The sequence below is a fragment of the Nipponia nippon genome, unplaced genomic scaffold (genome assembly GCF_047370975.1).
Source record: "Nipponia nippon isolate SJK-2023a ecotype South Korea unplaced genomic scaffold, ASM4737097v1 scaffold_12, whole genome shotgun sequence".
In the NCBI taxonomy this organism is placed as follows: Eukaryota; Metazoa; Chordata; class Aves; order Pelecaniformes; family Threskiornithidae; genus Nipponia; species Nipponia nippon.
In genome coordinates this window covers 16,095,474-16,236,950 of record NW_028262313.1, presented here as the reverse complement: position 1 = coordinate 16,236,950, position 141,477 = coordinate 16,095,474, and the positions used below count along the sequence as shown (strand labels likewise).

Genomic DNA, 141,477 nt, shown 5'->3' with positions numbered 1-141,477 from the left:
AGAAGCGGCTGCTCCCGTGGCAGAGGAGATCAAAGCTACCATGTGCCAGCTCCTCACTGCCTCGGCTATTAACTCAAACTGCCATCAATTCTTATTTGCACTAACACAAACTATGGCAGCTGGAAAATTACCCAGCCATAAATCACCACCGCTTCATTGTCAACCATCAGTCCTCCAGTTGGATGCACAGATTTCTCCTCTTCTCCCCACCAGCTTTCCACCTTTTCTAAATTAAAAATGAGCAAAGTAGATGGCAGATATGTTCTGTATTTAGTTACAAGAAATCTTTTTGTAATGTCGTTAAGCAGCCTGGCAGGTTAATTAGTTCTTTGATAGTTCTTAGAGTGCAATGTTTGACTGGTAAAGCAGACACCAGCGATTTTAAACCAACTAAAAACATTCAGGATGACCAAGAAACCACAAGACTTTGCCAAAAAAAAGGTGTAACACAGACAGGGGGCTCAGCCTTCCCTATGGCCCCAGAAGACCAGCGCTACAAGCAGTAAGTAACCATCAGCCTTCAGGTCCCTGTAGCTGTAAACAGGAGTTATGTAGCGCTGGGAAGCCTGTTACATTGCAATTGAACCCTTCCACTTCTGAGCAGTGACAAGCCATAATTAATTAGTAGCAAACACTCTAATGGCTATTTCATCCTTGCTCCAGCAGTTAGACCCTTTCAGCCAAGAGGTCTGTCCCAGCGCGGCAGGAGGAAACTTGGGAGTCGTTCAGAGCTGGGAGAAGGCGGAAATAAAGGGGAAATGAAGAGGCCTGGTCCCACGTGCCCCATGGCAAGATCCCGAGGAGCCAGCTAATTAGATAGCCGCCAGCACGTGATTTCTACACAGTGAGCACATTTCTAAAGCCTGGACACCTCTAGTCAGTATGAAAAGAGAATTACATATAGTACACAGGAGTGGTGCTTTAAAATTATTAGTGATGCGGTGCGTGGGAAGGGATCCTGCGCTTCCCGAGGGATACCCTCATCGGGCTGGGAAAGCCTGGCTGCCCCTGCAAAGCACACGCTGCAGCATCTGCCATGCAAAGAGGGAGCTGGAGATAACAGCCACCAGCTGGGTTTGATCTGCAGGCCACGGACCTGTCCAGGGGCCTCAAAGGGATCTTCTTTCAGACTGGTTTGGGGTTGAGTCAGAAGTTTGGGAGGTAAAAGGCCTCCTCCTCCCTACACCACCCAACACAACATTGTCCTACAAGGTCTGCAGGCGTTCTCCATGCCCACAGCCGCCCCAGTCAGACATTTCACAAAGTGCAAGCCCTAAACACAGTACAGATGTATCTCCACCAGCCACAATCCAGACCACAGCATGACAGGACAGGAGCTAAGCATGACAGATGCCCTGAGGGCCTCTCCTGTGCAACCAAAGGCGGGTACCATGTGCAACATCTAGCCATCCATGGCAGTGACGTGCCTGTCCTGCCATCTCTGAGGGCCAAGCACCTTCTCCCATTGCCACCATGGGACAAGTGCCATCCTCCTGGTTTTATACCCAAGGCACAGAAACACCCTGGCTGACAGGGGAAGCCTGCAGGCCCTCATTCCCTGCTTTAAATTTCCCAATTTGGACACTTCACCATGAAGCCATTTGGTCTCAGATAAGCCCAGGACAACCCTTTCCCCCACCTCGAGGTCCTGCTGTTTTCCAGAAAGCATGTGCCTGCCAGCTCGTGGGGAGGTACCTCATCTGGGGGTCCCCAAGCTCGCTGTGACAGTGGCATTGCAGCCTGGGGACACCCTGCCAGGACACACCATAGCACAGCCACCCTCCTGCCCAGAGACACTCCCTGCTCCAAAGGAGCCTCAGGAACCAGGTCCCACCTCCCAGCTGACCACACAGCCCACTTCTGCCCAGGAAACCCCCATCCCAAGGCAATGTCACCGCAGTTACTGCCACAAACACCCCTTCCCCCTGCCTTCAGAGAGGGGAAGTTCAACACCTGTGGCTGGTTTAACTCACATCTCGTCCTGCCGCTTGGAGCACAGGACCCACAGAAGCTCCAGCCAGCAGCCTAGCACTCACATCCCTCTCCAGCTCTGCTCCTCACCACACCTGAAAGCCCTAACAACTTCAGAAAGTCACGGGGTCTTATGGGCTTTGCTGCTTAACCACCCTCAGCTGCACAATTAGTACCAGTTCACCACTTTTCCCTCTTTGATGCTGGAGCTCCTGTACTCTGCCCTGCACAAAGCTGTCCATGCAGCTCCTGTAGACACAGGCTAGACCATTTTACCTGCTTTTCCTCTACCTCCGCTTCAGCTTCCCTAATTCCCATGGGACTTCTTCTTCTATGAGCTTGCCCTTCCTGCAATGCATGCAGGATGATGGGCAGTTTTTTCAGCTGAAGGATCTGCCTTTTTTTTTTCTCTCTCCCTCTTAACCAAAGCTTCCCTGCTGATGCAACCGCCAAAGGAGGTGTTTGGAGAGATGGAGAAAGCTGGAAGCCAGCTGAGCATGTGCAGAGCCCGAGGACCCACAGCCGCCTGTGTGACCCTGCTTCCCCCAGCCCGGCTGGGAGCTCCCCGCTGCCTCCCCATCCGCACCCCTCCCAGAGGGATGCCTGCCCACATGCAGCCATTTCGCCCTGCTTGAACGACACAGGACCCACCTAATGCTAACAACACTTCTCTTTCTGCTCACAGACCAACACCAGTGAGGAACCTGGACAGTCTCTCCTGCTGCTGCTCGGGAGCATCAGCGAAGATCTACTTGATGCACCCCACATGTCCAAGGCAAATGGAAGACCAAGATCTGAGTAGCTATAGCAGGCAGGATGGGGATCATCCTGAGATGCCCAGTGCCGGCATCAGCAGGAAATTTGTTGGAAAAAGTACCCCATGCTAACCTGCAGGGGAAATTACAAATTGGCCCCTGCCAGTTTGATGGATTGTCTCTTAATCTGGATTAGGTTTAACCCTGAGCGTGTGACCGGGCCGTACAAAGCAAGGACCCGCGAATGTAAAGGCACGAGCAGCATCTGCCGGATGAGCTGAGCCAAATGCAGCCACAGCTTCTGCACAGTTTGGGGAAACGTCTTTCTCCATGCGGTGTCACCTCTAAGGTGACATTTCCCTGCCAACCCCCACAAAACGCCCAGATGTTACTCACATCGGTATTGCAGAAACCCCCGTCAGGAAGAGGCAGGGCTGTTGCAGCCGTGGTGGTCTCAGGGTAGGGGTGGGAAAAGCTCTCCAGGCGGAGGGAGCGTCTCCCTAAGCCACCTAAGACAGCCAGGACACTGGGCTGCAGGCTGCCCTCCCCAGCCCCGCTCTGCTGGCCGGGCAGCTGAGGATGCGGTGTCGGCTGCAGCCCTGCCTGTCGGCTCCGGGCAGCGCAGGGTCCGGCCACGGTGCCTGAAATGTATCTTTACTCTTTTTGCCTGCAGCCGTCATCCTTTGGGATGAGCGTTTTTGAGGTGCTGATGTCGCACCGCTGGCTCCGGTGCAGTCTGGGAGCATTGGCTCTTGATCCATCCACCAACCACGCTACTGGGATCTCCTATATTGCCCTTCTCCGGGAGAAGTTACAGCCTCACTGCGAGCTCAGTTGCATATGTCTCTTCTCTATTAATGGAAGCTCAAGAGGGAGATAAACATCCTCTGGATGTACAAATATAATCCTCCTCCTGTAGAGTCCAAAGGACTTTTGCCAGGGCTCCCGTGCCTTTTCATCTACTGCAGAGCCCATCAAGGAGCAGCACAGGAGGGAAACGAAACCAGAAAATATGGAAGGCACATGTGCACATCTGATTAACCCAACTTTTTATGATAAACAAAGCAGCTCAAGGGCCCTGTTCTCTCTGCCCCTGTAATAAATCTCCCGGTTTTACTGTTTTATTATGTCAAACATCTAAGAGTTTTCCTTGAGTTGCAAACAGAACATAAATTACCTTGGGTAAACTCCGTAGACGCTAATGTTATCTATAAAAATCCTGCACTAATAACTTCACAGAAAGTCTAAGGGCTTCCCGGTTGGTATGAGCAAAGCTAATTAGTGTGTGTAGCCTGTAACTAAGAGGCATCTAGATTAGGAGATAAAGTACCATCCTGTGAACTCCCTAACTGTAGCTACTTTGGGTACCAAAACAGACGGTGACCCTGACCTGAAGTTTTGGGTACAGGCTTGCAGCATCTCAAGCGAACATGAAAGACATCCATCCTGCTTTTATCCCAGTAAAGTCAAAGACATCCCACCCGGGTGTAAAGAAACCGTACTAAGAAGGATCCACCGTGTCTCCAGGAGAGTTGCATCGCTGCTTATTATCCTAGGAGAAAGCCTAGGCTGCTGTGAAGCCCTTGCCCAACTGCTCTTTGCCGTATAAAGTCTGTTTTCCACAAGCGCATCACCCTGCAGTCAAGTCGCGACTTTGGCCTTAATGAAGAGGCTAAAACAGTTTGATCTCTTCTCACGTACGTGGGCCCTCGGGCGCTTGCTGCTGGGGCTGCGCCCTCCGGGACGCCCTCCTGGGCTCAGCCGCTGCAGGAGTGCACGGGGAAGCTCTGGGAAATGGGGGCAAATCCTCTTTTTTAACACTCCTCTGGCAAGAGGAGCTCTGCTCAGGGCAAAATGGTGTCCCCAGACATGAAAGAGAAAGGGGAAATGAAGGCCACGTAACCCAAAGCCACCTGCACTGCCCTGAGTGCCTTTTCTAAAAGTAATGAAAGGTGAGCACAGTTTGTATGTAATAAAAATAGGGATATTGAAATAACTCTGCTCCATGATATGAGTTTAGCAGACACTGTTTTTAAGACTCAGAGCTAAGTTTAGTTGAATTAAACAAGTCACAGTTGCAGGTGAAGAGCACAGCAACTTCATCTTTCTATTCTTAAGCCTGGAAACACCAGCAGCTGATTTCATTCCTGCTTGCAAGTGAAAATGCAAAGTGTAGGAGTGGTCAGAGAAACAGTGACACCTGGGCTGGACTTTACTGTTTATTTCCGTTCGCTTCGGTGATAGAGCTCATGGGAATGGAACCGGACATCTTAACATCTGGTGTAAGACTATGGAGGACAGATCTCCATCAGGGAATCCCAGGGCTAAGAACCATCCTTCCCTTACAGTTTCCAGCATGACCTAACCTTTCTCCATCCATTTCAGCAGCCATTTGCCTTGTCCCCAATTCTTACAATGCAAAATATAATATAATATTATAATATTCCTTCTTTTATGTGTGATTTTCACAGCTGGATCATCATGCGGTGATTGTTGTTCAAGATCTCACCCACGGGTTGCAGAAGAGATCCCACATCTACACCAGCATTTAACTGCAGGCAAAGTTTGGTTTCCTTTCCTCCAGTCCTGTGCAATAGATCTCTAAATTTTCAAGCTATTAATTCTGAGACAAATCTTAAATGTGAACTTGGAATGTGTTATCAAATACAAAAGCACAACAACTGGTATAAGGAACATTAAGCAAGCCACTGAAGACAAGTTTATTGCTGTTCATCAAACACCCTTCCATCACAACTAATCACAGCTCCCCCGCAGCAGCACCGGCTGTAGGCGGTGTACATAGGCATGGGCATGAATCCTATATACATAGTGCACTCGACTCCCACCCTCGCCGCACGTCAGCATGGCCTTGTTCTGGCATTTACCTTCAGGAAGGAAAATGAGGCGGTATCTGTTCAACACTCTTCAGGCAAGTGGAATGAAATGTAAAACATCGGCACGGAAATCCCTCCTTCCTTTGAGGTTCTGTTATAACTTGTCAAGTTTTACTTAAAATATGACAAACGTGACATTCTACAAAGTCTGCTGGATGTGGGTGGTTATTACAAGACGAGTCTTACACGGGAGATGCTTCGCTTAATCTGCTCCAAGTCCTTTACTGGGAGCATCGCAAAAATGCAATGTAGATTCACACACTTCAGAAAAGCTAAACAACCTATTTTTTTCTTTTTTAAGGAAGGCAGGAAGGCTTGAGTGTCTGCAACAGAATATGGAATGTTTTACTAAGCCCAATGTTCTAATGAATAACGGTTATTTCCACATGACAGCTCTTATTCATAAATTAACATAAACTGGGTTAGAGATCAGACACCAGTTACTGGTAATTTAAGTACTTAAAACATCCGTGCCCCCATACTGACCATTTCACCTTCAAAACCCATGGCTGATTCACAGAGTAGACAAGATCTTCACCCCTAGTTTAAAAACTCCCAAAGAGCGCCGAGAGTCACTGGAAAACCACATGGCTACAGCCCATTCTGTGCCCAAAAAAATTAAAACCAAGAAGTTTGGCTACTACTTTCCGGCTAGGGATTACACCACCTTTAAACTGACACCTGCTCCTAACGATTTGTGTTAACTTACAGCCCGGTGGCTTCCTCTAGGAGCGTAAAGCCAAAAGACAGCTTGCAGCTTTGCCTTGGTCAAAAAAAGATGGCAGAAAATTCTGAGGGCTTATGTCCAGATTCTCTGCAAACAGCACAAACCTCAGATCTGGGACCAGCAAAAATATTTAGTTGTAGAGGACTTCAAGAGGCAAGAGGGGTAGTTGTCTCTTAGGCAGGGGGAGTGCAGCAGCAGCAGCAAATATCACAGGTGTCCACGGATGGGAAAACAACAACGGACAAACTATTTTAAAACAGGCCACCACTCAGATATTAGTCAGTCAGGATACTGCCTGCCCCAGCTCATCCCCGTGGCATGGAAATAAAGAGCATCCTTAAAATTCACTTTAATTATACTCAAACGTACAGCCTGTGACAGACCATTACAGCAGAATAATTGCCTTTGCCATGACAGCATCCATGTATTTTGAAGAAATGAGACCAAAACTCAAGCCTTTTTCTGATTGTTTTAGATACACTCTATTGCTCCGCAACGTTTTGTCTCCACCGCAAAGACTGTTGCATTATGAATTATGCCAGATTTGCATTAATGGGGCCTATTACAAAAAAGAAACTAAGTTCTCTGATGATAACTGCATGAGAATGACTGATTTTACTTTTATGGCTTTGGCTCTAGACTATAGGCAAGCTTCAGAAATTCGCTTAACTCAGTTTCTACTTTTTAGCTCACCAGCAGTCACAGTAAAAGCAGAGAAAGCACTGCAAATACAATTTTACAACTCATTTTACTTTGCCTCTTGTGAAATGCATATTTATTAATCTGGCAAATTTTCCTGCTGGGATTTTACGCCAATTGTAGCTCCAAATTCTCTCATGAATTAATTTCCCTTTCAACACGTAAAATTCAAAAGCAGCTTCAGCCAACAATTCTTTTTTTTGTTTGTTTGTTTTTTTAAATTATCAAATAAGCCCCCCCCCCCCCCCAAAACTTTAAATAGAAGATTTAATAGGAAGGACCTTTTTCAACAGAGCAGCACCAATTTCAATGTAAGCATGAAATCTTTAGTAGAGTGAACAGTGCTCTCGAACCAGCAGATAACCGCAAGCCGGTTTCTCTAACGGCAACTCTGTGGTTTTCCACCTCTGGGAGGGAACAGGACAGAAATGGAGATTTTGGTGGTAGGAGTGGAAAACATTTGGGATGCCGAGTTGCCACCAGGAGCATACCTGAACCTCACTTGAAACAATCTTTATTGTAGCCAGCTCCTCCTGGTACACTAATGCTTGGCTCTTTCTATGAAGTTGTCTGAAGGCTCATTTTTATGCCACAAGCACTGTTCAAAAGATGCAGCCTGGTACTCGCCCCAGCTTAGCCAGGTGATCTGTCCCACACTGCAGTAACCTGGAAGGAACACCTACACGTGAAGGTGAGACTTGAAATCCTCATACCAAAGATTACATTTTGGAAAGGGTATTAAACATTAACTACAATTACGTGGTATTTGTATGACTACGAAAAGATATGAAGTAATTTTGGGTCTCGTTAAATTGCAGGCTTAAACAGTGAAAAGCAGCTTCCAGTGATGAATGTTTCCATACGCCAGTTAATAAGCTTTGAGTATTTCACCCATTAATCTGAGTGAACATCCCCTTATTCATCCCCAGCTTTGATAGAAAGTAATGGCTTGCCCAGCAAAAAATATTTTGGGTGAAGTTAAGAGTAAGCGCACAGCTGAGGCACAGGTAACGGCAGGAGCAGCTTCAGAAGCCTCTGTCCATCCTACAGCCATGGATTCAGGTGACCTACCGGTCCTTCTGCTTGCATAGACAATTTGCAGCCAAAGTCACAGCCAAACTGCTTATAAACAATATAAAACTCAAGAGCTATCGACTGGTCAAACTAACGTGATCTGTGTCCAAGTAGCAAAGGCCTAATTAACAAGAAAGGAAACAAGTCAGCTGGAGTTGTGCAGTTTTATTTGAACAAAAACCAGTGTCGATATTTTTTAATAAAGTCTACATTACACTAAATGCATGTACATTTGTAAGAAGATATCTAGTTGTAAAGAAGGTGCAGGACAATATGTACAATCATAGTTAAGTTAAAAAAATTCACATTTTACACAGATTTACTTGACAGTCCTATGCTTTCATGGTATATAAATGGTAACCAAAAGAGGTAACAAAAAAAAATAAAAATCACAAGGAATTTCAGCTGGAGGACTGTATAATGCACTCATTTTTCAAATAAACTAGTTCACTGAATTTTTATTTGTCCTAAATCAAATATGGGATATAATTTTTAGAATTATTAGAGTTAACATATTCAATGAGTATGCTGATGTAAACATTTTTCCAATGGTGCCATTTCCTTCCATAAAAATCTGTATGTTATGCTGTAGTCTGCTCTTCAGCTTTTACAAATTAGAATAATTACACAGGATGTTTTTCAATACATGGTAAAAATTATCAAACAGCACGGGAGATATGTTCAAAAGACACTTCAAAGCTTTTCAGTCCACTTTCACAACACTGTAAATCTTACTTACAAACCAGAAGCAGGCAAAAAATCCAATAGTCCCTAAAATGAGAAAAAGTGAAAAGGGTTAGTTTATCTTCCAGTTTGCTCTGCGAGAAAAATCTAACAAGTACTTCCCAGCAGGACAGTATATAACATTGTAATCCAGCTAACTATCCAGAATAACAGCACTTGTTAAATTTAACAACACACATTCATCTCTAGGCTAAGATACTGATTTAGATCAAAGATGACTTTTAGGCCTAGGCTGCTTGATGTACATTTAAACCACCAAAGGTGATGCTACTATCACCGCTAGCAGGGGCACAGCGCCATTTAAGAAACTGATTTTTCTACGCACACAAAGTCAACGCCTACCTGGGTTTTTTTGGTCTGCAATAGTCCATAGCCACCTATGAATTATGACACAGAACAAGGCCTTGGGAAAAATCACCTGGCCCGGTTTTCTGTTCATTGTGCCCTATTTATAGTCAAGAACTGGGAACTTCTTACTCTGTATATCCCGTTACTTCCTTCTGCTAAAGCAATGCTCTGAGTGCCATAGCAGTTGGGAGCAAGCATCAAATGAAACTAGCAGTGACACGAACCACAACACATAATTTTGTGTAATGTGTATTCAAGCTGCAGATTTTCTTCTCCCAGGTCACTGTAGATAAATAAAACATACACTAGTTGGGGCAACTGAACAAATTAATGAACAAAGAAATCCAAAGGCTATTAATTACAAAGACACTGTTTCAAGTGCTAAAAAAGCCCCTGAGCCACAGCTGATGGGAGGCTGGGAGAAAGTACCAGTACATGCTTGCCCTGGTGTCATACCCCTTCCTGGAGTGCTGCTGTTAAGGTGCTTGGGTTGGTTTGGTGTAGCCTTCCTTGATTTCTTACCAATCCAGCCCAACAGTGTGAGAAAAAAAAACCCACAACTACCTCCTGGAGGGACATTGGGCCACATGTCAAGTCCTGTGGCTCGAGTTAGCACAGTGCAGAGTAAGATGATGGAGAGAGGACATGACACTGAATGAATTCATCTATACCAGTTTTCTATTTTTAAGCTGAAGAACAAGTCTGTCATTTGCACCCCACAGTCACTATTTCGGGGCAACTGCAAAGACATTGTCCATCACATTTATTTTTAAATCACTTTAAGAACTTGGTATGCAAGGAGACATGGAGTACCATACAATTAAGTCTTAAGCCTCTAAGGGAAGTGATGCATCGTTCCTCACGCTTTTACCTAGGGGTAAACTGCCACACAGATGTTAAGCCTTACCAGCTAAAAAAAGGGAAGGTCTCAGTTTCAGCTGAATTCATTCTCAAAGACACAGCTACACGCCAGCCCTGTGACAGCCCTTACCAGCTACACTATAGGCACTTGCAAGATCATGCACTCAGCCCTCCGGTTTTACATTCATCCTTTTCTGTTTGCACAGCCCTTGTTTAACATCAGCTCCAACTTTTTTCACTATTTCATTGTAACTGGTTTACTAACTAGGAGGTTCCTTATTAAGCACTTGTCTTTTTTACATTCATTACATTTCTGTCTTTCAGACAAAGTCTACACATTTGATAAGTGCGGAACCTGTCTTTAGATGCTTATTATCTATATGCCAATTCTTGTATTCTTTGTGCTACCATGTATATTTGCAGTTAAAGGCTTTTTGACAGCCTACTATTATATGCCACAGATTACTCTTTCCCTCCAAGTTTGCAGTTATCATCCTCTGAAACAGTAGGAGACGGCAGATTTACTGCTGTCGATAGGAGATCAGACACCAACCACAGAAGGAATTTAATTCCTTTGTAGGCTTGACATCGCTAAGTCTTTCCAGTTTATGGTCAATTCTCACTCCTTCCTACTGTGTCCAATACTCCAATATCAGCATTGTTACTCTAAGCCTTACTCTCATGGCTTTTTCCTAATAATGGTTCTCAGCATCTGCTTTCTAGTTGTTTTTATAATATAGCCCACTTTGAGCCTTTTATGGCTTTGAAAGCAATGTTTCTTCCAAATGTTTAACAGATGAGGTATCTTAAAAATCTATCTGCTGTTCTAGAACAAAACTGTAATATCATAACAAAAATGTATGATTTTAACACAACAATGAGATTTTCCACACAGTTTTCTGAGCATGCCATAACTTAATAGGGGAACGCACTCTAAATCCACAGTATTTTCCTCCAATCCTTGTCACTCTGAATCTTTCTGATACACCAGCTTTCTATAAAACATGGCCTCATTCATAGCAGAATCTGAAAACTTCACACTGTGAACAAGCATTTCATCTATAAACAGATTTTCACAGGTTTTAGTAACATTGATTTTCAACTTCCCTCCTAAAAAAAGTCTGTTTAGCAAATCAGAGACCAAGTACCCCCTGCTCCTTTTTTAGACTTTATCAGAAGTTTTGCCAATGTAGTGGAACTAGAGTAAAACTATGTTTCCTAACACAAGCAGTAAATGGTAACGTTTGTCAGACACCAGATTTGAACCACGAACTTACAAGCTCAGGAGAGAGAGGCTAGACAGCGCCAAGATACAGCCTTATGTAGTCAGTACCTTCCCTGGTCAGCAGAGTTTCCTTCTGTTGTTGCCTCCACATCGATAATTAGGGCTTACAAGTATTGCAATGAGTTCTTCCCTCCCATGAACAAATGTACCCTACAAATTCCACATGTGGATAGCTCTATGGACCAGAAACTTCAAAAAAACCATCAAACTGAGGACCCCAAAAGTACCTCTCCTAAACAGTACACTTGACGCTTAAAGATCAGAATGGTTTAAAGGTGCTGACAGAATCACAACTAGGTTGAAAATCCACCTCAAGAATCCAGCTGCAGATTTAGAAGTGAGAATTGATCACAGCAAATCAACCAGGCATTTTTAGTGCGCTCCCTCTCTTTTTTTAAAAAAAGTAACACGGGCCCAACACTCAGACTAGGAACTTCCGAAAGCTCAGGTCAGCACAGAGTTGTGGTGATATTACAAAATCAGTACTAACAGACAGACATTAATGCAAGTTAAGGAAATATTATTCATAAGCTGCTTTACGTTGTACAGCTGCTTTACCTACAGGATTGCTTATAGTACTGCAGCAAAAGGCTTAAGTTTGTTTTTTTTTTGAAGAACGTAAGCAGTACAGTGCCTGGTTCCACTGAAATTCAGTGTTTTTTCCACCTCAGACCTGGGGGTGCTTGCGATTCCATGAAACACTAAGAGGTTCACAAAAGGTAATTCAGTCAAAAAGCTTCCAACTTTCTGTACAGGAGTAAACATCCCAATCAGAAAGGGAACTGCAAATGAGTAACGACTGGAGAAGAAGACCAACTCTGAACTAGTTTGGCTTGTTTGAAAATTCTAGCCGGAGTACGTTTTCTACATTTTAGCCCATTTCACAAGTTTGCCACTTGTTCCAAATTTTAGCACTTCACACAGAAAAGCATCAACATACTGGATCTTTAGGCCAGTGCTGACTAGCATAACAGGTTCTCAGATTCCCCTTTGAACTACTTTGACTAAAGCCAATCTTAAAATACAGGTAAGCGCAGGCTCGGTTTCCTACAACTGTAGCTCTCCCAGTAAAATTGCCATTATTAGCTGCACTAGTTAAAATACAACCTTGCCACCTCAAGTAGCGTGGCTTGAAATGTACTTTCTTGAAAAGCATACTCAGCTCTTCAATCTTGAACATTTTTCTAAGCACATCTTGCACCAAAATTAGAATCATCCCTTACTCAAAATGTGCCTCTCATTAGAATAGTGGGACTATTTAGGTAAGCTTTAGATAAGACCACCCAAGGATCTGGCTTATATTTGTTTCTTTCAAAACATATTCAAACTGAAAGCAAAGTTTTGAAGCACTATCAACAAGCAGCATACCTCTTCAGCTTACTGCTTTGCTGACAGACATCAATGAGCACAACATGACAGAAAACAGATACCCAAAGGTGTTTTTTTTAAAGCCGTTAAAAAAAAAACTCTAAGTACTTAAAAAAAACCCCAAACAAAAACCAAACAAAAAACCCCAAACAAATAAATGAAAAAACCCCACTAGTTGAAAGAGTTGAGATCTCTCAAATTATTTTCTGATTGGTCTAAATGCCTTTCCATCGTAAGGTTTTTACAGCTTTCATATGCTATCTCTACCAAACGACAGAGCACAAAGATACCAAGCCTGACACCAGTTCCTCCAATGAGCCTGTAAAATCTGTTTATTTGTTTTAATCTAATATTACAAACTCGTTTCCTTGCTCATGTTTACTTTAGACAATCCTAAACACTCACCAGCTTAAATTAAATGAAAAAGCATATGAACAACATATGTTTAAGAACTAACTTTTGCAGGGTAGACCTTTATTTTTCCTCAAGTGGGCGACCTTCGTATTTTAAGATTCTGCCTTTCTAAATAACCCCTACTAGTCTAGGGAACTGATGCCATCCTAGTGCACTGCAGCCCACTGTACATCACTGATCATCCTAGGGAGGTACAGCTAAAACATCATTTTTGCGGGAGCTATTTAAAATTCAAGCACCCAGTTGTGAAGATGTCTCAAGTCATTTCTCTAGCCAAGAAGCAAAATATGTCCAATGCATCTATTTATACTTACGAGGGAGACACCGACACCTCAGTTGTTTTTTTATCTTTTTGTCCTCCAGTTTCTATACTGTTCAATACACACTACCACTCAGCAACAGTTTTCTTATACACAGGAAGAAGATCACAAGTTAGCATCTAACTGGCTAAGGGAAAGTTATTAGTAAACTAGTTTAAATTCAAAATTAAAAACAAGGATTATTACACAGAATAATGCCAAAATACATTAAGCCGACTGCTCTGCTCTATTCATTTCTTCTAGCTTTATTGTTTAATGAAGAAAAAAGAATTCAAAGCACGAACAGATTGTAAGAAAGCAAATAGAAAAGCACTCTGCACTTGGCTGATACTTCTTATGTACCTTAAAAGCTCTCTGTATCATACTGGTTTCAATCACCGCACAGTGGTGGGTGCTTCAGAATCTCGGATTCTAAACACAATCTACCCAGAAGATCAAAACTCGATTTTGAAAATGGCATTAACTCACAAGTGAAAATTATGTTCAAAAATAGAGGTCACTGTAAAGCAACATGCTTTGACTATGTTCAGCATTTTTTTGTCTCCTAGCATAAAACGCATGTAATCATCTAGCTATCCCCTTTCAACCACACTTATTATTTCTTGAAAGATTAGCCACACTTTGTACTTTAAAATAAAATTGTCCTGTTTGGGTGTGCACATTAATTGTTAGATTTCACCGGTCAGATTATATTATTGTCGTCGTCGCCATACAAGCATTCAGTTCCTATTTACTTATTCATTACGATCCCTTTTGTAATGTCCACAGTGACACAACACACCACAATGGAGGAGGTATTAACGCTGCCCTTTACATTTCTGTCAGAGTTGCTGAGACCTAATATGCAAGAAGAGAGAAAACCAAAATACCTAGTACTAACTTAAGTGGAACAGCTCAAGGCCCCATTTTGGGAACATACATACAGGAAGAACACTTATTATTGTGCACATGTAAAGCTGCATTAGTAAACTCCCTCACCTCCATAAACTTCTGAAGGACTGAACCCTTATTTTCCAAAGCAAGTGCTATTAAGGAATATTTTACACCTAACTTTGCTTGAGTCATCTATCTATAACAGCTTACGTTTCAGCCCCCAAAAAATCAATCATCAAACTAAATATGGTAAAGAAACCTATCACAGCATTTTACATTAGCAAGCATTTATTACACACTCCATATGCCTTCTACCTTTCTAGTGACTAGCTATTCTATTCAACTTTAAAAAAAGAAGTGACCATGTAGCTAGCAGCTTTCTTCATGAACTACAAATACAGCATAGCCACCACTACCGTGTTTCTGTTAAAGAAAAAGACACTGCAAAAGTAAGAGCAGCCCAGTTTATTATTGTACTTTTGGGGCCTCGCTGGCCTCCACATCAAGAACTCCAGGATCAGCACATCTGAAGCTTTTAATACCATTTCAGCAGCTGCCATGACAATTTCAATTATCATTTTATATATGAAAGGGCTATTTTTAATTCTACCAATTTGCATCTTGTAAGTGAAATTGAAATTGGCAGAATAGCAACTAACCTATGCTAAAACCCAGACACACATTAACATATTGCTTTAGTTTAAAAGTAATTAAAACATTTTACACTATAGTTTGTTTGGTTTGGGTTTTTTTAATATATATATTATAAAGGACATCTGGAGTTTGTCTGTTTTGCCAGGATTTAAGCAGGGGTTTAACAGGCAATATGCCAACTCCTATGTTTGCCTTCTAATAATTAAAAATTAAAAGAATTAAATTCTCCCTTATTTCCCCCTCCTCTTCTTAAAACTTTTTTTTTTCCTTTCTTTTGAAGAGACACAGGTCTAAATAACAAGCAACAATAAAAATCTAGCAATAAGTGCCAGATAATCTACAGAGTACTTGCTTTGTTCAAACCCATACAGTAATTTTCTTCTGTGTTTTATTATGAACAGTGCTTTTTTGGCCTCATACTCAACCAGTAGTAGAGGCAATAAAGATGAAAGGGGTCCTTCTCACTGCTGAACTGACAAACTTGAAGTCTGATGCTAAGACTTACTTTCGTTACTTGTTTTAGCTACTCTTTTTTAACTGCATCAAGGGAGTTAAACAATGCATTTCATAAAGCCAACAGAAAGTAATTATGGCAGGTTTCAATAATCAGGTAGATGATGTTAAGAAGCAGCAATCTGAAACATCCCCAAAGAGATCCTGTATTACAAATCTTAGGAATGAATGTAAAGGTTGGATTACGGAACAACCCATTATAGATGAACTAGCATTTTCTCTCGTTTCACCACTGCAGTACTTCATGATGCTAAGCACAGTGATACATAAAAGATCTGACTTCACGTGTTAAAACCACATATACCACAGCAGTAGTATGATGAACACCAACACAAAATGCTCCTGGCTATTTTTAAGGGCCAGTACCCTTCAAAGAGCTTCTAACTTTATCTAACACATGGTCAATCTGGCACAGATTTCACATCAAATCAATCTCGAAATTATAGTTCGAGCTAAGTGAGTGTGAACATTAGAGTAATTCCGTAGTGCATAAGTAACATCAGAAAAGTTGGACTACTAAAAAATGGAGGAGATGTTTCTAATAGGGTCCTCCAGTTAAGGTACATGCCTGCTATTAAGAAGTGGTGCTTAATGAGCAGGTAAGACCGTCTCTAACAGTACTAGAACTCTCTATTGTCAACACACAGTTTTTTTCCCAGCACCAACCCACTTCACTTGCTAAAAGCGAAAGCTGAAAGCATCTTTTATTTTACTATTCTCCATATGCAGAGCACAATATCTCTAACTATAGAGCTTCTAGAACCAATTATGAAATCCAGAATCAAGTTAAACCACCCTGATATCAAAGCAAACAAGAACAGCATTTTGAAAATATAATGGTTTGAACTCACTGTTAATATAACATGCAATATTAAAGAATATCTTACTGTGATATGTGGTGTCACAAACCATAAAAGTAACACTGCCTAAAGAGTCATAAATTGTATTTAATGTTTCGGATAATCTGAATTTCACCTAATGTTTCTCATTTCAAAAAAACAGAAACCCCTGCATTTGTTTTAGTTTGAACACCGTACTCACCTGTGAAAAGGAAAAAAATCAAGACCATGATCATTGTGTAACCAAAGTATAAAATGGTGCTAGCAGTTCCTGTTATCTGGAGTTTAGAGAAGAAGTAATGAACTGCATAGATAAAGAGGTAAACTGCTGTAAAGCTGCTTGTCAAAAATGATCGCCACCACCAATGATAATCCTGAAAGAAACAATAAACCATTCCGTAAGAGACATCGCATAGAAATCAGAATATAAATAAGCCGGTTAAAAAATAACATTGTCTTATGAAATACATTTAATTCTTCAAAACATATCTCAAAAAAAGAAAAATTCCAACACAGAGCATAGCTACTTTTTTCTTTCTCAAAGTCAGCTGTATTGCTTCCACTATGAACATGAAATTATTCTAAGATCAAGGCTGTTTATTTTTGCTTATCTGCTGCAAACAGTGGATTTTGAAGCAAAAGGCACATTTCAGGAGAAGAGTGGCTAAGACAGACATGTCAAGGCCTGAAATACAATCCATTCACAGTGTAAGTGAATACCTCAACTCTATTTCTAACATCTTCCAGCTACAAGTGGTGTCTACATCAAAACTGTACTTTTTACCTCTGCACACAGATGGAAGTAGCACAGCAAAACTGTAGCCTCAGAACATGTAATTAGAAGAATTATAAAAACTAGGAACAGGAATCCAAACATGTAGTACATCTGATGAGACCTAAAATAAAAAAAAATAAAACCAAGAGTCATTTTTGGTTAAAGTTCTGAGTTAATTTTCAGTGTTATACTGCCAGATGCTAAGCTAATCAAAAAAACAAAACAAAACAAAAAACCTCAAACCCAAAAAACCGACACCACTGGGGTAACTTTCTCTATACCACTCTTGGCTGATTCATAAAGTTTTCTTTACCTGAAAATACTTTGTAAATATACATTCATTTAAGCTAGCAGTAATAAAACCACTGCTTTACAGAGCAACACTCCAAGTCTTCAATTATACTTCCCCAGAAATCAGCATCTATAAACCTTCACAGAGAACAGTTATGGACAATTTTCACCAGACACGTTTATCGCTCCAGGTCTCTTTGTTAAGAGGACCTTTAGCTTCCTGGACTCCTGCATCACTGGTACTCTTCCCTAGCTACAATACCCACTTCCTTCCTCCTACTGCAGCTAAGTTTTCCAGGTGTCTCTGCATCTCCTCACTACATCAGTCAGATGGTCCTCAACGCCCACTTTATCCCCATACCAAGTCTGACTCCAAACCAAGGGCTAACCAAACACAAAAGCACTCACAAAAATAAATGCAAGGGAAATATACTTGTTTACTTTTAATCTGGTGGCTTTCAGATAAGGGAAGTAACCAAATCAACTTTATTGAGTGATGATGACAATTACTGCAGTATAAGATTTGACAGAGGGAGTATTAGTTGCACATTCCCTCCATGCTTCCCTTCTGTAGGATAAATAATGAGAAACAATTCAGGAATTTGGCAATTTCAACTACAAAAGTCCAGAATGCACCTGTTTGTCAGCTGATTTTATTTTCCAGCATAGCTATATTACACAGTTTCTACTTCTGTTGAGGACTACTGTGAAAGGGTAACGTATCTAATATATTTGCATTTAAGAACTGATTTAGGAAAAACTGTTCTGAAAGAAATCTCAACACAAACTGAGGACATATTAAAAACCTGGCAGTTACAGGTTAATATTTTCCACTGAACAACAATGTATTAAACATTTTATATTTACATTGTGAAAGTTATGAAAGATTGCACCGATTAAATTTTCCATGCACCCACTTGACTAGGTTTTAACAAGATTCAGGAGCGGCGTGCATGTTTCACAAGGGGTGGAGTCTTTGTTTTGCAGAACACGGAATCCCAAGATCTTGACCTGATTCTGATTTAACAGCTGAAACTGCTAGATCATACTAGTTTCATAAACCATAATATGGTTCCACAATGGATTAGGCTCCACCTAACCACAGCAGCATGTAACCATGCTTGTGCTGTTCAAAGCCAGAAAGTTAAAAGAAGGCAACAGGACTATATATATAATAATGTCACACTTTGCAGTTGTCAATAACTAGTTTTATAAGTTCTAAGCACAAGAATAAATATGCAGATTCTCGAAATTCCACAAAAGTCTGCAAGAAGATAAAAAATTTTAAAAATTGGTTTATTCCTTATATTAATTGGTTTAGGATGTTCAAACTCACTGTGTGTTTATTATCAAACCAACATAATCAGAACAACAACAAAGAAAAAAAAGTGATACTCACCAAATGCTATTCAGAATGAAAAAAAGTTGAATAAAAATACAGCCAAAGGGCAAGATACCACCCATTATGATACCAGGCAATGGCTTTGTGAAAAAGGACTGTTCCGGAATTTGGCGAGGAATCTGGTTTGTACGAACTGGATGTTCAATAGGCTTTGAAAGAAATTAGTATAATTAAAAGGTAAGTTGTTACATCATAAGTAAGATTACTTTTCCCTAATATTAGCATCTGAAGATTTGATAAACATAACCTTATTTTCATCCATAAGCTATCATAAGTTACCAAACCAAAAAACTACATTGACATCCATCATTAGGAAAACACACATATGCTTTAGACAGTCCAACTATGGGCCAGTAAGCAAGTCGGAACACGAAGGAAAGAAATCTGTTCAGTCCTCAATAAAAAAGCCCCAAACTTTTTCTTAGTTGTCTGGCATTATCTCAAACTAGTGAAGTACAAATTGAAGTACTTCTGAAGTACTACTTCAAAAATGAAACTGCTGAGATATTACTAAAGTACAAAAGGCAAGCAAGACCTCCAAGAGCACTATTAAATTCTGATTCTAGTGAACAGACAGAAAAAAAAAGTTTAGTGTGACATTACAAGCATATACTCGGTTTCAAAATCATGACAAAGTGAAACATCATTTTACAAGCATAGGACCATAGATGTTTCAATCCAACCAGTTCTTGTATGCTTAGGGATTCAATGGCTCAACTACAGAGGACAGGTGTATTTCAAAACTGTATTCAAAGAGCCCTACCTTCTCTTTGAAGCCAAAATATGCACCGACAAAGGTTAGGGGGACCGAAATTCCAAACCACATAGCTAGGATAGCAACCAAAGTGCCAAAAGGGATGGCAGCTGAGGATCCTTTCACCCACAGAATGAGATTCATAATAAAGAAATCAGCAAAGACAATCCTGAAAAAAGATCAGAAAAGATATTAAAATATTCAGGAAAGAATAAGTATCAATTAGTATTTAAAAAAAAAAAATGGACCAGTTAAAAATCTGCATCAGAAAAATGCAGCTTCTTGCAATCTTTTATTCCGTAACAGTCCTAGTTACTTTCAGCAATAGCGCAGTTAATTTAAAAATGCTTGCAACATCCAATGCTTCTAATGCAAGTATCTATGGTAAAGCCACTATGTAAATAAAGACTCTGCACGTAAAACCAAAGAGTAATAGAAACATTCCATTGTAAAAATCTATACAAAGAACGCCAAGAGATAAAATAAATAAAAAACCCTCTTATCTGAATCACCTTTCCTGTTATTGCCAGCTATTTAATTCATTTATTTAGGTCCTTCATAATCAGTAAATTCCCTCTGAAAAAACACAGCAATAGCAAAACCTCATCTATAGGAAGCCACACGTCACTCACAACAAACGTATACAGCATATGTCACAGCAACATGGTAGTAGAAGGGTGGATTAAAGAGGGCTCTTCCCTACAACAAGAATCTTTTTATTAAGACCTCATGGTTTTACACAGTTAAGTAGCCCACACCTTTGGAGAATCTAAATAAAGACTGCATCAGTCACAACATGTCTCCAGACCTGTTCTCCCCTCCCCAGTTAACTGCATCTGCCTCATTTTCTAAACACCCCGGGAAAACACTAGAAAACAACTCCAAGACGAACGATGAAGACTTCAAACCCATCCCATTCGGAAAGCAAAGCAAAATGTACTGCAAGGGAACTCCATATAAAAGACTGATTGAATTGCCATTATTCATGGATTCAGAAACGCATCACAGAAAATTCAGCCGCAGGACAGGCCCCTGCAAAGTGCACCATTGTCTGGGTTTTGGTTAAAAAGTGTTCTTGAGGCAGAATTTACACCGACCCAAAGTGGACATGCATCCTCCACTGCATTTAATTAAAAAAGGAAGTGGGGGGTGGATTAGAGCAATAGACAGCCTCCCTTTTCCTAGGAGAGGCCTTACACTTGCCAAAACTGTTCGGAGGAATAGACTTGTTAAATAAGCACACCCAAGTGACCTCTGGTGTAAGCATCTTGTTGAACAAAAAATAAAAATCAAATCCATCTTAGAATTCTTGCTAATCTTTATCATCTGCCCAAGCTCGTAACACAGACCCCACTTACCCCCTGCAAAGTTAGAAAAAAATACTGCAAATATGAACTCCCGTCAGTCTACTGAGACTATAACGGCCTTAGGCTGTTTATGATATTATGCAAATTCACTGAACTACCATGGCATAATCAAGACATCTGTTCCTGTTTTACCATCCCCAATCATTTTACTTCCCCTGCGAAACTTAATTTATTTGGGAGTTTAAATGATCAGCACGATATTTCTTCCACTGATAAATATTTTCTTCCCCCTCAAGATAATATCTAAATGACAGCAGGGAGACTGAAGCACACTTTATTTAGAAATAAGATTTCCTTATAGAAATACTACACTCAGTTGTTACTGAATGCATTACATTTCATTTGATGAAATTCTACTATACTCAAGACCAAGTCATGTTTTATTCATTCTGGGCTTTTTTGGAGGAGAGATACCTTAAGAAATTATTTATAACCTTTTCTCAACTTTTGCAAGGACATTTGTCAAAGGGTAGCTTCACGTACCCGAAGTTGCAACCAAGAAATATGGAAGACTTGAAGAAATTAGTTTCTGTTCCCTTTCTTCACTGGCCTAATTCTCACAAAAGGCCTTGAGAGCTATGAGAAAACGAAAGGTAGCAGAGCTATCACCCTTCCCAAGCACAACAGTACTGGCCATAGTATGGTACACACTACAGCCATATCCAAAACTGGACACTATCTACATTTATATAAAAAGGTTATAACCAGTTTAAAAGAATCTCTGCATTATTCTCACCTAGAAGCATACTAAACTTCTTCTACTGTTTAGTATAGCAGTTTATAGCTATTTACTTAGAAAAAAAATAATCATAATTTAATTTCTTATGTCCTTTTCAATAACATGGTTAAAAGAAAACACTGGTACTATAACTAAGGTGTTCTGCCTAACGGGCTCTCTCTCCCTATTTACACAAGAGCTGTCTCTCCCTATTTACACAAGAGCACTACACACACTCCAAACTTACCACAAAACCACGTACTTCCTAACAAAATGATCATGCCTATTAAGACAGGATTACCTGGAACATACCAAATTGAGTGGTACTAAATTGGAATTACCCCATCACTATGCCTAATATTCTGGTGCAGCGATTCTCAAAGGCTGTGATGCTACCTCGCAAGAGAGTCGCATCATTCCCCCTGCCCCCACAGCTGATTACAAAACAAGATGCTAAGAAGCTGTGTTCCAGTGTACCAGGCTCCAGCTCCTCAGAATTCACTTTTCTTCATATTCACAGATAAGTAATATACAAAACAAACAGTAACTTGGAGAACAATAAAGAAAATAATCCCACACACAAGTACCATAACAACAATTCACTCCCCCCCCCACCCCTTCCCAGCTTAGATTCATTTATATTTAATAATAAAGGAAAGAATGAAGGGAAACAATACTAACCCGGGGCAAAGCAGAGCTGTAAGCAAAACATTTGTCTTCCACTTCTCGCCTCTAAATGCTGAGGGGAAAAGTAAAAACAATTTCAAGTTCAGAACTTTTTCGAACTGTTTTGCAGTACAAGAAGAAGTAGATTTGCTGTCCGAGACACCAGCTCCAATCTGAGGTTTATATTAAGCCCAGCAATTCTGGATTTAACCTGCTGTGTTGCATTAAGCAAATGGGTGTACTTACTCTTGTACATTCTAGCAGACACGTAACCAGCTGGCGTTCCCAGTAAGACCCACAATACAACTGCACAGGTCATCAAAGCACCACGGTTGGCAGGAGAAAGAAAACCAAGGCAAGCTAGGACTAAAGAGACAAAAAGATTTAGTAATCTGTGGACACATGTCAAAATTCCCCTGTAACGCTTATCACTGTACAGGTTTATCCCTTTCACTACCAGATACTTAGATGAAGACTATGTGCATAAGCTCTCATATATCCCCATCACATGACCATACCCCTAATGCCACTGTTTCATTCATAATAAAGCATTATCTCCACCTCATCTTTTAAACAGAAAGTTTCTTGTAGCCAAAAGACTGAAAAATAAAATGACACACAGAGATGAACAATGAACCTGAACCAAATTTCAGCTTGAAGAAATCTGCTTCCAAAATCCTACTGTCCTCCTGTAAACATACATGGTCAATACTTAATGCATGCTAAGTAACAAGAGAAGTTTAATATGCAGCATGAAGGACATCTGAGAACAGTAAGTCTGGAGAAGCCAAAACCTTTGACAGAGCTAAGAGATTTTTTTGTTGGGGGGGGAAGTTGTTGGGGTTTTCTTCGGGTTTGTTTTTGGTGGGCTTTTGGGGGGGGGTGGTGCTTGTTTGTTTTTGGTTTTTTTTTTGTTTTTTGGGGTTTTTTTGTTGGTTTTTTAAGGTAGAAATAAGCGTGAAGATAGGAGATCTTGGAGGTATCAGTCACTTGCTTGAAATTCCACAAAAGGCTCTCAGCCACCATGATGGATAACACTTTACTTAAGAATGCACTACCTTGAAAATAAGCCTCTCTAATAGAAGGCGGCTGCCTGTGTCTGAACTAATTGTAGAGGCCAGCCCAGAGATATTCTCAGAAAAGGAGTTTGTCAGTGATCTCTAGTGGGAAGTTTTGTTTTTAAATAGAGAAAGGATTTCTCCCCCCCGCAATTTCTTTCTACACTACACTGGTTACACAAGAAACTATTGCACTTAAGTTAAAGAGTTGTGATCAACACAAGCCCATCAAGAAAATTCTAGTAGTCTTATAGCACCACGTAATGAATGGGGAAAAAAAAGCAGCTCCTCTATGAGAGACCAAAACATCTGAACAAAACCTGGAAAGCAGAATTTGAGAAATTCTTCTTTTGTAATAAATATCAGTACACTTCCCAATTCTATTGTACAGTAAGAAAAGGAATAGTCATATACTTTATAGATAACATATAATAAAACACCAACTTGTGACAGGTTACATCACCACATGTATATAGCTATTTACTCTAGGCTCTCATATTATCTCAATGTTGTGTCAGGATTATTTCATTGCCATGTATCCTTGCTCTTATTTCTGCATGGCTGCAGGCTGTTGTGTCAAACATATTAGACAGAAAGTGTTCCAAGAACATTAAAGCTTTGATTACATGTCTTTGAACTTGGATTACTGGGTCCTTGGATAATGTACACTATGACAAACTGTTTTTGTTTTTTTAAAAAGAAACTTGTAACAAGGAAGCTTCATTTCTGCAATTTTGAAGCATCTGAATTAGCCCAGATACCACACCGTTTTGAATGACAGCATTACTGAAGCTATTTAGATTATTGTTATGAAACAGTATTAATACTTTATGAAAGGAAGGACTTCATTTCCAAAAGCAGGCTTCTATCATTTGTTTAATAATATTGCACCTTAATAAAGTTACTTACATAAAGTAATAAATGTCATAATGAAAATTTGCGTTCCTTGGCCCAAAAAGACAGACAGTAACATTCCCTTCCTTGGAGGTCTAAACACATCTCCATGAACCAGCTTCCAGCCAAATTCCTCTTGGGCATCTTCCTGTATAAAAATCAACAATGTCTTTAGGAAAGATACATAATGCAGTAATGAATTAACACAAACAAGATGCAAAAATACATATTTAAAGTTTGATTGACTTCCAGTTTAGATCCAAAGACAGACTAATTGCACGTGATTCATTACTCATTGATTTTATAACCCCCTAATGGTTCAGTGAAAGAAAAAGGCAGGATTTATCAAGAAAACCCTCATCTCTTAAAGCAAGAAAAAACAAAATGTAATTAGCCAAACCATATAACATCATTCTAAATTTAAAACTAAAACAAAGCATTTCATTTAGCATTTTAATATAGTTCAAGCATTTATCTTTTTTTTGCTTCCATTACAAAGCACATTGGTCTCAATGACAATATTGGAAAAGAATTAAATGGTCCCTGTACTCCAGAAGAAAGTCTGCTCCCTAGAATCACTAGGAGCAAGCATCAACACTCTTTGTCCCACTGCCAGAGGTGAACGGACGGATGGCACGGGGCGGAGGATCCTCAGTCCAGCAGCTCTAAGGAGCCACTGCTGAAGAATAAAACTTTTCAATAAAATCACTCAAAACAAACACCTCCCCTCACAAAACAATCCAAACATAAATGGCCACAAACAAACAACCCCTCAAGAAGACCACTCTCTTCCTCACAAAGTTAAAAGCTACAGGTTTCATTCAGCCTAAGAATATTGAGTTCAATGGACTGCTTACCACTTGAGTTACAGCACAGAAAAAAATAGGGTAAGAAAGAATATAGACCAAACTGGTGAATGACATAGAGCATCTTAACTTGCAACAGATTATGTAATTATATTTTTTTTGATGGAAGATTATCTTTGCCTTCCCCATACTGATACCTCTGCTTGCATTTGTTGGCTAGAAATTACTCTCAGAAGTCTGATATACTAATACAAAAATCAAAAACTATTAACACAAGATTAACACTTCAATTAGTAAAAAAAAAAAAAAAACAAACCACAAAAACAAAAACAACCAAAAAAAACCAAAAACAAACAAACAAAAAAAACCACCACGAAAACTATGCCTGCAAAGAAAATGATACCAGGTATCTCGGTATAATTCCAACACATCAGTGCTTGTCCAGTAAAGAAAGGTTTGTTTGGTTAAAGAAGAATAAAGACCACACTTTCCTAGAATTCTGAACTTGAACTAGTTGTGATGATGATAAAGTTGCTGAGGTAAGACAGAAGACAGACTTTTCCCAGGTAGTTGTAAGTAAGAAATGCAAGAATTTAAAAGGTTACCATCTGAAGCAAATCTTTATCTGTTTTCAAAATGGTGAATGCTAAGCAGAAATAAATGCTTAGTACTTTAGTTCCTGACAGAACAAGGAAAATGTTGTACAAATTTGGAATGGCTGGTATTAGATTTCTTATCAACACCTACTCTGGCAAATGCACTCAGAAGACACCCTCTGATTTTAATACAAACTTTAAAATATATAGCTACATGGTAAATATCTTGGTTTAAGAAAAATAAAGAGAAACCAAGCTTGCCAGGTTGAGACCCCTGATTCACCCTGTATGGGCTTATGGGCCAGAGTGTTCATCTCAAAGCTCGATTTTTAATAAAACGCTTCCATTACAGGCCAATTAGCTATGAACCAGTGTCTTCCAGACTTTTGTTTAGAGAATTCAGCAGTATCTTATATTGCTAACCTTTGCTGTCCAAAGATGAGGATAAGAATTGTACAACTAATCCAAGTAGGAAGCTACACTTTATAGTTACAAAGAAATATTTGAGGAAAATCTAAAAAGATACTTTCAAGTCTTGGCCAATATGCTAAAAGTTATTGTAAATTTTTTAAGAAGTGCAGTAACCCTCACCTTATCCATTAACTTAGCCTAGTTCTCAAAATATTCTAATAAAGATTTAAGTACCCTACACTCAAGCAGTCACGATCAAAGAGATTTAAAAAAGAGGACAAGAGTTTTACCTCTCACTGTTCAAAAGATATTGACACGAATTCTGTTAAGTTCAGTTCAGGAATCTTTTCTTAGTCATAAGACCCTAAAAGTAATCTAATGATTTCTAAGCACTTCATTAATGTATGTCTCACTAAATCTACATCACACTAAAAGCCAGTTGGTATTTGTGCATTTAACGTTCAGCTAATACCACAATCACTGGCTTGTGCATCTCTCTCTTTGCAAGTAAAATCACCAGCATTCCCCAAGCGTGAGATACTAATTTGCTTCATTGCAGCTTCCTCAGCCCAGGTCCTCTTTTGCACAATTATTTCACACCTTCTAAAATCAGCTCCTTGAACTGCAACAGATCTTAAGTCTCTTACAACTGGCAAGAAAATAAAAAAGTGTGCCTTTTTGAAAGTCACACCTATCCCTGCTGTTATCCATAAAAACTAAATCAAGCTTCTACAAGTCTTGCTCTTTATCACATTAAGAATGACCAACTAATAAAGACAACACAGTATAAGATATTGAACATAATTTAATTGAGAGATCAAACAGGAGCTTCACAAAAACGATCAGTTAAAAGATGTGGAAAAATTCTTCCACTTTAATTACTGTCTGGATTTGCATTAACAAAAGATATTAAATATCAAAACCAAAGAATAATAAAAGTACTTTCAGATGTTTTAGTTTCAATATGAAACATTTTTGTGCATTTTAAAGTATTTCTTTATCCAGATAGACAGCAACAACAGTGAAAATTCAAGCCTTTGTAGTATCTGACATTATTTCTCATCTTTGGCTTGCAGATACTACTTTTACCAGTGAGAAAGAGTAATTTTTACTCAGCCTTTCACTCACAGTCAACTGGTCAAGTCTCTAACTCACAATCAGTTATATTCTCTTCCACCAATGCAGCAAGCCACTACAGGGACCTGCCCCTTTCCCATTTTAAGGAGTACGTATTTCAAAAGAACTCGCAACAGGTTCAGTCGGATGGCAACAAGCTTCAGTCACTACATTAAGTCAGACAAACGAGGCTCAGTTTGACACACCGATCACCAGAATGGTATGTAAAAAAAAAAAAAAAAAAAAGAAAATCATTTACACACACACCAAGTAGTTCTAACAGTTAGAAACCAGAAGCTGCGTTGCATAGCTAGAAACCAGAAGCTGTGTTGCAATATTACTGTCTCCTAACTGAAGACAAAGTACATGATTCCACCACACTTCAACCACAGAGAAAAGGCAACATCAGTTTGTATTAGTCTGTGTTAATCAGAATCTCTCCCATAACATTTAGCAAGACGACTACTGATCCTCACACTAATTTCACTCTATTATTAGCCGTTGGTTTCATTTTTGATCCTTTTTGCAATAAACACCTGATATAGCTTTTTTTAAGAAGATGTTGCTTTATGAAGTTGCATAGCATCATACTTCTCATGAAATTTAGACCACAAACTTTCCAAACTTCACAAGTCATGTGCTAGTGCACTTGCTTTCTGGACAAGCTATACTACAAACTACTATAAAGAAATACCACCTTGGAACTGGAAAAATTACAGCTACTGAGCTTCCTAATGCAGCTTCCTTACAATGGAGACAATACCTGGCTGCAGTAGTTTTAAGCCTGATCTCCTGAAGAAGGGAAAAAACCAGTTATCAATACAAATAACTGTTCTCTTCACCAGTTTGGTTGTTCAGACTCTAAAATGCATTTTTAGACAGAAAATATGCCAAAGTGGGTAGCAACTCTTTGCTTCTGTGCTACAAACTACAAATGTCTCTGCAACAGATACAGTGCAGGTCCTTTACTAAGGCTGCATAACATGACTTAGAACAGGGCTGCATCGACAAGGAATCTTACATATAACCCCAGGTTGCCAGAGTCACAGAATCACTCAATGGTTGATGCTGCAAGGGACCTCTGGAGGTCATCTTGTCCAATTCCCCTGCTCAAGCAGGGCCACCTAAAGCAGGTTACCCAGAACCACGTCCAGATGGCTTCTGAATATCTCCAAGGACGGAGATTCCATAAATAACACACTGGCTGCTTAGGTCAGTGTCATGCCACCAGCTACACGTCCAGACTGACTCCATAATGCAACCATAGGACTCAGGAGAAATTGCCACATCTTGATGGTGAACCAATGCCAGAATGCTTTTCAATGTCTGCAGTGTCTTGTGGCTGTTGGTATACTGTGAAAGTATTTACTAAAAAAAGAGGCTTGGTTGAGACCTTGGAACAAAAGGACTTCTCAAATACGAGTTTGTTCTATACCAAAAAGTTTCTGTGAATCGCTGTACGTACTTCTAAAACCTGAAGTCTGTCCTTGCATATTACAAGTTCATGAAATGACACTAGGCAAGTAAGACTGTCACACCTGCCCATGTATTCCTGCTGTTAGAAAAGATGAAATAGCAATAAAGCTATTTTTAACCCCCAAACATATTAGCATGTATCAAATTCTTGGTAGTTTTACATCTCTTTAGATTGTCTATCAATTAGTTTTTAATACATCACTATTGCCAGGAAAACACGCTCATGTAAAAGCTGTAAATCTTACTTACAGAAGAGTCAATCTGGTTGTATCTTGCAATATCTTTATGAAGAGTCCTCAGAATGATCATAGCCACCATGCCAGATAAGAAGAGAACAATTACGAGGGAATTCATTATACTGTAGATAAAGAAAAAGTCAAACTTTCAATCCATTTATTCAGGTTTCAGGACATGCACTCCAATTCAGACTGCACGTACAGCTCAAGTCTGAGGAATGCCCTTAGATATTCAGACTTCACTTAAGTCATTCAGATCTTTTAGTATTTTCCCACCCAGCGAAGATAAACTGTTTTAAGTTGTGTACCTTTATGATTTCTTAGGAGACAAAAGTAAGAATAGTATTTTATGTTATATTGTTAATTCTCAAGACAGTTACATATTGCTTTTCTTTATTTCCCTAGTGAAACAGCTACAGCTCTTAAAGCAGACAGTCAAGTAGATTTTATATCTATCAACCAATGAAATCTACATCATGCCATTTAATATTTTGTAGAGACATATTTAATAAGATTAGCCTTTTCAAACACTTTATATTGCAAAAAATTAACATTTCAGCATAAATTACGTTTACTTGATATCATTTGTGTGGTACAGAGGGAAGTAAGAAAGACCTTTTCATGTACATCTTTTACTCGTTTAAAAAAATAAGCCCTTCTTTTTACTGTAAGCAGCTGCTGAGTACAAAACATGCAGTACCCATATGTACCTCCCACTTGGCAGCTGGAGAAAGCCAGACAGGAACAATAAGAACACTGCAGAGCAGCAACATCTCAAAAGTTCTACAGAATGGAGATGATAAAGTAAAACTATGGAGGCTGCTTTCTTTTTGGACACTAATGGTGCATTCCTTTGGTGAAATGCAATACTACAGTTGCTCCCAAGAGATGGAAGACTGATAAAAGTTACTTCACATATGAAACCAAGAACATTTTCTTGCCTGAAGAACAACAGACTTTGTTCTACCACAGCAGAAGTTATATATCCGTAGAAGCACAAATAAGAAACCTTTGTACTCCCCTGCAAGGTTACTCGCTGAATAAATGCAAATCTTACCTAAACCACTGGATGTTTGTATGTGGCATGGACTCCAAAATGTAGTCCCATCTGGAAGCCCACTTAATATTATTCTTTTCCTATAAAGAAATTAAATAGCAATTAATAGAAACAAGTGCAAGTTTGTTGCAATCTCAGAAGCAATAAGCACATCAAATCTCTTCCATAAACCTTCCATTCAGCATTAATATCTAAGCTTGGTATCAACCCTGGATGTCAGACCTCCCTCTTCCATTAATTCTTTTTATCTCTTGAGCCTCTCAAAGAATATCTTGTTTACTGAAATCTCCTATCCATGTCTTCTACCTTCAGCTGAGGCTTCACTAAGCCTCATCTTTCCATGATTCAGTATGTAGCTGCCTGCAGCTCCCAAATGCATGCTGAAAAAGAATCATGCCATCGCTACAAGATACTCCCAGCATAGCACACTGATCTTGAAACTTCAACTTTGTTAAACATACTCTATGAGTATGTTTCTAGTTTTCCCTGGAATTTTTCTCTCTCATCATCTTTAACGTATTTAGCACAGGCTTCCTCGCTCCCTGCCATAATGGTGTCTGATTTTCCAGTCTGATTCGTGGTAGACAACTTTCATTTCCAGATATCCCTGTGAACGATTTAAAAAGAAATCATTCAGCAACTTTCACCTTCGAAAGATGCTTCCATTCTCTTCTACCTCCTCCTCTAAACGCTTCATGTGACAGCTGTACAAGTGATGATTCTTTTTGACCCCCAAGCCTTGTCCGCCACAGCTTGTCTCAATGGGATGTACGTCTGCTGTCCTGCTACCAAATTCTATCTCCTGACCGGCATGAAGTTCAGCAGAACTTCTTCATTTATTCACCAGGTGGTAAGTTTGTACAGTTGATTATCAGAATTCAGACTATGTCTCCAGCCTAGAATTTTTAAGTTCTGATTCATGTTCTGGATCAAGAAGATGTAACAATGAAGAACTGCACCAACACAACCAGGTGGCTGAAATTGCCATAAGTTGCTCCTTATCAGCTCAATCAGTAGTTCACAGCTAGCTGGGACAGAGTTTCAGAAACATGGTTCTAAATTTGTTACTTGAGTACCAAACTGCTCACATGCTTACATTTTTGTACACTTCTGTATTAAACATTACAGGCACGGTTGTGTGTGCTTTTCACATACACAGAGCTAGATACCTTGACCATTTCAATGAATTAAAGCAGACACCATAGCTTTCTCCTCAGAAGTCAGCTGCCATATTAGAAAGGACCATAAAACAGTTACGCATTTTACTGGTTTACGTGTTCAGGCTTACCGAAACTAATGTCCTCCTACTTTTCACTGACAAATACTCCCCTTTTAAGTTATTTTGAAAGGACTAATAAAAAGTAAAACGTATCAGGCATTATTTCAAATCAAGACTAAAGGGTAACATGGAGAAGAAGTAGTTTCAAAGTGCCTGGTGACTGAGACATGCCGAGTGCCGTCTGCAGGAAGCACCTGAACCCACGGCAGCTAAGCCTCACCTGCTCTATGCCGAGAAAAAGGGAGCAGGTAGCCCAAACGTGTAACACATTGTGTGAATAACCAGACAAAGTTCACATTGCAATTCTAAATTGCAATTTATTGTCAAGATTTAAACACAAATGTTAATAGACAGGAGGCTCATTCGTGTAGTAAAATTAAAGAGTCTAAGGAGGATTGGGTGTCTCAAGGGAAAAGTAACAGGATATAGAGCCTTGCACCTCAAGGTCATTGGTTCAAATCAAATTCAATTTGGTAGAATGAAAGCTGTTACCATATGACGGCTGCTTGACTGCCTATACAAAATAAGCTGGTGGTCACAAGCCAAATCCTGTAAGACTGATGTCTTAAATCAGAAAAACAATCATGCTTTCAGGACAGACTGGAACCAAGGTACCAAGGTTTGAAGTAGCTTGAACCAAATTATTCTCACCCCCACAGGAGGCTCACTTTCCATACTGGGGTAAAGACCCAGTGGCAAGAAAGCCTAATTTCCTCCTGTCTAAGTCACAACAGGCTGAACAAAGCATTAGAGTATTAGTAAACATTTGAGTATTAACTCTAAAAGATAAATGGCCACCTACACAAAAAAAGCTAGCGAATGAAATAAAAGCAATACAAAATGAGACAAAACCCTGCAACTTCACTAGAAAAAACAGCTTTACAATATGTTAAAATCAATATCTAACACAAATGCATCTCGAAATATAATATAAACACTTCTTCAACATGAGGCTCTCAGTACCCTGACTGAACTCTGAAAACATAGAGCATACCTCAAGGAAGACAACTCCTGCAGTTATTCAGTCTACTACCTTTCTATTAGTAATAAAACAGGGCAAAACCAAGTCTTTATTTATACATTCCAAGTGTCACTTAAACTACAGTAATGGAAAAGTAATAGGTTTTGGGAAAACTGCTTCACAAGACCATCCTTATGGAATTTACACTGCTTTAATCCAGTTATGGCTATTAGCAAATTACCCAGTTGTTTTGATTTCATTCTTTTTGGGAATTACATATTCATGTAACAGATTCAATACTTACTTCAAATGTCACAGAATAAGTGTAGATCAAATTCAGTTTATTGGTGAATTCTCCAGGAATCTCCATAGGTGGACCTTCACATCTTAAGTTGTTCTCATCTGTATGTTTGTAGCTAAGGAGAAAAAAAGTTCAATAAAATTGCATATGCTCTACAGGATGAATTTTCACATATTCTTTTCTAAGGTAATTAAAACAAGTTTTCGTTAAAAAACAAAAAACAAAAAAAACCAAACACCACCACAAGGAGAGCTGCGTATATCATTTTGTACCAGTTATTCAACTTCTTTGAGAACCTGCTTTTCTGTTCTACCAACAAAAGTCAAAGGTCTTACAATATATTTTTATTAATACTTATGTTTGTTGCTAGAGATAATATGAGAAAAATAAAATCATGTATATAATTAGATTTCATTATGCAGAATTTCTGTAACAACCTTAAAGCCACACCAGAACTGAACACTAGTTCTCACAAGCACTTGTGGCGAGAGGTAAAAACTCTCCAGAAAGCATCCTAGGGATTTGGATCTTGGATGACTATCCTACATTCAGCTAGTATCTGTTCACACTTCTAGGCATTTGCAAACACTACAGGTAAAGTTGTTTGCTAAGCATGTGGGAGACAAAAACCGCACACCCCTGAAAGGTCATGACACGCGGTTTCACCCTACCCACCCTTCTGCCACGATCAGAATGAAGTCCTAGTCCTAAGCTAAAATGTTGCTTGGTTAACCAGTCTGCAAAGTCTGGAGATCTTTACCAGGTAAGATGCCAAGTTTTAATACAAAATACCCCTTCTCTGCCATCACACCTCCCTTCCACATTTCAACAAGACTTCATTATTTCTGAGGGACTTCACCTCAGTGTGTGCTCGTCAGTAAGGAAGACGGAAAATTTCTTACCAATCTCCCACAGGTTCTCACCTTCCCTCGAGTTTCATGGGGAGAAGGGTGTTTATTTTATTTTGTTTTGGTGGATTTGGAAGTGTCTTTTTTTTTTTTAATTACTATCTTTTTTTACACTGGGGCAAAAGAAATAACTGTGGGAACCTTTCAATTTTCCATTCCTATACAAGTGGTCTAGTTTCACCGCTCGTCAGTCTTGTGTACTCTTAAAAATATAGAGCTCAGAACAACAGTCTATATTCTAAAGTTCAAATATGCAAACCTTTCTCTGCAGTACCTTAGAAATACTGCAGCTATAGAAGCACAAAGTCAAAGAAACCTTAAGGTTGGCTTGAATTCATTCCTGTGAATCTCCTCTAACACTGGAGAATAGCTTCCCTCTCACATCCTCTTGGGCAAGTTGTATTTACCCAATTTAGATAAACAATTCTACCTTATATGCATTATTATATGTCAACAACTAAGTCCAGCCACAAGAGAATAAACACTTTCATGAAAGGCCTAGGGGGCTCCAACCACAAATACTCCCCATCAGGAGAGCTTCAAGGTTGAAGCAAAGCACCAAGCAAAACACTAGGTCAGAGAATGACAAAATTAAGGTTATATGCAACCTAACTGTGCCCCCTTGTGGTCTGCATTACTGGTGAAAAGACAAATCCTCATTTTTCAACCACTCAGGTTGCAACTGATAAAGCGTTAATCAGAAATGGAGAAGGTTGGTGAATCTTCTTGCCACCATCTCAGAGCAGATGTAAATGGAAGGAATAAACTGGCACAGCAAGTATAATTCACTAAAAACACAGTACACCATTGCAAGAGAAAAACCAAGTATACCTGAGTCATGTTGTACCATACATGTCTGTATAACTTGAGAAACTGTGGTAGTGTAATTTAAGAATGTACTTAAACTCCGTAGAAAAGAAGGAAGAGTTTAGCTAAAAAAAGCCATCTACTTTGAAATTTTATAAACGGACTGCAATTTTCAAATATAGGTAAGTACGAACTGTGCATGAACAGAGTGACAAGAGGCCGAAGTAATCACTTCAGTCTGTTTCTGACCTCTGAATTGTTGCATTTCCTCTCCGGTCAACACAGAAACACAGAAATCAAGAAGCTACTGTTTAAGAAAATAAGTTAGTCGTCTTAGAAAATTAGTCGTCGTTTTCTGCCGTTCTGAATACCAGTATTAACTTGATATTTCACTTATACCTCAGTATCCAAACTAACACAGGAAAAGGTACACCTGTACAAGTACTGTACATTCACACAAAGTACATTTGGGAGGCAATGCTGCAACAGGAAGAGCGATGGCATGGGAAACTGTCACTCAGTTAACGGATGTTTCTCAGTGTATCTGAAAACAGGTCTTTTAAAAGAAAGTAATGCACACCCAGATGCAAATTAATAAAAACATGAGAAAGCTTCTATTGTTTCTGTCAGGTTATAAGAGTCTGCATAAGCAGTTTTTCCATCAGGTGGGACTTTGGGGAACATTTTAAAAGCAAAGTTAAATAACATTTACAGTCGTGGAACTACTATTTGTAAATACAGTTCCAGCCATGAACGAGTATACTGAAAGCTTTATCAGAACTCAGAATAACCAGCTCCTCAGAACTTAATGACACCAAGTATAATTTCTAAGTTTGCAACTACTGGTAGGACTCCCTAGTACTACAACTTGCTCCTTTAATGCACAATTACCTTTGGGGTCTCAGTCTCGCCATCACCAGTCTTGCACCAGGCCAGTTTTCATCCTTCCCGCTATGGTACATGATTGTTATGTCAACGTGGTTGAAGAGGTAGAAAGTATTCTTCTTGTTAAACTCCGACTACAAAATATCACCAAGAGATTGAGAAACTTCTCCAACAGGAGAGGGCGCAAGCAGTCAAGAACTTTAAAACAAGACTACTGTCCAATGAAGGAGCAAGACAGACAGGGAAATACTTCAACATTCACTTTTTTTTAATATGCCTGTATAAAATATTTATATTTTTTTCTATATATTATATTGTATTATATATGTACACATAATGAAGTATCATGTCTGTGTTACCAGTAAAATTTAAATGTATTTGACACTGTTTTTGTATTTACCACAAAAAGCTGCCAAAACAAGATCAAAGATGTATTTATTCAAAGTACAAGTAATTCAGATTCACCATTTCTCCCCTCCACCGCCATCTTCCTGGTAGACACTCCAGCTACCGAAGCTTACAAACCAGGTTCTGCTTCAAAAAAGTACCTTTCACCTTCAGTAGCTATTCTGCTTTGTCATCCCTATCCTTTCACAACTTGGAATTATGAAGAACTATATAAAGCTAAGGTGATAGCAGAGTCCATTAAGTTCACTTGGATTTTCTTTTCTCCTCAACACTGTCATTGTTTAAAAAACGTTAACTTTAATTTGAATTAGGGGACCAGGATGACAGACTGCTAGTTGAGTTTCCAAGTAAAAAAGTTCCTTTATTTATTGTGTATATTAGCCATTTTCCAATTGCCATACAACTTCCATCCCCTGCCCCCTCCCAGCAAAATATGAAGGTGTCTTGCATTACATTTATCTGGATTTCTCTTCTTTCACCATGATCAAGGTTCCCATTGGGAGAAGACTAGAATCATACCGGTGTCATACTATAACCCCATCTTTAGGTACCCGTTTCCTCCATTTCCAGCTGCATAAGTGCAAGGACCAACTCTAGCTGTGCCATTGCATGATAACAACCCCTTTCCTGCCCCCATTTTTAGAGGTAATTATGCCTGCTAAAATAGGTATTTGGGTATACTTCTAAAAGAGGATGACATTCCCCAACTCAGCCCAGAGATTACAGTCATATCCACGGTGCTACATTCTTACTTGCCCATGTAACAGTCATCCCTCTAGCACTACGCTATGCAACGTTCTCATCGGAATTCCAATCTGGAGATTAAAATTGACACCGGGTACGATAGCTCCACTGGCAGAGCATCCACACCACAGCTCGCACACACAATTTGCACAGCACTTCGTGGATACACAGTACAAGCTCCTTAAGCATGCGGTAGAAAATTCAGCCATTGCTGCCTATGTATGAAGGTCCCCCTCAAAAAAAAACCCAAAAAACAAACCAACAACAACAAACAAAAACAAACCCCAAACTTTTCATCCAAGTTGCTGACTTTGTGTCATTAATGCCAGCCAGCAACTAAGCACCACACAGCCGCTCGCTCCCCCTCCTGGTGGGATGGGGGAGAGAATCGGAAGGGTAAAAGTGAGAAAACTCGCGGGTTGAGATAACAACAGTTTAATAATTGAAATAAAATAATAATAGTGAAAAGGAAAACAACAAAAAGAGAACAAAAACCCACAGAAAAGAAGCAATGCAACTGCTCACCACCTGCCGACCAATGCCCAGCCCGTCCCCAAGCAGTGATAGCTGCCCCCCAGCCAACTCCCCCCCAGTTTCTATACTGGGCACGATGTCATATGGTATCGAATAGCCCTTTGGCCAGTCTGGGTCAGCCGTCCTGGCTGTGCCCCCTCCCAGCTTCTCACTGGCACAGGGTGAGAAGCTGAAAAGTCCTTGATGAGTGTTAAGCACTACTTACCAACAACTAGAACATCAGTGTGTTATCAACATTATTCTCATGCTAAATCCAAAACACAGCACTATGCCAGCTACTAGGAAAAAAATTAACTCTATCCCAGCCGAAACCAGGACACTTTGCTACAACCTTTTTCAGTGTACCAGATAGCTTCCAATACAACATACACCAGTATCGATATAACATAAAAACTACCTCCCATACAAAGTAATAAACACCTAACTAGAACAGGTTACTCAATTCACAGACCATTTTCAATAGCCTAGGGAGCCTGAGGAGTAACGGCAGGTTCACTGGACTGCAGACAGAGTAAACTGAACGTGCACAATAAATGCTTCATTTCCAAGAAGCATCAGACTTTCCAATACAAATAAACTGACTGCACTGCATACATGCAGTAAGTCATGCGGCAGAGCAGACCCACAGCAGAGAACTCTCTCCTTACTGAGAGGAGTGTGGTCCCTCGCCCCAGGAGAGATAAAACTGTATCACTATTATCTGTAACTGTACTAGTTCACCATGGAACTCCCAGGATGACTGACACATTTCAAATTGTTGTCAATATAATTCTTTCCCTGTCACAGCTGTGTTTGTTATCTTCCAGCCATCTGGGAAAATCCTGACACATTTAACTTGTAAACTGTGCTAGACATAACTTTTGCAACTAGAACACAGTGCTCATTTCTAGGTCTTCGCTAGAAAGCTTCTATCTGAAATCGGTAAAAGAAGGTCTTGCACACAAATACACCTCTTAGTTGCATGGACAAAGAATGAATAGCTACAAGGATGGATATACGTGAAATTTCAGAACAAAAACTCAATTTTCTAAGGCTTTGAGACACTAATACGGTTGTTTTATAGCTTTATCTATATTGGTCAAAAGATCGACATGAACATTTTTTTTTTTGGACAATTGTATCAGTGAGACACTGCATACAGATGCAGCATTCAGCTGTGACAATGCCCACGTTCTGAATATTAGCCATGTTTACAAGGGTATCTGTTCTTTCTCAGGAAAAGAAAGCTTAAAAATAAAACGGTAAATGAAATTACATCTGCTATACTAACGAAAAAAGTTCCACCACTTACATTTATAACACAAGCATCTTTAACTCTACCATCTGGAGTAACAAAACATCCTATTGGAAATCCTGGATTACAGTATTTTTGTCCATCTTCCACATCATAGCACCACGTTACAGGCATGTTATCGATAATCCTAGACAGAAATCATCAAAGAACACGTCCTCAGAAAGGGATGCACCTTATTTCACATTGACATTTAACATTCATGTGACACACACTGTTTTCAGTAGTGCCCACAAGACGCACAGTAGAGGACAACTATCACATAGAAGGAAGAAAGCAACCACTTAGAACATAGATTACAATGTCAAAAAGTAGCAAAAACACCCCCGAACCTCAAGCACACAGCTTACCAGTGATGCTGATAATTCAACTGCATTCCTTTCTTCAAAAAAGCCAGTTTGCTTTTATCAGCATTGTTTGCTGGGTCATACGTTCTCGTACAAACCTTCTTGCATGTTTCTTGCTTTTTAAAAGTGAACTGTTAAAAAAGCATACAAAAAAAATCATTTCAGTTTTGCTTCAAAAATCTTTTAGTCTTTTTTTCATGTAAAGCTGACTTTTTTGAGATACTTCACTTCCTTGCTATAAAAGTTTCTAAAGCCAGAATTTCCCATGCAACAGCTTTAACTTAAATATCAAGATTTACATATATCCAGCACCAGCAACCCCCTTTCACATTGCTAAAAATCTCTTCAACAGCCCAGATAAACCACCTCCAGATAAACCCTGAGGACTGGAATTTGAAAATTAGTAGAAAACGGTATTGCTTTTTTCTTTTACCAGTTTTATTTTGGTAATTTCATCATCTACTAAACTAGACTTTTAACTACACCCTTTCTGAATGTTTCATGTGAATTTTACCTGCGTTTCCCCATGATGACCAAGTTATTAGACCAGGCTGCCAAAAATGCAGCAAGTTGCACAGCGTCTATGCTTCAAGAGCAGACACCACCTAACACAAATGTGCTCACATTTGTATATATCAAACTTCTATTCTAACCCAGTTAGGATTTACCTGTTAGTGAGCTAACATACTTAAAACATGACTGAAAATTCTAACATTATCAAGGCCTAAGTGCTAACCAATAACAGCATTTCCTAATTACTGCAGTGTGCAGCCATTTCAAACAAGTAATTGTTATACTACTTAATCTGTTCAATGGATATCCAGCCCAAATGACCCATTGTGCTACATATTTAAAAGCTTCTTGTGGCCAGCAGCCATAACACTTAAAATTACATTAGCTCAGAAAGTCAAAGAAAAAGAGACTTCTAGGAGCAGTTTACACAAGGGAGGAGGCATCACCTCCTTAACAGTCCTCTGAAAAGATGTGACTACATCCCTAATGACTGAGCAGCAGTAGACTTAGAAACTCTGCTGCCTCTTTTTCTCACAGGGATTTGGATTATCTAGCAACCCTCACACACAAACATAGCCCAGTTTTCAGTTTCACCAGCAAATCCCAGTCTGGAAGCTGCACTTGAACAGTATGCAGCTTTCAAGCATTAAGAGCCGGTGTTTGACCATCTCTCCTTTACTGCCAATAATTTTCTCAAGTTGATTGGACAGCATTTTAGGGAGGCCGCATTTGGTCACTGCTAATGCAGAGCATGAGACAAAAAAATACTACATACCTAATCTACAAAATACTTCCATACATTTATTTTACAGAAGATTTCAAGTGACATGCATCAGCAATGAAAAATCTGGGTTTAGACAACATACGTTAAGTGTGTACAAGGCGGGAAAACCTGGAAGCGAGCCCCAACTTGGCGGCCCCTTCCCACTGTGGAAGTTGCCTGATAGCACAACGAAGTATAAAAAACAGTTCCTGAACCACCAGTTTACAGCCTCCAATATTACATTTAAAAAACTAATGATTTCAGATCACCTAACACACTATACACCCAGCTGTTAAAGAGCTGCTTAAGATATAGTTTCTGGATTTCTCTACCACAGGGGAACAGGAAAGAAGAGCGATTACTGGCTCAGCTGCCTAACTTTTATTAGCCACCCTAAGATGCCTTTGGGGTGGGAGGGGTTTTGTTTTCATTACATAAACAGTATAAAGCTTGTATTAAAAAAATAATCATGCAATGGTCAAGTCTTCAGCTATATCTATGGATTACACCCACCAGAATGACAGCTATCAAATTTAAACAGGATCAACTTCAAGGGATAAAATAACCTTATATGGAGATGATGCTATTCTCTCCCCAAACAGCACTTGTCCAAGATTTTCTGATGGTCTTTTCTCTTCCGTATCTTGACAGAAGTCAAAACTGAAAAAAAAAAGTGGAAAAGATTACTTTTAATTCACATGGAACTGTAAATACCAGCCTAAAACAATTTCTTAAGTTATGGCCTTAACACAGCAGTTTTCATGCTTCTTTTGGCAGGGCAGCCACGATTAGTAAAAATTTGAGTGCCTCTGCAAAGAAATTTGACATATATTATATAGAAATATTTCTATTTTGATATCAATTTCAACTGAGATATATCACAGATGAAGTATCTTTAACAAAATGTGTGATGCTTACTCCAAGCATCCTTTTCAAAAGGCAATTTAAACAAACAATAGAATGTTTCATATTAAGAAAAAAAGACTATGCTACAGACTGTCCATTTCTCTTGCAAAAAAGGTTCAGAAAAATAACTACACCCCTTTCTTAAAGGAGTCTTTAGAAATAGTATTTAATGTGAAACATGTTCCAAAGAAGGTAAGTGCTTTTAATATTAATGTGCCACACCGCCAAATGCCATTCACCAATTCTTTTCAACTACATGCAGGTTGAAAGAGCTGAAGATGGAAGAAAGAATGTAACCGTTCTGGACCTTTGTTATTTAAACACGGGTAGCAGCAGGTTATGGGAAAAAAAAAAAAAAAAAAAACAACAACAACCCACTTATCTTTGGTGAATAAGTACTTTTCCTCAATAAGTGGTCCTAAATTCATTGGCTTCCATAAAGTTTAATGCAAATAGAGATATTGTGGGCTTTTGGAGCTAGTCTCTGGTCTTGCTGCTACTGTTGCACTGCCCAGGATAACACCTACAACACCTGCAAGTTTCTCTTTTCTGCATGCCTAACAGCAAGACTGCAAATTATATTGTGTATCATTGCTTAGTAGGCCTATAAATATCTGCAAGAGCAGGTAATATTTTTCACAGACAAGAATCAAAATAAAAAATAAAAACCAATAATTAGATACAGAGCTTTGGTGGAAAAAGGAAAAATAACAATGACTCTTCTTCCCCTTTCTTTTAGTTGCCAGAAACAAGGAGCACAAAGCTCCTGTCTCCCTAGATTTGACTAACAGGAAGAACTTTCAAACATATCAAACAGTCAACACTAAATGTAGTACGCAGCTCACAAAAATGCACCCATTAGAAACCCAGCAGCCTCGTCTTTAACAATAACAGAGGATGGTCAGGAGGCACAGGTGTGGCCGCCATCCTTTCTGCCCTCTTGTTATTTCATTCCAGCCGCTGAACACTGCGTTTACTCTTCCATCCCCACACCCAAAACACCCCTTACAAGAAACACGCATAACATATCAGGAGTCGCATCGCTGTCCTGAGAACAGAAAACAGGCTTTCCCAACGCTCCTGTTGCAATGTACTTACGCATCATACTCGTATGGCAGAACCGATTCCACCGAGTCCAGTCTGTTCACGAAGAGCTCGATTAGTGACTGAAACAGGGAAGGACAGGGGGAGAAAAAGTATGAAAATATAGACTTGCAAAGAACAAACGTGCGGCCGACACGAAACGCGTGGCTAGCTGGCAAGGGCTGCTACAACTTTCGGAGCTCGCCGTCCCACGGCTGAGTTACCACAGACTTCTGACAGGCCGCGGCGCTGGGCCGCGCCAGAGCCGCCCACCCCCGGCAGCGCCGCCGCCACAGGAGGCTGCAAGAAGGACGGAAGGACCGGCGGAGGGCCCTGCCGGCACTGACTGAGAAGTTCAGCGCGAAAAGGGGAGGTTTTCACGGTAAAAAAAAAAACAAACAAAACACAACAACACCGGGTGCACCAAGGGAAAGGGAGCTGGGGGGGGGGGGGGGGGGGGGGGGCGGGAGGGGGGCTGGCTTCCCGGAGCAAAGGCTGCCGCCTGAGGGAGACCGCCCGGGGCCCGCAGGCAGGGGGTCGGGGGATACGCGGCGGTCCCCGCCTCGCCGCGGGGGTTTCCCGCTCGGGGTTTCCGCGGCGAGGGGGGGACCGCCCGTGTCGGGCCCTCCCGTGAGGGCTCTCACCTTGCAGCCCTCGCTCTCTTCGCCCTCCTCACAGAAGCTGACGGGCGCCAAGCCGGGCAGGTAGAAGGCGGCACAGAGAGGTGCCACCAGCAAGAGACCGGCCGCCAGCAGCCTCATCTTCCAGCCTGAAGGCGCGAAGGCAGCATGAGCCGAGGCGGCAGCCCCGACTCTCCCGGCCAGCGCCTTGCGGAGGCGGCCTCAGCCGGGGCGGTAGCGGCGGCGTCACAAGCGCGTTGGGGCCGCGGCGCCTGCGCGGGGAGGAGGTGAGGCCCTGGGCTCCATCTTGAGGCAGGGCACCCTGAGGCACGGCGGCGGTCGTGGGCTGCGGGACGTTTGGGCGGGCTGTCGCCTCCCTCCCGGTGGGGAGGTGTTTTCCCTTTTTCTTGTCTTCCACGCTCAGCTCAGTCCTTTTTCCCAAAGTCCCCTGTGGTGACTCGTACCAGAACCTGTTCTCAGGTTTTAGCTCCCAGCATAGCAGAGAAAGGCTTAAATTGGATTTTACCAGCTCAGAAATTAGGGGTGGAAATCCAAGATTTTGTATTGCAACCTTTATCTGCAACCCTGTGACTTTTAAGAATTATACTCGATGATTTTTTGATGTCTGGTTCAGCAGCCTGTGATGTTTGCAGCCAACAGTGGGATGCGCACCAGCTCATGGCGTCCCCTGGCTCCTTGCTCCCACAACACAGCCACAGCAGTGCCATGGACGCGATGCCAAGCTCCAGGCTTGCTCGTTTGGGTGGCAATGGCAGGAGCAGCGCTCGGGGACAGATGCAAAACCTGTCTGAGAAGCAGGCTAAGTACAAGTGATGGCTGCAAGCCGAGCTCCGCGCTACCACGGCAAGACAGATAGTCACGTCTAAGACATCATGCTAAAGGCATTGCTGTCAATACCGGCTAGACAACACCTCCATCTTCCTCTCTGTGTTTCCCGTTTAGGCAAGCCGTTGCCACTCTAGTTTCCAGCCTGTGACATTACATTTGCATTACCCCTGCAACACCTCCGTGTCCAACAATTTTACCCAACTCATCAATCAGTAGTGAGTTTCCCTTACCGTAGGACAGCACCAGGCAAAAGGAGAAAGAATAAAGGGTGCATGATAATTGCTTATCTTGTGTCTTTTCAGCTGAGCCTGGAAAATTTGAGTTGTCATTTCAGGCAGCTCCAGCTATTTCTTAGGGACCTGCGATCCACCTTGTATCGCTAAACTGAAAGGGGCCTCAATTAGATCCCAAATAGGTGATGTGGGAGAAGCACATTATGGAGTCCCAGTTTAAAAATAGTTGACAAAGTCAGTGCCAGAAACAATTGTTTTGTGCTGCTCTCATCCACTCTAGTCTGAGTTTTATGGAGGAAAAATGCTGAATTTCTATAAATACCTATCAGCCGACAGCTGCCTGGAAAATTGCTCCTTGTCATGAAAGTATTAAACTGATCTTTTCAGTTGCTAGTTTTTTTTACTATATATCTAGAGGGAATTAAATCCTTTTTTTATTCATTCTGAATGAGTCTTATGTGATGAGATTCTTTATGTATTCATTAGTCCTCATCCCCCAGCTCTCCTGAACCCTTTATCCAGTTTAAACCCAAAGTACGATGAACTTGGCAAAAGGCCAATATGTTTGATGAAAAGACGCAGTGTGGTACAAGGGAGATCCAAAGTACTGCCCTCTGTATGAACAGGTTTGTAGTGTAAATTCAACTACATTGTTAAACATCATAGGATTCACTCAAGAGAGTGCCATTTTAGGTGAAAGCTACCAAAAAAATTCATAAAATATTACCCTCATGGAATGTTGTCCACCTCTCCCATCTAGTGGGCTCATTTTTATGGTTACCAGTGAAAAGGCACAAAGGGATCAGTTTCTTTTTATGCATGTGGGTCTGTAAGTAACATGCTTAATTACATTTCTTCTACTTTTAAAAACATAAGGAATATTTTCCAAGCTGTAATAATGCAAGGGCAAGTATATCTGTGCTAGTTAGATAGCAACTGTCTTCTGTGTAAAGGTTGGTGGAGTTTTCCTGGTTTCTGTTTCTCCAGTTATCCCATCTAAGCCTGTTTCCTATTCTGTAGGGGCCAATACTAGGACCTCTTTTTACTGTCTTGATTTCCTATCAGAAAATTCAAAGTTGAGGGATCATTTGCAAAAGAAACTGTCAGTCATGGCTCTTCAGCCTTCAACTTCTTACTGAATGAAGCATAAGAGGGGTTGGTTACCATTCAGACTGCAGTTTGTTCCCTGAAGGTTTCTGTAATTTTTCTACAAAAATTCAAACTTACAAAAAAGAAAAAAAAAAAAAGGAGAGGAGGGGGAAGGCTTAGAAGAATTATATATCCTCCAGTCCTCTAGGAATAAGGTCTGTCTCACTGAATGTGGAGCAAGACCATACATAAACTATGTCGTGGAATATAGTGAAATGCTGCTCCAGTTTGCAATGCAGATGGAACTGAGGTTTTGATAAGAAGCCTGATGAAGATATCTTTTAGGACAAAAGACAGAAGAATTTGGTCCTAATACAATTACAGCAGTTATGCTGTTTCAAATGTAATTATGTTCATGCTAATCCCATCTAGCTACGTGTACAGTACATGTTAACAGAATGTTTATAAAATTAAGCCAGGAGTTACCAATGAAATATTTTACTCTCTTAATCTGAGGAGGAAAAAGAGAGTTCAGTTTGCATTTGCTTATCTTTTCAATTACCTGGGAGGCAGTCAGCAAATACGCTACTGTAGGTCATAGAAGCACAGAGAGACTTCACACATAGACAGAGACTATTTTTAGCATGTTTCTTACAGGACTAACAATTCGCTTTAGTTTTCACTATCCATTCCAAGGAGACTCTGAGGTTTAAATCCTTCTCTATTGAAACTAGAATTTGAACCTTTTCTTCATATGATAATTGGATGAGTATCTAGCTATGCCATTCTTCGGCAACTGCATTGTTACCATGTGCAGTGCCCTCCCACTTCGTTACTGAAGGTCATCGTTCCCTTTTCCCATGCACAGTAACAGCATCCAGAAACTCTTAGCATCTATGCTGGAAAGGTGATCGTCTTTAAGTACATACTACAGTCTAGAGAAGTGTTTCAGAGCTATCTTCTTTTGTATTCTCAACAGATCTGTGAGGTAGTCTGAAGCGATGTTGCCTTCTGCTTTCCCTAACACAAAGAGCAGTTGAATATCAGTATCTGAACAGAGGAGACTGAAAAACTGAAGAGCCTGATGTTCTCTTATAAGGATGCAACAATTATGCAGCTGTGCGACTGTAGCAGTGGAGTCTATAGACTCTGCAGCACCTCTCAGAAATGTAGGTCTGTAGAATACCACAAGGGAGAACAGAAGTCACAGAGGAGTTGAGCGATGTCCATCCCATGCGTTAAGAAAGCGGATAAGGTAATATGCTCGTGGACTATATTGTCTCCTGTGACTCTGACAAGCCAACGCGGTCTAGGAAACTACACCACCGTTTCGGATTGCTTCAACCCCACCCATCGCCTCCTCGCCCTCCATGCAGCTGGCACAAATACCAGTGCGGGAGGGAGTTGGGAGGGCAGCAGATACAGATGGGAAAGGCGGCATTTTTTTTTTTCCTTTTAGCTCGCAGCAGGTTTATCGTGGAGCCCTGTCAGCCCTCGGGACTTCTCAATGAAGACACGCTACGGTATCTGTAAGGAAAGGGATCTTGGTGTGTACAAGCAAGAGCCTGAATAGGTACCAGGCACCACCGCCTGCCGTACAGCATGGGCACCCTTTGAAAAGCCCTAGGAAAAACCACCTGGTGACCTGCCACAGCTGGTGCAGGTGCGGCACAGGAACACGGAGTGGCTCTGGAGACCAGCTCCTCAGACCCGACAGGCATCCCTCAGCACCGCAGATCCCCAGGAATTGCACAGGGACTGCCCGTTGGCATCCCGTTACTCAAACCTGGGATCAGGGGATTCACTTGAGGTTCTGTTGTAAGTCCTGGTTAATCCTAGTGAGATTTCGGCACGGGAAACAGGTGTATTAAGTGATTTACCTGTGACACATCTTGGCACTGTTCCCTCACTGCATAAGGATGAGTCAGGAGCTATATGAAATACTGACGTTCAAGGAATCTGCAATTCCTTAGCTTTTGCATCTTGTAGAAATCAGCTTTAAGGGTCCTCCTTCAAGGACTAGGAATGGGTGTTAGTTACAAGTCCTGGCTACTGCTTTTCAGTGACTGCGTTCACTGTGCATCTGGAATTTTTATAAAAGGTAACAAATGGAGACAGATGGGCTTGCAAAATAGCTACCCTGTTTAAAAACCACACAGAATACAAAATCAGGCAACTTCCCATTTGTCTTTATCCCTTAGTTCTAAGAAGGTTAACAGAAAAATCTGTTTTTGTTTTTGAATTAAAAGGCTGAGTGATAATTAGACTAGGTGACGAATAAAATAGGCCTTGTTGACTGATTAATACCATTTTAGATAATCTACAAGTTCAAATTATGAAAACTTAGCCGATTTTGTATGCACAGACTTCCTTCTAACTTTTCAGCTATGAGGCGTAGCCAGCAAAAGCCAATACCTGCAACGGAACCTCAGGTATCATTAAAAAATTGAGTTAGCTGAACCAGCGCAAAACTTTGTTATCAACAACGTATTTCAAACGACACTTAATTTAAGTCTCCAAGGAAGGGCTACTGACATGCACATATATTAATTAAATTAACTAAACCCGCCTTGCGACTGTTTTGGCTGAACAGGGCTAGCCTCCCGCACAGACACGTCCCGAGTGACCCCACTGCGAGTGATTTTGCTTTCAAACGAGCGAAGCCGCCGCTCCTTTGGGCACCCCGCTCAGGAGCGGGACGGGGAGAAGCCGGCAGACAAAGAGGGGAGCGCTGCCCGCGCCAGCCCGCCTCTCCCAGCCGGCAGGGACAAGCCGCGCTCCTTCACCGCGCCTCACGCCCCGTCTCCAGGCGGGACGGGGGGCTCCAGGCCCCGCGATGGGCCGCGCCGAGGCTCCGCGCCCGCCCCGCCGGCACTGGACGACTCCGCGCCCGCCTCCGTGAGAGCCCGGCGCCGCGGCGGACTGCGGCCTCCCCCCGCCGGGCTCCCCGCCGCCTGCATCCGGGGCCCCGGCCGGCTGGTGACGTCAGCGCTATAAAGGCCTGCAGCGCCTTTGTTCGCTCTCATTGCGCAGTTGCGGTTCGGTGGGAGCGGAGGTGAGTGCTGCCGGGCCGCCTGGGCAGGCCCGGGGGCTCTGGGGAGGGGGGAAGCGGGGCCCTGCGGGGCGGGAGCGGGCCGCGGAAGGTGGCGGCGCGGCGAAAGGCCCGGCCCGCGGGTGAGGGAGCCGTGTTCCGCACGTCCGCCGCCGCCGCGGGCCCGAGGCGAGCCGCGGCGGAGTCAGGCTTCTCTCTGTGCGCCTGGCCCTGTGGGGGGAGAAGGAGCGGCGCGGCCGTGGCGGGGCGAGGCGGGGGTCCCAACCGCGTGAGGTGCGGTGGCCGCCATTTTAGGTGCGGGGGGTTCTGCTCGATGTCCCGCCGCGTGGGCCTCCGCATCCCCGGGGAGGACGAAGGGAGGGCGGCGGCCGCGGCCGGAGGGCCGGGCGGATAGTTCAAACGGGGCTTGAGGAGTGCGGTCGGGTTAGCGCCGAGGCGGTCGTTCGGCGCCGGGAGAGAGAAGAGTGCCTGCCGAAGGTGGCCGCCATTTTGTGGAGGTGCCTGGAGACCTCGGAGGGTCTGACGCACCCCCCACCCCCCCCGGCTCCCCCCGTTCCCCGGCCACGGAGTAGAGAGGGGGGCGACCGCCCCCGCGCTGCGGCCTCCCGGGCGGCCCGGCCCCCCGCGTCCCGCCGGGCTCCTTTGTCCCCGCTCCCCGGTGTGCGGAGGGGACTTTGCACGCTGCTGCGGGCTTTCCCGCCATTGGGTCGGAGGCATGCGGGTAACGTTTGTCCACAGGCGCCAGGCGTTTTGCCAGGCCGTTTGAGGTTTTGCTTTGTCTTCGGCTCTTTAGCCGTGGCCTTGCTGCGTAGAACTGCAGCGATGGTCTGGGATCCGTTCGGGCTGACACGTTGTGTAGGCCAGGACTTCGGTGTAGTCTCGATGTACTTCAGATAATATAAAGAATGAGCTTAATTTGGAATATCAGCCCAAGCTGACTTTAAAGTTAATATTTTGGTATTACTGTGACGTATTAAGTAAATTTCTTTACCATCGAAGGCAAAAAGACAGCAACCCCGAAAGACTTTTCATATTCACCAAAATTACTTCATTTTAAGAGAGTTCTCATCAATGCTTTGTTCCACTTTTTAAAGTTAACTTATCTATTTGTAATAGACTACATCATGTGAAGAAGTAACTGAAAGCACTACCACTTCTAGTTGCTTCAGTCTAAAAACTAATTTTTTTATGTTCTTTATACCTCATATGTCTTAATTGACATCTTGCTCAAGAATACTTGCTTGTACTATTGAGGAAAGAAGTTGTTTATATTCCACGAGGTGGTATGGAAGTTTCTGTTGCAGTCTGATGTTTTCTTAATAACAACTTTATGGTTTTTAATAGGTCATTTGCGGAATCAAAATGGTTGAAGCAGATCGTCCTGGGAAACTGTTCATTGGGGGCCTGAATACAGAGACTAATGAAAAAGCCCTTGAGGCTGTATTCGGCAAATATGGGCGCATTGTGGAAGGTAAAAAGAAAAACCTTTCTATTTCATGATACTAAAAAGTAAACAACAACATAGCTGTGATGACTTCTTTGGCGTTGATCATCTGAAATGATGGTGCTTTCATGTCCTCTAAGAAGTTCTGAGCTTAAAAGGTTAAATGAAGGTTAAGTGTTGCTGCCTAATTACAGGAAAGGGTAACATGGCTTTATTTCTGCAGTCCTTTTGATGAAAGATCGTGAAACCAACAAGTCCAGAGGATTTGCGTTTGTCACATTTGAGAGTCCAGCAGATGCAAAAGATGCTGCCAGAGATATGAATGGAAAGGTAGGAATTAAGACCAATTATATGTTGCTGTTGCTACTGTCTAGCAGTATGGATCTTTGGGGTAAATTAACAAGTAATAGAAGTTTGAAAGACAATGGGTTAGAAGATCCTGGAGACAAGTCATAACTTTAAATTTGGCAAAATGTCTCTGTCTCCATGAAGCTGGAATCATTTTCTCCTGATTACGGATTGGACAGTAGAAAGTAAAGTCTGGCTGTCAGTTAGTTATACTCTCCTTTTTAATTTTTTTTAATTGGTGATGGAGGGCTTTTTAGTAGTCAGCTCTTCATTCTTGCATGTCTCCTACAACGTTTTTGTTTTATCATATTTGAATGAAGTACCGTGTAAATTACACTTCAGGGAAGTGACTTACCTGAAAATTATTAATGGTTCCCTTAACATGGGTTTAATATGACTTCCCTACTGTGCTGGAGCATTGATGCACTATCTGGTAATCTGTAGATAACATCCTACATTTGTGAGCTGCATCATCAATCTACTTGGCATGTATGAGGAGCGTCTTGCCAGTTAATGTGAAATAGCTTTGCAGTTAGCCAGCAATTGAATTTGCTTGTTTACACTCTACGATGCAATGTTGTGACTTTATGAGGAAATAAAAATTGAATGCATATGTTATGTCTTTAAAAAGAAAATCCTAGGGATTTGGAGCAAAAGTCCTGAGATAAATACCAGGATAGTTTGTCGAAGGATTGTAGGCTGTTGTGATCTGTGTCTGTTCTGGCATGTGTTTGAAAAGCTAGATGCAAGATTGCAACTTAAGGGTCAACAGCTGCTTATCTTCATAGAGGTGCTGTCTCTTTAGGCAGTGAAAGCTGTCTTCTCAGTTAACTTGAATTTCAAGCTGTAGTCTTCCATGCATAATCTGAACGGTCGTGTTAAGGTCACGCTGCACTGGCCTTTTTCTAAGCAGTGTGTCTGAGATGCCATTCGTGTAAGGTGAAGAAGCCTCTACTGATTCTGATTAATTAACACTTGGGTTTTTGATAGCTGTTTGTCTTGTTAGCATAAGACATGGAAGTGAAAGAAAAACATCGGTCATGGCAGTCAGTAAGTAAAGCATAATGAATATTTGCACTTTGGGAATAAGAAAATGAGTTTGCTGTAGTGTTCACGGTGAACACAAATAGTAAAACCTCCTTGCTTTGTGTTACAGCAGGCTTTCTCCTGTGTATGCTTAGTTTCTGGGTGCTTGAGGATAACCTCATGACAATTAGCGTTACTTTCTTTGGAGACTTGCTTCCTTTTTAAACAAGTTAGTAGTTTTTCTCAAGGCAGAGAGTGACAAGTCAGATAATGTCCTTTCTGTACCAGCCTTAAAGGTGCTCCTTCTATTGAGTTTATTTCTTCATTGTGTAGTTTGCTACAGTTCTGAAGACTTGTTTACTGCAGTTCTTAAACACCGATTTCCTCTGAAGTAGTCATTACACTGAACCCTCATATAAGGTAGCTTCAAGTACCAACAACTAATTGTCAGACTGATAGGAGTTCAGTCACTAATCCTAAGTGTTTGTGGAGTGCAGCTTTCAACTGAAAATCCCTCTGAAAATAATCACCAACTGTTCGGAATCTTGAATATTGTGGCATGTGTTTGGTTACATTGGAAACATTCCGGAAAGTAATGCTTAGTAAAGTAGCTAAATGGGAGAATGTTTGTGGCTGAGGTAATGTCTACATGTTCTGGAATGCACCGTCTGCATCACTGTCAAGAAATGCTAGAAAGTACTGCCTTGTGGATCATCGTTCTCATGGTTTCCGTCTTCAACACTACAAATCTAAAAGTGCCTTCATCTGCTTTGAAATTTGAGCAGCAAATAGTGTATGGAAAGAACATCCTCACTCTGGATTTGGCCAAGAATGACCTTTTTAACACAAACCTTTAGGTGCTGCTGTGTATAGTTCTGGTTCTGTACTGGTCTAGCTTGGTTCGACCATGGATATGAAAGGTGTGGAAGATGTTCATGAGGTAGTCTCTCGTCCTCATCTTCAGAAAGCCTTCTGGACAATAAGCACTGCTTGTACCTCAAAAAGACTGCATTCTGGATCTGAGGAGGAGCGATGTTTCAGGGACACTGTGGGAAGAGATCATTGTAATAAATCAGAACTTGTGGAGTTTTTCTGTCCATTTGGAAATGATGGATTGGAGCGCTCGTGAGAACTTCAGGCACTTCAGAAGAAGCAGCAGAAGCACTGTGCAGGCAATAGTTCAAGCAGTCTGTAAGGAGTTAGTTGACCTGTCTGGCCAGGGGGAAGAGTTCTGTGTTGCTCATTCTGTCATTCCAAAGGAATTCAAAGTTGCAGCCAGTAGAAGAGGCTGACTTGGATAGATTCTGCAAGAGTAAATTTGGATTTGGTTTTTTGCTTTGCAAATGTTTATGAAAAACATAAGTCCAATGTTTTGCTCCTTTCTGGGTGGGGGGAATGAAAGGGGTTAATTATATTTCATTGTAAAATGGGACAAGCATAGACCAGTCTGAGCTTGCTTGTTGAAGATTAATTTCAGTCCTGCAGAAAGAGGTCAGAAGATAATGGTTTTGGAGTGGGGGTGGAGATTTTTCATTTAAATTACTTTCTCTGCAGAATTGGATCAATGTTGGCATGTCTGAGCAGCACAGAAGAAATGTTAGAAGTACTTTATCATAGCAAATTATTAACTTTCTTTAAGAAGAACCTTAATTGCGTGGTAATCAAGTCTACATATCGATGTCTTGAAATGCATGTGCTTATCTGGACGCAAGTGTGAATACTCCAGGTCTGCAGTGGACATTCTGTGCAGTAGGCTGATCTTTTGATTATAAGTCCTGAGGACAAAATGGATAATTAAAGAGAGAATATGACCTTAGAGGAAACACCTGGGACAAGCCAGAGATTTAATTCCAGTGTAGACCAAACCAGCTGGACTGTGTTAAGAGGTTGGAAGCAAATACTACAATCCAAACAACAGTCTGAACTGTACTCAGTGCTGCGGAACGTTGTCTTCTTCTAATCAACAGAAAGTGTGTCCAGTTCTTTTGGTGAAGAAGCAATATAATACATAGAAGCGTAATAAGAAATGATCTCCAGTTCTTGAATATGTTTTGTGAAAGGAAGCCCACGTGATGTGCCATCGAGGAACATGCAGAAATGGTGGAGTCATGGCAGCATCAACAGTAAAGTGATCCATTGGAGGGGAAAGCCCTATGTGGTGTTAGGTTGCAGTTTCATGCAAGTTTCTGTAATAGTTTCTTCGGAATACTTGATTTCTGCCCCACTCCCAAAACTTCAAATTGCATTCATCTTTTCGGTTGGAACATGGAACAGTTTGCAGGACAGTTCTCTAATGCTGTTTGGTTAAGATTCCCTGGCTCACCTTACAAAGCTGTATAGATTGTTCATTCCACTTACAGGAGTTTTTATGATTGCCAATCTATTACCATCCTTAAATGACTCATATCTTAAATGACTTTCCTGCTTTTTAGCACCAAGATGACTGCACTTTATGGTGCCCATATCATTCTAAAATTGCTACTGTAACACTCTGAATCAAGGTTATAAACACCAGCTAATGAGTGTTCGTGGTGACAGCTGGTGCTTTGGGCTCATTGGAAAAAAATTCCTTATTCGGAGATGGCTTGTCTGAATTTTACCTGTTCAGTGAGATGAGACTTTTCTTCTTTGACCTAAGAACCTATAAAATGAAGTTGTCCCCTCTGCTTTAAAACAGGACAAACTTTAAAAAAGAATCTTCTTGGACCAAATGAAAGGTCGTTTTGGAACTTGGTCATAGCTTTTTAAGACTGCTTGCATAAAGCAGTTTCAAAAGAAACAGATCTTTTGCCTAGGTAAGATGCATAAGTGCAAGGCAGAAGGAAATAGGAGGAGAAATGATAAGGAAAACTCTACCTCCTACATAAAAGAGGAAAGAACTTGGACTTAGCATCCAGGTTTTCAGAACCGATGCTAGCAGAAGGGGATGGTGCTTGGTTTCCAAACTTGAAATAAGCTGTCAGGAATCTGCTGTGAAATTGAGGACAGACAGTAGTGGTCATCATGGCAAAGCTTAAGGCTTCAAGCCCACTGTTTCTGTTTTGAGAAGGATGACAGACAGATAAATGATGATGGCAAAATAATATGATACAAACTGAGAAGTTCCAATGATGAGACGTACTAATGCTCGCTCCTGGAATGTTTCAGCTTGTCATGCCAAAAGGCTTTTTCAGGAACATTCCATAAGTAAAATACTTTTATTAAGTTGAAGCCAAGACCAGTATGATTTTGCTAGTATCTTTTTCCTCACAATGGACCTGTGGATATACACACAGGTTTTTCAAACAGTAGCTAAGCTGCATATGGTGGCAGGATACATGAGCTCCTAAAGTGAATGATTTCAGAGAGGGCTAGATTTCAGTGGAGAACGAAAAAGATTCAGTACCTCGGTAAACAACTATCAGCAGTTCAGAGTAAGCCATTACTAGCAGTCATGTTCTTGTTCAGTTATCGCAGCGAAGTAGTGCAAAAAAACCACTACCTCCTGCGTATATAATTCATTAGTTGCCATAGCAGAGTTAATACTTAACTGCTAAAAAAGGCAAATAAACCATGTTTGCCAGGATAGATGCACAGTAATCTAACTTCAGTAGAGCTTGTGATCTTGGCTCTGCTATAATTACCAAATGTGTGGTGTCTGAAAGATTATATGGAAATCTGATTAATTAGGTTGAGTTACTCAATATGTCTTACCACTTGCTCATGTTTGAGGTGTAATAGTTGGCTGCAGAGTTCCTGTTATTGCAGAAAAAGCTTCCACTTTTTTTCCCACAAAAAAACCCACACTCATAACAAAACCCCCAAACGAACAAAAAAATCCAAACCACAAAGCACCTCCACTCTGGAAAAGCAAGTAATAGAGTAAATTCTGACAGTCACCTTTTTTGAAAACCCTACTTGAAACAGTAGAAAAAAGGGGTGAATTATCATACTCGGTCTGCTTTGTAGATGCTGAAATTACTTCTAAATACTTCAGTGATCACCGTTTTATCAGGACATCAAGAAAATGTACTAAACGGCCTCCCCATTGCCAGAAACCCCAACTGAAGCTAAGATATCTTCAGCTTAATCCTGTAACTACTGGTGCAGTCCTAGTTTGGTACAAAAGTCCGTGGCAATTGAAAGTAAATTGGAGATCATAAATCGTGTTTCATTTACAGAATAAATGACATGGGGCTGCCGTAATCATTGGACACTTGTGTTTTCACTGAAAGTCCTTTCTGATGCTGCTCTGTATTTTTTTTTCATCAATACTACAAGAATGAAGTACTGTAGAAATTAGGCCCAACATGCCGCTGAGTACATGGGGACTAATACTGAAGACTGAAATCAGTTCTAGCATTGCTCTAACTTTATAAAATGGAAGCCCTATAATAGTGAAGCAAGAGGGGCTTAATTTAAGAAATACAAACATGACTGAGCAGTAAGTAAAGCAGCTTCTTCTTTAGTCATTAGATGGGAAAGCAATTAAAGTGGAACAAGCAACCAAGCCATCCTTTGAAAGTGGTGGTAGGCGTGGGCCGCCACCCCCTCCACGAAGCAGAGGTCCTCCCAGGGGCCTTAGAGGTGGAAGAGGCGGAAGTGGCGCGAGAGGACCACCTTCAAGAGGGAGTCACTTGGGTATGTATTTACCTCTCTCATTATATACTTGGACAACATACAAGACAATCCCATTGGAAGATGACAATAATCCTACTGGAAAAAAAAAAGTCAAACAGCCGAATAGTGCACTCCTTGTTCTTTATTAAAATGATGAAATATGATCTCAGCAGTTTAGTCAAATTTTTGATTAGGCAAGTACACCTTAAGAAAAGGCTTTCAAATATGAAGATTCCCTTCTACAACTAACACTCCACTTGACTTTTGGCTATGAAAGAAAAGCAAAACTCCTGCCCTGCACGTGAGAAAGGAAGCTTTCTGGTATTCAAGTTGAAAAAGCGATTCTCTTCCACCAGGGAAAGGGAACTGCCTTTCATTCTTACTAGCAGAGGTCTAAACTTACTAAATTCTAGGACTGATCCTTCCAGATCAGAGTGGGAGTTAGGGAAGCTAAGCCTTGTTTGTTGTTATAAAATAGTAGTGTGTTGAGTTGAATCTTTCTGAAGTGGAAGGATAGTATGTTACTTGATACTGGATATTCTTTAATTTAAGATACAGCTATTTATTCAGAGACTTTTCAGTATCAAAACAAAACTGTTGTTTAAAAGAAAAAGCAAGCAGCACCTGAGGTAAAACAGTAAAAGCCGTAATGCAGAAAAAGCCCTGGAGATAGTGAAGACTCCTGTCTTGAAGAGTCTGTGTAGTAGGTTCTACAGACTCTGTGGTGCCTCTGTTCCCTCTCTGTAGGATCTTCTCTAGTACATCTTCCCAGGTGACTCTTGTCTTCTGAGAACAGTAACTTGTTGAGCATTTAAGTTGTGACTGATTACAGCTGTCTTTCTCCCTTGTGTCACACCCTGTGGCTTTTGGATAAGTTCTAAAAGACAGTTCTTGGCAGGAATTGAGGCTATGGAAAAGTGAACTTGGTGAGCTCTCAGTTCTGCCAGTAGCATCTAGCAGTGGCCAAAACACAAGAGAGGGCTTTGAGGTCTAATTTTAGAGGTTTACTGTTGCTCACATAGTGCTTAGGCTATAGGCTATTGTAGTTCAGGCATTAGGGGCATCTAGGTGAATATCACAGAAATAACAAGTTGTTTCATGGCTTATCCTTCTAGGGTCTTCTCGAGGGCCACTTCCCATGAAGAGAGGTCCACCTCCGCGAAGTGGAGGCCCTCCACCTAAAAGGTCCGCACCTTCAGGACCAGTGCGTAGCAGTAGTATGGGAGGAAGAGGTAAGGACTTCCTGAATTACTTTGTTCCTTAGTCAGCTGTAGCGCCTTAGTAACTGTTGCAAGTCACTGATTCTAACTTAAATCTGCTGTATTGTTTTCCTAATCTATCAGTCCTCTTCATACCAATATAACTTTGTAGCTGTCTGGAACAATGTGGTGTGATTTGATGAGTATGTTCCTTCTAGTGCTGCTTTAAAACTGTATAAGCAGAAATGTAAAGTATTATAAATGTAGGCTACAGAGATATGTTTAAATAGCTATAAACAGTCTGCTAATACTTGCTTGCCTTGAGGAGTCTTCTGTGTGGCTAAATGCTAATTAAGTTAAAAAATATGGACTGTTTCTCTTAAGCTCCTGTGTCACGTGGAAGAGACAGTTATGGTGGTCCTCCACGGAGAGAACCAATGCCATCACGAAGAGATGTCTACATGTCTCCAAGAGATGACGGCTATAGCACTAAAGATGGGTAAATTCTTTTACTAATTTAGTTTGAGCTTTTTCTTTTTTTCCTGTTCAGAGAGGGGTTTTGATCCCTGATCTTTTGAGGTGTGACGTATAGCTAACATTGTAATTCTTGGTCTTTGTAGTTACTCAAGCAGAGATTATCCCAGTTCCAGGGATACACGGGACTACGCGCCACCTCCACGAGACTACGCGTATCGTGATTATGGTCATTCCAGTTCACGTGACGAATACCCCTCTAGGGGATATAGGTACCTACTGTTGGATTTTTCTCCCTGTCATTTTATTCTTGCTGTGATCCCACTGATTTGTACTAAGTCTTAGTAGTCTTTCCTCCTATAGCGATCGTGACGGATACGGTGGTGGACGTGACAGAGACTACTCGGATCATCCAAGCGGAGGCTCCTACAGAGATTCATATGAGAGTTATGGTAAGAATCCATTTTAGGATCATGTAGTAATTTGTACAGGTGTCGTAAAACCTGACTTTTACTAGGTTGCTCGTGTTTTAGGGGGAAGCGGCACACTTTTCCCCCCCCTTACAGTGAAAGTGCAGTTGTTGGTTATCATTTGATGATCTTGTTAAATAAGCTAAAGAAGCAAAGTCTACAGTTCAGAATTGCAACTACCTCTGGAAAATATGGCTGAGTTTCTTCTCTAAAATAACAAGCTGTTCTGGAATACCCGGTAAAGAGCCTGCCTGAATAAACACCGACTTCATTCCTTCAGAGTCTTTAAATCCACTCACTGCCTGATATGCAATCCCTACTTTAAATACCATTAACATGGCAGATTATATTAAGAACATCTCAATACATACAAAAGAATAGCAGTAAACATTTAATACAGCAGTTCTGTAAATTCAGATTGAAATTGTTATATATAACTTATGGTGTTGCCATATTACCTGACCATTGACCCTGCAGGTAACTCACGTAGTGCTCCACCTGCACGAGGGCCCCCGCCATCTTATGGTGGAAGCAGTCGATATGATGATTACGGCAGCACACGAGATGGATATGGAAGCCGAGAAAGTTACTCAAGCAGCAGAAGTGATGTCTACTCAAGTGGCCGTGATCGTGTTGGAAGACAAGACAGGGGTCTTCCCCCATCCATGGAAAGGGGCTATCCACCTCCTCGTGATTCTTACAGTAGTTCAAGCCGCGGAGCACCCAGAGGTGGTGGCCGTGGTGGAAGCAGATCCGATAGAGGTGGAGGCAGAAGCAGATACTAAGAACACTCTTAAACTTTTGGACCAAGACAGATTACTTCTCAAAAAAAAAAAAAAATCAAAAAGTGGAAGTTGTTCTATCTTTACTACCAGAGGACTACTAAAAGGAAAAGTTGTTTTTACCTTTTTTTATTGTTGCCTGTTAAGTTTTCCCCTCCATGACTTTTATGCTTTTGTGAGGAAAAGTTAAAACAATGTTTAATTTCATTTCAGAATTGTTAACATTTCTTTCAAAAAGCAGATGTTAAATGTATAAAACTTGAGCTGTGTACTAGTGTTGTAATTTTCAAAGTAAAGTTTCCCTGAAATGCCACACTTACCATCTGATTTTCCTCATGAATGGAACAAGCAGTTCTTAAGATCTTCCACACAACATCCAACCATCTAACATGGAGATGGATTGTTCTACATGTTCAGCATCTCATTCTTAAAGTATTGCTTGTGATTTGGAGGGTGGTGGGGATGTTCCACACAAAGTTCAGTTTTGCCTAGAATTTGAAGTCACGGTGTTCCCAGTACAAAATGCCTTCAGATCCTTGTGTAAAGAAAAATAGAGGATATCATTCACTTTACCTGAAAAAGCAAGTGGATAATACTATTTTCTGCCTTCCTACTGTTTCATGGGGAGTTTGAAAAGATCTCCCCTCCAAATAAATCATGTACATGTAAGTCAGCTACAGAATACTGTAAAAATAAAAAAAAAAAAATGACCAATTCCATCAAAGAAGCTGCAAAACGATGCTTACTCATACTGTTTCAAATTTTTGCAACTCTGTAGTGTTTCACTTTTAAAGGAACATCTTTGATTCCAAAGGAGAAAATAAGATAAGCAAAGAAGTCTTTCTCTCCAACTTCTCAAAGGCTTATGGCTTCATAAAAACAAGTGAATCTTTCAGCATTCCACAGCTGATTTAAAGCATCAAATGCCTGTGAAACAGCAAAGATGGTAAGCAAAGCAAACTAGTTTTTCAGTCTAAGTCAAAATTGAACCAAGTTATCTGCCTCTAGTACAGTAAGACAAGCTGCACGTTATGGCAATGGAAGTGCTGTCTAGATTAAAAAAAAAAAAAGGAAAAGAAATACTTCAATACATTAGAAGTTCTCCAAATTCAACTTTTCTTCTTGGATAAAGCATTTATGGCACCAGTTTTGAAACTAAAGACATAATGCAGCTCACTGTAGACAGAATATTGCCAAGTAGGGTTGGGAGGGGGTATTTTGTGCCCAGTATCTCAGTGAAGATGCTTAAAGAGGCTGCATATGCTATATTAAACAAAATTAAAGCCTTGTGAAAACAGGAATTGGTTTAGATTGACAAATATCAGCTCGGCTATTGGGAGTTTGAAGCAAGCCATTGCAAACTTGACGTTTAGTTGGATGCCTGACTCTGTTTAGTTTGACACTGCGTTACAGGGATATCTAGTACATGTGGCAGAACCTGTGGCAAGTTGTTATGACTCAGGTAAAGCCATGAAGTTCAAAAGATGCTCTTGAATATAGTAGACGTGAAGACCTCCAACTAAAAAAAAAAAAAAAGGCACAAACCCAAAAGCTTTGTACTACTGTTTAGTCCTCAGTAAATTTTGTCGTTCAACTTATGGATTTAACGTGGCAGTGCACCATTGAAAAGGAATGAGAATCCATAAGCCATGCAACCTATCACTAAGCCATTCCAGTCCATTCCAAGCCAGTGAATCCTCCACCACTTAAAAGAGAAGTAGTAAAACTTGCAACAGAATAATCTGCAAACCCAAGCTTGTGACTTTTTTGAAACGGGGGGAAGCACTAGGTTGGCTCGTGCTGTAAAATGTACTTTTCTCAATTTGCTGTATCTTCTCTTGATTGCAGGGTGATAACTTCTAGAAGATACCACTGAAGTAATGCTGGTTCATCTGTGTCGATGGCAGAGATGAGTGCTGCCTGTACCAACATGTAAGGTAAATATTATACTAGTGTAATAGCTGGAAAGAAGATTTCTGGTAGTTCTGTGTTTATAGATTTGGATGGACATTGTTGGTGGCTAAATAATATTTTCAACTTCTGTTTATATTTTGGAGGAGGAGATTTAAGTAGGTTTTTTAAGCCTACCAAGTTAGGAATGGCAGTGAGAAACTTCTCATGTGCAGAAATTGGTCCAATTTCGATATGGCTGAACATCAAATATGATTACAAATGCACTTTAAATCATGCATGCTGCAGAGAGTACTTAGTCTAGGAATCTTCGTGAGACCAGACCATAAAAATCTGAATTGGAATAATGTCAGTACAGATATTTAATCAGTCTTGTTAAATGTGCAGAACATGCAATTTAATGATTATACCGAATATAGTCTTTGATTAGGAACTAGCCTCTGCAGAGGTCCTTGGATTAAATTGTAGACTTCTAGGCATCTTCAGAACGGTTTTAAACTTTGTAGGTCAGACGCGTTTCATGACTTTGAAGCCTACCCTATTAAAACTATTTTTCAAGTAGATGTAGGCGCAACTGCCTTCAGACTTCATGTGGAAGAGTGACTGTCTCTTCTGTTTCTCTGATAACTCACTGGGGGGGGGGGGGAGTGATACTGGCTGTCATGCTAATACAGCTTTTTAGAAAACTTTCCTACTTAGTAATTGTTACTTTAAAAAAAAAAAGAAATAACTTCTAATGTGTGCAGAATCTGTTAAAAGCTAGTATAGAGTGAAGGATAAGGGCACATCCCTTTCCTAAGGGAAGTACTTACGTAAGAACTGTGTGTACTTTTTATGTAATTTTTAATTAGTTTTCAAAGTACTCTGTAAACGTGAGAACATATTTTGCGCTTAGTTTAAAATACTGCTTTTGAGAACCAGTTTTGAAATGGTGAAAGAAAAGGCTGTAGATGGTACAGTGTTCATCTGACACATGGTCACTGATTTCAGGGAAGTTCAGTTCTGTGTGAAGGATAGGTTCAGTTGCATGCCGTGTGACGTTTGTCATCTCAGTTGGCTTACAGTTCATTCTTTTCAGAGTCTCAGCAACAGCAACTAAATATCTGTGCAGTGCTTTTGTCAGAATATGACGGTAATATTTTGTAAATACTCCTGGTAAATTGCTACTGTTACCTTGATAAAGAAGAAAAAATATGCTTTTATTTCAGGGTATTGGATTGTATTTCAGATCAAATACAGAAGCATCATGCGTATTTTCTATTCTGAGTCAAAGGAAGCATCTAGTTAAATAAAATAAAAGCTGCTACCTGACAAACTTTTTATTTTTCTGTCACTTGATAAAATTGCAACCAACCAAAAAAGTGTTACGTATCTTTGTGTTCCTCTTAAGCGTGACTGTTGAAATATTTAAATCACAAATACTATTGGAAAGGACACCATTTGAACATAGGTGTCTTTTAAAGATTAAAAAATCTGACCTTCATTCATTCAAAAGTCACTGATGTCAGTAGTATGGCACCAAAGTGGCTTAGGGAAATATGTCTAAAAATAAGCTCTTCTCCCTTGCTCCCCCACCAACCTGCAAAAAATTAGCAGGAGTCAAGTTTTAAAATTTACAGTTTGAGGCTGATCCAGATTGTGAATCCTCTAAAAAAGAAATGGAACACTGTCTTTAATATGCAGCATCCTAGGTGACTTTAAAAGGTTTTGCCAAATCATATAGCTTGTGTCAGAATGTATTCAGCTTTTTTGTATATATGTGCCATGTTAGCTTCAATTGTCTGTATTAGCTGGGAAGCTGAAGCTTAATTAACCCTTGGCAAGTGTAAAAGCTTCTCTCTTGGGAAAATTAAGTGCTTTTTTCTCAATTCACTAGATGTGTTCTGTCACTTACTGGTGGTAATGGGCCATGTTGTAATTAATAAAGATATTAAAGGTAAAAGCACGCTTTCTCAGCCTACTCTGCAGCTTATAAACATTTTCAAATTCTTAACAGGCATGGTGACAATGTTAGTTTAGGGAGCAGTAAATAGAACTGACCAAATGGCAGGAAAGGTAATACTAACTTTGTAAAAAATAAGAATGTAATTGTACTAATTCAGCAAGCTGTTCACCTTCTCTTGATCACAAGTTTTATTTAATTTATAGCACATCATTACTTACAAATTAACACCAGTTTATTACAGGACTCGTGAGTATCATGCCAGGATGGTCAGGAGCTAGTGGGATTCTGTGGTAGGCAAGAGTTCAGAGGGGGATGTGCACAGGAATTACAGAGGCTTTACTTAGTACTTGCTCTGGAGACAGTGTTGTGCAAGAAGGGTGCATTAATACAAGTAGTCCTCAGATGGTTTTGATTATTGTAGTTAGCTATTGGTGTATTTCATACTGTAGGGACAAATTGAATATAATCCAAATGTGTGCGTTGTGTATACAAAAACAGCCAACTCAAAGATGATTTAGCTTTTTTGTCTGTCTCTTGGTTTCTGAGAGTGTACTAACTTGCATTTTCTTTTTTCAGTTATGGTGACTGGAAGGCGGCAGTGCAGCAGTGGATATGCATTGGAAAATGGAAGGATAACGAAATGCAGCTGATAAAGCTTGGCTTTTGAGTGCAGTGTTACCCAGTATTTGTTTTAGAGGGTTGTGTTATCATTCAGGAATTGCCTTTGAAAGTAGCACTACTAATCTCTTGGATATAAAAAAAAATCTCAGGTGGAACTCAGTTGCTGTCTGCCATAGCTGACGTCTTCCAAGAGTCAAGAGTGAGCCTTTTTGTTTTTTTAGTCTCAGTATACATGCATCAGTAGGTTCTACAGCAGAAGAACACTCGGGGGTTGCCCTTTACAGAGGGTGCTCTCCATTTATGCTGAAAAAAAGAGCAAGTTATATAAAAGTGAGTTTTAATCCTCTAAAATACAGAGGTCTAAATTGTCACAAATTCTTCTTTACCAAGAAACCATGAAAAGTTTTACTGTGTTCTTACATTAACAGTTTTATAATTGTCCAGGCCTTCTGGATGAGAGGAAGGAAGTGTTGATGTACTGAGGCAATATTAGTGATAAATCCCCAGAATAATTGGTGGTTTTGTATGTACTGGCTTCTTGCAAAACTCCAGACAGCACTGCATCTCTTGCAGCAAGATGCTTTCTTCAAAACTTTGCCTTGGTTTTGATGCATTTTTGTCTACATGTATGATGACGTGCCAGTGTGTGAGAGAGGAATCCTCAGGCACCAGTATTTCACATAGAAAACTAACTTCAGATTGACTGAAGTACTTAAACAGTCATGGCTAGTGAAGTTTATATTGACTTCTGTGGTAGACATAAACTGATCTCATTTAAACAGCTGACACTCAGTTTATAATGAGTAGCTAAAGAAGAAAAAGCATGCATACCTTGTCCAGGGATTTAAAATTACCTTTGGGTTTTGGGATAAGAATATCAGTTTAAACTTCTGTTATGGACTGCAGATTCTAGGAGTAAGTCTGCCTGTATGTAGCGGATGGGTAGAATTGCGGTATTTCCCAGGGCGAATAAATTTACTGTTAAAAAAAGCATTATGGGTTTTGGTTTTTTTTTTTTAATGAAAATAAAATACCTGTTACTCGGCAACACTTGCATGGTAGAAAAGATTACTAGTGTTACGTATCGATGGAGGTTTATTGTTACAAAGTGGTCTCAGAGAGTGCATCTTCTGCCAGAAAGAATAATGCGCTGTAATATTAAGAGACTCCTTTTTCAGCAGTAGCTTTATGGTCTGGGTGCTGCTGTTTAGGCTAAAACTGATCATCCTAATTAAAATGTAATGCCAACATATGAGCTATCATACGAAAAAAGATTGATACCTGCCTAAAATGCTAAATAACGAGAATGTACCGCCAACGTGAATTAGCTCATGCACTGACTCCAATGTCGTCATTGAAAGTCACTAGTTTAAATGTAAGGCGTGGTAGATTCTGCAGCAGGCAAATACTCCAGTGTTGTACTTTGTATTGGGCGTTTTCCCTCTATGCTGAAAAAAGAAGCAAGTTACGTGACAGTGAGTGACTTTGAGGAGAATCGCTCTAGAATGTTTTCCGACCATCTGAATGCTATGCTTAACTTGCTCCTGTTGCCATGCTGTTACTGATGTCTGTGCCATCAGAGTCCTTTGATAATTGGGCATAAACCACCGCCCCCTCCCTTTTTTTATTTTTTAAATAATACTGTGCTATATAGTCATCACTGGTGTAAATCAGGCTGCAAATAAAAGTGTATTTGTAACGTGCGGATGGAGGTTGGCTCTGCAAGAGATGATTGACAATTCACTTGATTTGTCCCTGTCAGCAAATAACCAAAGGAAGTCTTTTCCACAGACCAGAAGCTGTTCCTTGCTTGGTGGCTATGCCTTCATACCCTGGGTTTGCCACAGAATTCATTTTAGTGTAGGGGTGGGTGAACAAGCTGGAACATTTTTTAGATGGGTCCTTTCTGAAAGACGTAGGGTTGGCCTTGAGGTGGCTAATCAGAAATGCCTTAAATTTTGGGCCTTTCTGAATATGCATAGGTCTCCATGTCTTTCAAGCAGTTGGTAAGTGTTCAAGATGTGGGAAGTATTTTCATTTAATTGTAGTTGCTACCATTAACATCCACTTAGCTGCAAGAGCTGCACATGAAATAGTCGTGAAACTAAACCTGCCTATCGACACAAGAAAAGGTTTGCTTTAGAGGAGGGAGTGGGTGACGTACTCTTCTGTGTTCAGGCTTATAACACAGTTTAATGAAGCAGGTGTGTCATTTTCCCTGTGTTGAAATATTTCTCTTGCTCTTTACATCAGAAACTGGTATGTTCTGATGAGATGACTGAAGTGGATGTCTTCCATACACAAATGATTGTCCCCAGTAGATGAATGAGCATTACCAGTTGTCTTGCCTACTACAGATTTGGAAAAAGAAAAAGCAAGCTACGAAAAGCGGAGACTGCAAGTACTCACTTCTACAAAATACTGCTCATGGGAACTGGAGAAAAAAAAAAACTTAAAGTTCTTGTAATTAGTCATAAATTTGAAATGTTTTGCACACATATGGATAGTTGTAGATGTACTTCACCAGATGGCAATGAGTTGTGTGATTTAGCTTCAGCCGGCTTTATCGTTCACACTGGCTGCAGCTATGTGTTACTAGTATTTCCACACAGCAGAGAGCTGGAACTCATCCCCGTGCCCTCATAAAGGTCAAAAGTCTTGTCTAACCCTAGAAGGGCAATTCTGATTTCTTACTGGTGGCTGTTAAAAATGATCCTTATGCAGGTTGCAGTACCAGTCATAAGACCTGGAAAGTGGAGACACAAACCCATGCGTATTGTATATAATTTATCCTGTTGCTGTTCTACTTCTCCCTACCCTTTAAATTACCAGCCTAAGGAGTCTGGGAGTGCTGATGGCTTGAAAACAGTTGCTTCAAGTAACAGGGTTAGGAATTGGCTCAGAATATTGTCACCGAGAAATTCTGGTCTCTAGGATAATTTGTTCCTGTTGCATTGCTTCAGTCCATGATGCTCCAACTTCTTTGGCATCACAAACGGAGAAGTGCTTCATTTTCCATCTGTTCTGGTGAAAGGACAGTTAAAAAGGAGAAGAAAATGGCCAGATGACTGGACTTTTCTAAACTGATACGAGCAATAGTGATGGTTAATGCTGTCCCAGAGCAGGGTGAAAGACTGATACTACTCCATAAAACGGGTCCTGCAGAGCTGGTGGAAAAGGACATTTTAATAGGACAAGTAAAATAGTTGGAAACTTTCATTCTTAGCTTTGGATAACTTAAATTTATGAACTTTTCGAAGTTATCCAGATGTTTGTTTTGAGAGATTATCAACTTCCAAAAAAAGCATTCTGGATTATATGTGCACTTATTTTATAAAATAGTTGGAAAAAACCAATTTTTTTTCTACATAAAATGCATGATCAGAATTTATTTGCAAAAATCAGATCTTAAAAATGGAAAACTACTATAAAAGGCAATTCTAGTAACTAGGTTTGCCACATAAAGTTAAATGTTTATTTAAAGTTAGTGTGATGTTTCCCCCAAAAATGTTTATTTAAAGTTAGTGTGACGTTTCCCCCCAATCATCTTTAGTGTGAATTTTTAATGCTGCAAATACCTCATTATTTACAGTACTACAGACAAATTTGCATTTACTTCTTTGGGCAATAGCCACCGGTTAAGGCCAAGTTTACCAGATGCTAGCATGCCAGCTGCCACAAAGGAGGAAGTCGCTAGGTAAGATCTTTTTGGTGGAAAAAGTATCCACATAAAATACATCTATTTTCAATAATGTTGAAAACGTGTAGTTAAAGATCCGCTTTCACTGTCTTTCTTTAACAGAGTGCTAGAAACTATTTTATTTTTAAAAAAGTTTCTTACCTTAGACTAACAGTATTTCTGGTGCCTAAGATTTGGTGAATTTCTGTGCCGAGAAAAAAAAAAAAAAGTAGTTTCACACTTGAGCTCTGCAAGCAGCAGCAGAGGCAGGAAGATGTAATCACGGATGTGGGTTCCAGCAAGCTGCTGCACAGGAGAACTGCGCTGGCGGCAGAACTCTCCGCGATGAATCCAGAAGAACAAATTGTAACGTGGCTTATTTCATTAGGAGTTTTAAATTCCCCTAAGAAAATAGTAGATGATCCGGAGGAGTTCCTGAAAACTTCTCTGAAAGATGGAACTGTGCTTTGTAAACTCATTAATCGGCTTCTTCCGGGATCTGCAGAAAAGGTAACTCTCTAAGATGTATTTTGCTAGCCTGAAACAGAGCATAGCTCAGTGAAATACCGCCCTGGTCATCCTGAGGTATATTTTCCTTTGGTAAATAAGGTGAGCAAGGAGTATCGGAGAGATGAATGTTTTACATTTCAGTTACTAGTTGTATCTAATTGAGCGCAAATTGTAGCTTTAGTTCTTGGATTTTGTCTCTACATCCAGAAAAAAACCCAAAAGGTTGCAGTTGCCCGAGTTACGCATGTTCGTTCAGTGGCAGGAAATACCGGGCCTACCAGGGATCAAAATATCTTGGTTTTGAATAGAAGGATATGCAGTTTGTCTGTATTTACGTAAATATCATTAATTACAACTGTAAATATATTCACTCTTTCAGAACTCTTTACTGTAAAATATTTCGTTAGTCAGGAAATACACTAGAGAAGCAGATTAGGTTAGGAATAAATAATCAACCTTGCATCCATGCCATTTTGAACTGTCCCAAGGCCAGCGAATCCATTGGTACTGAAGCCATTTAAGCCACGTGAGTACCTCCTATTACAGTTTTACGAGGCATATATTTGGACAGTCCAAAAGTGTCATAAGTAACTGCAGGAGAAAAAAAGGGAAGGAGTCCAATGAGAGATAGGAAATGGCAACACAGAAGAGAAGCTGTTTGATTAAAAAAAAAAACAAACAAACCAGGTTTTCCACCCTGTAAAACAGGAGCCTTTATTTATTATGCAAAAATCAGTTTTGCTAGCTCCTTATCTTTTGCTTATATGTGATGGTTGGGGGCAGTGCGTTCTTAAAGGTCATCCATTTCCCACTGTCACTTAGGGCACTGTCATATGTTGACATTCAAAACAAGATGCCGACCATTGCGATGTATGCATCACTTCCTCCAGTGGCTCTTTCTTCCTGCTTCGACAGCTTGCCTGCCACCCCCATCCGCCCCCTTAAGAAGCTTCCCTAATTCAGTATAAAACGCACATGTCAATATTCATGCGGGCCTTCTGAATAGAGGCTATGTGGAAGGTAATGCAATGATCTCAGTGGATTTTCTTTCTTTAGTATTGCCTGGAGCCTAAAAATGAAGTTGATTGCCTCAGTAATATTCAAGAGTTCTTGAAAGGCTGTGCACTCCTTAAAGTGGAGGTAAGTCAACTTGGATCCTTTCTTTTATCGTCGTAACGTGCTCGTTTAATCAGCCTTCTGAAAGGAAGCCAAATACCAGAGGGACGGAATCGGTAGTCATTCCTCATCTTTTGTATTAATAACATAAATTAGAGCATGGGTAATTCAATATTCTGTCTGGAGAATTTGGAAAGGGAGTGTATTGACTGTGAGCTTAACAGATTCCTTCTCGTCTTTTGGGACAAACCTAAATGGTCAGGTAGAAATACATGCAGCAATAACAGGAGGTCTGTCTAAACAGAGTTAAGCAGCGTGGACCTGTTTACATTTTTTTTCATTATTAGAGAGAAGGGATTGCAGGTTTTAGCCTTGCTTTAATATGAAAGTGAAATATTCTTAATACTGCAGTATTTTTCATCCCCTTGCAACTGTTGCGTGAGATTCTGCCAAATACATCATATTAAATTGATCCTTACACACAAAAATAATCCTAATGAAGATAAAAGACACCGTTTCAGTGGCTATTCCTGATCCTGTTTATATGCTGTCTTATGCTTAAGCATAGCTCATATTTGCGAGATCAGAGTCTAAATGAATCACTTAGAGAGTTCAGCTAATTTTGCCATCAGATTTTTTACTAAGTGCATATGGATTTAAAAGGTAAAGACCTTTGTATCACACTTAAATTCCTACAGTAAAAAAGAAACCTGTAACTAAAAGCCATCACTGTCTCGTTTGAAATATGCTCAACATTGTGGAAAACAATCTATGTTGAAGACAAATTCTGTCAGAAGCAGGGACAGCATCCTTGGGCATTACACAGAATATTCATGCACCACAGTGAGCAAAGTCCAACCCATGGTAGCTCTGTTCCTGTGCTTTTCCTTTGACGGTCTAAACAAGCAAAGAGCCTTTTTTCTCTTCAGAGATTTTTAGCTAACCAGCATGAAAATTTGCTCATTCCAGAACTGTTTCACTAGCCTGTTGTTTCCCAGTAATGCACTTCTCAGCGCCTGCTGCAGCAGCCCAGTTTCAAGAGCAGATATATATAGAATCACTGAAGGCCTATCACATCAGAAATCAGTTGTTGCCAGTCTTCTGGTACCGGCCATGTGATTTCCTCCATTTTTCAGAGAGTTTATTTTTCTATTTGAAAACTAATCATAATGGTTGTGGTGGAAAATATATAAAAAAAAGGAGTCTTAAACAGCTAAAAGACAGGACAAGAGAACAGTCTGCAACTGTTGTGCTCTAACATCTCACAGTTTTGAAAGCCAGTTCCGCAATGTTGCAGTCACACTCCACAATTTTCAGATACTAGGAACTAGCAACATTCTGTGTCCAGCTCCGGGTGGTGTGCTGATCCTCTCTGTGCCTTTTCTTCCCTGGTTTTAATTTAAGAAAAGGTTTCTGACTTCTTTTTTCTTCTGATTTATAACTCCCTTAATCTTCAAAATATTCTGACCCTTCAGTAACTTCCCTAGTGCTCACATGGTTGCCCCTATCTTGGTTGCTGTGAAAGGAGACCTCAAAAGCCGAATAAAAGCTCAAATCTCTCATGCTCGAGTTTAAATTTTGCAGTGAAATGAAAATGATTTCTTCTAATTTTTTCCCCAAATATTAAGTCATATTAGAATGCCAAGGGAAGACAGGAATTTTGCTTCTTCCTGGCTCCTCCCTGTAGCCTCAGGCACAGGAACGCTCGAGGTAGGACAGCTGAGATGGTGGGCAAGACATGGCACAAGTCAGAGTGCTTATGCTTCCCTCTGGCTCTTCTCCCGTATTGCCAGCTTTTCTGAGTGCTCTGAAGGCAAAGCCAGAGGAGACGTGAAAACCCTCTGCCATCTGTTCCTTCTAAATGCTGCCCTGTTTGGACCCTCTTGGCAAAGAGACTCTAAGAAGCATACCGATAGGTGGTCCTCCCTCATGTCTGATGCTTAGTTTGCCTTGGGAAAGGCCGCTGCCCTTCAGAGGGGGTTTCTCTGCAGCACATTTACTCTGAAAGCACATTTGGAGCATCAGAACAGGCAGGGAACCTTCTGGTTCCAAGATCTGTCAGCAAGGAAGTTGCAGTGATCTGGTGTTATGTCTAAGGAAGATGAGCATAGGATGGAAAATCTGTTCTGCTCCAGTAACCTAGCTTGAGAAAGGAGTAACATCAGGAAAGCTGTTGGCTTAATAGGTTTGAATTCCCTGACTGCCATCCTGCTGCTTACTCAGACTTTGGATTTGATAATAAAACCCTAGCGGTTCTGTCAAATTCTGCCCTTCACCAAGTGCCACAGAGAACTCTTGTTCCTTAGATATGAAGAAGTAGCCTGGGACTGGATCTGAGCCACTTCTCCTGTTTTGAGACTGACAAGTGCATGTTAAGGTCAGAGATTCTGTTCCCGTTGCAGATGTGAGCAAAAGAGGATGTTCTGAGGAAATTCAGAGCTCAGAACTTCTACTCTGGATACTGACTCGTACGAAAGGCCTCATCCTGGGAAATCTCAAGCATGAGAAACTTTATACATGACATCAGCATCCCATCCTAGCACCCCGTGGCTTCATCGTACTTTGCCAAAGCAGTGGCTACCCTCATACTATGCCTTAAATTTGTTTTTGTTTTGCCGTAGATGTTTGTATAGCTGCCATTTGGAGCTGAATACATCACTGAGCATTGCTAGCGTGCAGGGAAGGTGACCAGTGTGGAAGGTAGGGTTTCCAACAGCATTCGGTTGAAACCCAAGTCCCACCTTCCGCTGAACAGATACTGCTTGCCAATCTCTTCCAGTGGGAGGGCATGCGAAGAGGTTACTCCTGCAGAGTACATGCGCACTTCCCTCCTACCCTTCTTCTTTGTTGTCCTGGTAACTCAATCTTAGGAAGTGGAAGAGAGACACAGCAAGGCAAACAGCACCTTCTCCCATTTTACAGCAACAGTGAAAGACTTGGACATAGTGGAAGGGAAGGAGAAGGACACTCTGTGACCTTCCTGCTTTGAGGCGGCTCCGTTAAGTTGCAGCAGCTCTACAGGCTGGTGGTGTGAGCTGAAAGAGTCCATCTCATCGCAGGGTATGAAAAACCAAACTCTTCCTTAGCTTCAGCCCAGGAGTGAGGCCTGCAGAGATTTGCTGTTTTGAATGTGTTAGTCCTAAAAAAGAAGGCAAGCAGGGGAATGAACATCTAACTAGACAACTGCTGTAATTAGGTGAAACAATGAGACTGTGTCTAAAATTTCCTGACTGCTTTTCAGTGCTAGAATTTGCTCCAAGTCAGAAGAACGTCTATCAGCCCAGCTCTGCTGAGACAGAGGGCTGGGCAGAGGACGTGGGCATCTCTTTGGACCTTAACTGTCCTTAGGGGATTCTTTGGTGGTTTGGACTGAGGAACAGCGCGGGTAACCTGGTTGTGCTTCATTTACACCGTGGCTTCAACCTCTGAGCTGTGTGTATGACCCGAGATCTGGTCCAGTGAGCACGTATTGCTAAGGCAGTGGCAGCTGGATGCAAGCGGGTTGAGGTGGGAAGTGGAAGGCAAGAGGCTCAGGCCTGGTGGGCAAGTGGAGTCTAGTTTAGAAGATGCAGGGAAAAGATCATGAGGAAAGAGAAAAATCAGGTAGAAAGGTCCTGGCCTAGCCTGTTCTTGAGGGCACAAATGGGGACTGTTGGTCTTTGCTTTTGCTGTTGACGCTGCTGTACATATAACAGCAGCTCAATAGCTGAGCATCATTTACTGCTGAAGAAGCACAAGACCTTCATTCAGCAGCAGCATTTTATTGCTAATACGACCACAAAACTTCTGGCAAGGGGCTGAATTTTGTGAAATAAGAACAGTATCTGCAAGATAAATCAATAGCTGGATTAAACCTGACTGTCCAGAACGACCATGCAGCGTGTCGTTGCCATTGCGGGCAGAACTGAAGCTATTTGTGCAGTTGGAAGGGCAACCTTCCCCCGTCTGTTTGTACTTGGATGCAGGTCTTCGGAAGGCAGATGAAAAATCATCACCCCCTCGGCTCCCCATCCATACGCTCCCAAAGCCTGCTTTGCTTTAGCTGCCCTCCTGGTTTCCTAGCTGGGTAGTGTCTAAAGCGAAAGCTCCAGCCCAGTACCAACCAGTGCAAGCCCTAGGGAATGGGTATGTCTGAATTCAGAATGACCCAGTGTCCCAGAGACCTCCGGCCCACAGGTGTGTGGGGTGTCTCCGACACCCCTGTGTCCCTGCGTGGGGTTGGGACCTACAGCCGGGCTTCCCCCGGGATGTCAGTACAGCACTTTGTTCCCTTTCCACGCCGCAGACTGCTGTTGCGCTGAAGTGCCCGGGGATTTTCATGCTCCCCGCAGGAGAGCGTTCCCCAGACAGACGGGCAGACGCAGCAGAGGCGCCGCGCTCGCCACAGCGAGGACATGCTGTCTCCGAGAGTTCACTGCCTCAACAGAGCTGTGCCTCATCTGCAGGCCCTTCTGCAGCGTTTCTCTTGTCAGTGGTGCAAAAACGTTGCAGTTACCATTTCAATAGCCTGGATTGTCCTTCCTTTCTTTTCCTATCATTCCCCTCTCATTTTTCCTGTTCTTTTTCCTTTCCTTCTTTCCTTTTCCTTGCCTCTTTGCCTCTTTTCCTTTTCTTTGCCTCTTTTCCTTTTCCTTGCCTCTTTTCCTTTTCCTTGCCTCTTTTCCTTTTCCTTGCCTCTTTTCTTTGCCTCTTTTCTTTGCCTCTTTTCCTTTTCCTTGCCTCTTTTCCTTTTCTTTGCCTCTTTTCCTTGCCTCTTTTCCTTTCCTTCTTTCCTTTTCTTTGCCTCTTTTCCTTGCCTCTTTTCCTTTCCTTCTTTCCTTTTCTTTGCCTCTTTTCCTTTTCCTTGCCTCTTTTCTTTGCCTCTTTGCCTCTTTTCCTTTTCCTTTTCCTTGCCTCTTTGCCTCTTTTCCTTTTCTTGGCCTCTTTTCCTTGCCCCTTTTCCTTGCCTTTTCCTTTCCCCTTCCCTTTCCCCTTCCCCTTCCCCCTCTTTCCTGATTTACTTTTTTCCTTTCCCTTCTTCCCTTTTCCCTTCCCCTGGCCTTTCTCTTCTTCCCTTTCCCACCTTCCTTTCCCCTTTGCTCTCCCTCCCTCCCTCCCTCCCTCCCGCCCGCGGCCGGCGGAGGGAGCTGCGGCCGCACCTCCCGCCCGCGTCCCGCAGCCGGCGGCGGGGCGGAGCGGGGCGGCGGCGCCGCCTGTCACTTCCCCTTCCCCTTCCTCCCCTTCCCTTCCCTTCCCCGGCCGCGATCCGGCTCCGGGTCAGAGCCGCAGCGGCCGCCCCGCGGCCCGCAGCACCGCCCGCCGCCGCCATGCCCCGGGGCTGCGCGCCCGCCCGCCCGCCGCCGTGAGTACCGCGGGCACCGGCACCGGGCCGGGCCCCGCCTCGCCTCGCCGGCGTCCCCATCCTCTGGCAGCCCCGCCGGTGTCACCGGGTGGTCCCCGCGGGTTTCCCAGCCGGTCCTCGGGGGTGTCGCCAGGCAGCACCCGCGGGTGTTACCGCACCGGGCAGCTTCCGCGGGTCTCCCCGCCGAGCTCGCCGGAGGCGGAGCGCGGCTCGTTGCTGCCCAGAAGGCAAACCTGCTTCGGGGGCTGGCTACGGGGGGGGGAAAGCGCGGCGGCACCGGAGCTGAGCGGACCGGTTCTCTCTCCTCCGCCGGGGCCGGCTCTGCGGCTGGGCAAGGCGCTCCCCGGCCGCCTGCCTGGCTCCGTCTGGCCGCTTCTCGCCGAGGCGGCGGTGCCTGGCTGCCGCTGGAGGCAGGGGCACGGCCGGGGGGAGCAGCCAGCGCCGGCATCGCTGGCGGTCGCAGCGGGCGTGGGACCGTCTGCCTCCTGCCCTCGTCCTCGGGTTTGGATGAAGGATCGCGGTCGCGCCGAGCTTTGGGCTTTGCAGCCAGCTTGAGGTTTGCCGGGGTTTTGTCTCACTGTGGAAATAGTTTGTGCAGATAAAACAGCTCGGGCTCGAAACACAACCCGGCTTCCCTTAACTTTTCTGCACCTTCCATCCCGGTCCTGGGATTTTGGGTGCTGGTGACTTGCTAGATGCACCTGGGTTTGATTTTTCGTCCTTCTGGAAAAGCTGGGTGCTCTTCTGGTCACTGCCCTGCCAGCAGCCGGCCCCTCCTCGCCTGCTCGCTGTCTTTCGGAGGAGCACTGGCGGTGCAGCAGTGCGGGTTTTCTCTCTCCCGGTCAGAGCAGCCGGAGCGTTTCACCAAGGGGAGCTGCAGTCTGTGACTCTGAAAGTCAGAAAAGCATTTTAATGGAGATCTTCAGATGACAGCCATAGATTTAAGCAGGGTTTTGCTTACGTCCACCTGATCTTCTATGAGCTAAGAGCGAAAAAGCCTTTCCCCTCTTTGTTTTTCTTCTAGCCTTGCAGCTTGTCTTTTAGTTAGGAATGGAATTATGGATGGATTGTGCTGGAAAAAGTAATCTGTAGCTCATAAACGAGGACTTTGCTGTATGATGAATCTATTCTGGAACAAGCCGCAGAGTATGTTTACATTACAGTAGCTGATCCAGAAGAGTTTTCCACGTAGCCATTGTTCCACAGTAGCTATTCCAAACAATTTCTCCATGAAGAAAAGTCTTAAAAGTTATTGCTTGCTTTTGTGCTAGAATTTTTTGCATATCCCTCCCGCCACCGTTTTCCTCTGGACTTTGTCAGTCTGATGGCTCTGAGCTTACGGCATTATTCTGTGCATTGAAGGATCAGGGATGTATTTTACTGCTTTGGTCCTTTTAAAAAAAAAAAAAAAGCCATTCATTCAAGGCAGGACTTGTTTTTCTGGACTTACTGAAGTGGAAGAAAAAGGGTATGACTGAGAAAATGATACACCAGAGAGATGCATGCAAACACCCCAGCCTCGCTGTTTACTTTCTTCTTCTGCTTGGCCGGAGGGTGAAGGCGCGTTACTGTAACGTTGCATCCTCCAGCGGCTGCCAACAGGGTCAGCACACGCCCGGGCTCTCTGTTACCATCTCCCTTTCCATGGAGACGCTAATGTCGCTGCTCAGGGCTGGAGGCGATGCTCAGATAGCACCGGCTGCAATTGCAAGGCAGGAAAACTAGTTCACGCACCAGTTGGCAGAGGGGATGGGGTCCGTGTGGTCCAAAGGAACAAACCCGAGCGAGCGCAGGCGATAGATCAGCTTGGAAAGAGCCTGAGGTAGGTGGGGATGTCCCCAAAATGTGCAGAATAGTAGATGCAATCTACTGATTTTAATATTTGTAATGACAGCAGGCTGTTCCCCCTCTGAGCGTGGATTAAATTTCTTTCGGGTAAACCCTTCCTCCCAGTATTGAGTGGCTGAGTCAGTTTTTAAATATATTCTCAACAAAAAGCAGCCTTTGTACTGCCTGTGTTGGATTTTGTTGCTGTATTGATGTGTCTGTTGAAAGGAAGAGATGCCGCGAGCATCCAGGGCTGCGGAAGAGGCCAGTCTCCTTCCTATTTGACATATGCCAAGCGTATTCAAGGAGCTATATGTGGAAAGCAAGAAAGGGCCATTTTAAAGGGCAGTACTACCCTAAAGGTAATTAAGGCTCGTGTACTTATTTAGCAGGATACACTCTTTAGTCCATTGGAAGTGTTTGTAAGTAGGTGGTGTCTGCCAGGAGAGCTTTAAAATCGTCTTTCCTGTTCATTGGATTTGTGGATCTGTGGTCTCCATCTGCAAGAAAACGTGTATTTGGGGATTAGCAGATGGTGCCTTGGTGGTACCAATAACGGGGTTTTTTTGTATCGCTTATCTTTGCTTCATTAATGGTAGGACTTGTACAGTCTGTATGAACTTGAGGGCATTCCCCAGGTGTTAGAGGGGATTGCAGTGTTTCAGAAACTCAAATTGAGCCTCATTCTGCTGGTGGTGATTTCTGACGGGCTGGGTGTACCAGGTGCAGGTTACCAGTCATAGGAAATAAGTCCTTGCTAACTATGTATATCTGTTTTGCTGTTGAGGTTTAGCAACACAGAATTCTTTAGAGTGGAATTTTTGCACATAAAATAACTGGTTTTGGCTTCGTGTAAAAAAAAAAGTAAATGTATTATATATGCCATATTGCAATAGCAGAAAATTCTGTGTGTTTGTTTCTTCTGCTGTGGAAAATATGTGTGTGTGTATATACATATATATGTACAGCCTCAATCTCTTCAGCTTTTGATAACAAAAATAGCAGCAAAATCTTTCCTTCCCTCAAGGCAAGCAATAACCTTCTCCGTGGTTTTCTGAGGAGTCCCTTCTCTGCAGACAGCACCGATTTCTTCCTTCCCTGTCCCCAGTGTTACGCTCCAAACGCTGGTGGGTCCCCCTGCCCTTCCCATGCCGCCTGCCACTGGCGGCCCAGGAATTCACTCTAAAGGAAATGGGATTTGTCAGCCCTGAATAAACACCCTACCCCTGCAGAGGCATATGGGCTACTTAATCCTCACTGTCACCCTCTACGTAGGCTGCTTGGATGGCCGGAGTGAGATGTTTCGGGTTCAACTGACCAAGTTCCTCTTTCGCAGGTGTTTGATCCACATGATTTGTACACGGGAGAACAGTTCTCCAAGGTCCTGAGTACATTAACAGCTGTAAATAAAGCTACCGAAGGTAAGAAAAAAGGTTTTTTTCTGTTGTCTTTTCAAATTCTGTCTCATATGTATGCTGGGATGGTTTGGTTTTTTTTTTTTTTGGTAATTGCTAGTTTATCATGATTTCTGGAGGTTTGGCAAATTGTGCTGCCAGCACCGATGCCTGGTGCTGGACGGTGGAATCGACATTTCATGCTTCTACCAACCCTGGGTTTAGATGTGGCATTTCAGAGTTGCTGTCCGCACTTTGCAGAGCTTGATTATCGCTTTACACTAAGACGCCTCTGCTCAGTTTTGGCAGTACTGAGGGACCTCAAATTAGGTCATTGTAAAGGAGCCTCGATGTAAATGAGCATGCACCTCCCAAAATGCAAATGTCAGATTTTAAAGAGTGTGTTTTAAAGCCGAAGAGAAAAACAGATCCATCTGCATAATATCTTTACTGAATGTCAAAACAAACGTTGTTGCCAGATGCTCAGTCAATTGTATTGATGTTTCTGTCTCTCCTCTCCCTGGGTCCATGGAGTAGGCTCCCGGATTTGGGAATCAAGCTGATGGTTTGTCCTGCCTCCCTGGGTGCAGGAGCAGGCTGCTCAAGCAGAGCAAATCAGCTCCTCTTGTTTCCCTCCCAAATATGCAGCCGTTCCCTGCGGGTTTCTTTAAACTGATGTTCAGTAACATAGGCTGTGAAAGGAGAAGTTCAGCGGGGAGGATGATGACAGCGTGGTGCTCCGGGGAGGAGTGAGAGGACCAGGGTCCCTTTGCTGAGGAGCAGGTCTGTGTTGAGCTGGAAAGGGTTTGCAAGGTGGAAAGCATTTGCGGTCCCCTGTCGTGCGAGCGGATTTGCATAGAGAGTCCTGCACACCCACCGAAGTCCAGCACCAGGAGGAGAGTTTAATTTCCCTGTTGCAGATTACATTTTAGGCAATTAAGAGGAGAAAAATTCAAACCCCAAACCCACGATTTTCCTTTCATGGGAGGGTTTTTCTGTTGACTTACTGCATTTTGCCTAGATCTGGTTTGCGGTGGTTTTCTCTGTTGTTTCACTTCTTTTTCAACTGAGTTTTTGCTTTTGGGTTCTCTTCTGCTAGTATAGAAGCTGCTCGGGTGTTCAATGAAACAACCTCATTGCTGGGACTGGACCCTCTCCTCCCTATTTCCTCTTCTCTGCTCTGTTCTGATGCAAGGCTTTATAAAAACATATATATAAAAATATATACTATATTTATACATTATATAAACCTGTATATTTTATTATAATGCATATATTATATAAACAGCAGCATATATATAATAATATAATAATAATATAGAATGTGTAATAATATATATGTGTACACACGCATGTGTGTATAATGCTGCTCTGAAGAAATTCAGCTTCTTGGACTGCCTCTCCGCAGGCAGCACTCGGCTCTGCCGCCAGCTCGCTCCCTAGAAGTCAGCGATGGTGATTCAGGATCAGCACATCTCCTTACAGCCTCTTACCGCTCCATTAAATGACAGCAGCCGCTGACCCCATGTAGAAAGCTCTTGCAGTTCAATATGACGGGGGATATAAAATGCAGGTTACCTAGACCGGGAGTAGCCTTTGCAAACGCTGTCATTATGATTGACATTAGCTTCATTATTCTGAAAGCAAAAAGAGTGAGAAACTTTCCTGCCTCTGCGCTTGCCCGTTGCTGGACCAGAGGGGTGTGATGGGGCGTGTGCCGATGGGGTGGTGAGGCTGCAGTGCCGTTGTCACAGCAGCCCCCTTATTTACAGCCCCAGCTCGGTCCTTGCAGCCACCCGTGTCCCAGTCCAGTCTGTGCAGTCACCAGGCGAGGCTCGGGACGGGGCTTTGCTGTGGAATAGTTTCTATCACACATTACCGACGGGGCTATAGGGAAGCTGGAATCCTCTTGGTTTCACGGCAAACATCTGTTTGAACATATGCTTTCTCTGTTTAAATATTAAAAAGTGCAATGGCTGTGATATAATTAGCTGCTCAGACAGAGAGCGCCCTTGGGAAAAGTACAGGGTAAAATAAATACATGTCTAAAACGTTTGCTTTTTGGTGGCTTGGCCAAGTTCCTGAGAAGCAAGAGCCTGTGTCCTACAAACCGCCACTGCAGATGGTCCGGTTTGTCCGTCTCGCCAGAGGCCGAGGGCTGAATGGAGCATCAGGACAAGCCTGCTACCAGCTCCTGCAATTCCTGCTATGGCTGGGGCTCTGGCATGCCTGCGCATCCTGACACCTGCAGAGCTGCTGCATCCCGACACCCTTGTCGGAGGCAGAGGGAAGTAGGTGACAGCTAAGGAGACGCCGTGGGAATGTGTTTCTGAGCATCCATTTGAAGTCCAAATCTTTGTGTCTTCGTGGATCTTGTTATGCAAATAACTAGAGGCATCGTTTGTAGCGGATAAACTCAGAGTTCAGCAGCTGTCCATCAAATAACAGCAATACAGAGCTTGCTGCTTTTATCTGCAAGAGAGGGCAGGGGAGGAAAACCAGCTGTGCTGGATCAGGCGAGGCTCATCTGCCAAAAATAGCTAAGGAATGTGAGCAGAAAACCCAGCTATTTTAACCATAGTTTAAGCAACATATGGCAGCAGTGTTCCATGCTGGACCAGGCATAAAATAGGACGCTGTCATGATGCAATATAAATGATACATTTCCCTGCCAAACTGTCAAAGTCAGTTTTACATTTGTTTCTAGGTTGCTGCAGATATTTATAAAAGCTTTGGAAGATTGGGAGGGGCAGGGAGAAGCATAAAATCTACAGTAACCGAGTCATTTCTGTGGGACTGTTGCTGATGGCTTGAATAAGCGGAGAAGTCTGGACTCGCGGTTTACGCCCTCCCTTTTAGAAGGAATCAGGGGAAGAACATCTCACGCTGGCAGCCGGCCACCCCTCCTGGCCTGTGCGTTGCCGGGAGCAGCCGAAACCGCTCCTGCTCAAATATCAGGATGCTTCAGAGAAAAAAACCCATTCTATGTTTGCAAAGTGGGTTTTCCACACAGAGGGGTTTTGCTGTTTCTGCAGCCCAGGGAGCTGGGAATTCACCGTGCGGTCGTCGGGCAGTTGTGTAACGAGCAGGGCAAGAGAGAAAACTGACTCACTGACAGCACACGAGATTTAACGTGGATGCTGTCCATCGCTGGAGCATGGACCGGGCGGACCGGCATGTGGGTATGGTATGGTTGGGGGTTTGTAAGGCGGCGGCGCCTGGAAGTTGTAGTCACGGACCTGGTCCCCATTGTGCAAGGCGTTGGAGAAAGACAAAGCAAGTCCGTTCTCCAAGAGCTGACAGTTTGTGTTGCTCCAGGTCCAATCTAAGGATGAGGTGTTTTTCTATTGAAAGAAAAATCCTCTGGGGAGAATAAAAGCCCAGCTGAGTTCCTGTAACTCCCACCAGACTTCCCCTTCGGAATGATTTTTCCATGTTGACTTTCAGACTGGAGGAGAACGGGGGAACAGCAGCCTTAGAGTTTGTGTTTTCTGATTCCTGTGCATGCTTGGTGGCTTGATCGCCCTCTCCTCTTGCAGCGTTTTCAAAGAAGAACTCCAAACGTTATCCAGGGGACTTACACACAGTGATACCTGCAGAACGCTCTTCTCTGTCCTCCTTTTGGGATCCACGGGCATGCTAGGTCCACACTTCAGGTGGAAAACAACAGCTCTGGAATATAGAAATGATCTTAAATCTAAAAAGAAGCTACAAGGCAAATCTTAAAAGTACTTCACAGTTTACTAAAATTATAATATCTGCTCTTGCTTCATTTGGGCACCATGGCACATAGAAAGGAGGTGATCTGAGTGCTGTCCCACAGTGTGGTATGAGGTGCAGTAGCAGAGAAGTACTGGGAATTACTGGGTGGCTTGAATCCTATGTTTTTACTGCTCTGCAGCATCCAAGCAGGATTCTGGGGCTGAGCGCTGCCAGGTCCTGCAGGAGCTGGGACTGCTGTTAGTGACGAGGCCACTGACTCAGTCTCAGCACAGGGCAGTTGTGACCAGGAAACTTTTTACCCTCTGGCAAGTTTTTCGGTATTAATATAGAAACAAATCACTAATCATGAAAAATAGATATGTGTCAGAGCAGCAGCATTATTTCCAGCATCAGGCAGGTGGTGGCAGGAACAAGCCCAGAGACTAGCTTGCAAAGTGAGGAGCTTCGAGCATGTGAAGGAGGCAACTCCAAGAGCTGCTGGGATGATCTGAGCCTTTCCGTGGGCTGTCCGTCTCCTGGGGGTGACACCCCTGTCCTTCCTCCGCGTGCTCTGAATCCCTCTCTCACATGGCTAATGGCAGTGGTCCACAAACAGTAATCAGAATTGTGCCTACCCTCTTTCAGCTGTATAATGAACCCAGAGGGACTTATCTAAATAGAGAAGCGGTTGTGTTGACCAGCTGTTCAGCATTCTTCCCCACTCGGCGGGAAAGCCCACGCTGCAGCTGCGGAGGTGACCTAAGAGCGCTCACTTGCAAGCTAAACTTTGAAACACCTTCAACAGTGCTTACTTGGATCCCAGAAACATTCCCAGTTGGGCAGCATTGGGCTGAGTATTATTCTACTTTTCTACAGTTTTAAGGAGGATTTTAAAAAAATAGAATCATAGAATCATTAAGGTTGGAAAGGACCTCTGAGATCATCAGGCCCAACCTGTTAACGTAACTGCCTGGTCCACCTCTAAACCATGTCCCTAAGCACCACATCCACACGTTTTTTGAACACTTCCAGGGACTGTGATTGCACCACTTCCCTGGGCAGTCTGCTCCAATGCCTAACCACTCTCTCCGTGAAGAAATTGTTCCTAATATCTAACCTAAATCTCCCCTGGCACAACTTGAATACTGCGATCAGATGTGTGGCTGCAGAGCTGGCATAACCTAGGATTGCCTCAGGATGCTGTTCAACTTCTTCCGTCATGGAGGGGTTAACCTAGCCCAGCAAAACCATCCTCACTGTTGACTAGGAGTGCCCACACTGGAGGTGCAATGGGTTTGCTATCTTGCTCTGATAGATGCTCTTTCAACTGTTGTGCCCTGTTCGTGTTTTCTGTATGAGCTTTACTCTTTGCTTTGCTGTGATGCAGAGGGGTGGTGGACAATTGGGTAAAACCCAGGTGTTGTTTTTGCTTCACCAGATCAGCCGTCAAAAGGGCCATGTTCGCATCTATCGTCTCTTAGCTCTGCGGCTGGAGGTCCCCACACTGACTCCAACGGCACAGCTTCACAGTCAGCGAGGGTGTTAAGGAGGCAGTCCAAGCCTGTGGTATCCTTTATTTAACATCTCATCAAGGGTTTGGTGGCTGCGGGGGTAGAGGGGTGCGAGTGGTACCTCTGGGTCGGGCATGCCAGAGAGGCTTATTCTCCCTGGATCTCCATCACGGCTTTGCTGCCCTGGCTGGAGAGAGTCTCGTGGCTTCTCCAAATCTTCTCTGTGAAATGAGAAGAGCAATTCTTATCTGTCCTCCATTGCACTGTGAAACTAAATTAATGCTTGGGAGGGACCTTGTGGTCCTCTGGCAGGAGTGCTTACACAAAAGCAAGACATTATTGCTGTTATAAAGAGCAGTACTGAAAAAACAGCTGTCACAACAAAGAAGAACAATAGCTTGTCCTAGCGGCTTCTGCTTTTTTGGACTATTTACTGATGTTTTTCCCTGTTTCTTTCCTTAGGAGATGACCGAGAATGGCAGTCATCAGCTGGTGGTAAAGGCCAGGTTCAATTTTAAGCAGACCAATGAGGATGAACTCTCCGTTAACAAAGGAGACATTATTTATGTCACCCGGGTTGAAGAAGGGGGCTGGTGGGAAGGGACCTTGAATGGAAAAACAGGCTGGTTCCCAAGCAACTACGTCAGAGAAATCAAATCCACCGGTAAGCAAATTGCTTTCAAGGGCTGATTGAATGATAGCGGTATAATGCAGTGTAGATCTTTGTGCCTTTGGGAAATTGCTGCTATTTATTAAGGACCGTTTGCATTCTTAAAGCAGCAGGGCTAATGGAAGGAAGAATGAGGCCAGAAGGGTAAAGCCCAGTCTTTCGCATGAGTTGTTTGAGAGCTGCTTCGCCCTCTTCCCCAGTGCATCGTGCTTTTCCGTTGCTCCCCCAGGCCGCAGCAGCGCGGGAGCGGGGACGTGGTCGGAGGGCAAGACCAGAGATGGCTGCATGTGTCCCCTTTGTCCTGGGGAGCTGCCAGGTCGTTCCAGTGTCTGAGCACAGAATGAGCTCTTCGTTAGAAACCTCGGTCAGGCAATGTATTTGCGTTTCATCCTGCCATTTCTGACAGCGGTGGAATGGATGCTCACGGTTGCAGTGAGGAAACCAACAAAAACTGTATGGCCACAGGGAATGGTCCCCTGGTTTTGTCTATAGCGATGACTGATTTCACACAGCACATTTTTCCCCATCCCAAGACGCGTCTTCTGCTGCGATATTGAGAAAGGAGGAGGGAGGGGCCGATCTGTCTGATGACATCTGCCTTTATCGAGCTTTGTCTTGAGTGTCCTTAACATTTTCTGTGATGTGATTTTAACCAGATGTGGGGTGGTGAAGACATGAAGCATGCCCCTGGCTAACTGCCCGGTAGCGTGACATATCCGTTCAAGGAGCTCACCCCGTTGTACTTCTGAGGCCATTGTGTAAACCTGTTTTTTTTACAAAATCCAACTTTAATTCCTTAATGTGCCTTGAGGGCTTACCCTAGACAGAGACCTGTTGTGTGCTCAGTGCTGGTTTTGTGGCTCAGGATCAGCCCTGGCCTCAACCACTGTGAGACATCAGCAGTGGTCTGCAAAGTGGCTGCAAAGTGTACAGCCTCTGTTAGGCATCCTTGCTCCCACGCTTGCAACCAAAAAAAGCAAAGGAGGAAAGAATGAAGTTAATGAGTGAGTGTTCAGAATTAGGCCAGTTTTTATTTAATTCTAAATGAAAAAATCATTGTTAGGATATCTCATCTCCCACTATTTCCCTCTGGGAAATGATGTCTGAGCTGGAGCAGGACGTTGCAGCAGAGATTGAAGGCTTGTCTGGCACAACCCAGGAATTGCTAATTAAGTCAGTGAGTGGAGAAGAGAAATGCTTTTTAAAAAAGGAGAGCAAACTTCAGTCCCATGGGGGAAATCAAGATGGGAGCTGCATGAAATAGTGGCACCTTGTTGAAGTGAAGGACGATTCTCCCATTGATCCTGATGTAGGAGCCCATCCAATATTTTTATCTGCAGAGCTTTTCCCTCCAGATCCTCTCTCCAGCACCCATTTCACCTGGGAGGAGGGTTCCTTCCCCTCGTCTCTGCTTGCTCAGGACACGTGGCTGTATTGCAAATGATGGATGCAGGGACCATCAGCTAACCCACCCCAGGACCGCTGCCTGGGGGCTGCACCCCAGCGGGAGCCCTTGCCGCAAGCCAGCGGGAGCTGCTTTCCTCACCTGCAACGTGTGAGACTTGTCACTCTAAATGGAGTTAGTTGTTTTTTAGCAGTGTCTGTACTTCCACCGTGTCCTAAGCGTGCCCTTTTGGGTGGAAATAACGGGCTGCATGGAGCAAAGCTCCTCTGAGCCTTTAGGTGAGGCACAGAGCTCCCAGCTGGAAGTGACAGGACACTCTACAAGGGCAATAATTAGACAATACATCAAGCTGCGGTTTCCAGGGGCTAAATTTATCAATTTCAGGCTTCTCCCCTGCTATCGGTGTGAAAGTAATTGCCTTCTGTGAGTGATTGCAGGGAGAAAGGAGAGACTGGTTGCTCCACACAGCGCAGAGGTGTTTCGGTACGAGGTGTGCAGCGTGGCCAGGGCTGGCGCTGCAGCCTTGTGCTGCTGACCTGTCCCAGTCCGGAGGGGTAACGGTGCCACTGCGGTGCCGGGAGACCTGGCAAAGCCATGCTGCTGGCAGGGAGTGGGCTTCTCTAGGGAAGCAAAAACAGAGCAGAGACCTGCACCTGTGTGTGTGTGCATGTGCACACCACGCTGGAGGCATCCACAGGGATTTAGCAAACGAACGCAGAAGATGAGAATTGACTTCCAGGTTTGTGTGAGCTTTTTATTCAAATCTACCTTTGTTCAGAGAAGGATTTTGCATCACGAATGACTGCGGGGGTCGGGGTTCAGCATATTGATTGGTGTTGGCTTGAAGTGCCTTGTGAATCACCTGGAACAAATGGCTGTATCCAGCATTTCTGATAGACACCCAGTTTTAAAACCCAAATTTTGTGGGCCGGGTGAAGCCACACTGTAGCTCCAAACAGTGCCAGACACTGGGCTGCTGCCAGGGATTTCAGAGAAAACCTGTAAGTTAGTTGGCAGAGGCCGTGCGGTGCTTCTGGTGCAACTCACTCGGCTGCCTTCAGTGTCGTGCATGCCTTTGGTTTGCGCCTGGTTTTTCTGAAGCAGGCAAACAAACTCTGCAATTGAAGTTTTGTGTTCACAGGGGTGAAGTTATGTTTGCTGGACATGATGCGGCAGTGACTTTTCCTGTTCGAATAATGAGAGCTGTGCACTGTAATTTATTGATGTATTTTTTTTGTACAGATAAACCACTCTCTCCCAAAGCATTAAAAGGACTTGAAAGCACTCAGCTGACAAAGAATTATTACCCTGTGGTAAGTTTTAAAGTGCTGATCATACATTTTAATAAGTAGCATATTATTAATCTTTTGAACTGACTCCTTCCCTTAGAAATCATTGAAGCAATTTGTAACAATTGGGGATATGACTCTGTATTTAAATGCTGCTGTTGCCATTTCCTTGATTCAGGGATGTCAAGACAATAAACCACAAATGGAAGTTGCTGCAAGATGTCAAAAGGAGAGACTCAAAGTAGGCAACTGAGATAACAAAGCAGAGGTGGCAGCTTTGAGATCAGTGTTGGGGAATAAGGCACGATGTCTCTGGTCCAGTCCTTGCCATTGACTGCCAGCTGTCTCCTGGGGATGGGGAGATAATGTCATGGTGTGAAGCAAGCCAAATTAGGGCTCTGATCCATGATCCCTTTCTTGGGTTTGGCTGGAGATGTTACACCCCAAGCTGCCTGCTCTGTGCCTCTGCCAGCAGCTGCAGCCCTCGGAGAAGGGGCAGCCTCCACAGCTCACAGCCTGGCTTGTTGTCTGGGCTTGGCTTTGGAGCAGGTCAGTATGCCAGGCTGTGAACTGTGGCTGCAGAAGGGGTGGAGAAACATCACCACCTCCACCATCTTGCTGCTGGAGCGATGAAGTCTGGCAAAGGGGGACAGGTACCTTCCCGCTGTGTCCAGGCTAGAGTGAGCCCTGCGCTGTAAGAGAGTTAAAATGTCTGCATGTCAGCGTCCCTGGCTCTCAGTGCCGGAGGTGAAACGTGCTCATCAGCATGTCTAAATATATTTCAAGCAAAGCAAAGCAGAAACAATACATCCAGAGAGTTGGGAACCACCTCCACTGTCTCCAAAGCCCATCCACACTGAGAAACTTGAGTGCTAACTGGGAGTGTGCAGGCAGTGGGTTTGCCTGCCCTGCTGCTGGAGACCAACTGGCTGCTGAGATGGATTAGCAGGACCAAACCCGCGTCAGCACGTCCTTGAAGTGGCAAGTGAACTGTGCCCTGGCTTGAGCTGCCGCAGGAGCCGTCCTTGGTCCGGCCACTGTTGCATTGAAATTGTTGCCTGCCTTCGTGCAAACGGTGCTCCCAGGATGCATGCAGAAATCATTTGTTTGCATACCTTGGCAGCCAGTTATGCATGCAGGATTAGGCATGAGCCTCTCAGGCGTCAAATACTAAACTCAGGTCTGAACTGATGTTGTCTTCATGCTTTGCCAGAGAAGAAGGAGCAGCCCTTAGCACGTGCTTTCGAGACCTCCTCCAGTCTGCAAAGTAAAATCCTGAAGTTGGAACCCCCAGGGCTTTCCTGAACGTTCTGGGTTCTGCATTAACAAATGTAATTTATGAACTTAAAATACACTTCCATGCTTTTCCACACTTGGAAGTTGATGTCATGTTCCTCTGACTAGTCGCTAGTACTAAGATCTACTCAGTGCTCTGTCTCTTACCCTAGGTGTTGCAAAATATTCTGGAAACAGAACGAGATTATGCGAAGGAACTACAGTCACTTCTGGGAACTTACTTAAGACCCCTCCAGTCTTATGATAAGTAAGATATAAGGGCATCTGAGGTGGAGAGAACCCTGTAAAATCGACCATAGTTCATTACTTTCCTACTTTTGAATGTTTAGGGACTGTTACTGCTCTTCTTGTAAAGCTTCACAGCTCCTCTATGAACCAGAAAAAAGCCTCACGTACAGGTTTCTGCTCTTTCCTATTCCTCAGTGGTCACGCAGGCATTTGGCTGTGTTAGAGATGGGCATTTCCATCTGGGCTGGCTGTTACAACCCATCTGCAAGCTCGTGTGTGGCTCTCCCGACATGCATGTTTCCTGGCGGTGTGCCTTGCATGGCTTCTCCCCTTGTAATTTGCCTTGTTGTGACTTCTCAGCCCCAAGCAGCATCTCCTAGTCATCTCTTCATTTTGCACGCGACGACAAGTATTCTCTGCGGTTAGGTTGCCTCTCGCTAAATCCAAACTGCTGCTGAGCAACAAGTGACTCCCCTGTCTCCCCGTCTGTGCAGCCATCGGCTTTAAGTACCTCCGTGCTCGGGAAGAGCATTCTGTCATCCCTCAAGGCCTGAGCAACTCTGGGGAGACTGGGGGACTTTGTCAGGGCTTACCTGAGGAAATAAGCCTGTGTGTTTTCCATCCGTGCTGGCGAGGGTGGTGCCAGAGGCAGTACGTACCGTCCTGTCCTTACCCAGGCAGCGACAGGCAGCATGCTGGTGCCTCAGCAGGTTCCTATCGATAGTTTCACTGTGCATAGAAGACCCAATGCAGTTAACTTCACCTCCTGCTTATTGCTTCAGCCTTACAGTTGTCTCTTCCGAATGGTGCTGGCTTGGCCACCCCATCCCTGCAGCTGCGTTTGGGGCCAGGGTCCCTCTGACTGAGCATGCTGCAGGAGGACTGGGCAGCCCCAGGGCATCACGGGCAGAGGGCAGATGTTTAGACATTGTCCAGTCTGGAGAGAGGGGAGAGTGGTGTGTTAAGGCCTTTGTATTTAAATGTTTCCTTCCTTCCCCCTGTCTTCACGTGGGATGTATTCAGCTGTGAAAATTTCTCATGCGCTCAGCCTTGGCATTAAGCAAATGGCTTAAATGAGGGTGGTACAAGAGTGACGCTGAGGATTGCTCTGAGGATGACAGAAGGAGGCACGTTAGTTTTGGCTAGGAAAAATCCAACCTCACTCAAGGAAAAAAGCAACCCCTACCTGAGGGGCTGCTCTGTAGGACCCTTCTCCCGTAGGGAAACCCACAGCATGAATCCCTGAAGACAAAGCTGTCGCTGTGTCCATGCACACACCTCCCTCCCCACCCTGGCTGAAATCCCCATCTGTCTGTTTCTATTAGCTAAACATCTGAGAAGATTAGTGTGATTAAGTGATTTAAAATCCAGTTAAGATAATCTTTGAGAACAGACATCTTCTCTGGGAGGCTGTGGTATGTAGCTCACAGATCATGGATTTTGTGTTTACCCATGTCTGATGGTGTATCTGGGGAAAGACAAATTCCTGGGTCTTTTTGGAAGGAGTGCTTACAGGTGCCATGGGGGTACTCCTGAGAGCAACATCTCTTTGATGCTAATCGGCGATTTGACTCTTCTAGGCTCAGCGCCGTGGACATCGCGTCATTACTGGGAAATGTGGAAGAAATCTCTGCATTTCAGCAAACACTGAACCAAGCCTTGGAAGAAGTTGCAAAGTAAGCTCATGCCGTATTGCTGAGGGCGTTAAGCTATTAAACTGCAGCTAAAAATAATAGAAAGATACATTCATTAATGTTCTTCCTGGCTGCTGTCTTAGACTTGTTAAATATAGAAGAAAATAACAGGATTGTAGAAAGGCAGCAGGTAGTGCTTTGGCAGGAGGGAAGGTAGAAGAAACTCTGACATTTCTACTGTTAAGGCATCTGCTGAATGAGAGTGTCAGTAGACCTGACATGAAAGTGTCACTAGACCAAAGATGCAGACACATGCAGGGTGGGAGATCTGGCAGACCTGAAGATGGGGATTGCCAGAGAGAAAACAGCAAATTATTACAGGTAATAATTTCCCGTGGGGAGGCTGGCATGCATGTTCAGCCTTAGCCCAGCCTTGCCTTTGGAAGAGCTGAAAAGAGATGGAGAAAAGACTGAATATTGGAAATGTATTCAGGCTGTGCCTTCCCTTTCTCTCTCCATCTCCTCTCTCGTATTCATGGGCAGCCCAGTCAGTGGGACCACCCCTCCACTGCACCCAGTGCTTTCCAACACATCCTCATCAGCCGCAGCAGGCTACAGCATCTCAGCTGCAGCTCTGCTGGTGGGACAGGACAGGCTGGGTCACACCTTGTCCTGGGCCGATAACGAGTTATGATACTCACTGTCTGCACCCCAGAAACCCAGTCCCATCTGAGGACCTCCTTCCTCCTTCCCAAGTGGCAGGCATGGGTATTTTTCTCGGTGCTGCTGTTATGCGGTGACCTCGGAGTGTCCTCATGCAGCGGGTGGTTCCTGGGCAGATACCTGAGAGTACTGTAGCTGCAGGGTGCAGATCAAGAGGCTTAACCTTGTGGCTGGTGTGTTGGCATCCGTAGGCTCCCTGAGAACCAGCAGCGTGTGGGAGGCTGTTTCATGAACCTGATGCCCCAGTTCAGGTCCCTGTACCTGACATACTGTGCTAACCACCCGTCTGCAGTCAACGTCCTCACGCAACACAGGTGAGTGATGGAGGAGATTCAGACTGAAATCCCTCCTTTAAAAAGTTACTTTTATTATTATTACTTGGCCCGGCATGGCTTTTGACCTGTATTTTGACGATAGGGCAAGGGGGATAACATGGGATCCTGCTGCTGGGAAAACTGCAGGGGCTTTGGGCTCTTCAACATAGCCTCTCAGCCCCAGCACAGATGCAACTCAACTTCAGAGCTGGTCTCAGAGGTCCTGTCTGCACATACAGGACTCTTACCTTGGGTAAAACTGAAGTAACCTCAGCCCTTGCAGTAGCATCTCCTGTGATTGCTGCTTGCTAAGGGACCCAGATGCTGTTTCAGACTCACTGCTGAAGCACTCACACGCTGCCAAATGGGAGTATGTTCCCCTGTGGCACTACGGTGTGGGGCGCATCGCTGCAATAGGAGGGTGGTCGTCAAGTCACCCAGAATTACCCAATTTAATAATTGAGCTGCTGTTCAACCAAGTGGTTGCTTTGCAGGGTCATCAGTAGATTGCAGTAATAACATCTTCCTGCAACATGTCCCACTTGAGTAGTCACTTGAATTTATATAATGTCATGCTAAAGAGCATGCCAAGACAAAAGGCTACAACTGTGTCATCCCTAATGCAGTTTACCTGCCCTCCCTGCAGCGATGGGAAAGCCAGGACCATGGCCATACTGCTTAAGTCTTCCCATTCTGTAATGGGAACTCACAATATATTTACTCACCTGCTGAAATCCAGCTTTAATTCAGCCTAACAAAAAGCCTGGCTCCTGTAAATGACTCATTCATGTGGTTCCTCACTCTGACCCCTTTTCTTAAACCAATCAAAGAACCAGCTTTGGCAAATGTGCTGACACGCACGAGCCATGTTTTCCAGAGCAATGTATGAGCTCACAACAGCGTCACGCCTCCCAGCAGGCTGCCGGCGCGTTGCTGCAGCATCCTCCGGCGCAGCATCAGCCTCTGCAGCCCCTGCTGTCCACCAGATGCCTGGCCCTGTGCCACCTCGCTGTGCCGGGGGACCAGCTGCTGGCACCGATGTACCCCAGAGGCTGTGCACACCAACACCTGCCACCACGCAGCAGCATCCTCCCCTGCGTCCCCGGGGAGCGGGGTGTTGCTTGGCTGGAAGCTCGCAGCTCCCTGCCAGCCCTGCCAGGTTTGCGGCAGGGGGTGCTTGGAGGGGAGGCTGGGCTGCTTTTAAAAAGGTGCAGCTCGGAGCAGAGCCCCGGGCGTCAGGAGAGTGTGGGAGGCAGCAAAACACAGCCCTCAGCAGTGGCGAGCCCTCCTTGTTGTCTCTATTTATAGTGATGAGCTGGAGAAGTTCATGGAGAGCCAGGGTGCGGCCAACCCAGGCATTCTCATCTTAACCACGAGCCTCAGCAAACCCTTCCTGAGGCTGGATAAATATGTGACACTGCTGCAGGAGCTGGAGCGGCACATGGAGGTAGGTCGGATGTGGGACTGCTGGGCAGGCTGTGCCCCTTGGTGCTGCAAGAGCTGCCCCCTGAGATGCAAGAGGTACCTCTGCACATTCGTATTTGAGCACCACATTGCTAAAAGCCCTTACCACCCCTCCAAGGAGGTGTTCCCCCTCCGTGGGACATTATCTACCTTTCAGATTAAAAGTGGGAAAGCGGTGGAGTCAGGCGGATGCTGTGGGAAGGCATTGCCTGCTCTTCACCCCAGCCCTTCCTCAAAGATGGGCCATTTCCAGCACAAGGAAAAGCAGAGTTCAGAGTCAGGCTACAGCTGGTATTTATTTGCACAGCGGGTAATAAATCAGTGTTTTTATTATAATTTTATGAGATTCCTATCCCCGGCTGCTCGCTCCTGCAGGTCGCAGGCGCATCCCCACCCCTCGCCCGAGGCTGGTGCTCCTGGGTGGAGGCAGAGCTGCACCAGGCAGACATCGATCTGGCAGCCGGCCGCAGACACGGGGGCGGAGGAGCGAGTGCCTGGGAGCACGGAGAGCAGCGAGGGGGGACGGAGACTTCCTCGGCGGGTGGCAGATCTGCTTTAGGACATTTTTCCCCCCGGGGACTGTAAAGATCTCTGCTGTTGGAGCTTGCTACTTGCTCGCTGGTGCACTCCAGCCGCAAGGATGCAAACCTCAGGAGTGATGCAAGGAGGTGAAGAAAACAGAAGTAACAGTCTATTTTTAACTGGATTTGCTTTTTCCCTCTTCCAGTATTAATTACCAGTTAATTACTCAGCAGGCTTAGCCATGATCATTCGAATCCACATCCCAGCCAGAGGATTAAAACCTCCGTGCTTGAGCCAGGGGGTTTTCTGCAGAGGAGAGGGCATAAGAGCCTGCACTGTAGGCACACTACAGACCTGATCTGTTCTGCTTTTACCTGGCTTAGCTGAGCTGCAGGGACTGAGCTGAGCTTGGCTGCAGCCACCGTGCCCGTACAGAGGCAGCGTGCTCTTTGCAGGATGCTGTATGGGGTCGGCAGTGGATTCGGGGACACACACGTCAGCTATTTCTCTTAGTTTCTAAGTCGAGTGTGGGGGTTTTGTTGCATGAATCAGTAGGGTTGAGGTTTAAGCTGCGATGCCGTGGGAAGAGTATGGATATATGCAATATAGATGTATGCAGTGTGGAGGTATACCACAGCATTCCCTGCACTGCTGCGCAGCTGGAGACAGGGCAGGTATGCTCAGGGCAGCCCTCATCCTGGATTCAGAGGTGAGCGATCCCAGGCAGCCTCTGACAGCCGCAGGGACAGCTCCATCACAACATAGGCACCTTAGGATTTGCTTGGCGTGAGGTCTGGATGGTGAAGAGCTTATGATGTAGGGCCCTAGATGCCCAGGAGGAGGTGCTGGGAGAGTACCAGAAGGCAGCTGCAGTCAGAGATAAGGGGCAGCATCCCGTTTTCCCCTCCCTGGCCCAAGAGCTCTCTGATCAGACGTGACCTCCCTTAAACCTGCAGGTGAAGCTCCCGTTGATGCTCATGGAAACTACACCCTTGATGGGGCAATGGCTGGAATACCTTGCATGCCAATGGAAGCTTCCTTCCCTGTACCTCTGCCTGTTTTGATTGATTTTCTTTGCAAGCCGAGTTTGTTCGAAGTAAAATCATATCTGCTCTTGCTCTGGCCACTTTACACTCATTAAATGGGTATCAATGAATTGCATAGCTGCTTTAAACCATGTCACATTGAACAGGGTGGTGAGGAAGGTACCTGGGGGATTTGGGCCCCCTCCTGCAGCCCATGCTGCCTGAGCCCCGCATCCCCCAGCACCCTGCGAGCTCTGCAAGCCCTGGGTGCGCCGGGGCAGTGGGTGCTGCTGCTGCTGGTGGCTGAGGGATTTTTCTCTCCCTTCACTAGGAGGCGCATGCAGATCACGAAGAGGTTTTGAAAGCCGTCACATCCTTCAAGTCCCTTGTGGTAGGTGGCAATTCTTAAAATAGAGCACTCCGTTTCAGAGCTGCATTTCACAAAGAATGAGTCAAGCCTGACATTTGTCTCCTCATTAGAAAAAAAGGTCTTTTGGAATGGAAAAGATGGGTTATAAAGAATCTTAATTTCAAGTTTCAAGCCTAGAGCTGCCCCTCTGGCTGCAAGTTTCAGCAGTTACACAGCTCCATGGTCCCAGCAGCAGAATCGGAGGATCTCCGACTTTCTCCTCCACTGCAGAAAGCCACGTGTGGGTAGTGGTGGCGGTGGGGTCCCTTTCATTTCCTTTTGCCTCCGTGCCCTAATCATTTGCCGCCTGAAACTAGACCACCCCTTGCTCGTTCAGATGAGCTGTGAAAGGTTAACACGGGTGTCTGACTCAAACGCTCTGAGCCCGTTGAGCAACTCTTGGTTTTGTTGAGGTTTGCTTCCCAGGCATCAGAAGGCTTTGACCGTATTGCAGGTAATTTGTGGCACTGGGTGCCGTGGCCATCGTCGGGGAACAGAGCAAGCGTCAGCGAAGGGATGAGTCAAAGATAACAAACCTATTTCTGTGAGCTGTGTTAGGTACGCCCCTCAAAGTCCTACAGCAATGAGATGAAAAAGAGGGGGGAAAGCCATCCACGTGCGCAAAGGTTTTACCCAGCAAAGCTTTTTTCGGTTATTGAAAAAGCTATAGTCTTTCTCGCTTTGTAGCCACTGAATGCCTTTCACTATAACCACTCCAGATGTGGTCCAACTTCCTTCCTTAGCACAGCAGATGCAAGTTTTCGGTGCTTAGCAGTGCAGATAAAAGATGGGGAGGAGAAAGTTCATAGAAAACAGGAAAGGGCGATCATGTTACATTTACTTAGAAACTCAGCTCCCTTTCCATTTATTCTAGTAGATAATAGGGGAATAATTCAGTTAAATTACAAGGCATCATTAATCTTTAGGAATGCTCACAAGTGATGGATGGTTTTACTTGAAATGTGTACTTGGGCACTGAGCAATGTAATATAATGACATTATGACTACAAGGGTTCAGTGCAGATTTGAGGTTCGATGGGCAGAAATGCCCCTTGCGACGTACATGTGGTCCTGTAGTGGGACCAGGGATGCTCCCGAGCGACGGCAGGGCAGGGACCATGGAGCTGCATCGCATCTGCACAGACTGTGATGGATTGCTGTGGATTTTATATGGATTTGCATCCTGGGGACTTTGGATTCAGACCCCCAGGGAGCCATCAAAGCACACATCAGTTGTAAGACCATAGGAAGCCCCCATAGTCTGGTTCAAAATTGTGTGTTTTCAGACTAGATCCAGCGCAGCCTCTCTCTTTGAAGATCTGGATAGTCAAAGAGTTTGTATGAAACTGAGCTGGAAAGGAGGAAGATCTCTGTCAGAAACAGGGGTTTGGAAAAAACCAAACAGCTGGTGAAAACTGAGCCCAGGTTTGGCTTTGCAGCAATTTTCCCTGTTGGCAGAGGGGTCAGTTAAAGCAAGTTTTGCTTGGATTTGCAGGGCTGTCGTTGCTCAGTCAGCATTGTCCTCTGCTTGCTGAAAGCTGCTGAAGGACTCGCTGCTCTGTGGAGCTCTTCCAGTCCCCAGCTGCTGAGCATTGGTGCAGTCTTTTCAATTACAGCACCTTCAAAAGCTTCTTTTTGTGCTACTCTACTGCACCGCTGAAATATTGTGCCAAGTCCTGCTTTTGGGGTTGCAAATTTTAGTTAGAAAATATCCACCCATCTGATTCGTGGGGGCTTTGCATTGCTGCAAGTATAACTCTGCTGTTTGGGCAAAATGGGCAAAATCTCTCTAAGCAGCAGCAAAATTAGAGACATTTAACTCTGCGGCTGTCTTGGTTTGGAAAATGTGACCCTGTACTCTCAGAGGTACGACTGGTTTGGAAAGAAAAGTTTGCTCAGTGCAGTTCGCAATTGCTTTGACATTTTAGCGTATTCATTACTTCATAAATTGCTAGGGTGTGATTTTTTTTTAACAACCTTTATGTAATAGAGCCAAAGCAGGCTTTCCTGATCCCTTGATGTGACCAGTCCTGAGCCCACGTGGCTGCGGGAGCATTGCTGGTGAAACCATCTTCGTTGGGATGGTTTGGGTTTGTGCCTGCCCTTCGGCTAACGAAGCTCCCCGCTGTGATTCCCAGTCGCAATGCCAAGAGCTGAGGAAGAGGAAACAACTCGAACTGCAGATCCTTTCTGAATCCATCCAGCGCTGGGAAGGAGAGGACATAAAAACGATGGGAAACATCGTCTACATGTCCCAGGTTATGGTGCAGTGTGGGGGAAGTGAGGTGAGTGCGGTGGTCCTTCTCCTGGCTAAAGATATTGTGTCCAAATACCCCCTTGCTTACAGGATCAGTGATGCAAGGCGGCAGCTACTCTCACCCCAGGCCAGCGAAGTGCTGACAAATAATGCTGATAAATAATTTTACCTGGACGAGAGCTGCGCAACGTGCATATCTTAGGAGTCAGGCACTGCATCCACACCCCAGGGGCTTAGCTCCAGGCTTTTGGTGACACACTTTTCAAGCAAAAGAAGCATCTCCGTGTCGTATAGCACATTAATTTCCCTCCTTCTCCCCCTGTGACTTACTCTGAGAAATGAGAGTGACTTGAAAGTGTGCATTAGCATAACCATTTTGCCACGTCCTGTGCACAGCGCAGCGGCTGCTGTGACGTCCCACTCCAGAGCTGACTGCGCTTTGGAAATAACTGGAAGGATTCCTGTGCTACTGGTCCTAAAGCATCGCACCAGTGCTTGCCACAGACCTTCACCAGTGCTGTTAAAGCCGCGCATGCTGCATGTTTAGCGTGGGAAAGTGCCTGTTATCACTGAATTGCTTGCTTGCTGTAGCAACTTTTTCCTGGGAAGGGAAGACCCGTGAAACAAAGCCCTGTAGAGTCTAGTCCCAGAGTCCTGTTTGGGATGTGAAATGCTGGGGGACATTGGTCTTGGTCTTCTGAGGCACTCTGAAATGATTGGAAGAGGAGTAGCAGAATGCAGACAAAAATGTACACAGGAAAAACTAGTACAGAAATGAGATGCTATAAAGAAAAAAAGCCAAAATAATTGGTGTGGGGGTGATCTCTCGCAGGCTGTGATTCCAGCTGCAACAGGTTCAGTTTGCTGGAGGAAAGTGCTTGTGATGCATTGCAAACTGGACTAACCTAAATTCTTATCCCCGCAGGAGAAAGAAGAGCGATATTTATTGTTGTTTTCAAACGTTTTGCTGATGCTGTCTGCAAGCCCACGGATGAGTGGGTTCATCTATCAGGTAGGCATGCTTAATTTGAAGTTGCAAGGCGTTAGATGTGAAAAAGGAAATCAGATAGCTCTTACCAAATTCAAATCCTCTGTTTCCTTAAACCTCTCCGTTGTGATGCAAATGCCCCAGGCTGGGAACCAGGGCTTGGTTTTACCATGCCTTCCAGGACACTTGGTGCCTTTGTCGTGCCAACCGGTTAAACAGCATTTGGTAAGTGTGAATGCTGTGAAAGTAGAAAAAAAAGAACCAAATGCTTGCAGCATGTTGTCCTACATGCTGTTCTCGAGAATTTTGTGTGTGTGTGTGTAAGGTGTCCTGACCGAGCTGTAGGGTTTTGCCCCACATGACCAAGCCAGCCGGCTCTCAGGGTTGGGCCATCTCTGGAAAATACTTCACTACTATAAAGCCCAGTGTAAAGAGCCCAAAAATTCCACTCCACGAGGCACCCCAAAACACTGCATTTCTTGTGTTTTACCATTTGAATGGCTGCAGTCAGGCTGTTGGAAGCTTAGTTTTTTTCCAGTTGCCTGAAGCCATCAATACCCTCCAGGAAAAGGATGCTCTCCTGTTGTGTTGTTTGTCCTACGCAAGGATGATGAGGAAGACAGAAAGATTTGGGAAGGGTTTGGCTGGGTTTTTAGATCTTACCCACCAGTGTGAGTAAGGTGAGGAGGCAGTTCAGCATGCAAAACAGGGACAGGGAAGGCTTTCAGAAAAAACAGGGGACATTCATCCTCCTGACTCGGTTGTAAAAAGGGTTTGCACCTAGTGAAGGGAAAGGGCGGCAGATGAGCTGGGGATGACTCAGTTGTCATGGGAGCCTCTTCTCGGGGGGCGGGGGGGGGGGTTTGACCTAGTTGTGCAGGGAAATCTAGATCCATACATTAAAGGACACTCTTCCTGCAGTCCAAAGCCTTCACAAATTAGTTTTTAATGGCGTTTCCCAAAGAGAAAGGAATCAGCAGAAACCAGCAGAACAGCACCCACTGGAAAGCAGATGCAGACACTGACTCCTCCTCAATTCTCCTAGGGAAAGCTGCCTTTGACGGGAATGACGCTGACAAAGCTGGAAGATGCTGAAGGGAACGAGCACATGTTTGAAATCGCAGGTCAGTGTGGCCCCTGCCTGGGAACACCCTCCCAGTCCGAACAGCAGCTGCTGCTGGAGGTGCTGGTCCTCCTCCTCCCCCCACCCACTGTGCCACGCTCTTCTTTTTGCTTTTTTACCATGCACTGTCTGAGTTCCTGAGCATCTCCCTCCTGGTTGAGGCAACCTCCTCCCAGTGCCCTTGAGCTCTGTCTCTGGTCTGCTTTTGGAGACCATAGCGTTTCGTATGGGACAAATCTCCTGCCAGGGCTGGTTGTGGTCCCAGTAGCACTGCTCTGTGCCATGCGTGCCCTGTCAGCACCCAGGATCCATCCCATGCAGCTGTGAGCACCTTGTTTATTGACAGATTAATGGCTCTGGTCATCAGGTAGCTTTCCTCATGTTCCTCCCAATTTGCCCCTACAATTTATCTCATTACTTGTAGCTATACATGGTTGTCATGCTCAGTGACTTGGCTGCAGTGCAGCTATTTGTGCTGGTGGTATTTGGTGTCAGGGTCCTATTAATCATGGAAATGTTGCGTTTGCTTACTTTTAACCTTAAGTAATTCCTCACACATTCATCTCGCCAGTTCCCTTAGCTTTTCTGTGCTGCTCCCACGCTGGCTGGTGCTGGGTGCCTGGAGCACGATGGGCAGTCACATCTTGGCACTGGCCTTTTGCCACTGGACTTTGCAAGCTGAGGAGCCATTTGCTGCTGTGCTGAATTGAGCTCACCCTGTGTTTCCTCCTGGGTCTCTACCGCTTGCTAAAAATGGTTATTTAACCCTCTGCTGCAGGGAACATGACAGAGCGGATCACCGTGTCCTGCAGCACCAGCCAGGAATTGCACGAATGGCTTGACCACTTGCAAAGGCTGACCAAAGGGACGTGCAACACCGTATCCAAAACGCAGTCCTGGAGCGCTCATTCGGTAAGCATCTCACCTCCCCAGCCTCTGTGCTGCCTAGGGTTCCTCAGCGCTGCCCGATCTCTCTGTTTCGGCAAGGCACCTTGATGCTGAGTTAATGCCTACAGCTGTAAGACACATTGTGCAGTTTTGCTTGTAACCATGTTGTGCTTGTACCATTTTACATGTATCCTGCCCTATTTTTGTAGCAACCTAGATGTCTCAAAGGAGTTTGCAGTGAACACTTGTCCGTCCCCTTCTGCTTCTCTGCATTTTTTGGTGGCTAGCAGTCTTCATTTGCTTCTCTCCTATTTTCTCAGACATTTAGTTCAGCTGGACAGATCCGCGGGCCTCTGGAACCCCCCAAAATCCTCAAGCCCTGGAGCTTGAGCTGCCTCCGTCCTGCTCCTCCACTCAGGCCATCAGCAGCGCTGAGTTACAAAGAGGTAATCATCCCGCATGCCTGCAGAGGTTTCATGGCAATCCCTAGTGCTTGTGTCCGGGGTTCTTGTCTCATAGCGAGGGCTCTGAGGCTTAGGTTAATGGGGATGTTGAGAGAAATGACTCTGCCCCAGTCCTGCGATGGTTGCTTGTTGCCGTGGCTGGCTTTGTGCTACAAATGAAGCACGAGCACATGTGTTTGCAGGCTCAGCCCCATTCCTGATGTTTGCTCTCGGCTGCTATAGCCAGCACCCTCGGCTGCTGAATGTCACCGGGACGCAGCAGGGTGTCCTGCAGCCTTGTGTGTCCCATTGGTGCCGTGGTGGAGCTGCCTTCCCTCTTCCTCCTCCTCCTGCCTTGGTCTAAGCCGTGGGTGGGAGCTGGGCTCCCTGCCGGGATGTGCTGCATCGAGAGGAGCCGTAGCAGCAGCTCAGCCTTGCCCAGACCGGTGCTGCAGGATCGAGCAGCAATGCTGCACCGAGAGGAAGAGCAAAAAGGCCTGTTGATATTTCTTGTGTCTTCCACACTGTGCTTTGGTGGCTGGAGCAGGGCTTCCTGCAGCAGCCGTGGGGCTCGACCCTCCTTCGCCACCCACCCAAGTGGGTGTACTCTGCTGGGAGGCAGCAGCCCGAGGGATCGCTTCCCCCACAGAAACCCCAAGCCTGGGAGGTAGGAGGCGGCGTGGGGAAACCCAAAATACAGCCTAGCTCCGATTCTCACCCCTTGCTGCAACTGCAGTGCTCTCCTTCCCTACCTCACATTAAACTTTTGGGATTACTCACCAGTAAGTCGGGTAACGTTCCTCTTACTGAATGAGCACTCCGGTTCTGAGTCAGCTGCCCTTCTTGGTACCGCAGCCCTGGGAGCGTCACTGCCCGGGCTCCCAGCGGGGATGGGGATGAGGAGGGGGCTCGCACCCCCCCAGCTCCCCAGCACTCCGGGATGGAGAGCCCGGCAGCCGGGGGGGGCTGTGGGTCCGCTACTCCAGGTAGAGATTCTGGGTAGCCTCGTGGAGTTTTGTCACATTTATTTCTTAAAATTTGTAAGACAATGCATTTCAGTTTAGGAATTAAATTGTTCAAAAGCCAACCCAGCAGACTGGAAATGAACCTTAATCTTTGCATGGTTCAAATCCCTAACATAGAATAAATTGTTTCTTGCTTGTGTGGTCAATTAAAATATAGGAAGAGGCCTGAATTAGAGGAGAAATTTTTCTGCATGACAGTGCAGGGCTGATATTTGTTTATAAGGTAGGCCGAAACCACAGATTGAGTGATATCATTAACACCACGGTCCTTTGCAATTTCTCAGTTGTCCCCTGCTGCGCATAGCAGGAGTTAAACTCTCTGCATCGAAACCAGGCCAGAGGTTTTTGCCACAGAGGCCAAGCAGGCGGGGAGCCCTGAGGGGCGGGATGCTGCTGCAGGCGGGATGGTAGCGTGCAAGGTGTCAAAGGACCAAAAATGTGGTTTGCACAGGAATGGGCTGTGCTGGCCACATTGGTAGAAACCCAAAGGCCAACGGGTCCACCAGAGCTGGAGCAGAGGTGTGCAGGCACAGTCTGGTACCCAGTTGATCCAGCCTGAGCCTGGGGGGCAGCTCCCCTCTCAGGGAAGGGACTCACGGACACCAGCCTACAATGACAAACGAGAAATAAGTTCAATTGTTGGCCCAAGCACATCTGCATCTGCCTTGTCCCTCTCTCTGGGGTGCTCAGTCGCTAAGCAGAACTCCTATTTCACTGTATTTTTTTTTTTTTTTTGTAATAAAGTAGGGCACAAAAGAAACTACGCTAACAGCTCAGCGCAAGTCGCCTTCCTATAATGAAGATATAATGAAGGAATACAAATTTCAAAGATTATTATCAGGGAAGGGAGTGGGGGAGTTTGATTAAAAGATTAGAGAATTTCAGACATCCAGTGTTACTTAATTGACTTATGGTAGTGTAGGACGGGATGGCAGAGTCTTGTGCATTTCCTTGTACCTAGCTGCGCTCAGGAAACCCCAGAACCTGCTTGCGTAGCGCACAGCACTCTTGTTATTTCCATTGAAATTGGGTCATTTTTCCTGTTCTGTTTCCAGTAATCATTTGAAATGACAGAGCAGGTGCTGTGGGTAAAGCGGTGTGTCCGGATTCAGGTTAGCAAAGTGAAAAAGATTTACAGATGATTTCTTCTACTTCTTTTTGTTTTTTTTTTAAGTGGCCTGCTTTGCATTAGATGAAGGGTTTGTAACATCGGGATTCGGGACTTGGCCGGCCAGACCTGCAGGAGAGCCGCGCGGCTCCCTGTGCCGAGCATCCCAGGGGTGGAGCCCTCCATGGGGTGTGCAGGGAGCTCCCCGTCCTGCCAGCGGAGCAGGGAGATGCTGCTGCGCTGAGGCCTGATGCTGTCAGGTCTCCAGTGAGGATGGCAGGTCCCCTCCGAGGAGGTCTCCTTTGAGAAGAGGCAGTCCTGGGAGATTGTCACCAGGGTGGCCAGAGCAGCCCATCATCCTGGCTGGGCTGGGTTGAAGACCGCAGGACTGGTGCTGAGCATGGGGCCGCACCCCAAGCTGCTCCCCGGGGCTCGGATGGAGCTGGGCACACAGGGTGGCTGCAGCATTGGCTGTAATGGGTCCTGCATTTTTAAGCACTGTTTCAGACAACCAGCATCTGCAGAGACCTACTACTAACCGAGGAGGCATGTTCTCTATTTTGATGTGTTTAGAGTGTATTAATGCCCACTTACCCTGCATTTCACATGTAATTTTTTCAGTTTCGCATGAGACTGTGCTCCTTTGCATGTTGATAGTGCTCTAAAACCAGTATGGAGGGTGTGCCACACTAATCGCAAGACTAACATTTAAATGTGTTTTAGAATTGTGGATTTAATGGACTTGGTCAATAAAATCATCAATCTCTCACACTCATCTTCTCTTTCTTTGCATATTCATTGTAGAGGATGTCTTATATCTTAAAGGTAAGGGTAGATACATCTCTTTGGCTTATCGTGGCAAAGAATGCTTGTTCTTGTTCACGCTTCTTGTGCTTGCATGACCCTAATTTTGCCTGGCTGTATTGGTAAGTTCTCGTGAGAGTCAGTGGCAACTATATTTTCAGATAACTCTCAAGAAGGATTTAGTATTATGGTACTTTACTTAAACTTCCTGGCATGCCTCTTCTCCTGCTTAAAATCCGTATTGCATGTAACCTACTAATACACTAATTCTCTCCAAATCAGCAAGACTTATAACTCTGTGAAGGAGGTAAAAGCTTGTGTTTCTTACTTGTGGAGTCATAGCAGACACTAACTTTGTGTGTATTTGTTTGTTCTCTGTGTATGTGTGGGGGGAATTTATACTCTCAAACAAATCATTTGGAAACAATATGTCATTTGCCAACTGTCTTATATTAGAAATCAAATTGAGTCAAGGAAATAAACAACATTATAGGGTTTTCTAACAAAGACCAGAGAATTGGTAAGCAGACTAAAAGTGCTGTGAATGTATTTGAATTCTTTGGCTAAAGGATCTTAGCCGAGGGTTGAATTAGCTGAAGGAGCTTGTCCTGTCCCAGACCTGCAGGTGCAATTCCCACTGCTGTTCCAGGGAGCAGTGGGACACAACTGGTGCATGGGAAAGGCAAAAAGCATCATTTTCCCCAACTTTGTCATTGTCTGCTTTGTAGTTCTCTAATGTGTTGTGCGTAACATGGATAGCTGCATTCAGCTGCGCTGCTCCGCTGTTTGAGCTGCCTTTGGTTCTGGTTAAACACAAGAGTCTGTTTCTCTGTAGGATTCCAGCAAAAGTCCCAAAACAATGAAGAAGTTTCTTCCAAAAAGGAAAACTGAGAGAAAACCATCTGATGAAGAGTTTGTTATTCGGAAAAGTAAGTGTTGTATTTTTCACTTCTTTTTGGAGGTTTCCGTGTACTCGGTGATCTCCACAGGACTTTGAGAACTGCCCTTCTTACAGTGCAGGATGCGACAGGATGCTCACGTGAGCAAGCCTACATGCTGCTGAGCATGGGAGGCTTCTGGAAGCGCACTGGTCCTCAGCCTCCGACAGATCCCCTCCCAGTTACAACTGCCAGGCGTGCTGCCACCCTCCGTGTGATTGCTAGCACAAGATCATGTGGTTGTGAGTGGTCTTGTTCTGGCTACAAAGCCAAGGAACTACTTCGAAGTAGTTAAAAGCTGCAGTAAAACTGCACATCAACGCTCATCAAAATATATCTGAGAGCTGGGACAAACCCTCACCTGGCCATGCCAGCAGGTTATGGAACAGTTTCCGTGGGGGACCAGGGAACAAAAAAAGACCCCGTCCCTGCAGGGGTGAACACCCGCAAAGAGGGATGTCCTGACAGCTCCCTGAAGTCCACTTGGGATGCTCCTCAGGGGTTTTAGATGAAAGGCCGTAGTCACCTGGTGGCAAGCTGCTGTGGTGTACAGCCTGAAGGTCAGTTGTCTCCCTCGAGAAGACAGCGCTGAGCTAGGGCTGGAAATGAAGACTTCACATTTCCAAGTCCTGCTCTGATGTGGCCGTACCAGACCCCTCCTAGCAGGGCTGCTCTGCCTGCCCATTTCCCGGTGCTCCCTGCACCCAGAGTCACGCATCACCCCCCAAGTTTTGCCGAGATGAGCAGCTGGAAGTTCATTTTCATACCATTTAATCATGGTTCTCAGTGCCACAGGGTGTTGCAAAGGCCAGAAAATATAAAGGACCTCAGAAAGGGATTAGGCAAAGTCCCAGAGATAGTGTCAGTCAAGGAAACAACACGCCCTTCTCTTAAGGGACTTGGGAGCAAAGGCTGGGAGAAAGCACCCTGCTTTTTGTGATAGCCGTTGTCTGCAATATTTTACAGGTACGGCTGCACTGGAAGAAGATGCTCAGATCCTGAAGGTGATTGAGGCATACTGTACGGGGGCAGGCTTCCAGCAAGCTCTCAGCTCAGGTGGGCACACAACCAAATTATGTAGTTCTCGCTCTGCCTGCAACACTGATAACCCCTCTGGGAAAAAAACAGATGGTTGCATCATACAGCAACAAGACTCATGCTAGGAAACTGTGTGGTGTTCAATCTTCAAGATAAGGGAGCTTCATCTACCTAGTGGTTTAGTTGCCATTGTTTTTCTTTTAAACACAGAGAATGAAGCAGGTAGGAGGGCAGATGAGACACAGCTATTTCACCAGCACTTGTTAGGAATTAAGCAAACCTAGTCAGTGCCTGTGGCTGTCAGCACTGAAAACCTGATGGTAATCTCAGGTTGCATATAGCTTTAGAAAGGAAGCATGAATATTATCTCTCAATCAGCTGCGTGTTTAAGAACAAGCTGCTTCATAAGAACCTATCTAACATCTTCAACTCTGGAAATATAACTATTTATCATTGCTGGTGAGATGTCAAATTAAATCACTGAACTATCAAATAATGGTACATTTAAAAAAGGGAGGCCATGTTTCTTCTGAGAGCTCTTAACCCTAATCGAATGATTTCATTTAGAAGTCATGATGTAGCTTTAGATGCAATGAGCACTCTTGAAAACTTTCCACGTGCTGCTTTAGCTCCAGGGTAGCCATATGTATAAGCCCGTATTTAACCGTGGCAGATAGGTGGTGGCTGCTCAAGTCCCCGCGTCCCCAGGCTTGCAGAGGAGCAGGGAGAACGAGGGCTGCTGTCTCCAGAGTGGCGTGGGCATCAGAGAAAGTCTCCCTTTTTCTTCCTGATGAGTAATTCTTGTACACAGGCTCCCGTAAAGACTCCATCCCCCAAGTCCTTCTTCCTGAGGAAGAGAAAATCATCATAGAGGAAACACGAAGCAACGGCCAGACCGTCACAGAGGAAAAGTAAGCGCGCCTGTTCTCCACTTGCAGATTCCCTTGTCGCTTTTTGGAAGGACATTAAAAACTAATGCCCTCTCCTTCTGCGTCTCTGCAGAGGAGCGGGGCTGGCGTCACCGACTGCTGCCTTAGTCCTGGTGAGAACCACTGGGCTATTTCAGTTGCTATTTTGTCCCTTTTTAAGAACAGAGCTGCCTTCCCAGTTGCTCTGACGTGGCTGTAGCCCTCTGGGAGTCTGTGGCCCGGGTCCCAGGAGCCAGTTTATTGAGTCCCAGAGCTTATCCGGATGTAGCTAAAGGGGTCAGGGAGGACAGAACCAAACAAGTGGCTTTTTTTTACTTAACCCATGACATACTAGGCTGCTGCTACCCCTCGGGAGCCTGCCTGACAGCCAGGCAATGCTGCCTGTGAGTGCTGCCTGCCTGTTACATAGCTTCAGCATCTGGGTGACGGCGTTGATCTGCTCCTTTTCTAACCCACACAGTGCATTCCTTTTGTGCTTGTTTTTTTGCAGCATAACCTCAAGGAATCAAGGCCGTTTTACAAAAGATGCTCAGGCATTTCCAGTTTTAAAATCATTGTTATTTATTGCAATAGCATAAACAAGGAAGTCAAAGCCACAGACCTTTGCTGATAACTTAAAGATAGCAGAACAAGGTATTTTTCTTCAGTCTTGAGAAAAGAGCCCTGAATTTTAGACTGGTGGCCTATAAATGCTCCTGGGCTGTGTTTCCAGAGTCCTCTCATGGGCAGCAGCAATAGCTGCAACCTAATGCTTGCAAAGCAGAAGCTGGAAGCACCTTCCCCATCAGCGCCTCGCTCACAAAAGCTCCCATGCTGTTGCTGTTTTGCTGCACTCCAGCCCTTTTTATTTCTTTTTTTTTTTTTTTGCATTTCTTTTTGCAGGAGCCTTGTTGACACGGTTTATGCACTGAAAGATGAAGTCAAAGAACTGAAGCAGGTAATTTGAGTGGTTTTGTTTGTGCTGGCTGCGCTGGGTCGTTGTCTTCAACTGGTCAGTGCCCAGGAAAAGTCTTGCCGATGCTGGTGCGTTCCTGCAGCTTTCTGAATCAGCATTAGTTTTTTCTTCTGGTTTAGCTCCCTGAATCAGCTCACCACACAGTCCCTTGAGCACCAGAGCCAGCAGGAGGGATGGAGTAGTTGGTCTTTGTTGTAACATGAAACTTCCCCCCTACTCTAAAAGCTCTTTCAACTTGACTGTTCATTTTATAGGGGTCTGGTGGATACCAGTTCTTGTAGACTCAGAGGAAATACATCCTCGTCCCTCCAGCCCCAAGCCCCCAGGACCTCATTGCATAAAGAGCATGGGCATTAACTGCATCTTTATTCCTTTATTTTTCCCCTTGCAGGAGAACAAAAGGATGAAACAGTGTTTGGAGGAAGAGCTTAAATCCAGGAAGGACTTGGAGAAGCTGGTTAGAAGGCTGCTGAAGCAGACAGACGAGTGTGGCAGGGAGGACACGGGGCGCAAGTCGTCCCTGATCGCCTGAATTCGGGGAGAAGCTGCTGGCAGTGATGTGTGACCTCAGGTGTTTTTTGGGAAGCGGAACTGGATCCTTTGCCTCTTCTTGCTCCTTATTTTGTTGGTTTGGGGAATTTTGTTACCAAAAAAAAAAGTCATAGAGAAAAAAATAGTTTTTCTTCCATCCAGTAAGGAAATAAACCAGAAACAATCAATCACAACTAAACCAGTAAGCAAGCGGTCCATGATTCACAATTCATCTGCAGCAACTAATACCTCATCGTACCTGCTACTGGGAGCAAATACAAACTCTGCTAATGATTGCTGCTCACAAAGGGTTTGGCAGCAGTTTCCTAGAGGAAGCTTAAGCACTTTTTAATGCTTTCATTCTTTTCAAAAGCACCGGTACCTATTTATTGAATGAAAACATTATTGAGGTGGCATTGAGCAAAAACCAAAAAACACCATGCTCCTCTTTTCAGATAATCACAACTGGGGAAGCTTTTCCCATCCACCTTCTTTTTCCCCGTTAGTTGACTGTAGCGAACTAGAGCCCAGCAATACTGTGGTTCCCGTGTGGCCTTGATACTGATTAAAACGTGCAATTAACATGAAGACATTTGAACTCCTTGGGGAAGTCAGATCTGGAGCACCTGTCAGAGCGCATGGGAAGGTATGTTGCACAGTACTGCCTCCTAACAGCTCGTGATTAGCACAACAGGTACCTGCTGTTCTGCCCCCCATCCTTTTCTTATGCATGACCTGTAACTCCTACCCCCTGCTTTGTTTTCACATTGAGTGTCCAGGTATCGTATGAGTTTATAGTTTTGCCGTGCTTCCCCTCGCAGGATGTGCTTTTCTCTGTATGAAATGTAAACACTGCTTGACAACAAAACCAACCCCCAAACGTGCTGGTTCCCTGCTCCCTTCTGCCCACGTTAGGCTCTCCATCACACCTTCCCAAAGGCTGGGAACGTAGCCAATGACCACTTCTCCCCCATCGCCCCAAAGGGGCTTTCTGCTAGGAAAAAGGAACTTTCTCCTGGGATAGGAAAGCTATTTATGCTTTGACAAGAGCTGGAACACTCCTAGGGCAAGGACGTGCAACACCCTTCCAGATCCCTGCACAGCTCCTCGAACACAGCACACAGGCAACATGCATATGTATCGGCTATCTTCATCTTATTTGGTGTTATACCCTAGTTTAGAACTGATGTTTTCCTTCCTTCCTTAGCAGCATTATAAAAGTAACCTTCTGTTAAAGTTAATGGTAAGTCTTACATGTATCACAGGGCAGCATGGTTCTAGGGTGCGTAGGCACACCACAGCTCATTACAGTCATACCGTTACGCTGGTCATGAAGGACATAACAGAGGCAATAACTACCACTCCCTCTTTGCAACTAAAATTTAGCCAGAACATAGCAAATGGTGCTTGGGGAGAGCTAGACTCAAAACCAGCACAAGTAAAAAGAAACCCTCTTTAAATCTAAGCTGTTTCTAGGACAAAAGAGAGGTCTTTTTTTGCTCTGGCTACATTTGCCATCTCCAGAGCATCCCTGCTGGATGGCAGCTCACCGCATCCCCACCCAGGCATGCAGCTGAGCGGTTTGGTCAGCGGTCAAGCCCCGCTGTGCTGGTTAAATGTTTTCCAGGACACCGACCTTTGCTGCACACCGAGCAGCTCACGCCGCTGTTCTGGGATGCTGCCCCAGACACCCCAGCATCATCTGGCCCAGCTGCCTGCCCAAAGGCAGGCTGGGGACCGGGCTTGCCACGTGCAGCCAGTGCAAGGAAGCAAACCGAGGGCCATTGACGCCCCTAGGAGAGGGTAGAAATGCTTCCCTGCTGCCCCCCGGTTGAGTTGAAACCTGTGCTGTGTACATATGCATGTGTGTAAGATGTCATGTGATGGAGGGCACACTGGGACATTTTGGATCAAGCATTTGTCAAGAGCTAGAAGCCAAAAAAGACAAGAAAATAAAATAAAAAGGAAAAGAAGCCATGCCGGATGGACAGCAATGTTTCCATATTTACTTTGTTTACAGTGCTTTGTAAATAGGTTCCAGTGAGTCTGTCTTTAGATGGATGTTGTGTCAGCTGCCTTCCAGTTTATCTTTGTCATGTAGGTTTATTTACCGTAACTACTTATGCAAGTTCAACTTTTCTAACATGTTTTTATTTTGGACAGTTTTTTAATTGACATTTTCAACAAATAAAGAAGTATAAAAATTGCTTCTTAGCTGTCGGTGCTGCTTCCTTTGTTTCTTCCGCAAAAGCAAAGCCAGCGCTTGCTCTGGGCATCCCTGATCTGCTCAATGCGCCTGTGGCCGCATCATCCACCCTCCGATTTACTGGGTGCCAGTGGCGATACTGGTATAGATGGTGACGCTGGCACTTGGGCTGTTGCTCCCACCATCACCCGGACCTGCAGCAGGGAGGGCACCTGGTCCCAGGGGAAGGGGATGCATTTCCATCCCTCAAGCCCCGCTTGCACGCTGCTAACAAGGATGCTTTATGGAGAACTAGCTGCTCTCCGCTGCACCAGTGGGTTGCTGTAGATAAGTGACTTCCTGCCTGTTTAAGATTTTATTTTTTGATTTTTTTTTAGTTAGTGCATGTTTTTTTTTCTGGAGATTAGGTGTGGTGACAGGATTTCCTTTGGTCTACCACTTGGACAAGACCTCTCCTGCATGCTGGTATTTTTAACTCTTTGGTAGAGATGTGCCATGCTCTCAGCCCGCAGCCGAAGCGGGAGGATCGAGGGCAGGAGGGCCGGACCCTGCTCTCCCTCTCCAAACACGTCGGTCAGAGTGGGAAAAAGAGCAAGCAAAAAAGAACCACAAGTGGTGTTTTGGGGAATTATTGCAGAGCTGCATCCGGACCCGAGTGCCCCAGAGCCTGCACTGGGCAGAAGAGCAAGGAGGAGGCTTCCCCCAGGCTCATTTTGGAGGGAGCAGCTCCACGGCCGGGCCCCCATGAGGCCAGATCCAGGCCTTCACCAGAGGCCCTCCATCCTGCGCTGCCACTGAATACGGAGCCCCTTTGGCCCCTTCTCTTGGCTCCCCAACAGCCCCTTCGCACGATCCAACGCAGGCAGCACTTGTATCCTCCAAGCAACAGAATTTGGCTCCAAATGATCATCAATGTGAAAAAACACAAAAAAACCCAACAGCGTAACCCGCACAGCCCAAAACACTGCTGCAGCTGGGGATGCCCTGGAGGCGCCCATTCGCTGGGGGCTGCTCCTGCCGACCACTCCATGGCACAAGAGCCCAAACCAAAAGGGGGAGAAATCTCCCTTGCCCCCAGGCAGGGATGCATGTGGCAGATTTGGCCTCCTAGAAGAGATGGAAGTGGCTCCTAGAAAGAGACGGGGACCCTGCCCCGAGCAGGGAAAAGGGCTGGGGGGAGCTGGCACTGAGCGAGGGGTGCCGAGGCAAGGCTGGCACCCAGGCACACAGTGCCTAACTGAGGAGAGGGCTGAAAAAAAAAAAAAAAAAAAAGACCCCAAAGTAGTGCACGGAGATGCTAGGACGGGCTTGTCACCCGAGCAGCCACCATGCACAACCACGCTGTCCTCCAGCACTGAGCTCAGTGGCACAAGCTGGTGAGACCCACTTGGAAAACAGCATCACAATCTTTTTTTGAGGAAAAGAACAAAACAAAATCTCATTTCTTATACAAAACTAAAAAAAAACCCATATTTTTTTCCTAATGATTTCAGTGTGTCTTGAGCTGTGCAGCCACCTTGCCCAGCAGATGACCGTGCCACTGCTTGTTCTTTCTGCTGCTCATCCATGACCCTCCCTGTGCCGGTCCTGCTGATGTGCCCCATGTACTCATCACCCTCGCATCCCCTTCTCCTTTCTTTACTCAGAAAGAATTAAAAAAAAAAAAAAAAATCAGTTCAGACACCATAAAATCCACAGCGCCAGGAGTGACAGAGAGGCCCCACACCAAGGGAAAAATCAGTGTATTGATGACCTTCAAACTTTCCACGGGGAGAGGAAACCTGCGCCCGCCATGGCACCGGGCAGGGGCCAGGGAGGAGAACAAAGCCGCCCAGGAGAGGGCCACAGCTGGATGGTAGCAATCGCATCTCCTCCCCTCCCACACACTACCTCGCATCTGCATCCCACAGGCTATTTTTGGCAAGTGAAGAAACAGAGGCAAGAAACAAAAGCCCCGGGAAAGGCAGCAGCACAGGCAGGGGAGGCGGCAGTTGGCATCTGCTGCTCTTGCTGCAGAATTTATTGAGCTGTTTTATGCCTTTTTGGTTGTTGTTTGTTTTCTTCTCCCCTTTTTAATTGTTTTCACAACCATATACAAAAATCTATTTCTCCTTGTGATTTGCAGCTCCCAGATCCCCCCTCAGTGATTTGGGCTGGGGATCGCAGCCTGGCCCAAACTCTCTGGCAGGTTCTCCTGGCCACCAAAGCCGGGGGGCTGCAGGGGGGTTCAGGGCCATGCACGGATCACGTTTTTCCCTCATCCACAGCTAACAGCGTTTCTGCTCCCCAAGGTTTTGGGCACCCGAGAGCAACCACGCACATGCTCCCCTGAGCTCTCCCTCCCTCTCCCCACCCACTCCATCCCAGCCGTCTTTTTCCCCTTTCTCAGACCATGCCAGTTGGCACGGTCTTCAGTTTCTCCTGTGGCTCCCACCCACACTCCCACCGCTGCTGGGCACCTCCACTTCCATGCGGAGGTTTGGGGCTCTCCGGCCGCAACGAGCCCAGCCCGCAGGGGCTGGCTGGATTTCAGCAGCAGCAGGGATGTGGTCGGACCCACACCACTGCAGGAGGTGGCCACTCGGCCCCTGCCACCCCACGCACAGTGGCCACAGGATCCTACCTTGTGCAGCATTCGTCCCCCAGCTCTAAAGCAGAGACATCCCTGCAGGCTCCATGCCCTTAGGGCAGGCAGGAATAAACCTCTTCCAGCCAGGTGTCCTAAGTCCTCTTAAATTAGCTCTCACCCCTCTGCTCCACAGCTGTGCTGATGCCTCGCTGCCTTCCCAGGGCAGGGTGGTCCCTGCTCCCTCTTCCAGCCAAAATGCCCCCAGCACTGCCCGGCCCTGGCACCCCAACATGCCCCAAGGAGCGGGGTGAGATGGCTGCCCCCAGAGGCTTTTGGGACTGGCTGTCCCCACTGTGCCACGCAGTGCCACCCCACTGCCCTCTCGGTCCCCAGACCCCAAGCAGGATCCTGGGAAATCACAGCCTGAGGTTGAGAAGGGTGAGTGGCCTTCAAAGCATAGAGAGCACCCTATCTCTTAATCCATAAATTGTATTAGTTGTAGGGTGACAGTGGATGAAACCCCACACTCGGGAAAGGGGAACCATGAACGTCGAAATATGCTGCAAAACACAGCTACGGCCACGCAGAGTCCCTTGGCATGCAGTCCTTCTCTGTTTATGCATATAAAATAGTTTTAGTTAAATAAATAATTTTTATACATGGTGTCAGACAAGAGTGGTCCATTCCCTGACAAAATTAGGCAGTTTTGGAGAACAGCCAACAAATACATATTAAATTATAGTAAAACCAGACTGGCTCAGAGCTCTCCTCTACTGATTTTGGGAGGGGGGCATGCCGGGCACCTAGCACTGCAATGAGATGTGCAAAGACTTCTCTGTCCGTCCTGGCAGTGGTGGCACTCAGGCACCATGTTAGGACCAGACCTGCAGGCTCCAGCCAAGCAAACCCTAAGGACTGCCCAAATCTGAAAGCTCTTCCCCTTGCAGATCTGTTGGCTTCAAGGGGTATTCCAAACTTTTGCACTCCAACAAGTGTGACCTGCATTACCAGCTGCTCCAGGCTTGCCACCTTTAGCACCTTTAGATGCTTTTAAAAAATACTGCATCAACATCCTTGTGCCCTGCTGTTGCTCAGCTCACCTTCCCCTTGGGCCAAGCTGGAGAAGGGGGCTGGGGAAACCCCAGTGTGCAGTGTCACCCAGGTACCCCCTGCCCGAGAGGGGTCCTGTCCATCTGCACAGTCCTGCTCTCCTGGAGCTCCAGGAAAAGTGCTGCTGTGGGCATGTCCTCATTGAGGACAGCCAGAAGATGCTCTGCACATGCATCTTGGAGTGCTTGGGAAGAAGCAGTTGGTTCTGTCACCCCCATGCTTTCCTGGTCCTCCTCCTAGGGTAGGAGGGGTCTCAGGAGAGGAGGCAGGTCCAGATTGGATGGTGGTGGCCAACACCCCTTCTACAGAGGAGTAAACTGGTCCACAGGCAGAGGATCCTTTACCTGCAGAGGTGGAAGGAGGACAGTCTGGCGAGCAGATTCGGGTCACCAAGAGAGGAGCACCACTGGTGCCTTACCTGCACTCTGGCTTGAAATCAGCAGTCCCCCCTTGGCCACCGATCGCCCCTCTGATGTGGGGTGATTGTCACCAAGCGTGAACCTGGCCAAGGCAGCGTCACCCTAAGCAAGAAGGCTGGTTGAGTTTCATAGATAGGCATGGGTGGAAAAAAGGGGGTTCTCACAATAAAGCAGACAGTTAGGGTGGCAACGATGCATCACCAGCAGCTAGCACGTAAGGACAGCGCTTGGCTGATTGATTCCTTTAGAGGAGACGTTCCTAAGCCTTTTAATGTTTTTCCGTTGATGTTCTGTAAGCAGATTGGTACGGGAGATATGTATGAACCTAGCTTGGCTGGAGCGCCCTGAGCCATCCTACGTTGTTAGGAAAGAAACGATGATGGTAGAGTTTGCTAAATAAAGCTCTTGTGACATAACGGGGACATCCACCCTGCCAGGCGCGCGGGGCATGGTGGACCCAGACACACACCACCAGCAATAGAAAAAAATCAAAGTGCATACAACAACAGCTTCAAACTTTGTTCAATTTGTGTTCTCAGGGCCCCTTGGCCCTCATTAATAAATAACAAAATATACAAATTAAGAAACAAGAAAACCAAAGAGACAGAGGAACATAAATACGGGAAACAGGGAAAGCCACTTTGCTCAACAAAGTTGGGCTGGACCCCCAGCTCGGGGCAGCTCCCTCCTCACTACAGCTTGAAGATGCCAAAGTAGGTGCTGCCGTGGCTGTAGTTCACTCGCGTTGAGTCTGTCACGTTGACAAAGACCATGTCGCCTTCCCGGAGCTTGAAGACACCTCCCTCCCGGATGGACTGGAGATCGCAGAGAGACGTGGAGGTGCTATGTGTGTCTAGTCCCTTCAGCAAGAGCCGGTCCTCTTCCATGGGGAGATACAAATAAATATAGAGGGTGAAGGGTGCCGAAGTCGCTGCCTTGGTGCAGAAGCTGACTTGAGAGTAGATGTAGTAGAGCCCTGCTTCCTTCACCTTCAGTTTCCCATCCTGGTAGGATATCGAGTTGTTGTTCATGGGGCCATACATCGTCGTCTTCCACTCTAGCACTGTAGGGAAAGCACAGCAGATGAGCTGGGAGAAGGAGACATTCAGTTTGGCAGGCTGATATTGGGGGGATGCCCCACAGATATTTGGCAACACAGCCTCTGTATGCTGCGGGGTGCAGGAGTGGGTCCTGCCCACCCCAGGACACCATCCCCAGCCCAGGGGAGCAGGGTCCTCTTCCCCGAGGCCAGGACATGTTTAACCCATGTTTCTGGTCACTGGCCTTGACACCATTGAATCAATTATGCAAGCAGAGGAGCATTTTTCTCCCTTCATCCAACCAAGTGGAAATGCTTAGGGTGGAGGATTGCACACAGTTGCCACCATGGGCCAAACACCCCTCATGTCTGCCGCTGTAGGGTTGCTATCTCCATGGCTTTCAGTGGCACAGCCTCCAAGCCCTTAGAGCGCTGCCAAAACACACTGCAGCTCTTGTCTTCAGAGGCGCCCATCCCAGGGCACATAGTTCTTCCAAACTGGGTGCTGCCTTTCCTCCAAAGTCCCTCCTCCACTTGGCCTCTGGAGAAGGTGAGACTTCACCAAGGAAGCACAAAAATAATTGTCCCGGAGTTTTGGTCCCTGGCAGGGTGCAGAGCTGGAAGGGTTTTACATGGCAAGTGCTGCCGCCCACCAGAAGGACCACTGCCCACGTAGACCTGCTACTGGCATGGCTGTTGGGGCACTATCTGTGTCATCCGAGTAGCTCATGAACATGCGCTCCTGCTGAAGTTGCTGCAGATAAGTCAATACAGAGACCAGAAAACCATGGCCATAGGGGCTGAGCTCAGCTACAACCTCTGGGAGGGATTTTGGACCTCCAAGAGGGATTTTGGACCTCCACCTTCCCCAGCCTACAGAGACACTTGCGAAAGCATCAGGGGTGAGCAACCCAGCTCCGTGGGGATTAATGGGTTCGACTGTCCCAGCCGAGTCCCAGCCCCCACAGAGGGGTGGCACGGGTGATCCTGGGGGAGCCACGCAGCCCGTGGTCCATGCCCGTGCATCCCACGGGGATGTTTCCTCTGTGCCCGACTGCAGAGCCGAGCTCCAGGCAGCTGTTGCTCTCTGGGCAATTTCAACCTGCTCTATAGGCTCAACAAATGCTTAAGCAGGGAATTTTAAAATGCAGTGAGCTTCTTGCTTCTTTGATCTTATCTAACACTAAGCTTTCCACAGGTAGACTAAGCTCTGGGTGAAATGCTGCGTCAGAGACGGAAAGAGCAGTTACCGATTACTGGCAGTTACTCCTGAATTAAATCAAACGTGCTCAGTTGCGAAATCCTTGCCAGGTTGCGGGACTGACCTTGCAAGCTCTTACTTGCTTCGGTAATCCTTGCTCTTGCAGGATGTCCCTTAGCTAAGACTATGCTGGGGGATGGAGCTGCGAGAGCAACCACAGTCTGTGCAGAGGCAGGCACGAACGCGAATGGACTCCCTTGCATTTCTCAAACCTAACACGGCCATGGCTGTGAACAAGTGCAGCTTGCCTAAATCAGTTTGGAGCTATCCATGTAGCAACTGTAAAGTCACCAGCCAGCCCATATCACTACCAGGACCACTACAGCTGAGCAGATCGTTAGATCAGCAGATACAATATGCCAGCAGAGCCCTCCTGCGACAGCCACCCCAGCAGGACATGGCCAGGAGAGCAAAAGTATTGTGTTTTGAGTCCAAAAGAGAAGCAAGAGGTTGGTTTCTTTATATACAAATAGTTTTCCCCTCATGAAAAACACTGTAAAGATTAAGCCATTGTGGTGTATTTCTAGGAAGGCATATATAACGCTACTGAGGACAGCCAGCATGGGATGCGCGAACTCCGTGTGGCACAGGTGCACGTGGTGAGGTGACCACGGGGAGGTTCGCTGTGCTCCGGGGACACGCTCTCATGCTGGAGTTGGATTGTCCCAGTCCCTGCCCTTACACAGCAGGATTGCAGGGTCCGGCCAGGAGATGCATGCTGCCGTTCCCCGCTGGCTCCCTGGCCAAGGGAGTGTCGAGCAGGTCTGTCTTACCTGAGACTGCCTTGCTGTTCTTCTGACCTGCCAGGTGGGCTGCGATCGGCCGCCTCTTCTCTGCTGCAATTCGGAAAGGTCGGTGTTATCAATGCCTGGGCACCTGCTGTCCCCCCTGGGCAGCACAGCTCCTCTGCAGGGACCACGGCACCTCCCACCCTTGGTATTTCTCTATGGGACAAATCCAGTTCAGAGGCAGTCTCCAAAGTCCCCAGCTTTGACTTGGGAAGGATCTGGCCTCTACTCAGCAACAACACTTTGAGGTGGAGCCCCTGAGGGATAAAGCCTGCCAAGGAGACCATGCCACCTTGCCCACCATGGGAACAGGACCTGAATGTGGCCGCCCCTTACCTGCCACGGATGTCTCGTTCTTGTGCATCAAATGGGGATGCTCATGGTGCTCATGGCCTGCAATGTGAAAAGGCCACAGATTTAATTTGGGGTTCATTTTCATCGACTTCAGGCAACGTGGCACTCAGAGCCGCCTGCCCTGGTAAGACAGCCATGCCCAGTGCCCGCCTCTGCCAGCCCCATGCCGTACACAGTCCTACCCCCATGGGGATGCTCCAAACCCCGACCCTGGCCCCTGACTCCGTGCCGTGCCCTGGGGCACCGGTGGGCTCTTGCAGGGTGAAAGAAACCCCTTCCCCAGCCAAGCTACTCCTGCCCCCAGCAAGCGATGGGTGCGCTGGTGGCACCAGCATACTCACCTCTCTGCATTTCAAACTTGGGCTGCCCTTTACTGGCTCCCCCGTCCTGAAACAACAGCAAAAATATATGTATTTTTTTTAAAGATGTACAAACCAATGATTTTGAAAGCCTCTGTGTAAAGGATGCTCTGGCCATCGTGTGGGTTGGCGCTGTTTGGCCCTCACAGCCCTGCCAGCTCTTGGCAGAGGGTAGCCGCAATGGCAGAGCCCTTCCAGCACCTTCCCCAGTGTCGCATACGGCCATGGGCTGACCGGCTGTTTGCAGCATGGGGTTTGTAGGGGTTATGATCTTAGGTTTTATGCAATTAAAATGATGTGATGGGGAAAGTTTATCTGAAAAAAAAGAAACAAATAAAAAAACCCATCTCCTTTTCATTTAAAACCATGTCGGAGAGCCATGCTGTAGGTGCTGCCCAGGAAGCCAGGCACATCCCTGCCCCTACAAGAGGGGGTTTTCAGGACTGCAGAGCAGGTCCCATCTCAGACACAACTTTCTGTTGGGTACTGATGCAAACCTGAAGGTTTAGCTGAGGCATTTGCTGTCATTGAGCACTGACAACGAGGAAGAAATGTCCCTCTCCTGCCTGCTCTGGCCAGCACAGCCCCTCCTAAACAGCGAATTCAAGGGCTGAGCAGGCTGAGAGCACCTCGTCGCTGGCAGGGCAGCCCTCAGCCACTCCGGGAGGACATCACAGTGCAGGGTGGCTCTTTCGCGCCCAGACACGAGGAGCCGCTGCCCCGGCTGGAGGTGCCATCCCTGAGCCCATGGGGTGGCATTTGCACAGCATCTTCCTCTTCCTCGCCGGCTGCCGGGAGCCGTGCTGCCTGCCCCAAGCCTTGCACCGTCATCAACACCTGGGCAAAGTGGGTGTAAAAGTGCTCCCAGTGGCAGGTGGCTGCAAGCATCCTCACAGCCCCGCGGCACAGGATCGGAGCAAGGTGCCAGACAGCAGAAAATCAACGTTTTTCAGACTGGGATCAGAGCGCAGAGCCAGGGTGGCTGCAGCTCCATCCCTCCCACCGCAAGCCCCGAGCATCCCTTGGCGTGCTGCAGCTGGACGTGCTCTGACCAAGATCGTTTTGAGAAAAAAATAGATGAGATTTTTCAATGATAGCAATATAGTGTAAAAATATAGTGTAAAAATAATATACTGTAAAAAAGGGCATGTGCTATGCAGCCCCAAGGTAAAGGGCACCCATGGTTTTAAAAAAAAGCTTGGGATGAAGCTGTGTGTGTGCCTGGGAGCCCCCCCTGCACCTTCAGCGGAGTCTTTATCCACCTAACAGCAGTGTACCTTGCACTGGAGGTCCTGGAAGCCCTTTAAAATCTTTTCACAGTCCAATAATGTCGACTTCTGACCTTCTGCTGTCTGACATTTCTGTACTTTCCTCAGGAAGATGTAATCTTCATTTAAGCTCAACACCTCTTCCATCTGCCAATGGGAGAGAAAAGAGAGGGTGAGTGAGATGCTACTGCGAAAGCTGCAGCGGCCAGCAGCAGAGCCACGCTGTATTCCTGCTAGAGATAAATCGCAGCCTGGAAAGCTCAGTGTTGGTTGTTCAGCATCGGGATAAGCCAGGCAGACACACTGCGGGTACCAACCACTCCCACCAGCTGCTCAGCACAACATCTGCACCCAAATCCGCCGTGAATTGCACTCACGAAGGCTGACCCTGGTTGGCAATGCTCGATGAGAGGAGGATTGCTCAGGAGCCCTTCCTATTTTCTATCACCTTGATAATGAATTTAAATTTCCCACTCCAAAAGGCAGGTGGCAAATATCCACCCACCTGCATTCACAGAGAGCAGCACAGAAATCTCAGTGAGTGGCTCGGGACTCACTGCTGCTGCCCCAGTGGCCCCGGCAGGCACCTGGGATGCTCGCTCAGCCCCGCACTGCCCTGCCCATGCGGGGTGGCTTTTTATTTTTTTCGGCTAGCTTATTGACTAAAAGAGCTGCCAAGAGACCAAAACAACTTGTGGGTTGGGGCTGAATTTTGCCAAGATATTAAGATTAAGAAAATTAGATTAAAAAAAAAAATCAAAGCCAAAAAAAGAATAAAAATATATACATATGTATATATATATATATATATATATAAACAAACTGATTTTTAAGATTACACCTGTTTTTTATAAAAACCTAACATTCAACTAAACAGTAAAGAGAAGTGCAGACAGACATGAGGACACACAGCCTGGCAGAGCGCTCAGTGCAGGCAGCGCTGGGATGCGGAGGGTCAGGTTTGAAGCTCTGCCACGAGCTCTGAAGGCAACTGAAATCCTCCTGCCACCCGTGACTGCATTTTGGCTGCCTCTGATCCTCCGCCATGGCCCCGCGCAGTCACATTTCGCTCCGCCGGGGACCCTGTATCACCCCTTCACCCCAGGCTGCAACCTCCATGCAGCAAAGTCCCCTTCCATCCCCCTGACTTTTAAGCTCCTCTAGCTCAGGATTGCTCTCCACCCTTGAAGATCAGAAGTCACCCACTTAAGTGTCAATTTAAGTTGAGACAATACATTTAAAAATCAGTAATGACGATCTTATCATTGTATCTGGTAAGGAGAACTCATTCTGGGTTTTAGACATTTCTTTAGCTGGTAATCTTTTCTGGTTTGGAGGAAAGTAGCTTTAGATCGATTATTTTAAGCATCGTGCAGTGTGGCTGCAGTCATGACAACCTCAAAAACAGCTTTTCAATTTTTAATTTTTTGGTAAATATTATCCCAAGTATGGGACAGGATCACTGATACTGTGTCTCTTCAAAAAAAGACAAAGTACGAAGATCCACTCTTTTCTTCCCTAAACAGAAATACAGTATCTGAAGTGAAATCTTGGTAAAATTAATACATGCAAACACCAAAACAACTTTCATTTCTGGACCCCTCATCCTCGCAATTAGTGTCGCAGTGCTGCCACGTGCTATGGCACCAAAAAAACCACCAGCGAGCCTAAAGTAGCCACTTGTGTGTTGAAGCCACACTCTCCTCTCCCCGGACTGGCCATCGGCTGCCAGGTTAGTTATTAATGGCTCTTCTTGACTGATCCATTCTCATTTTGTTAATGAAGGAAACAGATCTCTTCCACAGCGTACATTTTAGTGGTAAATTAAAGCAGAAAGGAGAACACAGGTGTAATAAATGCCACTCCGGCATCCATTCAGTGGTCAGCATCATCTTCTACCATGTTCATCCTCTTGGTGAGCACATCTCGCCACGGCTGAAGGCAAATCGCGTTAGCAATCCAGCAGAGACAACCTTATTTTTACACTTACCTTATCCATCTTCATGTGAAGATACAAACAGAAGAGTACGGTCCCAATAGTCTGTGCTACAATAAATACAGCGAGGAAGCCCATGAACATTTTCATGGTGCTGGGTGAGGTGCTGCTGATGGGTCGGGGTGTCGCAGGGCTGTAGGGTTCGTTCATCCTCCGTGCAGGTTGCTGGGGCTCCTTCAAATGCGCTGCTTGCAAGTAGCATGAGAACTGTTGTGTGAGCACCCGTTGCTCAAGGGATACAGGTTGCAGCAACCTACACTTCCTGGAAAAAACTCTTCGTAGTGGGTAGGTTTGTTCACTACTGTGTCCCACAACAAAAAAAGGTTGCTTAGACTTTCTTCTCTGGTGCACTTCCATGCTTTTTCCTATCATCGTTCTACCAGAAGCAGAGAGAGGTTCTTATTCCATATATTCATATTTACCCTCGAAACACTCCGGACTATGCCCCAGTGATTTTTTCCTGATGTGGATGAAAGTTTCATGGCAAGTCATCTTCAAAGAAATGAAGACAGTGAATCCATGGGCAGAGCTGCTGAACTGCAGCTTCCAGGGCCCAGGAAGCACTCAGGAAGTCGGTTGTTTCTCAAAAGGAGAAGAAAGGATTTTTGCCCTCTGTTTCCTTCATGAGAAGGATGATTTTGCAGTTAAGATGCTTGGCTGAGGCAGGTGGGTTGTGCTGGTTTCTGGCCTTCCCTTGTGCTCCCCATGGGTGAAGTCTCTGCCTGGGTAGGCTGGATGATCCTTATGACCACCTCGACAGGCACTGGGACCCCAGCGCAGGCACAGCTTTCATGAACCTCAACAGACAGCAGGATTTCGGGTCTTGGTGCTTGGCCATCAGTTTGGAGACACAAGTTTTAAGCAGCTTTGTTGGTACCCCACTGAGGTGCTCACCCTGCACCCAAGGGAACAAGCGTGCTCAGACCCTGTCCCCACTTAGCCATGTTATGTACATCTATATATCTGAGCATGAAAAAGGCTGTTGGGGATGCTGAGAACTCCTGCATCACCTCCATGCAACTTTGGACAACCCGTGTCTCCTCCGTGTCCCGATGTCTCTTGAGCCAGCAGCAGATTCTGCTGAGGTCCTGCCCCTGAGCCTTCCCTGCCCTGACTCAGAGCTCTTCAGGGATCCAACACTTGTGCAGCCATGCACCACTGATACAATAACTTAGGGTAAATGCAGAGAGGTCCTCAGTGCTTACAAGGGACAGATCTCCTTTTCTCCACGTAAAGAGGATAAATCTGGGTTTCTGTTGGGGCACAGAGGAGGAGGGCTGCGAGGCTGTACTGCGAGGAGGGCTGGGGCACTGGTTTGAAGGCAGTCATCAAGCCATCATATAAAGTTGTTTTGAAAGTAGCATGCTAAAGGCAATGCTCTTATCAGATGCGCATGCAACAAGTAAAGGGTCGGATCCTGCTAGAAGCAGTGGGGTGCTGAGCAGGGCACTGATCTCCAGCAGGCCCAGATGAGGAGGGTACACAGCGCCTTGTCGGGGCTGCTCAGAGCGTTGCAGGATGGAGTCCAGCGTTTGCTTTTGCTATCTACCCACTCTCTCGCATCCTGTCCTGTGTGGTTAGAGCACTTTGAGCTGCAAATGCAAAAGCTGGTAACAAAGCACAAACATCTCTGCAACCAAGACGGCGTTTGACCTTGGCAAGTCACCGTGTTCCTAAATATAGCATCCAAATCACAACTGTGGGATGGCACCAGGGTCTTCGTGGGCAGCAATTCAGTGGCTGAGCAGAGGGCAGCCCGGGGTTGAGGTCCTGGCTGGTGCTTTGGAGCTGTGTAACCCCTCACCGTCCCAGGACTGTCCCCTCTGCAACAAGGGGAGCTTTGGGATGGGGCTGCCAGCTCCGGGGCCAGCCCCACCGTGTCACTTTTGCCCTCTAGAGGAGCGAGTAGCCCCTGGTGTCCCTGCCCCTGGGTGCCCGTGCCCCGAGGGCTGCCCAGCACCCTCACCATCCAAGGGCTGTCTCGCTCCCCAGCTCACTAGGGCGCCCCAGCCCCCCCAGGAGCATCCTCCTGGCAGGAGTGGGGTGGCCCAAACAGTGCTGGGGAGGCACCAAGTGGGGTGGCAAAAGGGGGTCCCCTTGGCATCAGCAGGGCTTTGAACCCAGTCCCTTGGGCTTGCAGCCCTGCTGTGTGTGGGACCAAGCCCACACACAGCCTGGGGGTACTGCCAAGCCACTGGTTTTATTCTTTTTTTAATCTTAAAATTGGCATTATCTTTGGAAAGGCCAGCCCTGGCCTCCTCACAGGGTTCTGGTCTGACACCAAGCTCCTACACACTGTCCCGGTCACAGCGAGCTTGCCACAGGCAAAAAGCCATTTCATGGTGGACACCCCCAAGGCCACCCCACACAACCGAAGGCCACAAGGCCACGGCGAGGAGCAGTGCCCACTCCCCAAAGTCCTCGTCCCGTGCCTCAGCCCCATGGCACTCAGCGGCATTTTCCAGGGCTCTTCAGAGTTTTCTCTGAATTTAACACTTACATTTGGGGGAAGTCTCTACATCAGAAACAAAACGACATGAGAAGTTGTCACTTAATACTTTCCCCGAATCCTGAGTGTCGGGACCGAGAGGCAGCCGATAACGTGTGAAACCACAGCAATGAGCGTTGCAGAGAGCAGCAAGCAAGGTTTTGCACAGCTATTCCTGAACCCTGGCTGTCCCCGGCAGACAAAACCTTTTCAAAGCCGTTTCTGGATAGCCACTTGTCACTGTTTCACTGAAATGAGAAGAACCTGCAGGTAATGCTGGAAACCCCCAGCACATCCCCAGCCCCATTGCATGCACCTTGCTGGGGAGGCCAGAGCCGGCAGCAGCCTTGGAGGGGCTACCAGGTTGAGTGAGGAGGATGGGGAAAGGCTCTGGTTTTGGGTACCCAGCACAAACCATCACCGACGGTTGGCCGGCTTGTGCTGCAAACCGTTGGCCGGCTTGTGCTACAAACCAGGAAACTGAGAGTCACTAGTCACCAGCACCCTGACGGGAGAGACTGGGTGGAAAATATGACAGCAGGGATCCTGGCAGAGGTTCGTCAGCGGGGAGGGCAGGCTGGCAGCTCCTTTTCAGGAAACCATTGCTCCACGTCAGCAATCCAGCCTCTCGCTGCCCCGGCTGGCAGGCAGCAAGCCCTCGGGAGCTGCCTCCTCCACCCCGCACCACCAGCTCCTGCAGCTGCTCCAGCTCAAGCCAAGAGTCAATGCTGGTAGCACCAGTTCTGCCAGAAGGCGCTGACCAGGCTCTGGGGAAGGTAGAGCCCCGTTGGGCTGTCCCATCACTGTTACTGTTCAGAGCCAGGCAGCCTGGGAGGACAGACCTGCCACAAGCTGTGCCGTGTCAGTGGCCCCTGGGGACAGGCTCTGTTGCTGCCTCACTGCTTCACATGGATGGTAGGGATGCGGAGAGAGACTCAAAATCCTCATTACCCCATGCCAGAGCTGGGTAGCATCATGGTTGCCCATCCTTGACCACTTGGCTGCTGTAGGAACACGTGGGAGCATAGCAGAGAGGGGACACAGCCTTGGGGAAAGAGGGGCATGGTCCAGAGGGACGATGGGCAACTGAGAGAGGACCCAACACCTGAGGAAAGAGTCTGCCTGCATGGGATAACCCCTGGGAAGGTGAAGTCACACCTTCACCTGGTGATGAGCCCACCACCAAGAAACCAACAGGGTTTTCCTTCACCCCCCAAACCCTCTGAACACAACCATAACCATCCGCTTGCAAACCCAAACTGGCACAGTTCCTCCAGCCAGATAACCCGCGGGTGAGACAATGGGAAAATGTGATCCATCGCTTGCATTCCTATTGACCTAGTTGTGGTATTTCCGCTGATCAGCAAATTGTCTCCACTTGTACTCAGCGCTCAGAGTTTTGTTTACCGAGAAAATATCCGGTTGCCTGCCCCGGTGATCTGTCAAAGGCTGGGAGCATTTCTGAAGGCAGCAAGGTGAAAGCTGATGAGAAGAGAGTGATTTTTTTTTTTTTTTTTGGGTGCCCACTGTGGTTTCATGACTAGCTTTTTAAAATGTGCTCCTTACCCCACATGCTCTTGACAATTAACAATAGCTGGGTGCTGTGCAGTACTAAGGACAATACATTCAAAAAGAAGATTTTATTCTGAGTCACAAAAGGAGTTTGCCTGCGATGCCGTGGGAGGGACACAGAAGGGAACCTATGAGAGAAAGCTAAATTAGTCCCTTCAGCACAAGGCCACGGGCAGAAGGGAAATTTGAGCTTTTCCACCATTTGCTTTGTCACTTGTTTAGATTTTTCCTTCTCCTGCATCCTCTGAGCTCTCGTGTCTCCAGGACAACCCCGTCACCGAAGAGGAAGAGGGAACCGACATAGCCAGAACACCACAGAAAACATCACCAGCATCCGGAGAAGGAAAAGTTGCGTTGCAGTTTCTGTTCATTTTTTACCTTGGTATGAATGAGAGAAAGTTCTTGGAGCCCAGAGCAGCAAAAAGCAGCCTCAGGGATAGCCGAAGGTGTCAATACTTGTGACGGTCATGTCTCCCTGTGGAAGAAATGAGCAGAAGATGGTGATTGTAGCCACTATGATGGTAATGGCAGGCTGCAGCCCCATCGCTCGCCATGGCCCTCAGCCATGGAAACACCCATGCAGAGGTCAGCAGAAGTTCCAAGCTCCAGCAGACGTGAACATGAGCTCTCCCAGGCTCCCACTGCCCAGCAGGTAGATCAGAGCCAGGTGCAGAGCACCATCTCCACTTCATTTTCCCCAGAGATGTGAGGGGACAACTGCCCCTTCTCTGCCACCCTCCAGAGCAGCAAAGAGCAATGGGAAAGAGCTGCAGGGGATGGCACTGGGGTGCTGCTGTCCCTTTGAGCTGCCCTGCTCTGAGGGCCATCCTCCCCTGTGCCCCCTTCCCTCCATCCCTCCTCACCTCCCTGCCCTGCTGAACCGCCTTGAGACGGCCTTTCCCAAGGGGACTGAGGTGGGTGGAGAGCAGGGAAAGGCAGAGAAACAAGCCCCAGTGACCCCACAGAGGATGGAGGGCCCCAAAGGGCATGTGGCTCTTACGCCACATCTGGGCTGCACATCTGGGTGGCGATGCCAGCCTTGCTGTGCTGAGCCATGGAGAGCACCTGGCCTCTAAACTGCTGATGCTGGGCCTTACCAAAGCTGTGAAACCACAAATTGCACTAGAAACTTCTTGCTGTGACGGCTGCATCTACTTCTCCCGGCTTCCTAAAAATAGAGCCTGGCGCGGGGAGCCCCATGGCCCCAGCCCTGCCAAACAAGCCCCTGCTGCCTGAGTCACAGCGGAAGGGAGCGGGAGCATCCCATGCATCCCCCCGCACTCGGCCGACTGCTGAAAACAGCTCTCCCCAGCACAGGGTGTGGGGGCCTGTGACCATCAAAGCTGCAGCGAAACGCCCCGGCAAGGCTCTGCTCTTTCATGTTGCGAAAGGAGAGGGTAGGAGCGGGGAAAAGCAAAACCTGCAGGAGGCTGTGGGACTGCCAACACCAGCGGCTGCCTCCCACGACAGGGTGCGATGGGGTGGGTGGGGAGGGTCCCAGCATCGCCTTTGCATCGCCCTTTCCTCCCCCACCCACCCCATCGGGACGGGACCGAAAGGCAGCCGGGACCGCATCTTCTGCATCCGTGTGGGACTCACAAGCAAAACAAAAGCCTCGGGAGGAGAGGGAGATGCTGCCATTCCTTCCCACCCTGTGGGGCTGAGCCCCCGGCAGCCACTGCTGCAGCCGGCCCCAAGCACTTGCTGGGCTCCACAGGTCCAAACCCAGCCTTGTCGTGGCAGAGCCACCCAGCCCTCAGCTCCCACCTCCCCGTGAGGGTCCCCAGCCACGCGGGTGGGACATGCCCGTAGGTCAGGGTTTGCATTGTGCCCGAAGGACGATTTCACAGCTCTTGGCCAAAGTTCAGAAGGCGATGCCACGTGCAGTGCTGGGATGGATGGGACCCCAGGGATTTTGGGTGGATTCTGTCATGGGAGGCAGGTGAGATGTAACCCGGATCAGCTGCTGTCCTGCACAGCCTTTCCCTCCACAGCCAGAGGTTCCAGTGAGACCTCGCACTGGCTGAGCCCGGGGCTGGCCCTGCCTTGTAGGGACTCAAGCTGGCCCTGCTGAGCCCTGGCCCAGCACCAGGGCTGCGTGGCACAGACACATCTTGCAGCAAATCATCTGGATTCTGATTGGAAATTATCAAGAGATGGGCAATCTCCCAGGATTGATTTGGCAGCCACTAATTTAATCTTCTGCCTTTCTCTCCCGCATTAAACCACAACCCCTCTGCCAAGGCAATATTAATGCAAATTACTCATCTTTTTCAAAACTTTACACACATCAACCTCCGTAAGGCTCTCATCATAGGGCTTTTTTCACCACTATGAGAATCACCTCTGTGGCTCTTCACTGCATCCCCTTTCAGCCTTCATGGTCATTTCTCCCCTCTCCCTCTGTTGACCTTTGAGTCCCCGGGGAGGCTGTGCTCATCCTTCAGGATCACTGGGATCCCCTTGGGATCATGAACAGCCCCAAGGTGAGCAAGAGAGAGTGATGCTGCTGGCGATGGCAGGAGATCAGAAGGGTGAGCAGCCAAAGGGGCGAGGAGCACACAAGGAGCACGGCTCTGACCTGAGGGCTCTGGGGAGAAAATCCTCAGCCCCTGCCTGGGACTAGCCATCCCCATGGAGAAGGCAGCACCTGGGAGCAGAAGGGATCTGTGCTTGGGTGGAAATCCACAGGCAGCCACACTCTCTAGTAACGCTCGGTCTGAGAGCCCAACCAAGACGATGCACACACGGTCGGAGGCAGCAAAACCAATCCTGAATCTCTTGCAAAGCGATGCAAAGGCAGAGCAGCGTCGCCTTCAATGGCATGCAATAGATAGTGCAATGGTAACCCACAGCCCTTTCGTCTCGGCGCCGTAAGCCGTGATGCTCTGAGCCAGGCACGTAGGCGGCGTGAGGAGCCCTCTCCCTGCGCGGTGCCAGCCCTGCTGCTGCTGCAGCATGATGGTGTGAATGCTTGCCCCGACCAGCTGGTTTGCAGCAGCCCCAGCCCCAGCTTGCTCCTAGGCCAGATTGCAATGGCCCGAGCTTTGGGGCATCATCTTGATAACAAATCCATCATAAAATCCCTGTGAGCCTGCAAGAGACATGGCAGAGAGCAGATGCTAAAACAACTCTGCCATCTACTGACTTCTCTGGATCCCTTCCCTGCCCCGTCCATCCCTCCATCCCTGCCACACACAGCCATCTGGAAAGTTGTTGCTAAAAATGAAGGGCTTCCGTGCTGGGACGTGATGCCGCAGGCGATACCTGAGGAGCCCTGCAGCCAAGCACACATGCAGCTTGGCCTGCCCTGCGCCCCGGGGACGTGGGCACGGCTCAGGGTAGACCTCAGGCTGCAGGGCAAAGGGCTTTGCAGGGAGAAAAGCAAACTAAAGCTGCAAAGCTGCTGCTGACTTAATAATGTTCTTAGTGCTTAGGCCAGGGACAAGACCTGCTTAAAGAAGAGAGCAACTTCCATAAAGCACTGATGTTTCAGGAATTTCTCTGTCTGAACAGACTTCAGCCACAGGTTTTCCTTTGCATGGCTGAGGAAGCAGCCCCCGTGGCCAGCGTGTGTCTCCTTGAGGTCTGGCCACCTCCGCTTTCCCCGCAGTCCATGGGAGCAGGGCCAGCACAGAGCCCAGGTCTGGCTTAGTGTGTGCTCAGCTGAAGTGCTGGCAGCCACGGTGGGGAAGAGCAAGTGACAGCCCCAAGCCAGCCTGGCAGCCCCGACGCCGTGACCAAAGGCGGTGCAAAGCCTGGGTCTGGGCTGAGCTCTGACCCCACTTGGCTGGTTTCACCGACCGCCACAGTGGCATGGACAACACCCGGGCAGGGGTGTAGGAGCTACCGCCTGTGCACAGAAACCTGAGCAGCAAGATGAGCTCAGCATCACCTCACTACTAAAATTAAAAGGAAACAACACATGCAGAAGTGGAAACAGAAGACAGACATCCCTGGTGCTATGGAAACCATCCTGCCAGCATAGGAAGGTACCTCCTGGACTAAATCCTGGCCACTGAGGCTGCTCCCTCTTTCCAGTGCTGCAAAGCAAAGGAGCTTTAGCTGCAGAGATCAGGGGAGACACCCGGCCACCAGGACAAGGATATCACCGGCGCCCCAGCCCCAGCTTGCACCTTACTAAGTTCATGCCGAAGCAGTGCAGAGTCAGCTCTGTGATAAGTGGGAGGGTTTAAACACACCAGGAATTCATTTTCTCTTTTGCTTTCCTCCGCAGCAGGGTCCCAGCGCAGACGGCATGGGCAGGACCTCTACAGAGGTCTACCTACAGCCAGAGGTGGCTGGTGGGCCAGCGTACCGTGCTGCTGGGAGCACCATGGCCTCGGCCCCAGTCTCCCGCCTCCACACCAGTGGTCCCAGCAGGCTCGAGGGGGCTTCTGCAGAGGAAAATGGTGGCAGCGCGATGACAAATGTCAGGCTCACATCTCAGAGGCCGGGGACTGCCTCTCCCTGCAGTGCTCTGGGGACCAGATGGAGGATGGAGACTTCCATGGCAGAGCTAAACCCATGATCTTTGTGTAGACGAGCTGTGCTACCAATACTTTATTTTCCCAAGGGAGGTATTTCCTTTTCAACACAGGTACACAGTGGCGAAAGGCCATGTTGCAGCTTGAGCTCTCCTGCCCACTGGCACACCATTTCCATCACAGCCAGACACACTTGTCACCAGGAAGACCTACTTTGACTTTTTTTTGGTCACTTCCCAGAGAGATACAGGTCTCCAAACACCCTGCTGAGCATCCTTTCTGCAAAGGATGCTGCACACTTGAAAATGAGTAATGAGGTCAATAGATGTGGCCACGCATAGCGCCTGGTGATGGTATGGCATTGGATAGGCCAGCTTCAGCATTCCCCTCTGCCCTTTTCAGCCCAGAGGAGAGGCATTTCCAAGAAGTGGCTCCAGCCTGGGTGAATTACAGCCCCAACACGCAAGCAGGGCATCTCCCATCCTTCCAGGAACGCAACGGCAGAAGATGCTGCAGCCCCAGCCCCTGCGTCCCACTGACGCTGGGAGCAAATCCACTGTAGTTTCTAGTACAAGTCACTCTTACCGGCAGATGCACGGTGCTTCTCAGAGCTTGCAGCCTGCAGCCTGTTTGCAGAGGGCTGAGAGACCTCAGCTCATCTCACATTTACCACAGGGGCCAGGCGCACACCCAGATGGCTCCCGCAGAGCGGCTGCCATGCTGGGAGCCCCACACCCGGCCCCAGCCTCTCTTGCATGGCTGCTTCGTGATGTGGGAGCTCTGATCCGGCTCCTGGCTCCCCACGCTCGGGCTGTGAGGGGCTGGCAGCTGGAAAACCTACCGGGAAGCATGCTGAGTGTGTCAGCTATCTTCATCCTTCCCAGAGGTTTCCCATAAGGTGTGGACAAAGTTCCTGTAGAGCTACAGGAAAAGGTGGCGTGTTCGAGCACTCTGATTTAGGAGGGGATGGGCCTAAAAAACTAAAATTAAGATGATTATCCACGTGCAGGTCCCCCAGGATCAAGTCACAGCAGAAGAACAAGCTTCATCTGGAAAAGACTCCTCCAAACATGTCTCACGCATAATAAATCGGACCCAGAGCTACATGCCTTGGGTGGGTGCTGGTTATGGGTTCAGGGGTCAGATCTCAACATCAAATTGCAGAGTCATAGGATTTCAGCTCTCCTGCTGATGCCCAGGCTCAGTCAGAGTCCCAGGCAGCATATCCCCACCTCATCAGCTGATGAAAGTTGGCTTGGGGACACCCAAACACTGCTCAGGGTACACCCTTTTCTTTCCAGAGCAGCTCCTCATAAGCCCAGGCTGAGGGACACACTTCTCTCCTGCCTCAGTGAGTCACCAAAACCCAGAAGTTGTAGTTCCCTTTTAGCAGAAAAGCAACATTCATTTTAAAGTGGCAAACCTTTGGCCTAGAAAACCCCTGCACACCTGGAGGGAACTATCACGCAGACGTGATGCAATCGGGGAGGCTTGCACGCTGAAATGGCCACTTGCTCCGAAACACAGTGAAAGAAAAACCCCAAACACCCTGTTCAAAGAAAACACCGAAATGGCACTAACTATAAGGACAGAAAAAGGCCTGTTTCCCCCCAGTGTTCAGGGAGGGGAAGAAGAACGTGTGGCTGTCAAGAAATTATCACCATTTTGCTGAGCCACAAGAAAGTCTACCCACGTAAGTATTGAGTGTTGTCAGCCCGGTAACAGTAAGTTGGGGGAAACATACTGGAAACAGGGCTAAGTGGTTTGAGAGAAAGGAAAGCAAACCCAGAGCACATCCAAGCCAGTTCCCCCAGCATCAGCCTCCCCACACCCCGCCACAGGCCAGGAGCCAGCTGGGATGTGGCTCCTGTTGGCCTTCGCCACCTGGGCATAGAGGAGGCGAGATGGGGAAGGCAGGACACTGCCTTTCTCTTGCTGCCTGTGTCCGGTTGCTTATGATACTTTAGATAAGTCAACTGATCTCAGTTTCACCACTGGTGAAATGAGGCATCTCTGTTGCTGGGAAGAGTAAAGATCCAGAGATGGAAACAGCCAAATATATTCTGTGGATATAGAAAAAAATCACTATGCCAGCTCTAATCTTCAGAGCAATATTATTTCAAAGTGGATTGTATCTCGAGGTGAGGCTGGAGGATTAGCAGATCCCTTTTTTCCCCAAGGTGAGTCTGTTTTGCCTGTGGTGGTAACTGGTGAGTGATCTGCCCGTCCTTATCTCGACCCATGAGCTTTTTCATTTTATTTTCTCCCCCTGTCTTGTTGAGAAGGGGGAGTAAGAGAGCGGCTGGGTGGGCATATGGCAGCCAGCCAAGGTCAACCTACCACAAGGTCCCAGGCCTCCCACAGCCCCATTCACTTCCCACTCTGGAATGCAGTTCCTGAGGAGCATCACTGCTCTTCCTGGCTTCCCGACCAGTGAATTCACCCTAATTCTCAAAGAACTGAGCTGAATCACTACAGCTAGTAATTACGTAGTGCAATACTGAGTCTCAGTACTGCCACAAACACACTCCCTCCCATCTCAACTAACCGGCCCCCTGGACCGTGAAGGTCTGTGGCAGTGTCACATGATACAGAGACAGTTTCTAAGCGACAGCCTGGATTTGGTGCAGGAAGGCGAATTTCCCCTGATTCCCTCTTGCAGTGCGTGAAATAATAGAGCGTGCAGCCTCTGGGGCGGTCGTCAGGATCTTTGAAAAGGGGACTCAGGTTTTTTTCTTTAGTTTTGCGAGGCAAGAACATCAATGGAACTGAAAGTAGATTCACACCGCTGTGCCCACCCATGCAAAACTATAACGAACCACAAAACCAGGCAATTACACAATCTTCTTCTAATGTTTACCAGGACCATTTTCCGAGCACCGGCTGCTGCTGAAAACAGCCTCAGAAAAGTTTAGTGGTAGAAATGACCTCTTGGTCTGCTGTTGCCAGAAAAACCACTGAGATTGTCCTAGAGGGTAGAAGCACATGATTCAGGTCTCTAAGAATGAGCCCCGTCTTCGAATAATCCTGCAAGCATTTCGGTACAAACCCAGAGCTCTCATATCACCTTCCCTCACACACCTGAGCTCATAGGGAGAAGATGTAAAGCAAGTTTTCCTCCCTGCATGGCAAGGATGGACAGGCATCTCCCAGGAGGACGGAGCTGGAGGTTCACGGTGCTTGCAAAGAACCATATGGAAAGGTCATATCTGATTAAGAGTAGACAATGGGCATCTCTTAGACCCAACTATGTCCTTTTAGCCCATTTCAGGAGCTGCCAAACAGTGTTGCCACTGAAATCCAGACCAGGTTCTCCAGGTTCTCTTTGGTCACAGCCAAAGGCGCTATCACACATGGTATCCATCAGAGGAGAAGGCGGGTAACCACAGCCACCACCACAACGCCTATGTGATGTTCCTTCTTCTACAAACCTCCTAAAATAACTAGCTGCTGTTATTAAAAACCCCACTGAAGCAAAGTCAAGGTAAGAAGCAAGTTGCAATACTATCTCTGAAGAACGGAGTGTGGGAGCCCACCTGGACACACTGACATGTGAGCTGTCTCAGCCATGCCATGGGACCTGGAGCTGAAACCATCTCTACCCGTAAGGGATGGTCAAGGCCAAGGCTGTGTGTACACTGAGGTGTGCAAGCTGAAACCCCACCGGGTGCACACATTGTGGAGCCATGACAGCTCTGGACATGGTGCCCACCTTGATGCAGGGACACTTTTCCAGGTCAGAAGAGGGATAAGGCCAAATTACTCTGCAGTGACCAATTCCTTCCTCTGAGCAGAGTTCCAAAACCCCTGAGAGATCCCTCTCCAGCTGTGTATAAGAACTCAAGGCGAAGAACAATTTACAACCCCTTTGCACAGGTGAGAACGTGCTCATCCCTCTTTGCATGGCACAGGAGCAGCAACATGGCCTGCAGGATCATGGAGCATCTGCAGCCTCTGCTCCCATGTCCTCCTCTCAGCCTGCAGATAACCGGTGTTCGTGGGATGGGACAACTTTCTCCTCCTTCCCAGAAGAAGGAGGAAATTTCTTCCCTAACTGCTGCCGCTACAATCCTTTGCAACGTGGTGGCTCCTGCTGGGTGGCAAGGCACCAGCGAGGCATTCATAAAATTATGCCTCAGGTAGGAAAAAGGCCAGAGCCCTGCATGGGAAATGAAACACTCTTGAAATTACATAGCTGTCCTGGGGATATTAACATACAAAATTAATGAAGAGCCCTTGAGCGTTTCATACATCAGCCCAGCGCACAGCCTCGGTGAACACCAAGCCCCAGCGCTCAGCAGCTCTGGGACATGGTTAAGGCAAAGGAAGCACTCAGCAGAAGTGACTCCTGAATTGCTGTGTCCCTACAAGGTCTAGCAGTGGCAGGGCAGAAAGTCTCACCTGGATTGGCAGCACATTGATGGGCAGTTTTGGTTCATGCTTGGTGTTGGAGGATGCGGGATGGGGTTGCGTGACGCTCGGCACACATCATCACAAGGATTGAGGGCTGGGTTACAATCCCAGCCCAGCCGGAGCTGAGGAGACACCAGGCGTAAAAGCCATCCTACATTAAGATCAAAGATCCAGTGCCCACCTCCAAAAGTAGCTGATAATCAAGGAAATTAAGGACTCACCTTGTGGCAATCGAAGTTTGTTTGTAACTTCCTAAACTGGGGGTTGCATCCAGGGAGCTGCATTTGGAGAGACAGCGTACTGCTGTCCCCCGCGGCATCCCCGAGCTGGGAGCACCATGGTTTGGTTACACGCTGCAACAGAAACACTTGTTCTCCCTTGTTTCACCCGCCTGTCTGATCCTTCCGGAGCTGCTCTACAGTTTTCATTTCCTTAGCAGTGGGAATTCACTCATTTCACACACTTCTTCAAGCTAAACCTGGCGGGAAGTTTGCTTCCCACACTGCGTTGTTTGACGGCAGCTCTGAGACACAGCGAGGCTCCCCGGGAAGCAGCAGTAGCCGTGGGAGCCGGGACCTTTGGAAGAAGAGCTGTCTTGCATGCAGTCTGTTGCTGCCTCCTTTTGAGGACTAAGGCATATGCAAAGCACTGCGTCTGAAGCGTGTACGAGCTTTGCATTATCCCTCTTCCACTGGGCACTGCAGATGGCTTTTCCAAATATCTTCTTGTTTCAATCCATTTCTTATTCTTGTGTCTTGCTGTCTGTACAGCAAACGTAATGTTCAGAGACTGCAGCAGCAGCAGAGCGTGATAAATGTTAAAGCCTTTGGGATCAGTGAGCATCTTTTCGTTCTGGGCATCTACACAGCAGGTTATCTTTGTCCTGATGGAGTCTCCTGGAATTAGCATCATGACATGATGTGCATCACCCAGGAGCTGTACCGCATATCCATCGCAATCACTGGCAGCACCATGAATCCATCCACAACTGTGTGGCAAACTTAATTGCATAGGTGCAAACACATCGCCTATCCTCAGGCATGCAAAGTACCACTAATAGCACCAATAATCAAGTGCTATAATATGCAAAAGCAGCCAGAGGTGGCCCTTGCTGTTTGGACCGCTCCCACTCTCCTGCTGCTGCAGCGGTGGAAGCAATGCAAGGCAGGAGATACAAGAAACAACCTGCAAAAGGGAAGAGACACACGCAGCGTTTGTATAATCCAAAGACACAGGGGACTATGCACACATGGTGAAAACCTGCTGCAGCCAAAAATATCCATTTAACAAGGCCGGACCAAGTGTCCTTCCTGACTGAGCCATACTGACACAGCTGGGTTTCCCAGTTTAGGAAGAAACGAGTATACACCTCAGGAAGGAGATGCTCATCCTCTGACCCTGCCACCCACACGCCAGCAGCACCAAGTCCAATGCACAAGCCCTGCACACGGTGGGGTGTCCCTGAAGAATGAGTGATCACAGACAGCAAAATCACCAATATGATCCTTTTTTCAAAGAGAACAGCTAGGTATATATATATATATATATATATATATATATATATATATTAAAGAGATTTAGGGAGGTCTAAGCTCTGAACCAGGCCCTGAAAAGAAACAAAGAATAATGGATCATGTTTATCCAGGGAGTAAATGGCAGCACTGAGTGCTCAGGAAATGCAAGATCAAACTCATTTCCTCCATGGAAAATAACAGTAACTTCTTTCATGCCATAAAGACTTCAGGCTCTCAGTATTTTTACTATATGCCAGATGACTGAAACAGAGCTACTTGAGTTTAGAGCCACCGAAGAATTAGACTGAAGTTACTGAAGCCGTTGCTTTGGCTGAGGTTTCAGAAGGGCTCTTAGAGAAGTACAGAAACAAACCAAATCCAAATGCAGCCTTGCGAGAAGGGCTCTTAGTTTCACATCTAACCACATTTGGTCAGTGAAAACCCAAACACTGACAGTTTATCAGCTGCACAATTTACCCCAACCTACTTCTGAATAATCGTAAATCATAAAAGTAGCTGTCAGCTGAGAGGCAGTCTCAAGAGCACACATCAAGAGCCATCATAACAGTTTAAAAAAATCCTTCAAATGCATAGAATGATTTGACTCATTTAATTGCTTAAATCAAGCCAAAATCCAATTTAATAACACCCTTATATACAAAGAATATGTCACAAATAACGCGTCAACAGAAATATATGTTTAACACAAAGAAGTTAAACTGGTTCTGTGGCAGATGCTCGTTTACATATGTATTGATTTAATTACAGATTTCTCTCCCTCCTTTCAAGATTGCTAAAAAAGATTCAGAACACAATCCCAGAACCGCTCAAACCGAGCCAGATTGACTAGATGCACTAATTTTCTCCTTTGGTTGCGCCTGGAGAGATGTGCAACATTCTTGCTCTTATTGACATAAACAAAGTCGGAGGCGCGGGCAGGGCTGCCACGGCTAAAACTCCCGATGCACCGCTGCATGCGAGGACGGGTGTATCTGCCTTCGTAAGCATAAAAGCCGGAATCAGGCCAGAAGATCCTTGGGTTTTCAGTCTGCATTAAAGCAAATTTCTGTGCATGCTGCAGCTGTGTACATGAGAGATGAGGGGGATGGATATGCGCAGGGGAATTAACCTGGCTCGAGGTTCCCGTGCTCCCCAGTTTGCAAAGCCACAAAGAACATTTTTCCCAGGCAAGGAGGAGCGATAGAGAAGGCTCTTATTTCCTTGAACCCCCTCCCTTCTCAAGCGCTTCTGCGTGGAGACGGGCAGCAATCCTCATTAGTCACTGTTACACAGTTGTTTTGTGCCCTACAGCCTCTCGGTGTGGGAAATCTGCCTAGAATAAGACCAGCCTGGCAGCATGCACCAGGCAGCACCAGCACCCTGCGGGAGGATGCCAGAGCTGCTTCCAAACCATATCTCACCAGTATTTCCAGGCTGCTTTCCTGTGTAAGCAAGGAAAACAATTTAAAAAACAACCTACTTTTTGGGATACCACTCCACAGTCTGTGGGTTTCTGGGCTGGGAGGACGCTGCACAGGGACGCCTTGCGGGATGACGATGCGTGGGGCATCCCTCCACTCGCTGCCTGCCCGTGGCTGGGAGCTCCAGCGTGGCTTTGCCTCCTGATCTTCCCCATCTTCGCACCGTCCCACGGGTGTTCCTGCAAGACAAGAGGTCCATAACGGCGTGATTTAAACGAGAGACCTGAAGCCTCCTCATCAGACCCGGCTCATCCTCCGGCCCTGCCTGGGCATGGGCAGGCATTAGTCCCATGCTGACCAGCTTTGTTCAATGTGAGATCTTATAGATAATGCATATGGATTTTACGCCTTAAATCCATCTAATAAATGGAATCCTCCATAATATTTTTTTGCAAGAAACAGGACAAACAGTGCAACCGTGATCCTGGTCCTACATGTTTGGACAAACCCAGAAAAACAGTCCAAATCGCCCAGGGCAGGCATTGGGCAATCGTTTCACGCTCTGTTGGCAAATGTAGAGGTCATCGAGAGGGTGCTTAGATCCTGCATGGAGCTGAGTGGAAACACCCCCTGCCCCTCCTGCCCCAGCCCTTCTACTCGGGGTAAATCACTCACCTTCATGCTACGCAGCGGCCTCGGGAGCTGAAAACCCGCAACGCAGTGCAGTCCTTGATGCTGTTGTTCTAGCAAAGTGCCTTTATGATTCACGAGCAAAATAATGCCTGGCTGCTCTTTGCACACTTACCATCAGCCGTCATTGGTGCAACCTTAGGCAGGGGAAAAAGAGTATTTTTGATGCCAATCTTTTCTTAAAACATGGCACAAATCCAGCACCAACAAACAACGTGTGGTAGGTGGAACTGTGATAGTATCACACATCTCAAATGTCTTAGTTATGTGACAGCTTGACTAAAGCCAGGACATTTTCCTCAAAATCTACTTATTCTACCTTAAAAAAACCCTTCTTTATGCATCAAAAAGTCCAGCTGGAGGACTTTCCTAATTGCCCATTAATTTTAATTAGCCCTTGTGTTTTTCTCTGGAGTGATTTGAGCACAGCACCCAGCTTGCACACCAAGTTCCTCATGCCGGTGAGCTGCACATGGTGACTTTTGTTAAATATCATTTATCCGGCACACACTTGAGGCTTGATGATATTTGGGTACCTCCCAAGAAGTAATATCATTCCTCCCTGCCCTCCTGAGAACCTGGCTTTTCTGCATTAGTCCATGCCACCCTACAACCTACACAAATTCAGAGGTCCTCGTTTCCAGGACCGCAACCAGACCCAGCCAGACGTGGGGGCTGCTCTGTGGGGCCAGTAGCTGGATGAGGTCCACGAAGCTTGGAGACAAACAGACTTTCAAGGCTTTCATGGGAACGAATCTTTGAAGACGAAGAAAGGACTGATCTTCTGCAAGGCCAAATCAAAGCCTTGTCCCTCGACCACCATCATTCAGTGGTATCTGCAAGACTTGGGTCACCTCTAAGCCTGCGAACACGGGGTAACAGATGAAGCCCGTGCATGCGGGGGTGCTTCTCCGCTGCCAATGGAGTCACTCGCAGCCGTCCAGGCACGGGGAGACAGCATGCGACAGGCAGCCAGTACAGGATTATTTTAGGCTGTGCTCAGCTACCAGAGATGCCCTTTGGGTGTTCAGTACATTCAGTTTCCTTCCATCCGCTCAATTTGTTTTTTTCATTTGGCAGAGAGATTTACCTAAAGTGACACTTCTCTTTGGTAAATGTAAAGTATTGGGAGCTAATGTGAGTGAGTCATAAATGCTGAGCGTAGAAACTTCTTATTTTAATTGTGGGAGAGCGCTGTTACTTTATCCCTTTCTCAGGTGGAAAGGCAGTAAGCAGGAGATGAAATACTGTTGTATTTCAGTGTGAAATATTGCTTGATTATTTATATAGCCCTGTGCTGTACCTAGCATCTGCCAGGTGGAGAAAGAGAGATGGGGAAAACACAAATTGCTCTGCTCAAGCGCAAACCCAGAGCCTGCAAAGCCCAGGCTATGGCGATGGGAGGAGATGGGGGTACAGAGGTGAGGATGGAGGTCGGGGAAGCAGCCAGCTTTGCGGGGCCAGCCTTGCTCACGGGAAGCACTGCACCCACCTTAACCCCCGCCGAGAAACCAGGCTGCGGAGGCAGCGTGAACTAGCAGCGTGGGTGCTGACGAGCTCAGCCGGGTTCATGGTAGCCTCTTGCTGGACCGTGTTTTGGGTAACACCACGTTGGAGCTGGCTCGCAGCCAGTTTGGGTCAGCCAGCTCCGTTATGGCTCCAGCCACCCAAAATCATCCTCTGAGGTGGCCCGGAGAGCCCTGCGTCCCCACGCCACAGCCCAGCCGCTGACTTCCCACCCCTCAGCCGCCTTTGCAACCCCTCAGCAAAGAAACTGCGACCTGGATGATGTGACCACAGCAGAGTTGTTTGCACAGCAATATCACCAGCGCGGTAACACACGGTTCTCTGACGCGGTGTGTGATACTGAAATGAGGATAGCGTCCCCTTCCCAGCAACCAAGGCACCAAAACCACCACTTTGCACCAGTTTTCTGCTGAAATCCTCCAAGTGAACGATATATAATAACTCGGAGGGGAGTACCAAGGTCTCAATGGATCAGCAGCTATGAACCCAAAACATGCAGTGTTTCAGACAGGCAGTGGAGGAAAACAGGGCTGGCTCATCGATTGCAGTGCAACAACGCTTTTACCCTTCCCAGGAAATTGCCTCTTCCAGTTATTTTGGGTTTGCCTTCATTTGTACCAAGGCCACATCATCACCTAGTCATAAAAAAACCCAAACAGACACACAAAAAAAAAGGTAAGGGGCATTTTTACTGACACCAGCTTTGGGAAAGGCTGGCAGAGCACTGTGCTCTCTGAGCAGAGGTGCCGATGGGGCGGGCAGGTTTGGCCCCGATACCCCTCCTTATCGCAGCTGTGGCTGGGGCGGCTGCAGGTGGCCGCCCCAGCCTGCCCGGCTCCTCGTGCCCAGCGGCAGGGCTGGCGGCCTGCGAGGCTCTCCAGGCTGCTTGGAAGCGAAGCAAGCAGAGCCAACCCTTCAGAAAGAGATAGAAAGGGCTTGGCTCGGTTTGGCTGCCGCTTTCCAGGAGGGATTTGGGAGCTCACCCACCCAGGCACGAGGAGCTGTCACATTCATGAGCGAAGGTGAAGGCCTCTCTGGTCAGACTGCGAGCTCCTTTCTACCCTCTGCGCTGGGAGGAAGGATGTCATGAATTCACCATTCTCTTCCCCCAAACTGCTTGCTTGCTTTAATGCTTTGAGAACTTTCCCACATGAACCATTTTTGAGATTGTTTTTCTTAAAAACAAAAAAAGGGGAGAAGGGGGGAAAGGGGGGGGAAAGGGGGGGAAAAGGGGGGGGGAAAAGGGGGGGAAAAGGGGGGAAAAGGGGGGGGAAAAGGGGGGGAAAAGGGGGGGAAAAGGGGGGGGGAAAAGGGGGGGGAAAAGGGGGGGGGGGGGGGGGAAAGGGGGGAAAGGGGGGGGGGGGGGGGGGGAAAGGGGGGAAGGGGGGGGGGAAGGGGGGGGGAAAAGGGGGGAAAAGGGGGGGAAAAGTGGGGGGAAAAGTGGGGGGGAAAAGTGGGGGGAAGGGGGGAAGGGGGGGAAAAGTGGGGGGGAAGGGGGGGAAAAGTGGGGGGAAGGGGGGGAAAAGGGGGGGAAGGGGGGGAAGGGGGGGAAAAGGGGGGGAAGGGGGGGGGAAAAGGGGGGGGGAAGGGGGGGAAAAGGGGGGGAAAAGGGGGGGGGGGGGGGGGGAAAAGGGGGGGGAAAAGGGGGGGAAAAGGGGGGAAAAGGGGGGGAAAAGGGGGGGAAAAGGGGGGGAAAAGGGGGGGAAAAGGGGGGGGAAAAGGGGGGGGAAAAGGGGGGGAAGGAGGAAATATTTTGGACACTTGCAAACCTCACTCCTGTTTCCTGACCTTCGCAGCATTGCGCAGATGACACCTACACACTGAGCAGTGCTGGGACGCTCCGGCCAGATCTCAGCCTGGCCGTGTGACTCCGAGCCCCTCACCAGGACCAGGGCTGCCCGGCTTGGCAGAGCCTGCCAGAAATGAGGCTTAAAAACCGCAAGACAATCAAAAATTCCAGCGACAAGCGAGTGTTTACCAAAGGCTACGCAACATGTGGGTACACGAGGGGTCCCTTTCTCACCTGTGATGGGGCAAATGAAGAAAATGAAAAGCAACAGCAGCTTGGGTTCCCTTCTCTGAAAGGGCTGAGGGGTATCAGCTCCAGGGTAAGGGGCACCAGCTACGACCATTTTCCCGGGTGACATCGCTGTTAGCATCACTGGGAGCTGGCGGTCCCCGGGGCTGGGGACTGCCAGCCCTCTCACGGTGACCCAGACACAGCCCAGCTCCCCAGCAAAGCGCTGCCACCTCCAGCTCGAGGGCACACGGGAGAATTTGTGTTTCTTTCAGCTGCTCATCCAAAACGAGGAATAACAGAAATGCAAATGCACTGTCACATCTCCATCACGTTTCAGAGACACTTTGGAACTAGGCTGACTTGAAGTAAAAAGCTAGGCTGATGGGGAAGAGAGGCAACGAACGCCCAGAAGAGGCCCCATAAACTGTGGCCAAGTTACACAGGAGCATTCCTGCCCCCCCCCCCCTTTTTTTTTTTAACCTTTAGGTTTTTCTTTAATAGCAAAAGAATCTCTCTTGTTTGTCATTGCAGTCCGGGACTATTTTTAACACTGCTAATGAGTGACTAAAATGGGGTGGAGTAGCTAAGCCAGCTACGCTGCTCCCAGCCACCCACAAGGTTTATCTGACCATCAGAGGAGGAGCTGGACCAGGGCCATCCTGCACCAGAAGGCAGAGCAAGGCGCCTGCAAACGCGAGACGGGCGGAAGAAAATGGCTGTGTCCCGGGACATGCATGGTGAAAAAACGTACAACAGTTCCTACGGCTTATTAAGAAAAGCCCCAGACTCCTCACAGGGCAGGCATGTCACACACCGGAGCGTTCTTCTCTGCATTAATCTCTGAACAGGGCTCACAGAGCACGTAGTTTGCATCTCATCTGCCCATCGGAAAAAGAGAGGAGAAAAACCATCTGTGCAAAGAAGTTATGCCTGGAGTAGAGCTTCAGAAACGGTACCCAAAGGAAGGCAAATAGCAGTGTCCCACAGGGCCAGTGAATTACCAGAAAATGTAACACCCAGCCCACGTTTGTCCTTCCAGGCGGTCTCTGTAGAGGTGCGCCAGTGTTCGAGGAGTCGGAAGCTGTTTAAACGGCTACATCCCCCATCCCTTCTCCTCCCGTCACCACCATGATTGCTGCATTCAGAGGAGGAACCGAAAATAACCGTGGGAAGTACCAGATGGCAGCTGCTGAATGCAGCGTGCCGTCTGCCAAGTCCTTCGGAGCAAAAGAGCGCACGTACTGAATGGGAATGAAGACACCGGCATTGGAGCATGACGGCAGTATGGCAGCATCGGGAATGCAGCGCTAGCCTGGGAGGAAAAGCAAGGAACACTCAACTCTGCAATATTGTTTGTTCAGAGGAATATATATGTATTTTTTATATATATATATATTATAGACACGTATATATAAAAGCCTACGTAACGTAGGGAACTGCTGTGAAATGTTCAAACCTCTATTCATACTAAATCATTAAAGGCAAATTGCACCAATGGGGTAACTGTGTTTATTGCAGAAGAAAAGTAAGCAGCCTACGAACCCAGGCACGCTCTGGTGCATGTCGCTGCGGTGGCAGAAGACAAAACGCCGGAGCAGCAGAGCCTCTGTCCCCAGCCCTCTACCCCAAGGTCATCATTCTTCTCACAGCCAGGGAAGAGAGCAAGCACCCGCGCACCCAGTGCGGAGCCCAGCACCACGGCTCACAGCGCTGGCGAGATGGGGTCCTGGATAGGACACCGGCCCTGGGGCTGCCTGGGCACTTGCGCCCTTTCCCCAGGGCTGCCACACAGCCCGATGGCCAGGACACAGCCTTGCCAAACCTTGCAGCAATGGCTCAAAGTGTCCCCACGCCAAGGCAGAATCAGTGATGCCTTGTGTCCTTGCAATAAGTGACGTGCATTTAAAAACAAGGGTTTTTTCTCTCTCGCTGTCCAACCCCACTTGGTTGGTTCACCAGAAACACAGGCTTTATAACTCACCTTGAATATTCACAGCTGTGACACGCACAGGACCAAACTGTTCCAAGAAGCACTACATTTTAAGAGCATTTATATATACAGTTATATGTCTTTTCAGACCTTAGAGCTAAATTATTTAAGCATTTTCTTTTCGGAGGTATGGCAGAGGGAGATGAAAATAATTTTCCAGTAATTTGAAGCGATAACTTCACTGGAATTACAACACACGCTCGTAAGACAGATGTACAGAGTACAGCTTGGAAATCTTTGCTTTGGCCCATAGAGGAGGTCAGATTATATCACCACATAGCCTTAAAAATCAGAGAATGAATTGGTTTGTGGTTGATGAAAGAAAACTCATTGAAGAGTTATTCCTAAACTTAAAAGAGAAGAAAGGTAATTTTGCAGAAATATTAAAAGTGAGTGATTTTCCAGTGCTTCTCTATAGGAAGACAGGATGTTGCTCTATCTTTTATTAATTTAGTTGAAACAGTTCCTCTTGCATGTGATCCCAGGTTGGTCTAGCTCGTGTACATGCTACAGCCAGTTTGTATCATACAAACTGGGGTTTTAAAA

General features: G+C 45.8%; 4 protein-coding genes and 1 non-coding gene across 17 annotated transcripts; 3 read left to right on the top strand and 2 right to left on the bottom strand.

The window, feature by feature from the left end:
* Positions 1-8,270: 8,270 nt before the first annotated feature.
* LOC104012868 (transmembrane 9 superfamily member 2) lies at positions 8,271-42,595 on the bottom strand. Its single transcript, XM_087749063.1, has 17 exons — positions 42,337-42,595; positions 41,708-41,775; positions 40,270-40,363; positions 38,431-38,558; positions 38,081-38,210; positions 35,110-35,237; positions 32,507-32,618; positions 29,963-30,042; positions 28,919-29,027; positions 24,280-24,412; positions 22,559-22,678; positions 22,328-22,385; positions 19,571-19,730; positions 18,805-18,956; positions 17,124-17,235; positions 16,542-16,713; positions 8,271-8,891 (listed from the first exon to the last, which is right to left on the bottom strand). Exons 1-17 carry the CDS (start codon positions 42,451-42,453, stop codon positions 8,824-8,826), a joined length of 1,941 nt encoding a protein of 646 aa, XP_087605189.1. The 5' UTR covers positions 42,454-42,595; the 3' UTR covers positions 8,271-8,823.
* A 4,786-nt stretch (positions 42,596-47,381) lies between these two features.
* Positions 47,382-58,190, top strand: RBMX (RNA binding motif protein X-linked). 2 transcript variants are annotated; one of them, XM_087749065.1, is made up of 9 exons: positions 47,382-47,538; positions 48,880-49,006; positions 49,203-49,309; positions 54,802-54,973; positions 56,068-56,184; positions 56,536-56,650; positions 56,772-56,897; positions 56,974-57,077; positions 57,573-58,190. In XM_087749065.1, exons 2-9 carry the CDS (start codon positions 48,898-48,900, stop codon positions 57,878-57,880), a joined length of 1,158 nt encoding a protein of 385 aa, XP_087605191.1. In that variant the 5' UTR covers positions 47,382-47,538; positions 48,880-48,897; the 3' UTR covers positions 57,881-58,190. The 2 variants fall into 2 exon arrangements, with proteins under 2 accessions (XP_087605191.1, XP_087605190.1); XM_087749064.1 differs by lacking the exon at positions 47,382-47,538 and having other exon boundaries at positions 56,989-57,077.
* Positions 49,060-49,132, top strand: LOC148056726 (small nucleolar RNA SNORD61). Its single transcript, XR_015702825.1, has one exon. It is a non-coding gene; the product is annotated as a small nucleolar RNA SNORD61 (small nucleolar RNA).
* A 555-nt stretch (positions 58,191-58,745) lies between the features above and the next one.
* ARHGEF6 (Rac/Cdc42 guanine nucleotide exchange factor 6) lies at positions 58,746-107,654 on the top strand. 9 transcript variants are annotated; one of them, XM_087749057.1, is made up of 25 exons: positions 58,748-58,823; positions 59,726-59,809; positions 64,608-66,051; positions 66,157-66,543; positions 67,600-67,683; positions 76,164-76,248; positions 81,362-81,489; positions 81,897-82,098; positions 84,752-84,822; positions 86,247-86,341; positions 87,903-87,998; positions 88,871-88,993; positions 90,302-90,440; positions 92,336-92,395; positions 94,552-94,698; positions 95,596-95,682; positions 96,704-96,782; positions 97,560-97,693; positions 97,990-98,115; positions 101,050-101,070; positions 101,885-101,978; positions 102,954-103,043; positions 103,837-103,936; positions 104,837-104,891; positions 105,301-107,654. In XM_087749057.1, the coding sequence occupies exons 4-25, from the start codon at positions 66,379-66,381 to the stop codon at positions 105,439-105,441; spliced, it is 2,322 nt and encodes a 773-aa protein (XP_087605183.1). In that variant the 5' UTR covers positions 58,748-58,823; positions 59,726-59,809; positions 64,608-66,051; positions 66,157-66,378; the 3' UTR covers positions 105,442-107,654. The 9 variants fall into 9 exon arrangements, 7 of the variants coding, with proteins under 7 accessions (XP_087605183.1, XP_009463558.1, XP_087605184.1 ...); XM_009465283.2 differs by having other exon boundaries at positions 64,608-66,543; XR_015702698.1 differs by lacking the exons at positions 104,837-104,891; positions 105,301-107,654 and adding an exon at positions 102,065-102,547 and having other exon boundaries at positions 58,746-58,823; positions 64,608-66,543; positions 103,837-103,863.
* A 4,595-nt stretch (positions 107,655-112,249) lies between these two features.
* CD40LG (CD40 ligand) lies at positions 112,250-134,896 on the bottom strand. 4 transcript variants are annotated; one of them, XM_087749048.1, is made up of 9 exons: positions 134,764-134,896; positions 131,991-132,954; positions 131,758-131,891; positions 118,804-123,344; positions 116,823-116,960; positions 115,528-115,573; positions 115,169-115,225; positions 114,818-114,880; positions 112,250-112,807 (listed from the first exon to the last, which is right to left on the bottom strand). In XM_087749048.1, the coding sequence occupies exons 4-9, from the start codon at positions 119,179-119,181 to the stop codon at positions 112,437-112,439; spliced, it is 1,053 nt and encodes a 350-aa protein (XP_087605174.1). In that variant the 5' UTR covers positions 119,182-123,344; positions 131,758-131,891; positions 131,991-132,954; positions 134,764-134,896; the 3' UTR covers positions 112,250-112,436. The 4 variants fall into 4 exon arrangements, with proteins under 4 accessions (XP_087605174.1, XP_087605176.1, XP_087605175.1 ...); XM_087749050.1 differs by having other exon boundaries at positions 131,991-132,665; positions 134,764-134,828; XM_087749049.1 differs by lacking the exon at positions 131,758-131,891.
* Positions 134,897-141,477: the final 6,581 nt, after the last annotated feature.

What these genes read in the sequence shown, in the direction of transcription:
- CD40LG (XM_087749048.1), bottom strand. Translation starts at nt 119,181, where the DNA reads ATGATAGGAAAAAGCATGGAAGTGCACCAGAGAAGAAAGTCTAAGCAA. An exon ending in TCCAGGACCTCCAGTGCAAG is followed by an intron (nt 115,574 to 116,822) that starts GTACACTGCTGT and finishes CTGTTGTTTCAG; the next exon opens with GACGGGGGAGCCAGTAAAGG. An exon ending in GAACAGCAAGGCAGTCTCAG is followed by an intron (nt 112,808 to 114,817) that starts GTAAGACAGACC and finishes CTTTCCCTACAG; the next exon opens with TGCTAGAGTGGAAGACGACG.
- ARHGEF6 (XM_087749057.1), top strand. Translation starts at nt 66,379, where the DNA reads ATGAATCCAGAAGAACAAATTGTAACGTGGCTTATTTCATTAGGAGTT. An exon ending in CAGAGAAATCAAATCCACCG is followed by an intron (nt 82,099 to 84,751) that starts GTAAGCAAATTG and finishes TTTTTTGTACAG; the next exon opens with ATAAACCACTCTCTCCCAAA. An exon ending in CAGACCGTCACAGAGGAAAA is followed by an intron (nt 103,937 to 104,836) that starts GTAAGCGCGCCT and finishes TTCTTTTTGCAG; the next exon opens with GAGCCTTGTTGACACGGTTT.
- LOC104012868 (XM_087749063.1), bottom strand. Translation starts at nt 42,453, where the DNA reads ATGAGGCTGCTGGCGGCCGGTCTCTTGCTGGTGGCACCTCTCTGTGCC. An exon ending in ATTTTGGCTTCAAAGAGAAG is followed by an intron (nt 18,957 to 19,570) that starts GTAGGGCTCTTT and finishes TTTCTTTCAAAG; the next exon opens with CCTATTGAACATCCAGTTCG. An exon ending in GATTTTTTTCCTTTTCACAG is followed by an intron (nt 8,892 to 16,541) that starts GTGAGTACGGTG and finishes TTCTCATTTTAG; the next exon opens with GGACTATTGGATTTTTTGCC.
- RBMX (XM_087749065.1), top strand. Translation starts at nt 48,898, where the DNA reads ATGGTTGAAGCAGATCGTCCTGGGAAACTGTTCATTGGGGGCCTGAAT. An exon ending in TTCAAGAGGGAGTCACTTGG is followed by an intron (nt 54,974 to 56,067) that starts GTATGTATTTAC and finishes TTATCCTTCTAG; the next exon opens with GGTCTTCTCGAGGGCCACTT. An exon ending in CAGTAGTATGGGAGGAAGAG is followed by an intron (nt 56,185 to 56,535) that starts GTAAGGACTTCC and finishes GTTTCTCTTAAG; the next exon opens with CTCCTGTGTCACGTGGAAGA.